Genomic DNA, 144,179 nt, shown 5'->3' with positions numbered 1-144,179 from the left:
CAGTGTCATCAATGTCAAAAAAAAAAAAAAAAAGATTTCCTAGTGTCATAATTAATAATTTAATAACGATATGGGATGAGGTAAAAAGAAGAGAATGGGGTCGTTGAGTAATAAAGTGAATTTTATGAACTTCAAATCGAACTCATTTAGGTAAGGTACCCATCATCAAACTTTTTTTTTTTTTTTAAATGTTAATATTATGAAATTAAATAATTAAATTCATCACCATTTACTAGTTTAAACTATAAAAAATAAAAAATAAAAATAAAATAAAAATAAAAAAACCTTAAAAGTGAGTAAAGAAAAGGGAAAGAGTAGTTTCTTTTTTAAATGGGAAGACAAGAAACAAATATGCAAGCTTGGTAGGTAGTACTAGTAGTGGTGACTGGTAAGGGTCACAAAACTCAAACCACGGCTCCCAGATATCGAGACCAGAATCTTTTCTATATTTCTGACATGATTGTTCTTTTCTAGCTTTGAAAGAATTGAGAAAGGTGAGGGACAGCTAACTCATATCATAGTTTTCTTGACCCTTTTTCCTTTATGGTGAGGTTGCTTGGTTAAGGAAACCTTTTTATTTGTTTGTATTTGGCCTAGTTAAGAAAGTATGGAAACAACATTTACTTAAATTTGTGTATGTTTATTTGTTTTTGTTACTTTTTAATACATCACCATTAGATTTTTTTTTTATTAATGAATGCAATTAAACAACCATTGACATTTTTTTTTTCTATTTCTTGAATAAATTTAGTGCGCGTTTGGATACTACTTATTTTGCTGAAAATTGAAAACAATAAAAAAATATATTTTGGTTACTGTTCATTAATGAATTTACTGTTCATTGATCTAATTGCACTATTCATGTCCCAAAAACAGTGCAATAGGCGCTAGACTATAACAAATAAAAAATAAAAAAGCCAAAAATGCAGAACAAAGCAAATGCAAACAAAAACGTGGGTTAACCAAACGAACCCTTAATATTACTTAATTAATTGTTAATAAGAGGAAACTATAGTCTAGAAAAAAAAAATTGAACTTTGAAACTTTTATTCAACAAAACAAAAACTTGCAAGGAAAGTAATGAGGGGGCCATATTTTGAATATATCAAAATGCATAAGTCTCCCTCTCTCTTCCGCATTGTTTCCTAGTTTTACTTTCTTAACAAGTTTATCATTATATTTGACTATTTAGGAACCTCTTTTATATTAAATATTACTTCGGCAATTCCCAAATTATTAGAAAATCTAAAATTTTTAACAGAATATCATTGTAGCGGCAAAGGCCCAAGATCACACAATGGGCCTTGGGCCCCGTATGAGAAGATTGACCACGTCCGAGGAGAAGACGTGGGTGCCAAAAGGGCTCCCGGCCTAGCTCTTGTGGGCCTGAAGATGTTTAGAAGGCGGTTCGAGGAGAAATGTCTCCTCGGACGTAACAAATATGTCTCAAACATGCACTCTGCCTGCTAGAAGGACCCACCCTAACGGGCATTAGTAACAAGGATGAGTCCCACAGGCTCATAGGAAGGAAGGAAGCGTAGGGTGTCCAAGGAGAGGTTGCAGCTGCCACATTAAATGCATTGCAGCTACTTTTCTGGCCGCATTAATGTGGAGAGGATCTATGAACAGTGATGCCTTGACTACCACAACTCACAGAAAGATTTTGGGGGGGGGGATGTCCGATGGGACAGGCACTCAAGTGAGGATCCAGATGATCAACAAGTGTAAGGCCCTGATGACTTCGAGAAGACTATATAAGAAAAGGAAGTTCCCATGAAGAGGGGGATGGAGAAAAAAGGAAACTAGAACAGAAGAACAGTACAAGAACCATAGTCTTTGAACAAGGATCCGTGTTCATTCCACGTGTCTCTTTGGACTAAGAATCTATGGACGTGAAGGAGATTTTCTTACTTTCAATCGTTTTATGGCCCAACTTTAGCTAGAATACACTTTGTTTAGGCCTAGTTCTATAGCCCACTTTCTATAAATTCATTATCTCAGGGCTCTTTGGACCAGAACCCCATACCTGTTGGATTTGGGCTCTAAATTGTGACCCTACAATTGGCGCAGTCTATGGGAAGAACTTATGCCTCAGCAAGTGAGACCGTTAGAAATGGAAGGATCAGGTCTGCGCCAAACGGGACCCACAGACTCCCAACAGCAAGATAACTTTCTGAACCTCTAACAGGAAAGAGATCAAAACAAGCGACGAGAGGGTAGCGTGAATACCTCCCACACGAGCAGAAGTCGCTCGAAAGGGAAAGGTCATGCATCCCAAAAGCGGGACGATACTAGGGCTTTACAGCAAGAAATCGACAACCTAAAGAGGAAGTTGCGCCAAGCGCAGCGAAGGCGTCCTTTCCCTAGTCCAAACACCAGTGATAAAGAGGACAATGAGTATAGGCGAAGGTCGAGAACCCTACCAAGTGAAACCTTCTCCTATGAGGAAGAGCAACCTCACAAACGTGGCCACAAAATTCCGTCTTACAAGGGCCTAGCAAACGACGCCATGAGTAAGGCCCTAAACTGCATCTCTCAGTCACCCTTCACGCGCAAGATAGAGGAGGCTGAACTTCCTCGGCGGTTCCACCAACCCACTTTCGCTATATATAACGGTCGGACGGACCCTGTAGAGCACGTGAGCCAATTTAATCAGAGGATGGCTGTCCATTCCAGAGACAAGGCATTGATGTGCAAGGTGTTCCCGTCCAGTTTGGGACCCATGGCAATGAGATGGTTTAATAGCTTCAAGCCAAACTCCATAAATTCTTTTAAGCAGCTAACCCAAGCTTTCGGTTCTCGCTTCATAACGAGCAGCAGGGTTCCTCGGCCCTTAGATTCCTTCCTGTCCTTATCCATGTGAGAAGGAGAGACCCTGAAGGCCTACTCGGATAGGTATTAGGAGATGTATAACGAGATAGAGGGAAATTACGATGACGTCGCCATCAGCACCTTCAAGAGAGGCTTGCCGACAGAGCACGGTTTAAGGAAGTCCTTGACTGGGAAACCGGTCACCAGCATGCGCCAGCTCATGGACCGAATCAACAAGTACAAGAGGGTTGAAGAGGACCAACAAACGGGAAAGGGCAAAGCGAAGGTTGTCCCTCAAGAGAGGAGGGACTTCAGGTTGGACCGATTTGGCAACAATAACCAGCCGAGAAGGGATTACTCGGAACAGTCTGGATCCACCAGGGCATAGGCAGTCCACGTTGTGTTTCGAGAACCATTACATAAGATCTTAGAAAAAGTCAAGAACAAACCGTTCTTTCAATGGCCAAGTAGGATGGCAGGCGACCCCGCGAAATGTAACTAGAGCCTATATTGCGAATACCACCAGGAACTAAGGCACACCACTGATGACTGCAGAAACCTGAAAAAACCATTTGGACTGGCTGGTCCGAGAGGGAAAGCTGAGACATCTCTTGCATTATCTCGTTGGAAGACAAAAGCAGATAGGCATCGAGGCAAGGCAAAGCACCTTGAGACCGCCTATTGGCATGATAAATGTCATTCTTGCCACTCCAGGAAGAACCGGCTCCCATCCTTTCAGAGTGATGTCGGTGGCTCGACTCCCCGTTGAAGCTAACGACTGTGAGTCTAAGAGGGCTAAAGGGATGGCCTCGCCCATACTTGAATTCTTGGATGAGGATAAAGTTGGAACCATCCAGCCCCACAACGATGCTCTAGTCGTCGCACTCAGGATTGGGGGATATGACGTGAAGAGGGTGCTAGTTGATCAAGGCAGTGACGTGGAGGTAATGTACCCCGACTTGTACAAGGGGCTGAAGCTGAGACCAGAAGACCTGACAGCATACGACTCCCCTTTGGTAAGTTTTGAAGGGAAAACTGTTACTCCGAAAGGCCAGATTAGGCTGCCTATACAAACAGGCTCAGACATAGTGGAAGTGGACTTCATAGTGGTGGACGCATATTCGCCCTACACTGCCATAGTAGCTAGACCATGGCTTCATGCCCTAGAAGCTGTATCCTCAACCTTACACCAAAAGGTGAAGTACCCGTCGGAGGGTCAGGTCAAAAAAGTGATAGGGGACCAAGCCATGACCCGGTAATGCATGGTGTCCGCCATCTTGCGACGACCTAGTATCGAGCCCTCTACTTCTGCCGAGAATGGCTTATAGCAATTAACAGCCCCGACCCCGGGTGGTGGGGGACCTGCCGAGGAGGCAAGTTGTGAGGATTTGGAAAAAGTTCTTGTGGGCTCTGATCCGGAAAGATTTTTTCAAGTCGGTTTGGAACTGCCGCCCCAAGAGAAGGAAAATTTGATTGATTTTCTCAGAGAGAATGTGGACATGTTTGCATGGAACGCCTACGAGGCTCCAGGGGTCGATCCGAATTTCATTTGCCATCATCTTAATGTTAGTCTGGCCGTTATTTCTAAGAAACAATCTCTTCGGCGACCGTCGAAAGAGCATACGGATGTGGTAAGAGATAAGGTGATGAAATTAAAGAAAGTAGGGGCTATCAAAGAATTTTTCTACCCCGAGTGACTGGCCAATACAGTTGTGGTGAAGAAGAAGAGTGGAAAATGGCGAGTCTGCATCGACTTCACGGACCTGAATAAGGCTTGCCCGAAAGATCCTTTTCCTATACCACGGATAGATCGATTAGTGGATTCGACCGTTGGACACCCTCGAATGAGCTTCTTAAATGCCTTTCAAGGATACCATCAAATACCCCTGGCCGCTGACGACTAAGAAAAAACGGCTTTTGTCACCCCCGTTGGAAACTACCACTATAAGGTGATGCCTTTTGGCTTGAAGAACGTCGGGTCCACCTATCAGAAGATGATGACCAGGATGTTTGAACTACAGATGGGTAAGAGCATCGAAGTCTATATAGACGACATGGTGGTGAAAAGTAAGTTGGTGTCCGATCACTTGAGGGACCTCGGTGATATCTTTGAAGTCCTGAGAAAGTACAGACTGTGCCTGAATGCTTTTAAGTGTTCGTTCGAAGTTGGATCAGGAAAATTCTTAGGTTATAGGTGACCCATAGAGGTATTGAAGTCAGCCCCGACTAGATTAGAGTTATCCACAACATGCAGCCTCCTTGGAACCCCAAGGAGGTCCAAAAGCTCACCGGCATGATTGCCGCCTTGAACCGTTTTATCTTTTGTTTGACGGATAGGTGTAGGCCTTTCTTTCTCTTATTAAACAAGTGGAAAGAGTTCGAGTGGACTGAAGAATGCATCATAGCCTTCCAATAGCTCAAAGAGTATCTGGCTCGACCGCCAATCATGTCCAGTCCTGAAGCCGACGAGGTTTTATTCGCCTACATTGCTGTGGCCCCTCACGCAGTGAGCCTGGTGCTGATCCAGGTGGACAATGGCATACAACAGCCTGTCTACTATGTGAGCAAGTCATTGCATGAGGCAGAGATTTGTTACCTCCCCCTGGAAAAGGCCATCCTGGCGATCGTACAAGCCACGCGAAAGCTCCCCCACTATTTCCAGGCGCACACCGTTGTTGTATTAACCCAACTCCCGCTCAGGTCAATACTCCGAAGTGCTGATTACACAGGGAGAATAGCTAAGTGGGGGACCATTCTTGGTGCCTTTGACATTAGGTACATGCCTCGCACCGCTGTGAATGGCCAAGTCCTCGCGGATCTGGTAGTTGAGTTTACGGAACCCTCACCAGAAGAAGGGGGAAGGGTACCAAGTACAGATGAAAAACTGGTCGACACAGTCTCTCAGTAAGGGCCCACTTGTTGGAAAGCATACGTTGACGACACGGCAAATCAAAGGGGCTCTGGGGTGGGGCTCGTCCTGATTTCCCCCGAGGGGAGTACCATCGAGAAATCGCTAAAGCTGGGTTTTTCGGCCACGAATAATGAGGCAGAATATGAGGCCCTGTTGGAAGGAATGTCTATGGTTAAGAAACTAGGCGGGAAATCCATAAACATGTTCTCGAACTCAAGGCTTGTTGTAGGACAAGAAAATGGGGAATTGGAGGCAAGAGATGAAAGAATGCAAGAGTATTTGGTTCAAGCTAAGCGCTTGCGGACGCGTTTTAACCCTTTTAGCCTAAAGCATGTGTCCAAGAGCGGAAACACCCATGCTGATTCTCTTGCCATGCTAGCCAACTCCTTGGCGCAATGCCTACCTTGAGTTATACTCATGGAAGATCTACATAGGCCCTCGGTGGTGAAGGCCGAGTTGATGCATGTTCACAGCTTCAGGGCCGGGCCTAGCTAGATGGATCCTTTAATGCTGTTTTTAAAGGAGGACGCCTTACCTGAAGAGAGGATCGAGGCCAACAAGATTAGAAGAAAGGCTTCTCGATTCTGGCTGTCCGAGGACTTGAAACTGTATAAGTGCTCATTTTCAGGACCGTACTTGCTATGCGTACACCCAGATGCCACGGAGCATATCTTAAAGGAATTGCACAAAGGAATTTGTGGAAGCCATACAGGGGGTAGATCCTTGTCCCATAGGGCCATAACCCAAGGTTACTGGTGGCTGAGCATGCGGAAAGAGGCACACGAATACGTGAAGAAGTGCGACCAATGCCAGAGGTTCGCCCCAAATATACATCAGTCGGGCGGGACCTTCAATCCGCTGTTCAGCTTGTGGCCGTTCGCGCAGTGGGGCTTGGATATCCTAGGACCATTTCCTAAAGCAATGGGGAACAAAAGGTTCCTCCTTGTCGGCACTAATTATTTCACAAAATGGGTCGAAGCCGAGCCACTAGCAAACATTAGAGACGTAAATGCCAATAAATTTATTTGGAAGAACATCGTCACCAGGTTCGGAGTCCCTCACACCCTAATCTCTGACAATGGTCTCTAGTTCGATAGTAAAGCTTTCAGAAGGTATTACAGCGAGTTGGGAATTGCGAATAGATACTCCACTCCGGCTTACCCACAGGGGAATGGGCAAGCTGAAGCCGTCAACAAAGTTATAATAAATGGGTTGAAGAAGAGGTTAGATGATGCAAAAGGAAGATGGGTAGAAGAATTGCCCCATGTCCTGTGGATGTACTGCACCACGCTGCGCAGATCCACAGGGGAGACCCCCCTTTCAATGACCGATGGAGCTGAGGTTGTCATTCCTCTAGAAACAAACTTCCCAATACTGAAGACCAACACATTCTGTCCTAATGCTAACAACAGGCTGTTGGAAAAAAGCTTAGACCTCATCGAGGAAAGAAGGGAAAGAGCAATGGTCTAACTCGCCTACTACCAACACAAATTTAAGCAAGGTTATGATGCCAAGGTGAAACTAAGGCCACTAGCACCTGGGGATCTGGTATTAAGAAAAGTTTTGGGCACTGCAAAAAATCCCGTTTGGGGAAAGCTCAGACCAAATTGGGAAGGGCCATATCGTATCACCTCGATGGCCGGCATAGGGGCCTACTTTTTAGAAGATTTGGATGAACATGTAGTGCCACGTCCTTGGAATGTAAATAACTTGAAAATGTACTATTATTAATGAAAGCTCGTACTCTTGGTACTACCCACTGTGCATTTTTATCTAAGTGTTAAACAGAACCCAAGTCTCGCGTGGGTCCTCGGACCACAGGTTAGGGGGAAATTAACCACTACTCAATTTTTATCTAAGTGTTAAACAGAACCCAAGTCCCGCGTAGCTCCTTGGATCACAGGTTAAGGGGAAATTAACCACTACGCAGTTTTTATCCGTGTGTTAAACAGAACCCAAGTCTCGCGTGGCTCCTCGAACCACAAGCTAGGGGGAAATTAACCACTACACAATTTTTATCTAAGTGTTAAACAGAATCCAAGTCCCGTGTGGCCCCTCGGACCATAGGTTAGGGGAAAATTAACCACTACGCAATTTTTATCTAAGTGTTAAATAGAACCCAAGTCCCGCGTGGCTCCTCAGACCACAGGCTAGGGGGAAATTAACCACTACATAGTTTTTATCTAAGTGTTAAATAGAACCCAAGTCCCACGTAGCTCCTCGGACCACAGGCTAGGGGGAAATTAACCACAACGCAATTTTTATTCGAGTGTTAAACAAAACCCAAGTACCGCATGGCTCCTCGAACCACAGGCCAGGGGGAAATTAACAACTACGCAGTTTTTATCTAAGTGTTAAACATAACTCAAGTCCTGCGTGGCTCTTCAGACCACAGGTTTGGGGGAAATTAATCACCATTCTTTCATTCATACTTAGTCGTATTACTTAAATTACGAGTAATGGTTTATCCTCGAAAATCTAGTAACATATTCGAAATTCATTCGTAATGAAGGCAAAAATGGAAGCAGTAAAACAAGATTCAAAGAGGAAATTATATCATTCATTAGCTTCGAGATGTATCTTCTTACAAACATTGACAAAAGTTAAGGGAATGAAAGACAAAACAAAACAACTACAAGAAAAGTCCTACACTAATGTCCTAAGCTTTATCTTGGGCTGAGCTCTTTGCAGGGACCTCTGCCTCGAGGTGATCACCTCCTGCCGTGGGCTTGGGTCTGGCCTCCTTGGCTTGTGCGACAACATCCTTTACAGTGAGGGCGTCCTCAGGCGATTTGTCCTTAGTTGGTGGTTGTACCTGCTCGTTCCCCCCTTTTCCTTCAGGAATGATGGAATCGGGAGCAGTGGTCAGGGCGAAAGGAGGCTCCTCAGGAGGAACTAAACTCGGAATCTCGCGAATATCCTCAGGGAAGAAGATATTCTCGATCTTCCTAAGGTCGGAGTCCATAGGAACTGCCGCTCGGTCCAAGACTACCCCCCAGGACACGGTGATGTAGTCTCTGCAGACCGCAGCCATCTCTTCGGTCAGCCTGGTTTCAGTATCCGCCACCCCGCGCTCATAAGAGGCTGCCACCGCAGCCTCAGCCACCTCCCTGGCCAAACGAGCTGCCTCTTTTGCTTGTAGCAGCTGTGCCTTAAGGTCCAAGACCATTTGCTTCTCGGTCGGTCGCAAGGTTTATTTCTGATAGATGAAGTTGCTGGCGCATGTCCTCGGCCTGCTTCGTTGTAATCTTGAGGCTCGCCTCGGCACTATCTCGGGCCTTGAATGCCTCTTTAATCTCCTTGCCCAAGCGCTCTTTTTCCAGCCTAAGAGCACCCGCAGCCTTCTCCGCGGCAAGGCGGGATTGAACCTCAGTGTTCAACTCTTCCCAAGAGTTCTTCGCCCACTCCTCAGCCACAAAGATTTGTTGGGTGACTTGCACAAGAGTAATGGAAGAATCATTAAAATGAAAATGACGGATAGACGAGTATGGAATAAAAAACCTGAACAAGGAAGAATCTTCGTTTTACCATGGCCAGATCTTTCTTCAATGATATGAAGAGGTTCGGTTGTCGAGTGGCTCGGAGCCCCTCCATGTCACGAGGCAGAAGGAGGGGCTGCTGCAGGGCCTTGGCAAGATAAGACGCTTGTCCCCGCTGGGACTCCCAAAGAGTTGCATCCCACGAGATAAGGGTGCCGTCTAGCTCGTGACGGGGGGACCATGTGCGCTGCTCCTTCCTAATAGCTGCCTTCTCTCGGCTATCGATGGACTTTGTCCTCTTGTCTTTGGGCTCTTTTCCCTTTTTCTATTGTTTAGCCTTTTGAGGGCCGACCTCACATTCTTCCAACTCTTCCACTGTCCTCTTCCGCCTCAAATTGGGAAGGGGTTGTAATGCAAGGTCAGTGGAAGAAGGAAGAGGAGGAGAAAGTTTAGCTAGAACCTGCTCCTTGGGGGCATCCTTAGAGGTCTGCCCTTTGTTCCTATTGGATGAGAGCCCCCTCAAACCGGACCTCGGCTTCAAGTTCATATCCTCCTCTTCGACTTCTTGGCTCGTGTCAATTTGAGCAATTACTAGGCCAGGAAAGTGAGCCGCCGAGAAACGATCAAGATCCGAGCCGTAATCTAAGAGCTCTACGGGCCTTGTTAGCACCTCGCCCTTCTCGGTGAAGCGGAAATGGTTGATTTCAGCCTCAAGAGATGAATGTGAATAGTCAACTCCTTCTCCTAGGGCGGCTACCTCTTGGAGAATGTGCTGAACGGGCAGTTGGACTGGTGGTAGATCTCTCCGAGCAAGGAAGCCTAGTTTAGAGATATCAATACGGGCTAATTGGGGACATCCAACCCTTATTGCTTGACCCACGTCCACAAAAGCGTGAGAAAGGGGCTCGTAGTCCAAGATAAGGGGAGCGGCACGCAGTTGCCCGTCCTTGCTCACAAAGATCTCGGATCTTAGAAGGTAGTTGAGGGCTTGGACGTTGACCAAACTTATCCTCAGAGTTTTTTGTTCCTTGTTTGTAAAATACCCAAAGAGAGGGTTATGTCAGTCCGAGAAGGCAAATAATCAAAACCAAAACCAAAATAAGTGAAAGGAAAGTTCAAAACTAAGATCCCCATCGAGGGATCTGACCCTATAGTGCCCCACCTGGTGTTCCCGCCCTAACTGGGTAGTGAAGACCATCATGCCATGCTCCGGAGGCAATCAAATGGTCGTCCTTCAAGCCTTTGTTGGACTTGGGAAGGCAGGATATTAGCCTCACCTCGTCGGACCTGAATTTCAGGTAATATGACTCATTGAGGCAATGACACTCATACAAGTGAACTACATCGTGCCATGAGAGGCCGTGGTTCATCTGTTTATTAGAGCGTCTACGCACCCTAGGATCCGGAACAAGTTAGCGGCGCACTGGTAAGGGGCCAGCCTATGACCGTGCAAATAATCCCTAGTTATCCTCCCCATGGAGATCGTCATTCCTCCTTCTATGAAAGTGATCATAGGAATGGCGACCTGTCCCGTCTCTCTCTTGGTGAAGATCTGGTTCAAGGAGCAGTATTCTAGACCCACTCCCGGCGGGATACGGTATTTGGCCCTGAAACCTTCCATACCGGCCAGAGAATCTACCAGTTTTTGGAACTTACCCATCCTACTAACCCTAGGTGGTATGAAGAAGGTTTACTAAGGGAAGGAAGCTGAGAAGAACAACAGAGAAGAAAAGTTAAGGAATACTGGGAAATGAACACTTACGGGAGCGCAGATTCTAAACCTCCCAAGCTTTCCAAGAACCTGCCGGAAATCCTTACGGAGGTGGCTATGGACTTTTGAGTGTTTTGTGAGAGGGAATGTTGAAGTTCTCTAGAACGTTTGAGTACATTTTCTAAAAAGAGGAAGTAATTCCCCTCAAAAACCTTATATAGCAAGGAGAAACTGAACAGGGTTACTCCCGCCCAAAGAATTGGGGAAATATCTACCGTTGATCAAGTGCCCCACCGTTAGATGCGGAAGACATAAAACCGCCTGGCGCAATTAATAGCGCCTCGTGGGCTACGAAATGCCAGTGGCAATAATGAGGCACGTGAGATTGTACTCTTACATGCGTGGGTCAAGGAATTATAATAAGTTATCCCATAAGTATCAAAATCCCACCTTTTCTCCTCAGATAAGAGGGAAAAACCGGAATTTTGAGGGGCTATTGTAGGGGAGATCACACAATGGGCCTTAGGCCTCATATGAGAAGATTGACCACGTCCGAGAAGAAGACGTGGGTGCCAAAAGGGCTCCTGGCCCAGCTCTTGTGGGCCTGAAGATATTTAGAAGGCGGTCTGAGGAAAAATGTCTCCTCGGACGTAACAAATATGTCTCAAACATGCACTCTGCCTGCTAGAAGGACCCACCCCAATGGGCATTAGTAACAAGGATGAGTCCCACAGGCCCGTAGGAAGGAAGGAAGCGTAGGGTGTCTAAAGAAAGGCTGCAGCTGCCACATTAAATGCATTGCAGCTACTTTTCCGGCCGCATTAATGTGGAGAGGACCTATGAACAGTGCTACCTTAGTTACCACAACTCACAAAAAGATGGGGGGGGGGGGATGTCCGATGGGACAAGCACTCAAGTGAGGGTTCAGATGATCAACAAGTGTAAGTCTCTGATGACTTCAAGAAGACTATATAAGAAAGGCAAGTCCCCATGAAGAGGGGGACGGAGAAAAAAGGAAACTAGAATAGAAGAACAGTGCAAGAACCATAGTTTTTGAACAAGGATCCGTGTTCATTCCACGCGTCTCCTCAGACTAAGAATCTATGGACGTGAAGGGGATTTTCTTACTTTCAATCGTTTTATGGCCCAACTTTAGCTAGAATACACTTCGTTTAGACCTGGTTCTATAGCCCACTCTCAATAAATTCATTGTCTCGGGGCTCTTTGGATCAGAAGCCTATACCTATTGGGCTTGAGCTCTAAATTGTGACCCTACAATCATTTAATAGATTTTTTTTTAATGTACAAGTTTTTAAAATTACCATCATCAATTTAAATTCTTGTTAAAGAATACTACTAACTTTTTATATAAAATTAAGGGTAAGTTAGAGCACTATTATTGATTTTTTTTTTTTTTTTTTAAAACAAGACTACATTTTGGTATTTTCCAAAATAAAAGAAAGAACAAACACTTTAGGACAGAGAGAGTAATTAATATAAAATTTATGAATATAATTTATATGTATGTTTAAATGTCTTTGCTAGAAAAACCATGAATTACCAAATATTTAAGCTAGAGTAATGTTATAGTTACAAACTATTTTACAATTGTGGGGCCCGGCCCAAAAATGATGGGCTATTCCAAGCTCAGGCCCGTCCGAGGAGCGTCCTGTCCAACGAAAAGCCTCATATGAAGCGCTATTCAACCCCAATAGCGTCAAGGAAACCTTTCCGAGGAGTAACTCCTCCTCGGACATCGCGAAGCCCAGACGAGAAACTTGCCCCAGCCATTTCAGCTCGTCTTCCCAACATATAAAACGAATTAAATTCAAAATATCTCACGGAAGGCTACCACCACATTAATTGCGCCCCAACCATCCTCTTGGCCGCATTAATGAGGAAAAGACTCCTGAACAGTACCGCCTTGGCCTCTGCAACTCACAAAGGGTCTGATGAGGGCGTCTGATGGGACAGGTGCTCGAGTGGATGCTTGGATGATTAACAGGTGTAAGGCTGGGATGAAAAGAAGAAAAATATATAATGTAGTGGAGTCCCTCAAAGAAGGGGACGAGAGAACTGTATCAGAAACAAAAAAGAAATAAAATCAGACTTGAGAAAGATCCATTCTGGTGTTTTTCTATTTTCCTTTTGCAAACCATACTGCCCATGCATAAGACCGAACAAGTTCACTGAGGCCAAGTTCTTTGACCCATCCTCTACAAATAATTATTGTGGGTTGCGCTTTGGGCCAGGGCCTAATCAACACGAGTTGGGCCAGGAAAATCGTGTAACCACAATTGGCGCCGTCTGTGGGAAGAGCTAGGGCATCAGCTAGTGCAACAGTCGAGCATGGAAGAACTAGATCCACACCAGGACGATCCTCACCAAGCTAACTCCCAACGAACACGACCTGCCGAGTCCCAGAGGCAAAATAACCCAACCAACCCAGGCGGGAGGGGGAATCGTGAGGGGAGTGTGCATACCACCCGGACGAGCCAGAGTCACACTCAGATAGGAAGTCACGTGTCTCAGAGGCGAAATAGTCACCAGGCCATGCAGCGAGAGATAGATGACCTAAAAAGGAAGTTACGACGTGCGCAGCGAAGACGATCTCCCTCTGACTCAGGCGAGTCTTCTAATCCGGAAGACGTGAGTTACAGACGAAGGTCAAGGACCCCCCCAAGCAAAACCTTTTCTTACGAAAAGGAACCACGCCTTGTACGGAAGTATGAGCGCCCGTCCAGCAAAGGTTCGGGGAGCGACGCCATGAAGAAGGCGTTGGATCAGGTTTCAAGATCACCCTTCACGAATAGAATCGAAGGGGCTAAGATGCCAAGACGCTTCAACCAACCAGCGTTCGCCATTTATCACGGCAAAGCAGACCCGGTGGAGCACGTGAGTCAGTTTAATCAAAAGATGGCAATTTACTCGCAAAACCCTGATGTGCAAAATCTTCCCCTCTAGCTTGGGATCGATGGCAATGAGATGGTTCAACAGCCTGAAGACAAACTCCGTAGGCTCCTACAAGCAGCTCACTCAAGCTTTTTGCTCCCGTTTCATTACAAACACCAGAGTCCCTCGACCTCTCAGTTCGCTGCTGTCCTTATCCATGCACGAAGGAGAAACCCTGAAAGCGTACTCGGATAGGTATTGGGAGGTGTATAACGATTTAGATGACAACCATGATAACGTTGCTATCAGCACGTTCACAAGCGGCCTCCCCACCGGGCATGGCTTAAGGAAATCCCTCACCGGGAAACTAGCTACTGACGTCCAACAGCTGATGGATAGGATCGACAAGTACAAAAGAGTGGAGGAGGATCAGCTGCAAGGGAAGGGAAAGGAGAAAGTCATCCCCTTTAAAGCAAATGATTTCAGAATGGAATGTCACAATCCTGGTCAGCCGAGGAGAGATTTTCCGCGACAGGCTGGGCAGAGCACCCCGCAAATAGTGAATGCCGTATTCAGAGAGCCGGTACAACAAGTACTGGAGAAAGTAAGGGATGAACCCTATTTCAGATGGCTGGGAAAGATGGCTGGAAACCCTGCCAATCGTAATCAGAACTTGTATTGCCAATATCATCAGGACCACGGGCATACTACTGAGGACTGCAGGAATTTGTGGAATCACCTGGATCAATTGGTCCGAGAAGGAAAGCTACGTCACCTGCTGCACCCATCGAGCGGCCATCCCGGCCAAGCGACACAAGAGCCTCGAAGGGACGTGTCTTTAAGACCCCCCACCGGGACGATACATGTCATCCTCGCTGCACCAGGAAGAACTGGGCCACCCATCCCCAGGGTATTGGCCGTGGACCACCTTCCCTCCGAGGGCAGACAAAGGGAACCCAAAAGGATAAAAAAGGGAAGCTCTTTGATACTGGGATTCTCGGATGAGGATAAGGGAGGAACAATTCAACCTCACGATGACGCCTTGGTGGTCACCTTGCGGATTGGGGGTTTCGATGTGAAAAGGGTATTAGTAGACTCTGGAAGTGCGGTGGAGATAATGTACCCCGACCTATACAAGGGGCTGAATCTGAAGCCAGAAGACTTGACAGCTTATGACTCCCCCCTCCTCAGCTTCGAGGGGAAGCTTGTAACGCCAAAGGGGCAAATCCGACTGCCCATACAGACTGGGGCGGAAGTGGTAGAGGTGAATTTCATCGTGGTCGACGCTTATTCACCCTACACCGCGATAGTCGCAAGGCCATGGATCCACAGCCTAGAGGCCGTGACCTCCACACTTCACCAGAAAGTGAAATACCCATCCAGAGGACGAGTGGAAGAGATCCGAGGAGATCAGGCCGTGGCCAGGAAGTGTGTGGTGGCCGCCATTTTACATCGGCCCTTGGTCGAGACCTCGGCCCCAAAGAGCTTATAGCAACCAACCTCCTCGGCAAAGCAAGACGAGGGGCTGGCCGAGGAGATAAGGTGTGAAGGTTTAGATAAGGTTGCTGTCAGCAATGACCCGGAGAAGTTCTTTCAGGTCGGCTCTGAATTGCCCTCTCAGGAAAAGGAGGAACTGGTCAGATTTCTCAGAGAAAATGTCGACGTATTCGCTTGGGACGCCTACGATGCCCCTGGAGTTGATCCCAGCCTCATCTGCCACCACCTGAACGTCAACCCCTCTTCCACTCCGAGGAAGCAACCACCCCGACGCCCTTCAAAGGAACACGCTGGTGCCGTGAGAGACGAAGTGGCCAAGTTGAAAAGTGCAGGAGCTATCAAAGAGGTCTTTTATCCTGAATGGTTGGCGAACACAGTGGTGGTAAGGAAAAAGACGGGGAAGTGGAGGGTCTGCGTGGACTTCACGGACCTGAACAAGGCGTGCCCCAAGGACCCATTCCCCCTACCCAAAATTGATCGATTGGTGGATGCAACCGTGGGACACCCTCGAATGAGCTTCCTGGACGCCTTCCAGGGCTATCATCAGATACCCCTTGCGCTAGAGGACCAAGAGAAAACGGCTTTCATGACGCCCATCGGAAATTATCATTATAAGGTGATGCCATTCGGGCTAAAGAACGCTGGCTCAACCTACCAAAGGATGATGACTCGGATGTTCGAGCCGCAACTGGGCAAGATCATTGAGGTGTATATAGACGATATGGTTGTGAAGAGTAAAAGGGTGTCCGAGCACGTGCAAGACCTTGGAACAGTCTTCGCTATCTTAAGGGAGCACCGGTTGCGGCTGAATGCCTCCAAATGTTCATTCGGGGTCGGGTCTGGGAAATTCCTAGGGTACATGGTCACCCATAGAGGAATAGAAGTAAGTCCTGACCAAATCAAAGCCATTAACAGTCTACAGACTCCTCGGAACCCGTAGGAAGTGCAGAAGCTCACTGGCATGATTGCGGCATTAAGCCGGTTCATATCACGATCGGCGGATCGATGTCGGCCTTTTTACCTCCTGATAAACAAGTGGAAAGAGTTTAAATGGTCGGAGGATTGCGTTCAGGCTTTCCAGCAGCTTAAGGACTACCTGTCCCGACCACCCATCATGTCCAGTCCGGAGGCAGACGAGGTGCTGTTTGCCTACATCGCCGTAGCTACCCACGCCGTAAGCCTGGTATTAATACGGGATGATAATGGGGTGCAGCGACCGGTGTACTATGTGAGCAAGTCACTACATGAAGCCGAGGTGCGATACCTACCCTTAGAGAAGGTAATTTTGGCGATAGTGCATGCAACCCGGAAGCTTCCTCATTACTTTCAGGCGCACACGGTCATCGTCCTGACTCAGCTTCCACTTCGAGCCGTGCTTCGAAGTGCTGACTACACAGGAAGGATCGCCATGTGGAGTGCTCTTCTGGGGGCTTTTGATATTAAATATATGCCCAGACCCTCCGTCAAAGGACAGGTCCTCGCGGACTTGGTAGCAGAGTTCGCTGAGCCCTCTATAGAAACGATGACCGAGAAGAAAGACCTGGGCGGAAAACTGGTTGGCGTGATTTCGGCCGGGGAAACCATGCATTGGAAGGTCTACGTGGATGGCGCGGCCAACCAGAGAGGATCAGGAGTTGGGATAGTTTTAATATCACCAGACGGCGCTGTCATTGAAAAGTCATTAAGACTCGGATTCTCGGCTACGAACAATGAAGCCGAATACGAAGCCTTACTTCAAGGAATGGCAATGGTTCAAAGGTTGGGTGGAAGAGTAATAGAAGCCTTCTCGGACTCCAGATTAGTGGTCGGACAAGTGATGGGAGAGCTGGAAGCTCGAGATACTAGGATGCAAGAGTATCTGGGACAAGTCAAACGACTACAGGAGAGCTTTGAATCCTTCAGTTTAACGCACATTTCCAGGAGCGTAAACACTCATGCAGACTCGCTGGCCACTCTTGCCACGTCCTCGGCACGTAATTTGCCACGAGTGATCCTAGTCGAAGATCTAGTTAAGGCCAGTCCCATCAGTGGAAACCCGACCCAAGTCCATCAGATAAGACAGAGCCCCAGTTGGATGGACCCCCTAAGGAATTTCCTCCAAGATGAGATCCTACCGGAAGAAAGACTAGAAGCCGAGAAGATACGTAGAAATCCTCCTCGTTTTTGGCTATCAGAGGACCGCAAACTTTATCGGCGCTTCTACTCTGGACCGTACCTGCTCTGCGTACATCCAGAAGAGTCCGAGTCTCTTCTTGAAGAGTTGCATGAGGAAGTATGTGGAAGTCACACCGGAGGAAGATCGCTGGCGTACAGGGCACTCACCCAAGGATACTGGTGGCCGAACATGCAGAGACAAGCCCAGGAATACGCTAAGAAGTGCGATCAGTGCCAAAGATTCGCCCCAAATATCCACCAACCCGGAGGGGTTCTCAACCCACTCTCCAGTCCATGGCCGTTCGCGCAATGGGGTCTTGATATTGTCGGACCTTTTCCCAAGGCTGCGGGGAACAAGCGATACATAATAGTCGGAACCGATTACTTCACTAAATGGGTGGAGGCTGAGCCTTTGGCCAACATCAGGGACGTGGACGCCCAGAAATTCATCTGGAAGAACATTATCACCCGCTTTGGAACTCCGAAAACACTCATTTCCGACAATGGTCTTCAGTTTGACAGCAAGAATTTTAGGGAGTATTGCCGTGAGTTTGGGATCATTAATCGATATTCCACCCCCGCATACCCCCAAGGAAATGGGCAAGTCGAGGCCGTAAACAAAGTCATAGTGAACGGATTGAAGAAAAGATTGGATGAGTCAAAGGGGAGATGGGTAGAAGAACTACCGCACGTCTTATGGACCTATCGGACAACGCCGCGGCGTTCAACCGGTGAGACCCCCTTCTCAATGACTTACGGGGCCGAGGCTGTGCTTCCGATCGAGAACAATTTCCCCACGTTGAGGTCTAGCTCGTTTACCCCAAGTGATAACGATGAGTTGCTAGGAAGAAGTCTGGACCTAGCCGAGGAAAGAAGGGAAAAGGCCACGATTCACATGGCCTATTATCACCAGAAGTTAAGACAAGGGTATGATGCTAACGTCAAATTGCGGCCTCTGGGTCCAGGTGATCTCGTGATGAGGAAGATTCTCGGCAGCGCAAAGAACCCCTCTTGGGGCAAGTTGGGGCCCAATTGGGAGTAACCATACCGTGTCACATCCGTGGCCGGAATAGGCGCCTACTACCTAGAAGATTTGGATGAAAAAGCTGTACCTCGACCATGGAATGTAAATAACCTCAGGAGGTATTATTATTAATAAGAATGGCTTAGCATACGTTTTCTTTTATGACTATTTGCCGCTTGCCAGTCTACGTTACAATTATTTATAAGTTTTAAACAGAACCCAAGTCCTGCATGGCTCCTCGGGCCACAGACTTGGGGGAAATTAATACTTAAGCCGATTATTTATAAGTTTTAAACAGAACCCAAGTCCTGCCTGGCTCCTCGGACCACAGACTTGGGGGAAATTATTATTTAAGCCAACTATTTATAAGTTTTAAACAAAACCAAAGTCCTGCATGGCTCCTTGGACCACAGACTTTTGGGGAAGTTATTACTCATGACAGCTCATAGTTTTAAACAGAACCTAAGTCCTGCATGGCTCCTCGGACCACAGACTTTAGGGGAAATTATTACTCATGACAATTCATAGTTTTAAGCAGAACCTAAGTCTTGCCTGGCTCCTCGGACCACAGACTTTTGGGGAGATTATTACTTGTGATAGATTGGGAGATTATTACTTAAAGGAAATCACTTTTAATACATGCGCACAGTCTAGCACCATCGCGACCCTCAAACGCGTAACCCAAAAACCCATTTTCATTTTGACCGTTTGCCTGTATCTACCTCGTTGCAAATGTTTAAAAAAGAGCGCTATTGACATACATTCATAGTAAGCAAGACGAACTTTTTATATTAATATTCCGAGTACATTAAAAAGAGAGGTCCTTACAAAAGAATGAAAAAACAAGATAACTCTCATTTAAAAAAAAAAAAAAAAAAAAAAAAAAAAAAAAAAAAAAAAAAAAAGGGCTAAGCCTTAGCGGGAGAATCTTCTTTCTGCTCGGGCTGAGGAGGAGGAACCTCAATGGTAGAGTCTGTGGCAAGATCCTTAGCCACATCAGACACAAGTACGGCATCAGGCACCGCCAGGTCTTGCTCCGAAGCGACTTGGGCTTCATCAGGGTTAGCTCGGATCTCCGGAGGATAGAAGATGCTCTCGGGCAGTCTTAGGGCCGAATCCGCAGGAACTCCTGCAGCGTCGAGAGCATGAGCCCATGAAATGTCGCAGTACTCTCTGCACACCTCAGGGATCTCCTCAGACAGCCTGGCCTCCGTCTCTTCGGCCCCGAGCTGGCGAGCAGCATTCTTCTCAGCCTCTGTGGCCTCTCGGATCAGCTGGGCCTCCTCCTTTACTAGCCTCAGCTCATCCTCTACCTTTTGCAGGGCAGTCCTGAGATCCCGCACTACCTGCCTCTCGGTGGTGAGGTCGAGCTGCGTCGTGTACAGCTCTTTGCGCTGGTCCTCCGCCTGGGTCTCAGCACTCTTTAAACCAGCCTCTGCACTCTTGCGCCGGTTCTCTGACACCTTAAAGTCGTCCGTGAGTTTAAGGTGCTCGTGCTTGAGAGACCCCAAGGCTTTCTCCATCTCTGCCCGAGCCTAGGTCTCAGCCTCAGCCCTACTTCGGCTATCGCGGCAAAACTTATCAGCCACGAACACCTGTTGGGTAATCTGCGAACGAAACAAGAGTGTTACAGAAATCTAACAAAATAGGAAAATCAATAGAACAGTAAAAGGATTACTTACCAACGCGAGATCCCTTTTTAGGGATAGGAAGAGCTCGGGCTAAGTGCATCGCCTATAGGCCTCCATGTCCCGAGGAAGGAGTAAGGGTTGCTCTAAGGCATCCGCCACGTACCCTGCCCGTCCTCGGTTGTACTCTCGAACCGAAGCATTGTAGGAGATGGCAACCCCATCCAGCTTCAGCTTGGGGTTCCATACACGGGGGGAGGCGCGAACGTCAGCAAGGTTCTCCTCATCCCGGCTCTCCGAGGAGTTACCCCTTCTGCTCCTCGGCGCCCGCGTAGTCTTTTGCTGCTTGGTCGGCTGGACAGCCATCTCACCCTCCTCAGGGGTGTCAACCGGTCTCTTCTTCTTCAGGTCCGGGTTAACCTTAAGGCCAGGGTCCGAGACGCCCTGGGGGACCAAAGGGGGAAGGGTTTTGACCTTTGATGGACTTGGTCCCTTCGATGGCTGAACCTTTGATGACTGACCTTTCCCTCGAGAGGACATCAGCTCCTTTAGAGACTTTCCCTTTCCTGCCATGGGCTCTACCTCTTCGTCTGAAGTATCGTCCGAGCAGATAACGATTGAGGGAACACCAACTGCGGAATGTTGGTCCTGCTCTACTTCGGGATTAGAAGACTCCACCAAGGGGTTTTGCTGAATTTCCTCCTCGAAGTAAAACTTATCTATCTCCTCTTCAAGGGAAAGACGAGATGATTCAGCCTCTTCTTCAACCAAAACAGCAGCACCAGGCTCGTTTACCGGAGGTAACTACTCCGCTAAGTAGGGATTTCTGACACCTGGCAACACAACTGGTGGCAAATCGTGGTCAGCTAGGAATCCGTCCCGGGACACGTCAATTCTAGCCAGCCTCGGGCTGCCAGCCCTTATAGCGTGACCGATTGCCTGGAAAGCGCTGCTCAGAGGTTGATAGCCCAAAACCAGATGGGCCGCACGCAACTGTCCGTCCCCGGTAACGTAAATCTCCGACCTGAGAAGATAGTTCAGCGCTGGCACGTTCACAAGTCTTATCCGAGGAGCAACGTGATTTTTGTCTGCAAACAAACCAAGAAAAATGAGGTCAGATCATGAAATTTTCCAATTACAAAGAAAGCAAGAAAAAATAACCCCTCAACACTAAATCCTTTCCCCAAAAAGGATCAATCCTAAAAGCGTCGCACCTGGGTTTCCTGCCCGAGTTGGACAGTGAATACCGTCGAACCACTCCCCAGAAGCAATGAGGTAGTCATTCTTCACGGTCTTATTGGAAACTGGAAGACAAGAGATCAACCTAACGTCCTCGTTCCGGGATTTAAGATAATACCCATCATCCCCGAGGCTGTGACATTCGTACAAATAAGCCACATCGTGCCAAGTGAGGCCTAGATTCATCCGCTCGTTTAAGACATCTACACAGCCTAGTATCTTGAACATATTTGGGGCACACTGATACGGCGTCAACCTATGGTTGAACAGGTATTCCCTTGTGATCCTGCGCATGGGAAGTGTCATCCCTCCCTCTATGAAAGCAATCATGGGGATAACGACTTCTCCCTCAACTCTATCGGTCAATATTCCTTCAAGAGGACAGTGCCGCAGCCCAACCCTCGGGGGAATGTGGTATTTAGCCCTAAAGGCTTCCATAGCGGCAGGGGTTTTTACTAATTTTTCGAATCTACCCATCTGAACTGAACTGAGGAAATGAAAGTAAAGACTGAAAAGAAAAGTAGAGTCCGAGGAGGGAATTGAAACGGAGAGAAAGGCGAAATGTACTGGTACCTTCACAAAACGCTCAAGGGGACGCCTGGGAATCTCTCTTGGACGAAGCGCTTCACAAGAACGGCTACGGCGGCGTAACGGACGCAAGTGTTCGTATATCTCTGGGATTCGATGGAGTTCTCTGGAGTCTTTTGAGGTTTGCGAAATGCAGATGAAAGAAGGAACTGAACCCCTCTGGCGTCTTATATAGCCGGGAGGAGAGAGAAAAGATCATCCCCGCCTAGAAATACGGGAAGAAACGATGGCCGTTCGATCCACGCCAAGCCGTTGGATGAAGGGAACATAACGCCTCCCGAAGTTAATGGCCACGTCTCGTAAATTGTAGCGCGTCAAAAGTAATGGTCCGCACGCGCGCCCCACGATCTCCTTATTTCCCTCCACTCACAAACATCAAAACCCCGCCTTTCCCCTCGGAGGGAGGTAAAAACCGGAGTTTTGAGGGGCTATTGTGGGGCCCGGCCCAAAAATGATGGGCTATTCCAAGCTCAGGCCCGTCCGAGGAGCGTCCTGTCCAACGAAAAGCCTCATATGAAGCGCTATTCAACCCCAATAGCGTCAAGGAAACCTTTCCGAGAAGTAACTCCTCCTCGGACATCGCGAAGCCCAGACGAGAAACTTGCCCCAGCCATTTCAGCTCGTCTTCCCAACATATAAAACGAATTAAATTCAAAATATCTCACGGAAGGCTACCACCACATTAATTGCGCCCCAACCATCCTCTTGGCCGCATTAATGAGGAAAAGACTCCTGAACAGTACCGCCTTGGCCTCTGCAACTCACAAAGGGTCTGATGAGGGCGTCTGATGGGACAGGTGCTCGAGTGGATGCTTGGATGATTAACAGGTGTAAGGCTGGGATGAAAAGAAGAAAAATATATAATGTAGTGGAGTCCCTCAAAGAAGGGGACGAGAGAACTGTATCAGAAACAAAAAAGAAATAAAATCAGACTTGAGAAAGATCCATTCTGGTGTTTTTCTATTTTCCTTTTGCAAACCATACTGCCCATGCATAAGACCGAACAAGTTCACCGAGGCCAAGTTCTTTGACCCATCCTCTACAAATAATTATTGTGGGTTGCGCTTTGGGCCAGGGCCTAATCAACACGAGTTGGGCCAGGAAAATCGTGTAACCACAACAATATTTTTACAAAATGTTGATGTGGTCAACCTCTTATTGGTTTTCATCTAAGTCTACCATTAATATCACTTTTTCATTTACCAATAATCACTCACCACATCAGCAGTTTGTAAAAATTTTTGTAAAATAATTTATATCTCTAACATTATTTTTTAAGCTGCAAGGTTCTCTAGCATTATTCAAAAATACACGTTTGAAATGTGTGTATTTTTTCCCCTTGAATTTTTGTCTAAATCTTGTAATGATATCACTTAGTAGAGTATGGAGTTGCTTTTTCTTTTTTTTCTTTTTTCTTTTTATCTTTCTTTCAACAAAAGTTGCTCATTCTTGAATTCTCTATTTTAGTAGGAAAAAGGAAAATAGTTTGTTGACTTATTATACTTAGTTTTTATTTCTTAATGTATCTTATTATTATGATGTAATGAATTTTTATTAAAGTTAATTACATTTTTCAAATAAATAATTAAAAGTCAAACATTATAAAAAAATTATTTAAAAATTATTGTCTGATAGAGATATCATTGAAGTTTTTATTAAGTTTCAAGAATAATTTTAAATGAGCTTAAACTCATCTTAAATTAACATGAAGAGAAGGGGGAAGGAGTCTAATTCAATGGACATTAATGAACCATCATTGATGGACGTTGCACATGACACAAGCAATTCGACTCAAGGTTCAGTACTAATAGAAGTTGCAGACTCTCCTAGTAGGGCCAAAATTGGGAATTAACAGTGTTTTTCAAACAATATAATTAGTAGTCACTGTTTTCAAACTATATTTTTTACTAACATCTCGAGTTTAAGAGACTCGATTTAGGGCCTATAAATCGAATCTCAAAAACTCGATGTTCATGGTCTGATCATGTCTGATGTGACATTTTTTCCACGTGGTGCCCATCTGAAAATCGAGTCTTAGAGACTCGATTTATAAGCTCCTCACATATTCAGCCTCCTTACACTACAAACCATTCACCCTACCTTCTCATCAGACCAAAAACCAAACCATTCACCCCACCTTCTCATTAGACCAAAAACCAAAGAACCCACAGCCACCACCATGTGCGACCCAGGCAGACCACACCACCACCGTGCGCGACCTAGCAACGCGACCCAGGCAGCAACCCGACGAGGTGAGGTGAGCTTTCTCTCCTCGGATTCTTTCTCTCTTTGATATGATGGGTTTTGGGGTTTTTATTTTTTTAATCTGGATTTTAGGTGGTTGTTGGGGGTGGATTTGGTTGGATTAATGCTTGGATTTTTGGGTTGTATTTGATAGTGGCTGGTCTGTGCTTGTATTTGATGGTGGCTGATATGTGTTTGTGTTTTGTACTCCAACACTTGCGAAAATTTCCTCTTATCAGTTTGAAAGTTTTACAGAACAAATCGAGTATTAAAGCACCGATATATAAATCGAGTTTCTAAGACTCGATTTCCAGGTGAACAAAGTGCCACCTCAGACCTAATTAGAACATGAAAACTAACCCTCAAAGACTCGATTTATAACCCAAAATCGACCCTCTTAGACTCGAGATGTTAGTAAAAAATATAATTTGAAAACAGTACCTACTAATTATATTGTTTGAAAAACACTGTTAATTCTCAATTTTGGCCCTCCTAGTAGCGAAGGAAAAGGGCAGGGTGTAGTTTTTGATAGGCCAAGAATGTATTGACCTCTTGTGATAAATTAACCAATTAATTAATTCAATTAACATGCAATATGCGTGGTAGCACAAACAAATCACCAACTAAATTAATATGCAGCAGAAAATAAAGTTGATATGATGATTTGTTTACGAATGGGGAAAACCATCGATGCAGAACTCCATCGGATGAATTTAAGGTCATCATTCCCGAGAATTCACTATTATCAAAACAAGCAGTTACAAGTAAATGAATCCTAGTACCTAATACCAACCTATAGTTGAACCCTTACCCTAATACCCAATTGGACTTGTTCTGTAGTGACAATCTCTCCTTTTAATGCATAGCTCCCAGTACGTGACTAACCAATCGATGCACGAATCCAAGTACGTGACCAACCACCAACTTGAGAAGAATGTTGACTACAAAGTTCTTCAATTCATCAATACAATAAAGATCACAAAGCTCCTTGGTTACAAAACCCTACGGTGTACAAATGCAGCAGCTTTTTCAATAAAAAGATGAACTAGAGCATATGTCTTCGGTCACAATATGCTTGGAAAAACTTTTGCATTAAGTTGCTTCAGCTGTGACGGCCCTTAAAATAATCCTTATATATGTTTATGGTCGTGAGAAAAGAAGATCTAAACAAATATACACCGATTGGAGTGAAATCAGAACTGAAAATCTGATTTTCGTAAATCTCGATAAATAGCTTATCTATCTAGTAGTTGTTAAGCATCGGGTTTACACAGCCTTTTAAACCTCGATAGATTCTATCTATCGAGATAGCTGTCGAGTTTTAAATTTCGACAGATAGAGCTATCGAGAGGTGTCCACAGCAAAGTGACCTCGATGGATCGAGAAGCTATCCAGTAGCTATCAAGGAGACAGAAACTTTCTCGATGGATCGAGAAGCTTTTGAGAAGCTATTGAGACTAATTCTCAAAAACCTCGATGGATCGAAATTGCGATAACAACTATCGAGAAAGGAAGCTTAAGAGGCTCGATAGATAGCCTAACTGTCGAGAGGTGTCCAGCAGCTATTAAAATTGCTTAAAAACAGTTTTTCAAGAAGAGAAAACCATAGATATGAATTCAAGTATGCTACTTAACCAAAGATCTAAACAACATTTTAAACTCTCAAAATCATCTTTCAACAAGAAAAATGTCAAGTATATAGATCCAAAACACACACACACACACATACTAAACAAGTCTAACCAATTTTATATTTTAAAAATAAGTCAAGACAGTTTAGAGAGCATACATAAACACATGTATTCCTTGTGATGGCCAAATTACATTGTACCTGTATATGTATCAAAAGTAGCAAAGAATATTACGTGTTGTGTGTGAAAAATATCGCAAGATTGCATAATTGTCTACTTATTATGACGACTTGAGATATGAGAAAATCACTTTAACTCACACACAATCATAACTGCTTGATGGGGAATATCACTTTCGAGGTACATTCTGTAACTCTCACATTTCCTAGAAGACATACTTGCAATCATATATAAAGTATTTTAATTCTTTTTGTTTTTATTTTTCTTTGCATATTTTTCTTTTAAGCAAACCATGCATGGACATATAGGAGAGAGAAAAGAAATACCCAATAATGTTAAGCATTTGACATTGCACTTTTGCTATGCCAAAGCATACAGATGTCATTGACATTGCACTTTTGCTATGCTAAAGCATATAGATGTCATTTTATGATTGGCAGGCAACAGTGGTAAGATGGTTATTTATGTCTTTCTCTTAGGATTTTCTAGTTCTTCCCATCAAAAAGAGTGATACGAGTGTTAAGTACAAGAGATTACTTAATCTTACTCATCACAAACATGAGCTACAAAGCTCACTTGTTTAATTGTGCATAGAGATGTTCATCTAAGTTACAAAAGATACAAAGTTTAGAAAACTTCGTTTCAATTGCCATCCAAGGTACACAAGTACCAATGTATACAAAACACACACTGTTTTTGTATTTTTCTGATTTTTCAATTTTTTTTAATTTTTATGAAAAATAAAATAAAGCAACAAACAAAAACATGTTAAACAAAGCAAAGCATAAAACTAGACTAACTCAAAACAAGAAAGCAAAACACACAAGTAGTGCATACTTAAAAACAAGAAAGGGAGAGAGAGAAAAAGTGACTAAATCACTTAAAGCCTTTTTCCTTCCACACCTTGGAAGAACCTTTTCGTTTAGCAAACCCTTGATCCGACGGTGAAGGGGGAGAATTAAAACCGTTCAAGTTCGAAAGAAACATGAGGGCTTTGAGAAGATCTCCAAGAGGAGCAAAAGAGGATGGATACTGATTCTGGTTTCCCAATTAGATCATACTGTTGCTCTGTTGAATGGCTAACCACTTATAGCAATTTGGTCGAGTATATCCAGTTACTCCACAGTGATGGCAGAGATGCTGCTTCTTCTGTTTAGACTTTTGAGTATTGCCCTTTTTAGCCCTAGGATTTTTAGTCTCGTTCTTATCAAGTTTAGGAGGTACTTCTAAGATAGATTTACCCTTATCTATGTTCTCATTAACTAAAACAGTTTTGACATAATTGTTCTTAGATTCAACATTATTAGCAAGTGAAACAAAAACAGTAGTACTAGCAGAAGCAATACTAGGAGAAGAGAAATCATACCCTAAACTGGTTCGATCAGAAATAGATTTCTGAAAGCTGAGCATCTCATCAAGTTTTGCACTTGATCACGGAGGGACAAGCTCTGACTTGGAATAGCTTTACCCCAAGCTTCTTGGTCTTCTCAACCAAGAAATTGTTCTTAAACCGCAATGCTCCAATAGTTTGATTAGCTTCATCAAACTCTGTGGAAAGCTCTTCTCGATCAAGTTCCACATCAATCAGTTTCTTGGTGGCCAGCCTATATAGTTTCTCCTGCTTCCCAGAAACCTTGTACAATTTTTCATAAGTTGTATGGATATCATCTTGATTATCCATTTTCTTGAACTTAGAATCCACCAAGCCCTTTTCATCATCTACGGTTTCTGAACCCCCATTAGTTGGATCAACTGTAGCAGTGAAGGCATTCAAGATTCCCTCGTCATCATTATCATCTGAATCATCCTCAAGTTTAGTGTCACTCAAGGTAGCAACAATGGCCTTACTTTTCCCAATGGTCTTGAGATACGTTGGGCACTCTTGTTTCATGTGTCCAAAGTCTTGACATCCAAAACATTTAGGTCCGGAACGAACAGTGTACTAACCGCCATCCCTAGCATCCTCCTCTCTATCTTGGCTCTTGAATTGTGAAGAACTGGATTGCTTACAGTCTTTGTCAAATCCTTTCGCATTGGCATTTTTCATGAACTTTTTAAACTGCCTTATGATACAGGATTTCATCTTAGAATCTTTATCATCAGAAAATTCATCGGTGTCACTGCTTTTGGCTTTCAGTGCCATGCTCTTAGCCTTACTAGATTTCTCAATTCTTGTCAAACCTAACTCATAGGTCTACAGGTTGCCAACCAGCTCTATCAAAGGAATTTTGCCAATGTTCTTCGATTCCTCAATTGCGGTGATCTTGGCATGAAATCTTCGAGGTAGAGATCTAATCACCTTTCTAACAATATTGGGTTTGAGAATGGTTTCCCCAAGATTAAAGGCTGAGTTCACTATGTCCTTGAACTTGGCATAGAACTCATCGAACGACTTATCCTCCTCCATCTTGATCTCTTCAAAGCTTGTAGTAAACCTCTGAAGTTTCGAATCCTTGAAAGCCTTAGTTCATTCATAGGTTGTTTGGAGGATCATCCATGCTTCCTTTGAAATTTCAATAAAGGATATCTTCTTAAACTCCTCATTCGTGACCGCACTGAATAAATCATTTAATGTCTTGCTGTTAAAGTTAGCCGCTTTGATTTTTGCATCATCCCAATCAGCCAGTGCTTCCTTAGGATTGGTCCATCCTATCTCTACAGCTTGCCACACTTTTTCATCTAATGACTACAAGAAAGCTCTCATGCATACTTTCCAGTATGCATAGTTAGCGCCACCAAATAAAGTATAATTAAAGATTGTCCTCTTTCCATAACAACAGGAGTCAATGGATCATATAACAAAGATTAACCCTAATGAGAGTATGCTTGCTCTGATAGCACTTGTTAGACCAAGAATGTATTGACCCCTTATGATAAATTAACCAATTAATTAGCCAAGTTAATTAATTAATTCAATTAACATGTAATACGCGTGGTAGCACAAACAAATCACCAACTAAGTTAATATGCAGCGGAAAATAAAGTTGACACAGTAATTTGTTTACGAATGGGGAAAAACACTGAGGCAAAACCTTACCTGGTAAATTTAAGATCACCACTTTCGAGAATCCACTATTATAAAAAAAAAAAAAAAAAAAAAAAAAAAAAAAAAAAAAAAACGATTACAAGTAAAGGAATCCCAGTACTTTATACCAACCTACAGTTAAACCCTAACCCTAATACCCAATTGGACTTATTCAGTAGTGACAATCTCTCCTTTTAATACATGACTCCCAGTACATGACTAACCAATCAATGCACGAATCCAAGTACGTGACTAACCACCAACTTGAAAAGGGTGTTGGCTGCAAAATTCTTCAGTTCATCAACACGATGAAGATCACAAAGCTCCTTGGTTACAAAACCCTATGGCGTGCTAATACAGCAGCTTCTTCAATAGGGCATATATCTTCGGTCACAATATACTTGTGAAAAACTTTTGCATTAAGTTGCATCAACTGTGACGGCCCTTAAAATAATCTTTATATATGTTTAGGGTTGTGAGAAAAGAAGGCCTAAACAAATATACACATATTGGAGTGAAATCATAATTGAAAATCTGATTTTCGTAAATCTCGATAGATAGCTTATCTATCGAGCAACTGTCGAGTATCGAGCCTAGACAGCCTTTTTTAACCTCGATAGATTCTATCTGTCGAGATAGCTGTCAAACTTCAAAATCCAACACTTCTTCACTTGATTATTGGATAGATTTGCATGGCTTTAACACTTGGACTTAAACTCTTGTTCCTTGAAGTATTAAACACATCCAAGATCTACCCAATTACAAGTAAAGTGTATTTTGTCAAAGAATTAGCCAATTCTAAATGACATATTTTCCTAACATGATTTACATATGTTCTAACAGTTTTAAATGAATTTGATGTAGGTTTAAATGGATTGAGATTCGCTTCGGCTACCTAGAGTATTGCATAGGGTGCAGTACCATCCAATGGCTCATAACAAAAATAAAAAAGTTAACTTTTGTTAGCAGCCATTGGATCAAGTATAAAAGGGTAAAAAAAAAAAAAAAAAATGAACTTTTAATTTTTAGGCAAAAATGCACTTTTAGTCCCTACATTTTGGGCTTTATTACAATTTGGTCCCTAAATTGATTTGGGTCCTAGGTTAGTCCCTGATTTTCAAAAATCATTTTTAAAATAGTCCCTACCATCAACCCAGTGACAGAAAATGCTGAGGTAGCAAACAAAATACACTATTTGCTGACGTGGCTAATAAAATAAAAAAATATATATATATTTAACATTTTTAAATGCCATTTCAGCATTTAAATTAATAAAAAAAGCCAGCCCTAAGAAAATTTAAAAAAAAAAATGTAAATTAAAATTTTTAAAAAACCTTAAATCTAATTTAAACTAAAATCATTTCTTAAAAAATAAAAATTCATAATTGTTTTAATTCTTTTTGTTTTTGTTTTTGGTTAATCTCATCAGCTTAAAAAAAAATCTTCACACTCTTTATGTTTCAGTGGCTTTCTGATTCGGTTTCGGATCTGAAACTGTGTCAATTTGAGGAATTTCAGTGATTATTTATTTGAGTTTAAATATATAATAATAATATTTTTTGGAATTGAGTTTTGTTGAATTTCATGGGGGAAGGTGAGGGAAGCGATTTCCCTCCGAAGAAAGCTCAATCGGACGGACCGGCGGCTTGCTCGTTTACAACAGAGGCTCCAGCGGCTAAGAAGCTCGCGAGGCAGCTTGATTTCACGACTTTTGACTCCAGTGCCTCCGCTACTGTGGTTTTGCCAGAACACCCACAAACTCAGACTGTGACGGTTACAGTGGCGGTTGCGGCTTAGAGCCAGCCTCCGTAGGTTTTGGTAAGGCTAGTGGTGGCTCCGCCGCCTCCTCCTCCTCCTCTTCCTTCAACAACGACGACGCAGTCGCTGGCTCAAGCGCCTCTGGGTTGGTCTTCCTCTCTCTGAATCGGTGATTTCTGGTTGAGTAGTGGCGTTTCGGTGGTCGTGGCTCACCGTGGGTGGGTTCAGATTGGCACAAGTGGGATTCAAATCGTCGTGGGCTGGCGTGGGGCCGTTGCTGCTCGTGGGTGGCTGTGGTTTTGCTCGCCATGGGCCGCCGTGAGTGTTGGATCTGTTTTGCTTTCATTATTTGGTTTTTTTTTTTTTTTTTTGGTGGTGATTTGTGGTTGTTGTGGTTGGTGGTGTGGGTGATTATGGTGGTTGTTTTGGTTGTTGATGGTGGTTTCAGTTTATGAGTATGGATTTTTGGTGCTGAGATTGATTTTGAGTGGGTTAGTTAATTGGGTTTGTCTTGATTTGGAGAAAAACATGAAGAATGAAGTTCATGTTTTGGGTTGGAGGTTTCTGGGTTTGATGATTTTTCTAGGTTGGAGGTTTGATGATTTTTCTGGGTTGGTTTTCTCATGTGGGTTTGGGTTTGATGATTTTTTCATGTTCTGAAGGTTTCGATGGAGGATAGGGATTTTGTATGAAATTTTGCATTGTTCTGGTTTGATGTTGTGGGTTTGATTGTTCTTGAGTTCAGGAAGAACATGAAGAACAAGTTCTTGTGATCTTACCTCCTAACCTAAAAAATAATGAAAATAATAATAATAATAATAAAATTAGATTTAAAAGTTTTTTTTTTAATTTAGTTTGAATTAAATTGAAATTGAAAAATATAAATTATTTTTATTTTTTTAATTAAACTGACATGGCTTTTTTAATTCAGAAAATGCTGACATGGCATTTAAATATATATTTTTATTATTATTTTATTAGCCACATCAGCAAACAGTGTATTTCGTTTGCCACCTCAGCATTTTCTGTCACTGAGTTGATGGTAGAGACTATTTTAAAAACGATTTTTGAAAATCAGGGACTGACCTAGGACCTAAATCAATTTAGGGACTAAATTGTAACAAGGCCCAAAATGTAGGGACCAAAAGTGCATTTTCGCCTAATTTTTACTTAGGTTTTGCGTAATCAAAATATTTAGGGAAAAAAGAAAAAGAATCTTTCTTGTCATTTGTCAATGAAGAAAGCAAATATATTTTTTTACTAAAATTCAAATTAGTCCATCAAGTTTTACTTCAACTGTCAAGTTAATCATTAAGGTTTAATTTTTGTTAATTTAGTCCATCATTTGCTGAAAAAGAGTCAATTTCATCCTCTGTAACAACATTGTTTAAATATTCTTTTTTATTACAAATTTAACTAAAAACATTCATGAGGTGAGCCTTTTAATAAATTTTATTTTTAATTTGATAAGTATTTTATATAAATAAAAAAATAAAGAAAATGTTCAAACGATTTTATTTGCTAACAAATTTGGATAGAAGGATTAAATTGATTCATTTTGACAAAGGAAGAGAATAAATTGACAAATATTAAAGCTTTATTAAGAATAAATTTGATAATTGAAGTAAAAGTACTTAAGGGACTATAAATTAAATTTGAGTTATTTTTTTCAATCAGATAATCAATGAAATTTCAGAACTTGAGAGAATGATCTGTGTTGATTAATGCAACGAATTAACTTATGATTTGATAATTAAGGACAACAGAGACCTTCAGTTATGGATCAATATGCTGGGTCTTAATCTCAAATTAGCCAATAATCTGAATTAATTCATTATACAAAGACAAACTTTGCCAATGGGTATTCCCCATATTTGCCTAACCAGGTAGCCAATGTTGTCTCTCATTTCGCTGGAATGATCTGATTGATGCAACTCATGACAATTTAGTTTGGTGGGCACAGGTTTGACAAGCAAAGACATGATGCAAAATCCCAAAGAAGAAATGTAATAGCCACTCTAACATACTTGGTTAAATTACATGGGCACTTGTTTGGACAATCATGAACTTGTTTCCCAGGCAGGAGTTTTTGTTTGTCAAAGAGCCCAAGTTGAGCAAAATTGGTATCCCTTGATAGGAGCACATTTTGGTTCAAATTTGGCACATATATGTTAGAATAATTAAATGGATGGTTAGGAACTAATTAAGCTAACCCCACTTGATTTTACCTAGAGTTAAATGGGGGCATTTAGACGTGTAAGTTAAAAGAGCACTGAATAATAGAGGGAAGTCACATGGTTTGTAGTAGAAAAAGGGTTATTAGGGCATGTGAAACCCTCGTTTAAGTGCCCCCACCACAGTCCCTAAGAAACACGTAGATTTGGGACCATTTGAGACCTAGTCCATGGTGACAACTAACGTGATGCTCACGTTAGTCCATTCCTCACATACTTCCGAGGAGACATTGCCATGGACCATTTGCTTCCATTCTTCAATGTCGTAGGCCCCTCTTCAATCCATGGAGTTTTCTCTAATCACGGATTTTTTTTTTTCTTTTTTTTTTTGGCGGTCAAAAGTCATCTAATACACAAATCACGTACTTTTGTTAAATCTAAGAGGTGATTGGTAAGTAATTTTCTAGGCTTGAATATGTAATCATGTCGTTTTAGGTAGAAAGCACTTGACATTAGACTAAGACCCAACCTCTAAGATTCAAAGCATAAGAAAAATTTGATATTCAAACCAAAATAATATATGAAACTTAAAACTAGTATCTAATCAATATTAATAAAATGCAAACATAAGAAAAAATATATATAATGATTGTTTCTTAATACATTTCTACTCAATTATTTGTGGTTGAATATTACATGTCGCAACAATTGAATAATAATTTTTGATCTTCTAAAAAAAAAAAATTTTGATTGAGTGTATTAAATGTTGCAACAATCTCGATCCCTTTCAATATATAAAATCAAAGATTCGGTTATAAAATTATTTTAAATTTGTTGCGAAGTTTGATTTGGATAATATTCATAACTAAAAATACATATTTTATAATTGCAATAAAATTGAAAAAGTAAATAAAAGTACAATCATTCTACAAATGGAAATAGCATTAACTACAGAAGTTTGAAAATCTTATTTATTATCATTATATTTCAAATATTTCTCTTACTAAAAAATCTATCAGTGTTGTTAAGGGGGGGGGGGGGGGGGGGGGACACTTCTCTCAAAAAATAAAAACACTCAAACAATCTTTTTGGTAAAAAAAAAAAGTTGCATGGCATCACTCAAAACCAAAAACATCAAATGTTTTACTTTGGATCCCAAACATCAAGTAAGCAAATTATAATGCCAAACGCATACAAGTCAAAATCATATTCTTTTTTAGATTTTTTAAGGTTAGCTTTTAATTTGGGGTCCAAATATAAATTTCTTGTGTGTGTCTATATATATATATATATATATATATATATGCACAGAAAGAAATTTAAAAAATAAAAAATAAAGAGGGGGGGTGGGCATGGCCCCCCTTGTCTACAAATACGTCCATCAATGTCTCTGATCTCTCTCTTTCTTTTTGAATGACATTGATGCTTGACTTATGCATCCAACAATAGACACTATAGGAGGTCAACGAAAACTACTGAAACCAACTTAACTATATTAATAGAAACAAAACACGTAAATTCCAGACATCTAGAGTGAATACGTACTAAAAGTCTTCTCTTCAAATAAGATTTTTTTTAATAATTTTTTATTTTTTTACAACCATTGACGTGAAAGGTAGTAAAGGGACTAGTCGAACTTTCAAACTTGATGATGTGTTCGCTGAGTGTTACAGATTTACAAGTACTTATCCTATTATCCACGGTTCCAATTCTTGTGAAGAAAGTATTGTGCCTTGTGGGTTTAAATTGATGAGTATGTGGAAAAACGTTGAAGCTAGATGGAGAATGCAGTTGTGGCATGTTTCTGGACTAGGGTAACCCCCACTTCACTTCAGGTTTTTTCTTTTTATTGCTTATCCAAATTAAATGGCCGGGTACACATTAGGTATTCATAAATTTATAATGAAATGATGTGATGTCAATAAAATAGGCATAATCTCATTGTTGATGTTAATTAATTGGCTAGTTCATAGTTGACCAAGTTTCAAGAAGAATATTATTACGAGCTGCAAGTGGAGCGTTCGCTTTCTTGCTAGAAAATGGTATTTGACGGAAAGTAAATGAAAGACAGTACTAGCCACTTTCATAAACACACTGTACAGGTTGATGTTGTAGGATTTTATTTCTTTATTTTTTTTTAATATCAAATTATGTTTGCATTCCTAAACTCCCACTAAATTGTAACGAAAATCAATGCAATGTATGTATTATTCTTTTTTGGATAATTCAATAGTTGAAAAAGTAGAGGATTTGAACTCTTGACATTTTTGTTAAAAATATCATAAAATGTTAATTGAATTAAAAAACTTTTAGCATATATATATATATATATATATATATATATTATTCTAGTAGTCTCATGACTCATGAGTGGCAAAATTTATGTATTATTCTTTAATATTTTATAGACTGCTTTTTTTTTTTCTTTTTTTTCATGTATTTAGATGGTAATCCATTGCATGCAAACACAGTGGCATGCACAATGTAATGGTAATGGTGCAGGATCCCTTGCATTTTTGCATGCAGTAGAAAGAAGAAAGTTTCTCAGATTTGATCTCATTTTCTCCCTCAAAAATTGTCATCTACATTATCCTGTGTTGTTGTCCACACCAGAAACATCTTTTAGGATTTTTTTTTTTTTTTTTGGGGGGGGGGGGGGGGGGGGGGTGTGTGGATTCTTATTCATTGTCAACTGGAAAATGATATTAGGAAATGCCGAAATGGACTTGCAACTCTATGATCGACTATGAGTCAGAGAGCAATATTTTACATACAGCTGTCAACCACAGTTAAGTCCAATTTAATTAGCAACAAAAATTAAAATCAACTAAGCTTGCTAAAAGTCACGGCCTACAATATATGAAGCGAGGACCATTTAACATTCCTGTATGGTTCTATATATCAACCAATTAAATTTGTTGTTTTGGTACGTGCAAGTGGGTCAATTTGGGTAGCAGTCAAGCTTGGAGTGTGTGCCTAACTCTCACATCAACGGGTCTCATTTCTGAACTTGTTTCTAATTATTTGCTGCAGCTATATATATATATATATATATATATGGATATCCCAATGAAACAATGCCAACCAAGCTGTGTAATTTCATTACGTTTTAGATAAATGGGGACTCAAGCAGCCCAGCTTTCAGACTGATCAGTGTTACTCGTGATCGTGGTGGCCTACTTTCTTGTGCATGTTGTGTATGTGGGTTTAATTTCTACAACTAGACAACTAGAGAGAATATTATTAAGGACAAATTTTAATTTGTTCTTTTTTTTTTTTTTTTCTTCTTTTGGATGAATGACAACTCGTTATAAATATAATCATTCTCTTCAATACGCGTTTTACTTCTCTCATCATGGAGACCTTAATTAAATAGATGCAAACCATATATTCGAAGACCTATATATATATATATATATATATATGTACCTATCTCAATCATTGCCCTTAAAATACTGTATTTTTGTGCAACCAAGGCCCCATAATCTAAACATATTGAAACCTGTACATAATAACGACGCCAATACTATCTCCATTTCATTCTAGAACGGTGAACAAAGCATGTGGAGCGTAGATATATGTGGCCAAGATTTTTTGTCATAGGCTCGGACAGAAGCAATCAAAGATTTCTGAATGATATCAAAGAAAGTGGTGTTATATGAAAATTCATACACATTTGTTAATATGTTAAAACCATATAGGAAAACTTAAACCAAATTCAAAGAAGACAAGTCCAATATATGTGAACGGGTGGATGCAAATGGAACTTCTTAAACTTTTCTTCTTAGCGGGTACAATATGGAACTTTCTGGTGAAAACCAATCCCTAAGGAATAATATTAAGCATTGTGAATGAGTCCCGTCTTTGCTTCAACGTTATCTTCTTCAGTTGTTTTGTATCAAGAACATTTGTTAGGTTTCATGTTGGTAATTAAATTCATGATAATGTAATTATCAAATGAGTTTGTAATTCATTCCCCATTTGTACAACAAGCAGCTCAAAAGAAAGAAAAGTTTGTAATTTCAATTGACATTCGATCAATCGAAAATTGCAAATTAGTTTTTGTCGATATGTTTTAGACTGTGTTTATTTCAATGTAAAATATTTTCCCAAAAAAAAAAAAAAATTGTCCAATTCTTGGCACCTTAAGGTTTGTTCGTAAATTTTTTGCTCATGAGTATAATGGTTTACACCCCTTAAGAGGCGTAAAACAACAGTCTCAACGCATAGCCACCACTCATTGTTTCTCCTCCCAAGATCAACCATTTTGTTGCCATTGACTGTCAAAGAACTTGCAACAGTAAAGTAAAGAACGTTAACCTCCAAGGGCCCCAACCCACATGGATTGGGTTGGGTCGGGTTGAACTCATGGGTTGGACAATTTTTATTATTATTACTATTATTATTAAATTGAATAAAAATATATATCTCACTTACCACCTGATTCGATAAAAAAAAAAAAAATACATGAACTTGTATTCTAACTCAGTTATAAACAAAATATATCCAATTGAGTTGATAAACAAAATATACATGAACTAGTATCTTAATTCAGTTGTAAATAAATAAGAGTGGAGTGAGAGAGTGGGAGTGAGAGGCGGCAGAAAGAGAAATATGATTATTAGGGTTTGCGAGGTAATTGGGTTTTATATAGGAAGAGTTGAATAGAGGAAAAAAATTAAATAAAAAAATTATTAATTATATAATATAGTTTTAAATATATATTAAATTTATGTAATTTAAAATTTAAATATATAGGTAAGTCGGGTTGAGTTAGGTGGGTTGTGATTGTTTTGACCCAAACCCAATCCAACCTACTATTAAAAAAAATTTCATAATCCAATCCAACCTACCCACCCCTAAAAACCAACTCAATCTGACGGGTTGGTTTTAGCAAGTTTGTGGGTTGGCTGCACACTCTTACCCACAGTCAGACTAGGACCTGAGGCCAAACTATGACCTCCCATTAGCCATATTAGCTGTCAAAATAAAAAATCTTCTTCCAAATATTGTTCTACGATTATAAATATAATTCAATAGTTATAATAAAGGAGATAAAATTTGAATTGTGGATGTCTTGGAAACATTAGAAAGTAACTAGTTAAATTACAAGACTTTTAATAAAAATAAATATTAGAAAATTATAAAAAATAAAAATCTTCCAATCATTTATATATGAGGTTGTCAATTGACCCACAAACAGTTGGAGTAACCATCGTTCGAAACATGGCCAACTAGTTTTGGGCCAACATTTTTAACTCGGTGAGACACCTAAAATCAAAATCTATTGCCATTCATGATGGCCATGATCTGAAATGTTGGGTTACTCGAGTTGCGGGATAGGGGACACCAAATTCGATGGGCCAGATCCTACACCGAAATAATGGGCCCTGGGCCCCTGACTCACCAAGAACTGGACCCTAAGAATAGTTGGAAGTTGCAAGTTCAGTCATTCCCAGTTGATCCAGTAGAAAATATCTCATAGGTCTTTTGGCAAAGATTATTGGTTGCAAATATCTCATAGGTTGCAAGTTACTGTCCAAAACAAAGCAAATTAACGGTTCTTTTGGCAAAAATAATTTTTGCCAACTTATTTTACTATTCAGCTTATTTTTGCTATTATTTATGGGTCTCACTGTATTTTTTGATACTATTCATTAGTCCAACTGTACTATTTCAGCTAATTTTTATCTTTATTTACAATACTTTCAATAAAAAATTTTCAGTTTCAACAAAATAAGCAGATCCCAAACAGACCTTAAGGATAACAAATTTACCGCTTGAAACCTAGCTGGTTAGAATTATGGTTAAATGATTAAATTTACAATTTTTTAATAGCATGAGTTTTTGGGATAAACAATTATTTATCACAGGATCAGAGCAATAAGTCTTAAATTTATTCACTATCTCCATTCTTCATTATAACATTTTATAATAACTTAAGTTTTTGTGGCAATCCAAAATTCATTGTTAAAATTATGGTTAACCCTCTTGTGAGGCTGTTACCCTATCATTGCTGAATATTATACAAATTGATTAGGCGAATACCTAAATCCCAAGCATAAAAGCCCATACATACATTCAAATGAAGGTTCTGCACAAAAGCATTTTGCATCATTAGTAAAGCAAAAAATTTGAATAAGTTATAGATGTAGAAGTTTAGAACACCAAATAATATGCACAGTTCAGCTACTTGAGTGAAAATTGTGCAACCATTAGGAACGAATGTCATAAGTTGAAACTCTTTATATATATATATATATATATATATAAATAAAAAATAAAATAAAATAATTCCTTTCAAGGCATGTTTTATACAATCTAAACAGATATCACTTGAATTTGTTAACTCTTTGATGTGTACAATCTTAAATCTGCAATGTAAGGAAATATTCTCTAAAATTATCCACTTACTTGAAGATTCGCAAGATTGCATTCTCATGAATTCAGTCCCCCGTTACTTTAGACCATTAATTCAAGTGGTAAACAAATAGCGTTATTACCTAAAATATTAGGTATATTTTTCATTGGAGCTCACCAAACAGTTCCTAGCATAGTTAGTTATGAATTATGATATGCGTAAATGAAACAAAAATATTATTATTATTATTATTATTGTAAGGACCAGAAAATTTAGTGGCCCAAGCTCACTTAGAGTAGTGGATTGTGCAATTCAACTCTAGCCCAAATCAATAAAATTTGTAAGAGAATGGAATGAACAACAACAGAGGGCTTTGCTCGAGGACAAGTGTAGAAAAAAAATAAGGTTTGTATTGAGAAATAAATGAGCTTCAAGCTCTCACAAGTTCTCCCGAGAAGACTAAGTTTGCATAAAAAGTAATGTTGTTCACTCTCTTCACTCAATGTTCTTCCTTTTTCTTTCTTCTCTTTTATCTCGATCCCCTTTTCAGTGTTCTCCCCTTTCCTTATATATTTCTACCTCCATCATATCTCCACCATCCATTTCTACCTAACCTCCCTCCTTTTATAACACTTGTTACTTTAAACATCTGAAGAAGATGGTGGAAGGAATCTGCTTAACAGTGGCTTACACTGTTCAGGTCACTTCCTCATCAATGCGGTTGATAAAGTTGTTGTCTACCATTTAATGCGAATACAACAGGCTACACCAAACCAAAAGCTTCCTTATTGTCCACTGACTTTCACTCTCTTCAGACTCCAGCTCCCACTTAGAATACTACAAAGTACCTTGATTCTTTTCTTTCCTTCCTCGGGCCTGTGGCTTGCAGCATTCCCACACCAATGCTGCGACCCTTCAACTTCATCCTCGGTTCTTAGGCTCCCACAATTATTATTATTATTATTATTATTAATATTATTATAACACACAGTTAACGTTTCCTATATTCTTGTACACAAATATTTAAATGTAGCTAAATTTTATTATTCTTATTGACATTAAATTATATGACAATAAAATTATCAAAATCAACATGTTTTTAGTTTCATGTTGTTGCTATCTATATCAAACATATATTTATATATAATCTTGAATGATTTTATTTGATCTAGTAAGATTTTTCTATAATGTAGAAAATTATATCTTAATTTAGGGTTTAGTTCAAGATATTATACTTGATTTAAATTTTGTCAATATTACACCACTTAATAAAATTTTAAATTAATATGTTAGTATATGACAATACCTTCATTAGATTTCATTAAATCTTTTTATACTGTCATACTTCCAAAATTTTGAGATTATCAGAGGCTAATAATTATCTCATTTATAAAATTAAATTTCAATTTGATATTTTAAAATTGCAAAACATATATGAGTTTATGGATAAGATAAAAAAATAATATTCGATTGATATGAATTTTAATGTGCTTATTAAGAACATGTAATCAATTATGAAATTTTCAAAATATTGAATTAATAAAAAAATATTATTGTATGATATAATTTTAATAAAAAGTTATATCAAGTATAACTTGATTTAACCCTTTAATTTAATCAAAATATTAGAATGTGGACACATGAAATCATGTAATAAAACTGACATTTGTATTACTTTCCTATCATCTATTTTTTTTCTGGTTACTTGTACTTTGCCCAACCTGACTTTTCATCCAAACTGAAATTGTTTTTAAGCACCCACCTTGAACATAAAAGGATCAACCATAAGCTACAATTTTGTTTTCAAATAATATAATGGACTATCTTAGTTTTGTATCAATGTTGTAATTTTAGGATGACCATATAAGATTTATTGTAGTTCAACTTATTAACACTTCTTAGTGTTTCTAAGACATTTAAGGTCTGTTTGGTAATGTTGTTCTAGTAACATTGTTTATATTTTTTGAAAATGCGTGTAGGTGAAAAAGTATGTGAAAATATGTGTAATGTTGTTTAAATACCCCTACCAAACACCCCCTTAGAGTTCAAATCTCTATTTCTCCATTGTAACTATCAAATTATCAAATAAATAAATATATTTATATAAAAGACTTATAGTATTTTGATATATATCATTCATTAGTTATATTGTAACATACATAAAACTTGTTAATAAAGATCTAACTATCTTAAAAAGTATATATATATTCAAAGTGAGGATTAAAATTGAACTCATTGAAACCCATAAGATATAGCTATTTAAGTGGGGAAGGAACTAAAATTTTATGAATGGGTGGCCAAAATAATAACAAATATAAAATTGAACCAAGTTACTAGTATCATACAACAAATATGAAGAGTTTGGGGGGTTAATCATATTTCTTTTGGAAGTTTTAGGTAAATTTAAGGAGTAAAAATCCAATATTTATAAAGTTTGAGGGGAACCATATATTTTTTGAAAAATTTATGAAAATTTAGGGATAATTTTATAAAATTGAAAAAGTGTGAAGAGCCATGGCCCCCACCCTTCTTAGTGGGTCCACCCCTATATTTAAGCTTTGCAATCACTATAGACTATAGAGTCTATCTCACAATTTCTAATAAATATATTTCAATTAAAAATGGGGTGAATCTCAATTTGTTATTTTTTTTTTTTAAGAAATAATTATAACATTTTTACAGTTCGAACATTTTCTTCTTAGACCTCCAAGTACTTTGTGCATAGAATAGTGTCAATTCAGCTACAAGGCCTTGGCCAATTTTTTTTTTTTTTTTTTTTTTGTTAAAGAGGAGCTGCAATAAAATTAACTAGCCATAAACGGCGATATTCTGACTGAAAGCCTTAGAGTATACAAACCATTAGCATCCGCATTTAAAATATTACAAAAGTCATCCTCTGGCCAATTTGTTATTCATATAACAAGATCAAAACCCAAAATGCAACATTTTAAATCTTACTTGATTTAGGCGTCTGGGGTCGGTTAAAAAAAAAAAAAAGTACGGGGTCTCAAGAGTCAAAATACTGAAAATAGACTAACTGCAGTTGAATGCCAAATCCAAAAGGTACTCTTCCAAACTAACTAGTTCCTCGTAAACTTAACACATGCCCATGCGTTTCCCTGTAAAAGTACGTAGTAGATGAACCAAATCTCATGGTCATGGCCATGGTCCCTCCAAACCTTTCGTCACCTTTTGAAAACATGCATTACCCAGAAAGATCTCCTCACTGCCAAGTCCCTCCACACCCTATACATCAAGTCCCTTATCCCTTCTTCCACCTACCTCTCCAACCACTTCATCCTTGCATACTCCAAATGTGGCCGCCTCTCTGCTGCCCGCAACGCCTTTCACTGCACTTTAGACCCCAATGTGTTCTCTTTCAACGCCATCATTGCTGCCTACGCTAAAGAATCAAGAACTGATATTGCCCACCAACTGTTCGAACAAATGCCGCAACCAGACCTTGTCTCTTATAACACTCTCATTTCTACCTATGCAGATCGTGGTGAACCTGAGCCTGCATTTCGCTTGTTTTCGGGGATGAGGGAGATGGGTCTTGACATGGATGGCTTCACTCTGTCTGGTATGGTCACGGCTTGTTCTGATGATATAGACATTCTAAGACAAGTGCACGCTTTGACAGTGTCGGGTGGGTTTGATTCTTATGTTTCGGTTAACAATGCGCTTGTTACTTATTATAGTAAGAACGGGTTTTTGGAGGAGGCAAAGAGGGTGTTTTATGGGATGGGGGAGGTTAGAGATGAGGTGTCTTGGAATTCAATGATTGTGGCGTATGGGCAACATAGGGAAGGATCAAAAGCGCTGGGATTGTTTCAGGAAATGGTTAGGAGGGGATTTATTGTTGACATGTTTACTTTGGCGAGTGTTTTGACTGCGTTTACATGTGTGGAGGATTTGTTGGGTGGGCTTCAGTTTCATGCTAAGTTGATAAAGACTGGATTTCACCAGAATTCACATGTTGGTAGTGGTTTGATTGATTTATATTCCAAGTGTAAGGGTGGTATGTCAGATTGTAGGAAAGTATTTCAAGAGATTCCTGAACCAGATTTGGTTCTTTGGAACACAATGATTTCAGGGTTTTCCCAAAATGAGGATTTCTCTGAAGATGCTCTTGATTGCTTTCGGCAGATGCAACGTGTTGGTTACCGCCCTGATGATTGCAGTTTCGTCTGTGTGATTAGTGCATGTTCCAATTTGTCATCTCCTTCTCAAGGAAAACAGATTCATGCGTTGGCAATTAAATCCGAGATTCCTTCAAATCGAATTTCAGTCAATAATGCTCTCGTTGCAATGTACTCAAAGTGTGGGAATCTTCAAGATGCAAGGAGGTTATTTGATAGGATGCCGGAGCACAATACTGTCTCGTTGAATTCAATGATTGCAGGTTATGCTCAACATGGTATTGGAACAGAATCAATACGTCTTTTTCAGCAAATGCTGGAGATAGATATTGCCCCTACAAGCATAACCTTTATCTCTGTCCTTTGTGCATGTGCTCACACTGGAAAGGTTGAGGAGGGTCAGAATTATTTCAATATGATGAAAGAAAAATTCAGCATTGAACCAGAAGCAGAGCATTATTCATGCATGATAGATCTTTTGGGTCGTGCTGGCAAACTGAGTGAAGCTGAGAGGCTAATTGAGACAATGCCATTTAGCCCTGGCTCAATCGGTTGGGCTTCGCTACTTGGTGCTTGTAGAACACATGGAAACATGGAGCTAGCAGTAAAGGCCGCCAATAATGTTCTTCAGCTGGAACCTTCAAATGCTGCTCCCTATGTCATGCTTGCCAATATGTATGCCAGTGCTGGAAAATGGGAAGAATCTGCAACAGTTAGAAAGCTTATGCGAGATAGAGGTTTAAAAAAGAAACCAGGTTGTAGCTGGATTGAGGTGAATAAGAGGTTACATGTGTTTGTAGCTGAAGATAGTTCACACCCGATGACAAAGGAAATATATGAATACTTGGGGGAGATGTCAAAGAAGATGAAGCGAGCAGGGTATGTGCCAGATGTGAGATGGGCTTTGGTTAAGGATGATGAAACAGGGCAGGGAGAGAAGGAGATGAGGTTAGGGCATCACAGTGAGAAGCTAGCAGTTGCTTTTGGGCTGATCTCGACTAAAGATGGAGAGCCTATACTTGTCGTGAAGAACCTAAGGATATGTGGGGATTGCCACAACGCAATCAAATTTATTTCTGCCATTTCTGGGAGGGAAATCACTATTAGAGATACTCACAGGTTTCACTGCTTTAAGGAAGGGAAATGCTCATGTGGGGATTATTGGTGATAATTGAGTGCGTCTAAACTTCACCATTGCGACAGAGAAAGAGGAACCCAGTGCTGTATCAGCTCCCGAAGAAGGCATAACATCTGTAACTCATCAATAAAGGGTATCTACTAACCATTGATTCTGCTCAAACCCATGGCACCAACCAAAATACAAAAGCTCATTCAAATTGCCAAGCAATCAATGAGGAACCCAGTGCTGTATCAGCTCCCGAAGAAGGCATAACGTCAGTAACTCATCAGTCAAGGGTATCTACTAACCATTGACTCTGCTCAAACTTATGGCACCAACCAAAATACAAAAGCTCATTAAAATTTTCAAGCAGTTAGTTAAGATTCAGCATAAATCTACATTATTTTCATTCTTGAGCCAATCAAGTTGATAAGAGTTTTGATTATTTCTTTGACTTTGTCTACTGCAAACCATAACTGATAAGAGTATAGATAGTTCACCTCGGCTTTTTCTTTTTTCTTTTTTTGCTGTCCTTTTTGTTTGTGCATCTTTCTTTCTCTCAAGTTTTCCGTTGGTCAACAACACAACTCTCTATAGTAAAATTTATTGAAGTGAACATGAAGCCGACCCTTGTGGTTGAATGGTGAATCCAGGATTTGATCCCCCAGTAGTGGGGTGCTTAAATGTAGCAAAAAGAATTTCATTGTATGGAATATTTGCATTCTGACAGGCTTAATTTTCCCCATGGCCTTAAACAAGCAGATTCTTTCCCTTGGTGCATTGGAATCATGTGCCATCTGTAGAATATATGATTCACTCACAATGGAGCACCTGATCCGGAAATCACCACATGAAAGGTTTTATAACGCAAGCATGCTTTGTGCGTCTTGATGTCAATGCACAAGCATTTGGTAAAGCTATATTTTTGAAGTAGACAAAATTGTGAAGTGAGAGTGGAGTAGTTTTGCATTTTTTTACTTTTTGTTAAGCTAATATTACTTTACATAGGCCCCAAAAAGGGGTGGGGGATTAAACCGAATGGCTGGAGTTCTGTTGTAGGAGCAAAGCACAGATTCTCAAAAACTGATGTGCAAGCACAATACGCATAGGCAAGATGATGGCCTGGAGATATTCTTTTAGAGAGAAGCACGGATAAGAAAACCAGATATAAAAATTTAACAAACGGAGGTAAACAATTGATGCTAATATTTACCATCATTCAATTAAAGGGATATTGACTGTATAATATGAATTACAGAACATAAGTTTATCTAATCAAACATTTATGACACTGAATTCAATAGCCCACAAAGAAGCATTTTGTATGAGAAAGCTGAAAATCTTCTTCCCCTCTTTTCATACTAGTTTTTATTTATTTATCTATTTTGTTTGCATGAGAAATTCCCAAAAATTGTGAATATAACAAGAGAGATTACAGAGAAAAAGAATGCAGGCTATTTTTCCAATTAAATTAATAAATATTTGATTGTATAATGTTAGGAACAAAACATAAGGAATATCATAAACATCTATTGTACCAAAGCTGATAACCTCAAAGAGGGTGCATTTTATATGAGCACTGGACATTTTCTTTTCACTTTTTTTCCTCTTTTGTGGGGTTGTTGCATGAGAGAGTCCCAAAAATGATGATAAAATGTAATAAATCTTAAAATATCAATGGTATGAGTTGAGATGGAAAACTTGGCAGCTTGGCTTGTATGAATTCTTGGATGCAGCCTGCTCAAACTTCTTTATGGCAGCTTCATTTTCTTCTAAGCTGGTCTGGACAAAAAAGCGTACCCACCAAGACGAGCTTCGCAATTTTGCCTACAACAGATAAAAAAAGCATAAACTATAGTCAAAATCACATTTAGATATGAGAACTAAAAAATGTTACAAAATCAAATAATATAATATAATACAACAAAAATAAGCATAAATGGAACAACTGGAGTCCTCTTGATTCTTCCATTATACTTGGTAATGGTAATGATTAACCAAAAGAATTCAGCAAGGATATGGAACACGGATTAATGATTTTCCAGACCTCTTTCCTTGCTAGCTCTTAACCTTTTTTTGGTATTGTACCATTTGAAATATACAACACAACAATAATTTAATCACTAAATGCTGAACGCTAATATAGTATCCCTATATAGTGCCCCTTCAAATTGAGTCTGCATTGAAAACCAGCGAAGACTTCACCAATAACATGATTGTTAACAAAGTAGTTTTAATCCAACAACACCCGAAGAGCTGAGAGATGCCATACAAGTTGTGATATATGTACACTTACCGGCCGTCCAAATTTAGACAACTCAGCAACTTTAGCCCTCTGTTGACCAGGGTAACCTAAACATAAAATTGAAAAGCAAAGAAAACAAAGATCAGGCTTAATACTTTTTCACAAGAATAACCATGATGAAAACATTGGAAAATGAATGCCAGCAATAGATATTTATGAAATTATCATAAAGGAATAACAGAACCAAGAAAAAATATCTAACAATCATTCAAAGGTGTACATATGCCCAACAGGAAAGTACAATGCTTAAAGCTATAAATTGAAGTATTTCTATTGATTATTCAATACAAGTGAGAAAGTTTGATTACTGTGGAGATTTTTGTCCTAGCTTCCATAGCAAGAGATCTAAATCATTCTATTGACTTTATCTGTTTATCTGCCTAGGATAAAAGTTTCCCACTTAGCTGGTGTGCGCATGAATTAGAGAGAAGGGAGTGAGAGATAGGAGATGTCATTGCTAAACATCTTTTAGACAATTATTGTGATGCATTAGGTTGCTGATGTATCCATCAAAAGTGATGCAGCTAAAAGTGCAATTACTTCTGAACATGAATTTATAAATTTAAAAATAAATAAATAAATAACAAATGAATATTTTGTAATGTTGATATTATGCGGATAGATAAATTTCTCAAAAAAAGAAAAAAAAGAATACCTGTAAAGATAACAAGACCGTCAGAAGACACTCTAGCAATTTCTGGAAGGGTCTTGTTCAGGAATTTTGTAGACAGGTAATCCAATGTGTCTGACACAATAACAAGAGAAAAAGATTTTGCTTTATAGGGTAGAGGGAACTTGATATCAGCCACACGAACAATGCCTTTGTGCACAAGACTCTTGCAGATTCCATCAGCATCCTCTATGTCATACGGTTCCACACCCCATGCCTCAGTTTCTTCTTCTTTTAACAATTTGGAGACCACTGAACAAGTATCAGGGCCCACATGCAAAACTTTGCGCATGCTGTCACCATATGCTTTCTTTAGATAAGGTATTGCTCTCTCAACTTCTGCGGTGCATGAAAAGTCACCTGCAAGATGCAATGAATTTCCACCTTGAATTTAAGAAAATAGTTAAAGGGCCATATTGCTATCGTTGATTTCTATGCACTGACTCTTTTTTTGGTGGGGGGTGGGGGGGGAGAGGAGAATGACTTAAAACCTCAATCTTGGCCATTGAGGATGGAAACCGTATCAGCTTATAGCTTCAAATTCATCAATTATCAATATGGTTCAATTCAAAACACATCTGACATTATCAGAACTTGTTCACTGTTAAATGCTGCATGACACATATATAGGAGCAAAGGACAACCTACTCAAGGTGGTGAATCATAAGTTTACCATGTAAAGCATATAAAAGCGAATCATATTGCCTTAAATAACATTTTAAGTTAGAATTTTCCCTACATAACTTTTTTCCCAGATTACAAATATAAAGATTTTCTAAATTATGGTCCCTTATTGTTTGGGTTTTGGGGGGGGGTGGGGGTGGGGTGTGAGGAGGAGGATGGGGGACATTCAAATCCAGAAACTTCGACCTTGGCATGCAACAAATCAAAGATTAAAAGCACAGTTCAATGATCATCCACTATACTTAACCAAAAAAAAAAGTTTTTACTTGATTGAAGTTCTCCACGATATCCTTTTTTTTATTTGTAAGCAACACATGCATCCAGTGGGTCATGAACCCACAATCTCACCCTCCACCTTACTCTTACAAGGGGAGGGAGCATCATTTGAGCTAGAGTTCATTGGCAAGTTTTATCCCATATTTAGAATACCTGATGCTTCTACCAAAAGCAACACTTGGAGAACATTCATCACAACACAAGCTGCCCATCTTAGTCTATATGTACACCATTGATATAAGTATTTAATTTGGTTCACAATAAAAGATAAAGGAGGAAGTTGTGCCCCCTCACCTAGGTCCAACTTTCTCTCTTGAAAGAGCATGGACAGGCTTTTCATTGTACGCCCATAAGCTTAGGTGCCTCCAATGTACACAAAAAATAATAATTCTTCCCAATATTTCAAGCAGCTTAATGTCGAGATACAATTGCAAACTATATATATATAACATGCCTAGACCTTTATATGTCATTCAAAAGGAAAAATTAAGCAGCAACATTTTTGTGTGTGTTGGGGGTGGACGTGGGGATGGGAGGCCAAACAAATATACCTTCAATCTTGCTATCTGCTTCTCTACTTCCTCCAAATGCACCTGTATTGTTAAAAATGATATTTTAATTAATGCATTAATTTGATAATAATTAAAATAATAAAGAGACATTTTGATCTAAAAGAAAGCACACAAAGAAGTGATCATGTTGTTCCCATAGCCACACTTGACAGCAAGAAGCCAAAAATGGCATGCCTAACCTATTGAATCTAAAATTTATTTACCATTTCATGCAATGACAAAGAGTAGTGTACACAAACCAAACACAAACCTGAGCTACGAGAACTTCGAGAAGCATAGCCGATAAGAAGGATTACTCCCTGCAAGTTTCAACCAAGAGACAAAAAGAAGCTATCAGGATTTTAACTAATAACTTTTGCTATCATTTGTACTATTTAAAATATGGGCTTAAAAATGACAGGAAAAATATGATTAGTAACCAAACATCATGATCTCTAACTGAAATAGCAACTACACACAAATACAGACTAAAATATAAATTGGCAAAAAGATAAGTGATGTTTAGATATGAACAATACCAGAACGACAAGAACTACAGATACTAAGGGAGAAGATTTCGATTTTGAATTTATGACTCCCACAAACGGAAGACTTCCACCACGCCGTGTGGAGCCTACTTGCCTCCTTGACATAGCCACTTTTGTATAAAACAATGCGTCCGCAAAACTGAACTATACCCTGTTTAAAAAAATTCCATGGCGAAAAATTAGCTTTCACAGGACAATAAACCATATAAACATTGTAAATCTTCACCGGTTAAAGCAGCGTGTGGAAGAAACGAATATGCAGCCATAAAATCACAGATATTTTAACATAAGCCACTAATGAAAATTGCAAGATAGAAGTATATTCATACATTCTATTTCACAATCATTAAATCTTTATCTCAAAATTTATTTATTTTTTAAAAAGTATTGCATAAACTCGGAGGTGTTTCCAGAAAATCGAGTTTTAGCTGTATTTGTTAGACATTTGTGTATGAAGCTGCTTATCTAAACATGAAGAACTCTGTAAGGCATTGTGGGGTTTGTTTGGAAATGAAATTGAATTGCATGTGGTGGAGCTTTGGCCCCTTCTGTTTAAATATATAAATATTTGACCATATATGGTGTCTTACCTTCCAAGAAAAGAACCCAATCCACTTTATTCAATCCCAAATTAAGAAAGATCCAATAAATTCAACACCTTTTTCTTCGCCAATATCTAAGGAAACAAACAAAGAGTTCGAAAATAAAAGAATATTTAAGATCTCCAATAATCAACTTAGTCATAGTAGAATTAAATAAAAAAACTGCACTTCAAATGCCAAATCCAAATCCAAAATCAGAAACAGAGAACAGAATAGACAAAAGCGATCACTCATTCAATACATAGTGAGAGAATGCAATGGAAACCATAAACGGTGCACTCAGATCCATATATTAAAAAAAAAAATGATTGATATCGATTCAATACCATAATGAAACGAGTAAAGTTTTCAATAAGCATGAAATCCGAAAAGAAGCAGAGAGAGAGAGAGAGAGAGAGAGAGAGTTACCTCAGATCAGGAAATGAGCGAAGCGCATTGAGGTTTGGATCTTAGATCTGTTGCGTTGCGTTGTGCTGTGCTGTGCTGTGTGAATGCTCTGTGCTCTGCTTTTTTAGCTTGCGATGGAGTTTGGAGATTGGAGAGAGAGAGAGAGAGAGAGAGAAGTGGTGGAGTTAGATTTAAATGCGAATGGTACTTTTATTATGTTGGATACGACGCGAATTTTGGATACGTGACTGTTTGTTTCACTCTGTGGGTGTGTGTGTGTGTTTGTTGGATGATAAGCATAACGCGCGCAGCACCACGCGATAATCTTAATAAGTAGTTTGATTAATTACTGGCATCTTGTGTCGGCGACGCGATATTAATAGAAGATCCAATCTAGTTAGGCCATTGCCCATTGCTTTCAGTCTCAGATTCAGATCCAAGTCAAAAAAAGTGTAGACTCTGACTGTACGAGTGTAGACCCTTTCTGAATATTGCTACGTTCACAATATTTTCACAATATCTTTATAACAAATTCTAATTGGTAGGTTGTTATAGTTTTTAATTTAAATCCAACACTAAAATTACTTTCTTACCCACTAATAACTGCAAGTAACAACCTGTCACATAAGATTTGTTGTGAAGATATTGTAGACATAACATTTGGTTTTTAGAAAAATGTTATATCAACAACATTTTTACAACAAATCTTAAGTAGCAAGTTGTTACTGGTTGTTATTGTTGCGATAAAAAAGTAATTTCACTTGTAGGTTCAAATTTAAACCAACAACAACTAACTACATTGTGAAAATGTTGTGAACGTACTACTTCTCTCCTCTTTATTTATTTATTTATTTATTTATTTATTTATGTGGATTCCAATTAACTCAACTGATAAAGTTTCCAACTCGAGTATTATAAAAAAAATGACAACTTACACCAATGTGCTAAGTTTGTAGTGATTCTAATCTAGGGAAAAATACACCCGGGTGTATGTTTTCTCCTTCTCACAGCTAGTGGAACTCATAGTTGGTATACTTCCTTCTCATCTAGGTCCACTATTGACATCATTTTATAGTTTATCACTAACAATTTGTCATATTAACATGTGTCAAATTTTTTGTCTTTAGATTTTCTCATAATTCTTAAGGTCGATCTTTTTATAGGTTTGAATTAGCTAATCTATTAAAATTATTTGTGGTTGAATAAGAGATCGGATATTCAATTTCTATCTCCACCAAAAAATGAATCAAATTTTCTGTCTTTAGATTTTCTCATAACTCTTAAGGTCGGTCTTTTTATAGGTTTGAGTTAGTTCATCTATTAAAATTATTTGTGGCCTAATAAGAGATTAGATATTCAACTTCTATCTCCATAAATAAATAAATAAATAAATAAACCAATTCATTTCTTAATCCTTTTTTTTATAAAAAATTTTAACCTATGACATTCACTCCACCAAAAAACCAATCAAATTAAAATTATTTGTAGTCAAATAAGAGATCAGATATTTGACTTCTATCTCCACCAAAAAACCAATCAAATTTTTTGTCCTTCAATTTTCTCCTAAGTCTTAAGGTCGGTCTTTTTATAGGTTTGAGTTAGCTCATCTATTAAAATAATTCATGGCCAAATAAGAGATTAGATATTCCACTTCTATCTCCTTAAAAAAAACAATTAATTTCTTAATTTTTTTTTAAATAGTTTCAACCTATGGCGTCCAGTCCTGATAATAGTTTTTTGTTATCACTCTAAGACACCAATCAATTTTTGGTGTAGGCTAGAATTGAACCCAAATCTCTTATTCAACCATCAGATACTTTACTAGTTCAGGTAATTGAAACCCACAATTAATTTCTTAATCCAATAATAAAGAACAATCGTCATGGAACTAACATAAATTGAAATTCCATCCAATCTTTTAAAAAACAAAATAAAAATGGGAAAAGTTAACAAATGTCTCTAAGAGCATTGATTTATGAAATATTTATAGAAACTTTTTAAGAGGAAAAAAAGAAAAAATAATTTTTTTTACAAGAAATACTATGTCCACATTTTCATAACAAATTATAAATGACAAGTTGTTACAAACTGTTATTCATATAACCAAAAAGTAATTTCCATAATAAATTCAAATTAGAATTATTAACAACTAACAACCTATGATTTGTTGTAAAAGTGTTATGAAAATATTGTGAACATAATACTTGTCATTTTTTTTACAAATTTTTATATTTTTCATAAAAATTATATAAAAATTTTTCTAAAATAATTCATTTATAAATGATTTAAAGTTACTGACACCCGTGAAGAGGACCCAATAAAATAACGGGGTCCTTCTGGTAAACCAATAAGAAACCGAAATGCTATACAGGTACAGCACCGGAACATGGAATGTGGGATTCTCTCGAGTATGAGTATGACTATGAAATGTCGGCCACCACCTTCTTTATTCATTTCACGCGCAAATACAGTTGGCAAGAATTTTGCAACTGTACACACGTTCAAAGGAGAATTACAGAGTACAGACAACCCAATGCTGGGAAGTGGGAATTTCAACAATATCGGAATAAATCTAATGCCAAGATTTGCTACAGAGCTTATTATAATTTATTGCCTAATAAATTGTACGGAATTTTAAACATATTATTGTGTTTTTGTACACTTTGGGCACCCCAAAGTCCAATATTATACAGGTACAAAAAACTCAATACAAAGAAGTCGCTTCCAAAATTTAGATAAATGTTGTGTTTCCAAAATTGAAAAGAAAAATTGAACTCTCAAGGCTAGCTCAGCTTGAAGCTGAAGAAGGCATAAATGGAAGACATTGATACACAGATTAAGAGAACTGGGCGAGCTATTGAGCAGTTTCTCCTACCACCCAAGCCAGCTGCTTTAACTGTAAATGATGAAGCTGAGAAGAATTCTCTTAAGTTGCCAATTAAGTGTACCAATAGGCATTTTGACTATGGAGCTTTAAGCTAGAAAAGAAGTACGATCCACATAACGTATAGGATAATGCATGTTACTGCTCAACTACAATGGCATCGTCCTCTGTGCGAGGGGGCCTCCATTTTCGTTCAAATAATCCTCTTCCTACTACTCTTTGGGCCTTCATCTTCTTGTCATGGATCCTTAGCTTCTCATCAATAAGTTCAAGCAACTCTTGAAAACCAACTCCCATTATAGCAGATGTTCTGACATGCGGACCAGGTGGACAATGGGATTGTAAATCCTTATCCGTTACGCAATTTTTGGAGGACTCGCTTTTTTGGTCATGCTGAGCCCATCCCGAAAGACTTTCTTCACCAGGAGTCTCTTCATCAAGCCATCCATCCGAGTACTCACCTGGTTCATCATCCAATGTCTCTGCAAGAGACTCTGGTAACTGTTCAGACACATTGTCATCATCATAATCATCAACTGGTTCTTCCGCTGATAGATCAGATGCCATATCATCTTCTTTTTCTGAGGAGCTGATGAAGTCATCTTCACCATCATTCATGCCCTCTTCTTGACAATCAATCTGAGCAATTCTCAAAAATCAGAAGAGAGCAAACTTTTAAGAAATTTTCCTTCTTTTTTCATTTTTTTTCCCAGTTTATCCTTCTAATCTGGAGTGGGTGGAAAAGAGGAGAAGATTGAATGGTTATACCTTATTCCAAACTTCAATCATATTCTGAAGCTTCTCCTCAGATACCCCTAACTGCTTAAGAACTTGCAACACTGTTGACCGGTGCTCATCAAGATTAGGGGCAGTAGAGTCCAATACATGCTGCAAATACAAAGAAATATATCAGATATTCATATCATGTATCATGCTTAGTATTAACTCCTGGAATTACTATAATTTCATTGTTGTTTACCAATATTATATCATGTATTGCAAGGTGAAAAAGAAATAAAGGTAAAGCACATCATATTGTATAGCGTTATATGTTTTGTTCTAATTTAACCATGACAAAGCCTGAAGCGAATTTGGTTTTGTTAACAAATCATATTTAAAAGATGACTGTGGCAAGACAACCGAAGAAGTGAAAGAAATTTACCAACAAAATTACAAGGGAGGCCACCCCCATGAGGGCATTTTCTTGTTTCTTTAAAGACACCTCTAGGGCAACACGTGATACAGTAAATACCGGCCCAATAGCCGGTATAAATACCTTCTTTTATATATATCATGCTCTCATGCTCAGACAACCTGTATGAGGGCTTAATTGACTGGATATGGAGAATATCAGATATTGTCATAACGTCTCAAAAGGAATTTTTTTTTTCTGAGCAGTTAAAGAGAACGGGTCTGGCTCCCCTCCCATTATAAATCGTCCCATTTCCTCCCATTTTAAAACAGATGAAAGACTCATGGCAATTAATAAATCTGAAGGTCAAAAACATGCCACCTCAAAATATAATTTATTTCTCTTTCCCAAATCCAACTCCTTCAGCAGCCTCCTTGGCAAACCCACTGCCCACACCAATGACAAGGAGCCATTGGAATGCTACCGGAGCTTTCAGAGATGCCACCACCATGGCACCATGGCTCTCTCTGCTACAACATCCACCATCATGGCTCCTATACCAGAGAAATAAATGGAGCGCCAATTTGGACCCATTTACAAGAAATCTTCGGTAGAACAATAGAGAAATAGAAATCTTTTTAATATCTAGTATCTGAAATTGGTTGATTGGAAGGTTAGTAGACTCATTTCTATTTGACCCACCCACCCCATCTTTCCAATTATTTTGAATTTGAAAGAATTCATGTACAAGCATACACAAACAAAAATAAATAATCATTTCCTCCCATTTGAATTCATAGATTGGCATTTTCTTGCCTCAGAAGTTGAGAGTGAGAAGCTCATGAGTAGGCCTTCCTCAACCTCATCAGGAAAGTGATTCAGTATGTTTGAGTTCGTCGAGGCACTGAGAGAGAAAGGCGAAGAAGTAGAGTATGCTGTGAGGTGAGAAATAAATTGTCTGACGCAGTATATTTTTTAACCTTTAGAATTATTGGTTGCCACGTGACTTTCATATGTTTGAAAATGGGAGGATTTATAATGGGAGGGGAGCCAGACCCAAAGAGAACACATCATATTGTCATAAAATCTATTAAGAAAATTGACTACCCTCAGTAAACTTCAGTAATCTTGTTTCTCTTCTCATATTTTATCTTCTCCTACCTATTTGTTTAACAAAGCAAGGAGAGCAATGATCTATGTGATAAATCAGAGAAGTGATTCTGATCTCCAGTAATGAAAGGACAGGCACTTAAATCATACCACAAGCAGGTCAGCTTCCACCACTTCTTCCAAAGTTGCATGAAACGCATCCACTAACTACAAATTTAGAATGTATTAGTGACCAAAAAATAGCAATAACCACAAAGCAGTTGTGCAAGCTTTTGCATTACCTGAACAGGCAAATCAGATATAAATCCTACTGTATCACTAAAAAGCACCTTCCTCCTGAACAAACACTCAATTGGATTAGTGGAATAAAAACCCTAGAAAGGTGAATAATAAATTTCATTTTAAAATTGAGAGCAAACATTTAACTCATTACTGAAAATATTACCCAGAAGGAAGAACAACACTTCTTAATCTTGGATCAACTGTCGCAAACAATCTGCCAAAATATAAGTTCACATCTCCAGTCAGACAAAACGGGGAAAAAGGATATCAGAAGTCAACAGCTTAAGTAAAATATGGAAAGTAAATTTGAATAATATATTCAACAAGAGAATTAAAATACCGAGCATCACTATACAGATCACTGTCAGAAAGCGCACTAACTAATGTCGATTTTCCCTGGTTACCAAAATAATGTAAAAACATGTCAAAATAAAAAAAAAATTTTAAAAAAAAAAGTAAACATATCTTGTTTAGATGACATGCATAATAGCTATGAGGACCAAGTATAATTAGATTTAGACCACCTACAGCATTTGTGTACCCAATTACAGCTACAGTAGCTAAGCCCTGACCATCTGAGCCTCCATGCCTCTTGCGAGCAGCACGTTGCAAAGCTCGTGTACGACGAACCTCTTCAATCTGAGATAACAGATAACTTCTCCGGTCTAGAATTCTGCAATTATAGTGCCATTAAGTGGACTTGTGAATAAATGCAAGTCAATATAATCAGTAAACCAAAGATGGAAACTAAATGAATCTCATATTTCATTAACCAGGTAGACTATCTAGTCAGTAAGGCTCCATCTGAAATGCTAAACATAATGCTGCTGCAGGATAAGTCTTAGGAATTGATTACTTAACCAAATTCATATATGTACTTGACAACAAGTTCAAGGTAGATATCATAGGCAACGAAACTCCATATGGTGGAAATATAAATATATCAAAGGCTGTAAATCCTTTCAAATGAACATTGTCAAACATTCGGCAAGGTGAAGCAAAGGTCTTTGACCAGCTTATGTTCCCACATGAAGATGCAAGCATCTGCTTTGATGTTACTATGAAATGTCTGAAGTTTCAAGCAGATACCTTCCACAGTTCCCAATAGAACTTTTATCAGGCAGTAGGCACAGGGTTACAGCCACCACTCAATCAGGAAAAAAAAGGGTACAATATATAGCATCTAGGAATTGTTATAAATTTAAGAGAATAGTATCATGGGGCAAACCTTCGTCTTTGAAGCTGAAGTTCTGTTTCTCCTGCACCACTTATAAAGCCACGCCCCCCGCTTCCTCTCCTGTAATTGTACCCCATTTAGATCAAAAGTTGTTCCAAGATTCAAAGATAAACCAAATGAAACACATGGAAATGTGCATACAAATGAAACATGGGAGAAAGAGATATCAAGAGTGTTTGTATATATTTAGCACCAACCACATGGCACCTTGTCTTCTTTAGGTGAGCCTTTGTGTGCACCATTATACTTAAGGTCTCCTCTCTTTTTTTTTCAATAAGATTTACCATACAAAAAAAATGTAGCACTTTGACCTTCAAAATTGCGAAACTAACACCCCCTCCCCACCCCAAAAAAATAAAAAAAATAAAAATAAAAACCCCTCTTGAATGTAATACATTATGCCCTAAAACTTAAGAGACAAAGGGTTACATCAAAAGGGCATGAAGCAACCAAAAATTATGTCAAACAAAATTAAGAGTAAAAAAAAAAAGGATAAACTTTACAGCTTAGTTGATGAAACAAAGCTTTAGAGAAGTGCAATTGGAGATCCTGTTGTACCCTATTTGAATTTTTTTTTTTTAAATCAATATATATATATATATATATATATTTCAAGATGCCACAAAGAAACCTAGAGTGTTCTGCCAAAATTAAAACAATACAACGAAACAAAACAAAACAAAAAAGAAAGAAGGAGAAGACAGGTCAAGGACCATTGAGGGAGGGGTAAGATAATCTAAGCCCCACTTTTGAGAGGGGTAACAGATTCTAGTTTAGCCCAGCTTTTCCAGTTAAGCGAGTGAGAGTAGGAAATCAGCATAAAGAACTATAACTAGAAGTCATTCCAAATTCAACCCAAAGTAAAATTTCTAACCTGGTCAGTTTGTCTAAGACCAATCTCCCCACGTTTATAGGGAAGTTTTCTTTTTTATTTTATTTTATTATTGGTAAGTTACACAAGCACCCAATGGGTCTTGAACCCATGACCTCACCCTCCACCGAGCACTTGCAAGGAGAGGAGGTGCCGGTTGAGCTATAGTTCATTGGTCCCATGTCATAGGGAAGATTGGGACAAAAACTGCAAATCTGATAATAGGTTGCAATTTACACAAAGCAGGTGAGTCCAAATAGTACAGTTAGTTTACATTAAACCATAAATGCCAATTACTTCAAATTTTCTTCACATCAAGCAAAATGAGCTTGTCCGTTTAGAATTTATAAGACTAACCTTTCCAAATCTAAGAATTTATGCCAATACAGAAGTCAAAACTCTTAATTAGCTTTGCTATGTACATGAAATCATTTTCACATGACACCACAGAATTCATGTTAAAGTATATAGAAACTATAATGGCCAATCACCATAAAACATTTAGCAAATAAGCTGAGTCTCAAGAAGCAAAGAAAGTGACTTCACATTGTAATATCACCAATTGTGTGTATGGTTTGGATCAAGTATATGATGAAATCTACAAAACATGCATTTTCTGGTCTATTGCCATTTCTAAAGTCTCTCCAAAATAGAGGATAAGGTTTCCTATCAACCACCCTTCCTAAACCCTGCAGAAGCAAGAGCTGTGTGCACTGGGTATGACCTGTTTATTGTCTTGTTGAAGCAACTATAAGTAAACAGGTTCCACAGATTAATCTTAAAATCCAAGATGCTAATTAAAAAAATATTTTCAAAAGAAAAAGAAAACACTCTTTGAAGGGGCATTAAGTAGACAAGAGTGCGAGTAACATCTACTCGGTAGCATAGAGAAATATTTTTTTATTTAAAATGTATTACTCAGCTTTGTTTCACTACATTTTCCCCAATTAGCTTTAGTTCAAATAGCACCACTTCCCCTTCTACAAGCAACATGAAGGGTGAGGCTGTGGATTCAAGATCTACAGGGTGCATATGTAATTATCAACTGTGTCACTACAAATTTTGGCAATGTACTAACCCTCGGGCACTAACGACTTCAGCTTCTCCAGCTGCTCCAAAAGTTAAGCGTCCATCTGCGCTACGTACTCTAACAAGTCTTGTTTTCTTATACATTAGAGCTGCTAATTCAGCCTGTAAAGATCAAAAGAACACCAAAAAAAAAAAAAAAAAAAATCTTTGAAGCAGTTCTTCCCACACAATCAAATTGAAACCTAACAAAAAAATTCAAAAACATTAAAGTAAAAGCTACCTAGAATACCTGTAGCTTCCCCTCCTTCGTATGAGCATGGGCATTAAATATCTCAATTATAAGTCCCACACGGTCCAGTACAGGTTTATCCCATGCTCGCTGCCATTCATAATGGGAATATATAAAAGAAATGCAAAATCAAAATCCATCTTTATAGAAACATAAGCAAGGCACTAAAAGCTCAAAATTGTACTTAGACCCGACTTGCCTCCAAATTCCGCTGTTGAATCCCAGACAGTATCGTATTTACAAAAACAGCATCCACTTCACCCTGCTATTCATATAAAGCTTATGTAAAGTTGAAAACTTCTTCGATCGAATCATGCATGCTACAAATGCCATGAATAAAATCCAAAAATCAAACAATCAAGGTGAAAATTTCAAAGTCTCTTGCCTTTGATTCAGCATTATAAAGATGGCATTTAACTGTGTCCACTGTCCCTGGTCCAAAATACGTGTCTGAAACAAAATAAACACATAAAAATTAAGATAAAAAGCACACATTTATAGACCCAGCAATTGAATACACAAACACTCACAAATTCTAACATAAATCCATTTACATTTATAAAAATCATTTACGATAACAAAGAAATGCCAAATTATTATTGGTGTTGGACTTATCAAAATTGGTATTAGTATTTTTTTTTTTTTCCTCTTAAATTGTAACTTTTTATTATCAAGTGATCATAACTTTAAGCAAAGCAAAAATTTAAAATTTTTGATCGACTCTTCAGTGCAACGCACGGATTATCGACTAGTTTGCATTTATAGCTAAAACACAATTTACAAAAGCGAAAAAATGAGCAGTTTCAATCTCAGTCAGAATCAGAAATGACAATATAACGTTAGAGAGAGAGAGACCAGCACGAGGCTTGCGAGATTTGGCAGCGGGGTTTTGAACGAGAATATGTGGAGGCAAAGACTTGTCGAAGAAATCGGAGAGGAAGTAGCCATCTCTCTGTTCTTCGAGAGAGTTCGCGAGGCACAGAGCTTCGTTGAGCTTTGCCTGCAAGTAGGTATCGGGTCGGAGTCGGGGCTGGACCACGAAGAGCTGAGGAGGGCTATCTGGGTCCCTGTTGAATAGAGATACGACGTCGCTTCCTTCCTCCTCTTTCTCTTTCTCTTTCTTCTGCTTCGACGAGGAGTACGGCGACGTGAAAATGCGAATTGAAGAAGAAGAGAGAGTGGGATGAGGGTGAGGGTGAGGGTGAGGGTGAGTTTGGTTTGAACAGAGTGAGGTTAGGGTTTGGGTTAGAGACCTCAAGGTCACTGGGGTTCCTGAGGTTCTGATCATTTGAACACTCTACACAATTTCCTTCTTCTTTCTTCTTCGGTAGTATGGTCCACGACTGTGTCAGTGTGGGAAATATTGGCAAAATTTGCTAATAGGAATTTTTTTGCTGCAGAGCATGTGGATGAAACATATTTGTAAGTTGGACTGTTTTTGGAACTCGAGTTTGCTATACAGTGGATGAAACATATTTGTAAGTTTGACTGTTTTTGAAACTCGAGTTCTAACATAAAATCGAGTTTCCCAAACTTGATTTACTCTAAAAAAAAAAAACAGAGGTACTCAAGTTTAGTAAACTCGAGTACCTTTGATATATATATATTTTTTACCTTGCAGGTAAACACAGAGGTATTTGCAGGCAAATTTTTTTTAAATGGAACTCGAGGTTCCCACACTCGAGTTCCATATGGTTTTTTTTTTTTTTTTTTTTTTTTTTTTTAAATTGAGTTTCCCAAACTCGATTTTGGGTTGGAACTCGAGTTTGTGCGAGTTCCAAAAACCGTCCAACTTACAAATATGTTTCATCTGTATGCTATGCAGTAAAATTTTTTCTAAAAAGCTACTATTTGGCAAATTTTGTCGGGAAATATTAGTTTCGATCCGAACCCGATAACTTGGTAGAACCCAAACAAAAAATAAGACATGGGTGTGAATGGTACTAATTGATGTGCAACAGAAACTCCTTAGTCTTTTCTCGTTCATATGCGTCGTCCGAAGTAAAGACAGGAAGAAGGGAAATCCTCGCCAAGCCCCTCGTCCGTCCGTCCTTAAAGGACGGACGAGATTACTACTATCCGTCCGTCCTCAAAGGACGGACGAGGTTACTACCGTCCGTCCGTCCTCAAAGGACGGACAAGATTACTACACTACATCTCTACTGGGTGAGAGAACGTATTGTCGCCAGTCAAGTCCAACCGTTGTGAAATGCAGACTTCTTGAATAATCTAACTTCCACATCAATTATGGAAGTTACCTCCGAGCCTTTTGGATTCCCCAATAGTAGGAATGGTTACCAAACAAGTAACCGCTTCCCGCATGCTATATAAACACTCGCCAATGAAAGAGTAAGGGACTCTAATTTTCTGAGACTTTCAATTTACTGAGAATCATAAAAAGGCTAACTTCACCATTGGAGGATTCTTGGCCGGCTTCCACCGGTCTCCTCTGAATTTTCTGTTTGTTTTCTCAGGATTCAGTCACAAATTCATCAAGGCCCGAGACTTTCAGTCCACTGATATCACAGATTCATCACTAATAGCTATCCATTCTATCTCAACCCGATCTGATCTGAATCCTGCAGGTTCATGCCCATATTCGACCCGATCATGAAACCTTATAAAATTTTAAATTATAGTAACTCATGTTAAATGTATATTTGTATATTAGATTTATATTAAGTTTTCTATATTGTAAATAAAAATACTATAGATGTGTATATATATATATATATATATAAAACTTAAGAAGAAATTTTCCATAAAAAAAAAAAAACTTTGAGAAGCAATTTTAAAATATAATTGTTTTTGTAAGGACCAGGTTTGAGTTCCTAGCCCAACAGGTAGATGGACTGAGGCCCAAAAAGCCCAAAATAATGAATTTGTAGAGAATGGTTTGGAAAACTGGGCTCTAATGAATCAGATAAACACAAAAGTAGGTTTATTAGACAGGAAGATGTAAATGGATAGGTTTATAATGAGGAAAATCGTCCTCGGCAAAGTCTAAGGAGATCTGTTCTTATATATTTCTATTAGATTTGATTACAAAATTAGTTCTTGATGCTACAATAATTTTCTCTTTCTTTTCCAATCCCTTCTTTCAATGCCTTCCTTCTTCTTTTATACTGTCTTTCCTTTTCATCTCCACCTTCCACGTGCATGCCAAACGGTTGGTCTTGATACTTGTCCCATCAGCTCTTCTCATAAGTCCTCATGTAATAGCTGTAAGGCTGAAATTCACTGTTCAGGCATCACCTCCACATTAATACGGCCAGAGAATTAGTTGCAGTGCATTTAATGCGAAAACAATAGCTTTCTCCTAAGATATTTTTAGGATTTCTCCCTGTCTGATGTCACTGCAATACATATCCGCACCCACAGAACTTCTTGGAACGTTACCCGAGACGACAAGCAATCTTTTCGGACCTCGGAATTGGTTAGCCGAGGATGTACTTATCCTCGGCCCACCCCTTGAACTGTTATGACCAAGATTAATCTCTCTATTTACTAATGTAGTCTCTTCTGACAAAGATATCTCTTCCTCAGACAAACCCTCATCCTCGAACTGGGCCACGGGCCCAATATATAAACAGATAATGAACTTCTGGGCCCAATATCCCTACAATAGCCCCTCGGATTCTTCTTTCTGGCTCATCGGCAAGAAAGGAGGATTTCGATGTCACCTTAGCCAGTCCGTGCCTATCACACATCACCTTTGCCTGAGCAAACGCCTTTTTAACTACCCAAGACACGCTCCTGACACTTCGACTTACGAGACGCGCTCTTCATTAAATTTTTACAGCCTCATGTCCCCCACGTTCTACGGTGTGATGCAAATCCAACGACTGAGAACTTTGCTGGGACTTGGGCGGGAACTTTCCCACTTTGTAGTTCTTCCTTTGATATAAATATCACTCAAATCAAACACTTTCTTTACTTTAGCATTCACTTAGCTCTAACATACGTACACTGAATCTGCCAACCTTCCCAACTTGCTCGTGCTCTTACAAATACCAAAAGCCCGTCCGAGGATATTCTTCTTTCTTCTGTAAGTGCTTATAAATCCCTTACACTTTATTTTCCCACACACCTTTCTTTTCTCGGTGTCCTTTCCTCCTCGGCTCTTCTTCCTTTGCATCATCTTCTTAGTGCGTCCGATTCCCCCCTAGGAATGGGTAGATTCAAAAGTTTGGTAAACTTTGAGGAGGGGTTAGAAAGCTTTAGAGCTCTGTGTAGGATTTCTCCAGGGGTATGTATTAGGTATTGTAAAGAGGGAGAGTGGCACAAAAAAGGCAGAAGGTAGAAGTAGTAATCCCAATGATCGCCTTTATAAAGGGTGGGATGAGGATTCCCATGGGCACCATGACTAGGGACTATCTTAGGGCCCATAGGTTAGCTCCTACCCAATGCGCCCTAAACGTGTTTAGGATTTTAGGGTGCGTAGACGCCCTCAATGAAAAGATGGGTTTAGGACTTACCCATCATGATGTCAACTGGGTTTATAACCGCCACCACCTAAAGGGGTAGGGATATGACCTAAAGTCTAGGTATCTTGAAGTTAGGCTCATCTAATACCTTCCTGACTCCAACAAAGGTCTAAATAAAGATTTTCTAATCGTGTCAGGGGAATGACACAATGGCCTTCCCTGCCTGACGAGAAAAGGGCAACCAGGTGGGGTATTAGGTTCAAGGTGCTTATTTACAAGTCCTTTATTTTCTTTTGGTTTGTTCTATTTTCACATCTGATAAAATTCTGTTTTCCTAATGATTTTGCAAATAAACACGCCGCTGAGCCAAATTTTAGCCTGGTCAATAAGGAGAGTCTAGATAAAATACTCCGAGCCGAGGTCTTCGTACACGAAGACAGCCAATTGCAAGTGGCTCACCTAATTTTATGGTACAAGCCAATCTCGACCAGATTTCAAGCTCCAAAGTGTGTGATCAAAGCCAAAGACCCCCATCTATACCATATAAGCGTCGTCGTCCCTGGGTTTCTTCTTCCTGAGGGCACTCTTATCCTAGAAGGCGCTCTCGTCGCTTAGCCAATCTCTAAGGACATTCCCAAAGTAGCTCTTCCATCTTAACACCTAGCTGGTGAAGCTACTTCCTCCTAAGCTACCAACAAAGAGGAAGACGAGGAAGAAGAAGAAAGGGAAAAGGAGATAGTGGATGTCTCAGACTCAGACAATCTCTACGAGGTATTTAACTAGCCTTCGTCTCTTGTGACATCAATTGGTGTCCTCGGCCAGTCGCCCCCACCTCAATCCAGTCGTTTCGAAGGAGCTACTCCTTTATTAAACGAAATGGGGATCCAAAGGAAGTAAAGGTCAACTCTCCAGGAGTTACTGGAGTCTCAGCCGAGGAGGGATGCACCTATTAAGGCTCCTCAGACTAGGCTCACCATTCCTCCACCCACGCAACCCTTCCGAGTTGATCCAGCCGATCAAAAAAGGAAGAGGGAGGACAAAGGGAAAGAGATGATGGAGGGTGGGAAGAACCAACCTACCAGAGAGACTAAGCTCCAGAGGGGGGCTAAGCAGCCCCGAACGATGTAGACGAGGTCAACCACCGAAGGGGAGAAAAGGGTTGACCACCAAGTTGCAACCCCTGTCTGGGCCCTACGGATGGAGTTGGATGGAGCTCCTCTTCTTGATGATGCCTCCATTTGAGACTTCTAACGGGGCACAGTTAGGTACGTGGCAGATGCGGTGGAACAATCCTTGTTACTACCCAAGGACATGGTTGACCTTGGGTCTATAAGGTGGCACGAAGATCTCCTTGGCCCTGAAGGTGGCTTGGATAGCTTGAAAAGGATGGGGAGTGCAATTAAAACAAAAAAAAAAAAAAACTGGGCTGAGGTCCAACACAAGTTTGAGTTCCTAGCCCAACAGGTAGATGGACTGAGGCCCAAAAAGTTTAAAACAATGAATTTGTAAAGAATTGGAAAACTGAGCTCTAATGAATTAGATAAACACAAAAGTAGGTTTATAAATGGACATGTTTATAATGAGGAAAATCGTCCTCGGCAAAGTCCGAGGAGATCTGTTCTTATATATTTCTATTAGATTTGATTACAAAATCAGTTCTTGATGCTACAATAATTTTCTCTTTCTTTTCTGATCCCTTCTTTCAGTGCCCTCCTTTTTCTTTTATACTGTCTCTCCTTTTCATCTCCACCTTCCACGTGTGTGCCAAACGGTTAGTCTTGATACTTGTCCCATCAGCTCTTCCCATAAGTCCTCATGTAATAGCTGTAAGGTTGAAATCCACTGTTTAGGCATCACCTCCACATTAATGCGGCTAGAGAGTTAGCTGCAGTGTATTTAATGTGGAGGTAGCAGCTTTCTCCTAAGATATTTTTAGGATTTCTCCCTATCTGATGTCACTGCAATAATATCTGCACCCACGGAACTTCCTGGAACGTTACGTGGGACGACAGGCAATCTTTTCGAACCTTGGAATTGGTTAGACAAGGATTTACTTATCTTTGGCCCACCCCTTGAACTGTTATGACCAAGACTAATCTCTCTATTTACTAACGCAGTCTCTTCTGACAAAGATATCTCTTCCTCAGACAAATCCTCGTCCTCGGATTGGGCCACAAGCCCAATATATAAACAGATAACGAACTTCTAGGCCCAATATCCCTACAGTTTTTTTACTATTGAATTAATCTACCATATTAATAGTAATATTGAGTAGTTTAGATTTTTTTTTTTTTTTTTTAATTATACTCCCCTTTCTTAAAATTTGGGAAAATAATACGTCACCCCAAATTTGAAAGAGAAAAATACTTTGCCCCCTCTTGACATATATTGACCAAAATTTGTTAAATTAATATTCAGAATGTTGTGCGTTAAACTGGGCAGGTTTCCAATATTATTTTATTTCATAATTAAAATTCATTGTTTTAAAATTTTTAATTAAAGTTTGTTTTAAAATATTAAGTGTGAATTTTACTCTTTTTTTCCCTTTTTTTAATGGGTTATGGAGAGATTTGTAGTTACAAGCGTTATTATTGTACTTGATAAATTTTACATTTTTATTCTAAATTCACCCTTTTTTTTTTTCTAACCATGAATAAAGTTTTATAAAGAGATTTTTATAAAAAAATAAAAATAAAAATAAAAATTAGAATATATCATTACTAATATAAACAAAATGGGGAAAGTGTTAATTTATTCAAACCTTAAGAGAGGAGAGTGTTTTCTCCCATTAGGTTTATGGTGAAATGTCATTTCCCTAATACTCAAGGGAGATGAGTGTAATTACGCTTTTTTTTAATTTCTTTTTTTCTTTTGAGAATCATGTCAAGAAATCTTACTAAACTGGTACAAAATTAGCATTAGCTAAATCTTTAATGTCTAAACTCTATCTAGACCAGAAATAAGGAGAGAAAATAGCTTTCCTAACAAGAGCAAGGACTATCATATTGCATGTTTGCATACATGAGAAAAAACTCAAATCTCTAAAATCTATCAGTGCCTCTTAAGAAATATGTTTGATTAGTGAGAACTGGACATTTGAGCCACATAGAGCATTCATAACTAACAAAGAGTCTCCCTCAACTTCTGTCTTATCTATCCCAATCTCTAATGCAAATTGGATTTGCTCTTTTTGTTGCAGCCTCTACCATCTCCAAAAAAAATATGGTTAGTGGAATTCATCTAGATAAGCCCGTGCGAGATGACTGACTTGCTCTAGTGGGATTTGCTAGTTGTCATGGTTTTTTCTATTCCAAACCGACCAAGTTGTGACAGCAAAAAGATCCACTTGACACTTCTTCTTTAGGATTATTGTAGATTTTATTCCTAATTATTTACCCTTTTTTTTTTTTCAATTTCCCCTTTACCTAACACGTTATATTTCATTATTAAAGCTATATATATTGTATGAGTTTGGATAATTTTTTTTTCTCGTCTAAATTTTTAGCTTATTTTCTTGTGTCTTTTTAAAGTCTCGATTTTTTTAAGTACAATGATAATTTTGCCAACTTTTAACAAATAATTTTTTTTTTTTAGTAAAGCCAAAGGCTTTGTAGCTGAATTGGCATCTCCTCATGTACAAACTGCTTAAAGATTTAGGAGGAAAATGATTCGTGCTGCGGGGTTAGCAACAAGTTGTAATTATCTCTAAAAAAAAAAATAGTAAAAAACTAATCTAAAAGCACATTTAGTTTAGTTTAAAGGTGACTTTAATCTTATTTCATATATATATATATATATATGGAAATTCTAATCCTATTTCATGTTTCAATACACAAACTCTCTCAACTCAAGTTCCCTCATTTCTTTGATATATATATATATATATATTACTTGGCAACATTGCTTGAGTTTTTTTAATTAAAAGAGTATTATAAAATAGAGTTACGCTAGGGATACTATAAGTTTTACTGCATAGATCTTATAAATTGACATGTCATCGATTACAAAATGGTAATTAAAATAGTTATTTATTATATGTGTTGAAGTATTTATTTATTAAATGGCAATTAAAATATATATTTAATTTATTAAATTTTTTATTAAATTTTTTTATAAATTTAATATTTTCCTTTAAAATATTATAGTGCTTAAAGCTGAATTGGATCTAGTTTTGTTCTTGTTGTTATTTAATATAGGGATTTCTTTTTATTCACGCTTTAGTCTTAAAAGATGAAATATTGGTTAGGTTATGTGACTACTCGAAGGTATATCATAAGCACTAAGCAGGAATATAGTCCTCATTCAAACACATTTCCACTTATGGGGATCATATTCTCGGCAATAAGATCCACTTTATGGATCTATAAATTGGCCATTTGGGGCATCTTTGTGTTGAGGAGAGAACACCTTGGGGTTATAAAGTATTTACTACTTGCTCCCCAAGGTGTTCTCTCACCGACGTTGTTGGTCATATAGTTGAGTATGCAATATGCATATTTAGGTCCAAAAGTGGATCACTGAGTGACGGTCCATGTCAACTCTTATGCTGCTCTCTCTGAGTGACGGTCAAAATCTCTCTCTCCTCAGAGAGAAGCAAAATAAAAGAAGGGAAACATAAGTTCCAGAAGTTTCAATCAAACTAAAGCGCCCAAAAGAACAGTGGGTCGAATCTGATTTCATTCTGGCCTTGTGCAATAAATAGAATATACTTGGACTTACGTACACTATGCCAGTATATATGGTTGTCTTTAAGAAGACACTGTGTCTTCAAGGGTCTAAAACCAATTTATAAATCTCAAAGAAGAAGAAGAAGAAGAAGAAGAAGAAGAAGAAGAAGAAGAAGAAGAAGAAGAAGAAATTGAAGAGGAATTAATAAAAAAGGGAATTGAATGGCTGTAGAGTATAGCTGTTGTGAAACAGCATTTATCATTCGGGTAATACTTATAACTTTGCTAGTATTGTTCGCTGGGCTCATGTCTGGGCTCACGTTAGGGCTCATGTCGATGAGCCTGGTCGAACTTGAAGTTCTTGTCAAGTCTGGAACACCCAGTGATCGTAAACATGCGGGTAATTCATTCCATCAATCTCTTTACCTCTTGTAATAATTCTCTAAGCGCTAAAAGAAATTACATTTTACATACTTTTTCTTCTAGTGCTAGAAGTATTTAGCCAAATATATATATATATGCATGAGTATGTAAGTATCACATGAGACTGCATGAGTATGTAAGTATCACACGAGACATGGATACTTCATAGTAATACTTTCAAGTTACGAGGTATTGTTAGTTTCATCAGTTTTCTATTTCTTGATTGGGAACTTGTTTGAGCATTGTGTCATATTGTATTCACTTATAGCTAGCACTATGTCATAACAGCGAAGATATTGCCAGTTGTGAGAAGGCAGCATTTATTGCTTTGCACCCTCTTAATCTGCAATGCTGTTGCAATGGAGGTAAGTGCCATCAGAAACAATGTAAACAACATATATTGTAGCCTCAAAAGCCAGAATCATTAATGTACTTGATGTCTTATTTTTTCAGACGCTTCCAATTTTTCTGGATAGTTTGGTCACAGCCTGGGGTGCTATCGTTATTTCAGTAACTTTGGTACTTTTGTTTGGTGAGGTTAGTTTCTTATCTTGGGGTATGTAATTAGTTATGTGGGCAAGAAAATATATGCGTGCAAAAATGCATGTCCCCGAAAAACAAGTAGACCAAAAGATATGTAGAAGTTTTGGTGAGTTAATATACACTAATCAATCATCATGCAAAATGGGCTGCAATGCTGCAATTGATCTTAGTTTATCATTTTAATTTAACATTAATTGGGATCTGAACTTTTTTTTCAGATTTTACCCCAGGCTGTTTGCACTCGATATGGTTTGGCAATTGGTGCAGCAGTGGCTCCATTTGTCCAGATACTTGTCTGGATTTGTTTTCCTGTTGCTTATCCAATAAGCAAGGTGATATTGTTTGGTTCACTATACATCCCTTTAATTTTCTTCAAGGTGCCAATATAATGTTAATTCAATACATATGTCGTTATTGTCTACATGAATGATCCTTACTCTTGGTGAAATTTTACCAGCTATTAGATCGCTTTTTGGGGAAAGACCATGATGCACTTTATCGTCGAGCTGAACTGAAGACATTAGTTGATTTGCACAGTAATGAGGTATTTATTTTCACATGCATCAACGTTAAAGGATCAATTACAAAAATCATTTACTACTTGTTTTATCAGTCTGTTCACTAAATGAATCAAATTTTCCCAACGCATTTTAATCATTTTTTTTTTTTTTTTGGGGGGGGGGGGGGGGGTGTTCTTCATTTAAACCACTGCAACTCTTTCTTTTTTGCCTATTGATTCAGTAATTGTCTTCTTGTTAACTGGTATGCAGGCTGGAAAAGGTGGAGAACTGACACGAGATGAAACAATGATCATTGCAGGAGCGCTTGAACTAACTAAAAAAACAGCAAGGGACGCAATGACTCCTATATCTAAAACTTTTGCAATTGACATCAATGCCAAACTCGACAGGTTTGATGAGTCTTTGTAAATGAAGAAATAAGTTACATTTATCAGTCTCCTCATGATGATTAAATGTCTTTCTCTATCTGGCGAGTAAATAGGGATTTGATGAAGCTAATTTTGGAGAAAGGGCATAGCAGAGTGCCAGTATATTATGAGCAACCGAGAAACATCATCGGACTTATATTGGTACATGTTTGTTGCTTTACTTGAACAGTTTGTCTTGAGAAGAAAAGTAATTTGTTTTAGTTCTTTATGTGATATAATATAATAGCTAATGATTTGACAAATCTGTTAATTATCCTATATCCTTGTGTCCAACTGCAACACTGCATTTTTGAACCATCCTTTGGTTTTGATTCTGGAATCCGTACACCAAATATCAGTACATGTGTAGTTTCACTAACATCATCATTGTTTACTTCATTTTTCTCATATTTTCCTTATTTAGGTAAAATTTTACGTACTGTTATCTAACAATCTCTATGCAGTTGTTTATTCAGCAATTTATACACTGTTAGGTACTTGCGTCTTGTGTCTACTTTATGCCTAAAAACAAAATAAGGAGCAATAAATTGCTCACTGTAGATGTCAAGTCTCAATCACTATGTATATTTTTGAATTATAGGTGAAGAACTTATTAACTGTCCATCCAACTGATGAAGTACCTGCAAGGAATGTCACTATTCGCAAGATTTTGAGGTATTTTTCCTTTAATGAATAGTAAGATACTACCTACATATATGTACAACATATCACATGTATATGTAGATATTCTGTTTCTATATGTGTGATGCAGCAAAATGACCACTGTAATGCTTTTCGTTAACCAGTTAACCAAAAAGTAAGGGATCTCAAAATACAAAGCAGAGTGAAAAATCCAGTAAAGCTTGATGGACTAACCTATTTAAAAAAAAAAAAAAAAAAAAAAAAAAAAACAGAGTGGAGGATGAGGTTGATCTAGGTTCATGATCTTTTTTAGCATTTAAATATCTTGTTAGGCTTAAGAGTGATATAATATTCAAATATATCCCTTGTTCAGATTCTAAAATATATGAAATTGATGTATAATGTACATGGTATTGCCTACCAGGGTGTCAGAAAATATGCCTCTGTATGTCTTACTAAATGAGTTTCAAAAAGGTCATAGCCATATGGCTGTTGTTGTTGGAGAGCACGGCAGTCAAATAGAGCAGCCATCAACTGAAAACCCAACTGATGGTAAGCACCAACTTTATGCAATGGTGTGCCATGTTTACGTTGTCCATAGTTCTTATTAATTTTTCCCACTGGACTAACTTGCATTACTTGAATATACAATAAATTTAGTAAGAGAAGTGAGGGTGGACATTCATGTTGAAAGGCATCCTCAAGAGAAAAGTCTGAAGAGCAGGAGAGCACTTAAGAAGTTGAAGAGTCTATCAATGAATAGAGGATTATCCAAGACCAAGACCAAGACCAAGACCAAGAAATGGTCGAAGGACTTCCACCCAGAAGTCCTGAATATCAATGATGAGCTACTTCCAAATTTCAGCGAAGAAGGGGAAGCTATTGGTATTATAACACTGGAAGATGTCATTGAAGAGGTCCTACAGGTACGAGGAACTTTGTTTTATTTAATTCTTCTCTTCTCATACCCTCAAGAAATTAACACTCCTATCCATTTTGTTCTTTTAGGAGGAAATCTATGATGAGACAGATCATCGTGATGGGAGTTAATAATTGAAAAGCTTCTTTTTCTACAGAGACATACAGGCAAACAACAAGCTTCTTTTGCTACAGAGACGCATAATAGGCATACAACAACAACAAGCTTCTTTTACTACAGAGACAAACAGTCGTACAAAAAGCTTCTTTTACTAAGAGGCATATAGGCACACAACATTGTTCTAACTATAGAAAGATGATAAAGATTTGTACTGTGACTCCATTAGACTCTAGAAATGAATGATACATATAATTGAAATGAGGACAAAGCAAAGAATATCATGATCTTGGAGCAAAATCTGGCTGTTTTTTATTTTTATTTTATAATTTCCTTTTCTTTTTGATACCATTGAAGAACATAAAAACTACTAGCCAGAGCTTAATAAGTTACAAGCCCATATATATATATATATATATATATATATATAATATCTAAAAGCCGGAACGTAGTATTTATTGTTGTTACACTCTTGTTGAGTCACATGAGCAACATTTCAGTCCTTTTGGCCCAATTTGGTCCATTTCGGTCCAACTGCTTCATTGACAATTATGTCACATTCTCGGAATAATTTTGATAAGTTCTTGATAAAATTACATTTTTCATATGTTATTAAAGTTTTTGTATATATATATTTTTTTAATATATGCAAAAATTCAAACCCTCCGACTTTCACTATGACTGCACCATCAACTGAAATCCCCAAGTGTTGAATTCCACCCACTAGACTGAAACTACGATTCCACCCATTGGTCTTTTATTTCATATTTTTAGTTTTCACATTCCAATAGCAAATCTTTGATGTTTCTGTGTGTATGGATTGCAAGAAAATAAACAAAAATAAAAGGGAATTAAATTTTCTATTTTGGTCTTTAGCAGATCTTCATTTTCTTTTATCTTTGTTGTTAGCTCATGACATTTTCTTTTATCCTGGTTATTAGCTCATGACATGGCATTTTTATTTATTAAAATGATGAGGTGTCATTTTTAATATTATTTTATAAACAACATAAGCTTTAAGTGTGGCAACAATGTACACCATTTGCCATGAAGACATTTTCCATTAGTGAGTTAATAGTAGAGACTAAATTGATGGCAAGTTAGAAATAACTGTGACTAAATTAACAATTACCAAAATGTAAGGACCAAATTGACTGTAACTTCAAAATGTAGAAATCAAAATGGTATTTTCGCATTTGATATGTAAGTGATGAATTTATTTATATTTGTTTCATCCTTAGGTCATTCAAGATGTATGAAGGATGAACCATTTGTAAGAAGCGCTAGAATCAAATTCCAATCATACATCACATTATTCACAAAATATCTCACCTTATATAATAATTGAATGTAAAATGAATTATGTTTCATTGAAAAAAAAAAAAACTCACAAAATTTAAAACACTTTCAACTAACAAATATAAATAGCTTAATTTAGAAAATCCAATATATTGTATCAATTATACTTTGTTAGAAAATAATAACATCATTTTAAGAAAGGTTTAAGGGTTTATAACTAACACTTATAGTCTCATTTATTATTTTCATTTTTCCCTTAATAAAAAAACAAATCTTCTGCCACTAGTTTATATAACAATTAGAGGCCAATTTGGCTAAGATGCAAGCCGATGCAAAAGCTACGCCCAGAACCACAAAAAAGCCATCTGCAGCTTCAAACATCCTAGATGACAGATGTCTTCCAACACGGATGATGCTTGCCACGGCCAACATTCCCTACTTACAACAAAACTTTTGATCTCTTTAGAAGGTAATAGAATAATAATTCTTAAAATCCCTGAGCTCTTAGCTTGTAGCAGTGCCACCCTAATAGCCAACAATCTAGTTATCTTCCTAATGCAAGGTTTGAAACTTATGAAGCCACCAAAAATTTAGGTTCCTGTGGTTGACTAAGCAGCAAAACCTCTCAAATTTGGCTTTGCCTAGTCATGCTATTCAACTGGTCTTTTGCATACTCAGAGGAGCACTTGAATGGAAGAGAACTTGAATCATTGCTGTGACTGCAGGCCTCACTGCTCCCCAGGTTTTTATTTTATATTTTATAGGTAGATAAGGGGGGAGGGGGGAAGGGGGAGGGGGGAGTGGGGAGTGGGGTTCAAACCACATACATTGAGCACTACAAAGGATGCTATTGCCGCTAGGCTATCACATAAATTGAAATAATCTTTGATAAAAGACCATTGATAGTCTATCCAGTCCAGGAGCTTTGGTTGGACCTGATTGAAACACAATTGCTTCTATTTCTTCTTGTGAAACTAATCCAAAAAACAAAAAATTTCTTCTAGTGAAACTGGCCTGTCTAGCTCTGCTTTTCGATCTTCAGTGAATGCTGGTAGATTGAGGCCTTCAGGCTGTCGCAAAATCTCACACTATAGAATGCTCTCCTATTTCCCATAAATTCCTTTGAAATGCTGCTATGCTCCATTTGGCTGGAGCCATCATACCATTCTCCATCTTCTCCCTTCAATTGAACAATTCTTTTGACCACTCTTCTTTTCCTTACCATAGCTTGAAAGTACTTGGTGTTCCTGTCCACTGAACGACCCAATTACTCCTGACTTTCTAATCCCACATACTCTCTTCCTTTCGCATCAACTCCTCTAGTTGCTCCCTAATTTGTTGTTCACCACATACATCCTCTTCATTGCGTACGTTTGCTTGAATAGCTTGCAAATCATCTCTCTTCTGGGCAATGGCTTTGTCAACCTGTCCAAAAACAGCCTTATTCAGTTATTCCACTCAGTTAATCTTTTTCTAACCTCCTTCAGTTTTCCCAATAATTGAAAAGCCTAAGAACCTGGCCATTGTAAGATCTGATCATGGTCCTATGCTTTTGGATACAACAGAGGTTTATCTCCCTTTCAGCCCAATGCCTCTTAGGTTTGAAATGATGTGGCTCACGCACCCTTATTGTCCAGAGATGGTAGAGAAGGCTTGGGGGGTAATCTCAGTGTCCCACACTAAGGCCTTTCAGGTTTGAAATAACGGGGCTCACACACCCTAATTTTCATTCTTTAACTGTACTTTTTTTTCATCTAAATCACCCTTTAACTATACTGGCATTTAATGGGCAATAAATGATAAACTTTTTGGGGTACAGGTGCAAACATGGATATATTGCACCTAATAATTTATGACAGCCATCATTCACAAAGTTAACATCCCTTTAGATTTATTCAGCAAAAAAAAAAAACATCCCTTTAGATTTTGAGCAAGATTGAGTGCTTGGGGAAAAAAAAAAAATATATATATATATATATATATATGTCTCATTTCTATGTTTTCAAATGGTAGATCGTGGTTATTCATTGAACAAAAATTCCCATATGCACAGGAAATATACAAGAGACTGCATGAGCACTACCATCAGGTATGTCAAATGCTAAATATTTGGCATTTGACACACCAAACACCACTATTTAAGTCTCATGAGGTGTGTTAAATGTGTCAAAATTTTGACACATGCTACAGTACTGTGATAAGTTTGGACGGTATGGAACATTATAGCATATCTGTTTATTATTTTTTTATTCCTTCTCTCTCATCTCTCCGTCAGTCTGTTCCTCTCTTTTTTTCTCAAACCACAATCCTCTCCTCTCTCTCAACCTCTCATCTTTTCTTCTCTCACCTTCATTGCTCTTCCACACCCACGCCCACACCCATGCCTACGCTGACGATCACTTCCACGCCGATCTCTCTCTAGCAATGGTTTTTTTTTTTTTTTTTTTTTTTTTTTTTTTTGTGTGGTTTGATGGGTGGGTTTAGACGGTGATGTGTGGGTTCAAATTGTGTTGGCTGGGTTCGATGACGTCAATGACGAGGTCGAAGCCAAAGTCAGACTCTTTGAGGAGGCAGGAGTTGCTGGTGGTTTTGAGATTGAGGAATTGAGGGGAGCGAGTGGTGTAGAGGTAGCAGAGAGTGTCGGGGAAGAGAGAGAGGATGTGGGGGTGGGAGCTGAGGGAGGTGGCTTGGGATGGAGAGGATGTGGTGATTGTGTGGTGGTGGCTGTTGGTTGTTGGCAACTGTGTGTGGTGACTGTTGATTGTGTTTGATGTGTTGTAAATATTATTTTAATATGTTGTATATATTATTTTAAAATATAGAATTGAAGAATAGAACATGGGATAAATGGCATATTGTAAAATGATGTGGTAAAATCATAAAGTAAGTGTTTTGATGTGTTAAAATGGCATAATTTTGCAATGGCTGATGGTAATGCTCTATAGGTTCTTCTACTCTAATCCCATACTTAGTGGTAAAATGTGGCTTCCTATTTATTTAGAATTACTATTATTCATCATAAAGATATGCGAATAGCTACAACATCATACAACGATACTCATCCCACAATGGCATACCAACAGTAGACAGAAATCTCCCGTCCATAAGCACCAATGACAACCTAAATTATCTTACCATCCAAATTGTTCAAGTATCCTTTTTCTAATCAAATAAAAGCATAATTCAAATACAACTTCAGTTGAAGCAGCATCCTCCTTCCTTTAATGTGGAATGGCATCCACATGGTGGACAGCACAAACAATAGGGTACTTTGGAATATTCTTTCATGAATCATTCTAATTAAATAATAAGTCAAAAAATATCCCTCTCGTGGGAGAATAATTAAGAATACACCATAGCCATCACTTTGAACAAGTAAGCCCAGTAATGAATGCTGAATTGTTGGAGTTGGACAGTCTCTTTTTCTTTTTTCTTTTTTGATAACCAAAAAAGGGTAGGAGGGAGCAACCAAAATGGCTTCCCTACCTGGGCATTACCCTAGTAATTAAAAGTTGGAGACAGTCATGAACATCAAAAGTTTGGAATTGACATTGAAAGTTGGACACGGTCATGAACAAAAAAAAAAATTTGTTGTGTTACAGAAAGGCTCTACGACATGCAGGAAACATCTTATGAACTGACAATGACCACAGAAAAAGAAACAGAGTAATACCACCTTTTAATTTCTTATCAAAAGTATTCCACCTTTTAATTACTGGGAATAGTATAAATGCACAGCCAATAGTAAGAAAGGAATAACATTCAAATATTCTGCTCCACTTGAGAATGAGAAAGCTATCACTACCTCAGACGCTCAAGTGACAAGTGTAATACTCTATTTTAAGCATAAATAAAGGAAGCAAAGCCACCTTATAGTGAGCCTACTGAGTTTATCAACAACATCAGAAGTTCACAGGACTGAATAAGTTTTATCCCATCTCATAGACAGACTGTTTCAAAGCCACACACAAAAGTTAAGAGTACAGCCCAAACGATGAGAGTGAAGAAATGGCCAAATCATTCTATCCATCAAACTTTTGAAAGACTTGGTCAACTAATAGGGGAGATCATAATGGAAGCTTAAGTTCCTTTATAAGCATATAAAGCAGGGGTTTGATTGTTATTTGATGGGATCCAATCCAAGCATAAGAATGGATAGATTTATCAACCCCCAGGATAGGTACCACAACCTACATCCACATAGTGCCATCTGCCATGCAGAATGGTTCAAATGCATAATATTATGGATCATGCAGTATGAGATAATAATATAGCCAAATATAACTATTAAAGAAAGAAAATGACAAAACATACCAGATATTTATGAAAAGGAGATTGCAATTATGAAATCTGCAAAAAATGTAGAACCCAACTAATTTAGGAGGGAATTTAAGAAGATAGAATAGCCACCAATCTTGACACAGAATCAATTCTGAGGCACAAGAAATTAAGACATGCTTATTCACCTTCCTTGTGTAATAATAATAAGGACAAAAAAATTTCTAATGTAGGTTGTACACCATATGATATATTTCAGATGCCACTGGCTGCAAAAGTGAAAATAGCCACAACAAATACAAAGTAGATTAATAATATAAAAATAAATCATCAGTGTAACATGTTCACTAGTCACTAGACTAATTTAGCAGTAAATGATACTAGCAGGATAACATGGCAAAGCAAAATTGTACACTATCACAGTTTGACCCTTATGATTAATTGCCCAGAAACAGTATGTTTCAGGCTACTTTTAGAATTTGACTCGAGTATGTGATACCATCTGCACCTCATGGTTGCATAAGCAATGGTCTGGCAAAATTAGCCTTAAGTGTATGTAATGCTCTTGGATCTCCCACCTTTCTCAAGCAGGAGGATATAAGAAGTTATATTCCATATGCACACTGAAAAGACAGGAAAGTGGCAGTGTGAGTGTTTCAATCTAGATACCAGAGTGTCATAGTTTTTTGCCCGAAATCAAAACATCCCTTGTTCTTGAAGAGGAATGGATTTCCTCTGTAACACATGAATTACATCTAGCCAAGAATAGAACAATATTCTGGTGAATAGGCGAACCCAGTGTAATAAATAGCACAATATAACAAAAATGAAACAAATTGATGGAACATACGGGCAAGAAAGAATGCTAGTGAAAATAAGCTGCTCTTTCCCATGTCCATTAGCAAACACCCATTGCAACGGTTGCATCCCAAACACATCCAGACAAAGTTTTTCATATATTAAAAAAAAAAAAAAAAAAAAAAATAGAGGGTCCAGTCCTCTAATTATTCATGAGAAGTGCATTACCTAAATACTGGCTGGCAACATATGACTTGCGCACAATCTGCTAACTAATTGATTTACTTCATAGAAACCCTCTCATTCAAACTACTAAAGCTTAGTTCTATCATGCCCTCCATCCCACTGGCTTCGACGAGCCGTCCTTTTCCTCCCATCAATTTTCTCCTTGACATTTTCTTCCGAGTCCCTCTCTCCTAGCCGTTCATACATCTTGAAATTGATCTGTCTATCTGCAGCCATTTTCCTAACCTTCTCTGCTATCTCAGCCGCAATCTCTCTGTTATAAAGTTTCCTTAAACCACACACGAGTTTAGCAAAAGTATCTGCCTGTGGCATTACATCCGCATCCATCATTTCCAGACAGTATGAACAAGCCTCCTTCACGTGCCCATTCCTAAAGAGCGCATGAATCCAAATTGTCCATGCAAACGCATAAAGCTCACACCCTTTACTCCTGATGCAACTCCATACATCTTCAGCCATCTCAAGCTTCCCGGCGTTTAATAGAGAATTCAGGTACTCCTTCAAGGTACCATAATGACGATCAGATAGAAGACCTCTCCCAACCATTTCTTTGAAGTGCTCACAAGCTTCAAGCAGACAATCTTGCCCAATAAACCCATGAATCATTATGAGAAAGGTGTCTAGCCCTGGACTAAGTCCACTTCCCTACATTTCATTCCAAAGCCGAACGCCTTCCTTAACCTCTCCCAACTTGCAAGCTAACCTAATCACTGTATTGTAAGTACTAAGATCAGGAATGCAACCAATCTTCAGCATCCCCTCCACGAGTTCCATACACTCTTCTAGCTGTTCCTTCTTCTCATGAGCCAACATGATGTGCATAAAAGTTGTCTGATTCGGAGTATGTCCTTGCTGTATCATAGCATCCAAAAGTTCATAACCCTTATCAATCTTCCCCCACTTGCAAAAACCACTTATCAATGAAGTGTAGGTTTTCGTTGAGATGCAGTGAAGTGGCTGTGAAGCTGATGTTGTGACCTACACTTCATTGATAAGGCACTTAATCAAAATAGTATACGAAGTTGCATTTGGCTCACAGCCCTTCCTCCTCATCTCCTTCAAAACATCAAAGGCATCACTCATCTTCCCTAATTGAGCATACCCACTAAGCAAATTGTTATAAACCACAATGTCGGGCTCAAACCCTGCCTCCCTCATCTGCACCAACACAAACTTGGCTTCTATAAGCTGCCCTTCTTTACACCAACCATACAACAACGATGTAAAATGCTTAAGCGTAGGTGTAAACTGAACCCTCATATCCTTAAATAACAATGCAGCTTCCTTAACACAGCCATTCTTACACAAAGCGTCTAACAAACACCCAAACCACATACTCATCAGGCTCACAACCATACTTTGGCATCTCATACAATACTTGAATGGCTTTCTTAACCATTCTATCCGAGGTGAAGCGCCTCATCAGAACAACAAACACTTGTGGGGATATAAACTGGGGATTATCCCTCCTCATCTCTTCAATCAGTGCCCAAACAGCACCAAATTGCCTCATTTTCCCTAAAATCTTAATCATAGATTTGTAAACCTCGTAGCTATGCCTATAAGGCTATAACCGGGCTGTTCGGAAGCCCAAATGAAAAAACTATACCCCAGGTTCCCAGCATCGCCGCAGCGATCCAATACACGTTCGGTTAAACCAGAACGCATAACAACACCAGATTGTTGCAAAGCGAGTTCCAATTTTCGAACGCTTGAGTGGAATTTCTTTAAAACTCTGTATACCTTTTCGACATTTGAGAGGTATGGATTTGAGGGATTTTGTCTTTATGTGTTTCGACATTTGAAGTTGTGTGAAGGAGGAGGAAATGTGTGTTTTGTGTCTGTTTGTCGAACAGAGTGACGTGTTTGCGGAGAAAATAGGTAACTAGCACTAAAAAAACTAACTATTTAGTTAGTAGTTAAAGTTTCAAAACTAATTTTTTTTCTAGCATCTCGAGTCTTTTAAACTCGATTTTGGCCAATAAATCGACCATCAAACGCTCGATTTCTATGCTCTAATTACTGCCGACGTGGCAAATTTTGCCACGTGGGAACACAGAAATCGAGTCTCTAAGACTCGATTTCTAAGTGTTATATATACAACTAACTCAGTGAGGAACCACAACGTCAGGGAAGAAAGTAGAGAAGAGAAAAAAAAAAAAAAACCAGAAATAGAAAGAGAGACCCAGGCACCGCGCGCGGCCTGGGTCTCGCAACGGCCTGGGTCTCGCCTGGGCTCGCGAGACCCAGCTTTTTCTCTCCCTCTGATCTGCCTCTAAGCTCTGATCTAAGCCTTTGGGATGGCGCTGCTTGGGCTTGCGCGACCCAGCTCTTTCTCTCCCTCTGATCTGCCTCTAAGCTCTGATCTGAGCTTTGGGATTGATTCTTAAATTTGTTTTTTTGGTATTTTGGGTTATCTATGAGAGTTCAAGTTTTTAAAAATATTTTTGATTTAGAAATCGAGTCTCTAAGACTCGATTTCCAGCTAGGCTCTACGTGGAAAAAAAATCCACATCGGACGTGATCAATCGACGAAAATCGAGTCTCAAAAACTCGATTTATAGGCCCTAAATCGAGTCTTTAAGACTCGAGATGTTAGACTGCCAATTACTTTCAAAACTGAACCTATTAACTAGATAGTTAGGAAATTAATGTTAGTTACCTATTTTCTCCCGTGTTTGCTGAAGAAAGTCGTGGTTTTTGAAAACACTCTCTGCATTTCGAGGCCCTGTCTAAAACATTTATATATAGAGAGACAAGGAAGGAGAACAAATGGGAAATTAGTATAATTTCCCAACTATCTAGTTAGTAGTTTTGGTTTTTAAATTATATTTTTTACTAGTATCTCGAGTTTATTAGACTCGATTTTGGCCTATAAATCGAGCATCAAAGACTCGATTTCTATGCTTTAATTACTTCTGATGTGGCGGCATATTTTTCCACGTGGCGACCACATGAAAATCGAGTCTCTAAGACTCGATTTATAACTCTTATAACTTTACACTCACATCAGAGAAGAACATCAGAGAAGAGAAAAACATCAGAGAAGAGAAAAACCCAGAGAAAAAAAAGAACCCAGAGAAAAAAAAACCAGAAACAGAGAAGAACCCAGAGAAAAAAACCTGAAACAGAGAAGAACCCAGAACCACCGTGCGCGACCCAGGCTACAGCGCGCGACCCAGGCAGCGCACGACCTAGGCGTCGCGTGGCCCAGGCAGCGCGCGACCCAGGCCGAGATCTGATCTGATCTAAGTCTTTAGCTCTCTGCCCAGGCCGAGATCTGATGAGTCTCTAGCTTTCTCCCTCTGATTGTTGTGTTTCTGGATTTCTTAAATTTTTTTTTGGGTATTTCGGCTTGTACGAAAGACTTGAGAGACTTAGAATTTTTTTTAAAGTTTTTGGTTTATAAATCGAGCCTTAGAGACTCAATTTCCACGTAGGAAAAATATGCCACATCAGACCATGAAAATCGAGTTTTTGAGACTCGATTTATAGGCCAAAATCGAGTCTCATAGACTCGAGATGCTAGTAAATAATATAGTTTGAAAACTGAAACTACTAACTATATAGTTGAAAAATTATGCTTAGTTACCTATTTTTGCCGAAGGAATGTCTGATGAGGGCGACGCTAACTTCAATTTTTTTTTTTTTTTATTATTATTATTATTTTATTTTTTTTATACCGTATATAATATAAGACAAAACTTAGGATATTTGGGCTGGTCCTTAAATTATTCTCTTTAAAATTCAGTCATATAATTATTTAATTAAAAAAATACTTTTATTTTATGAAAAAAAATTCAAATGATAGAATCTTAAAAGGGTAATAACACTTAAAGTAAAAGGGTAATAACACTTAAAGTACTGTATTTAAATTTTGCCTTATAATATTTTTTTAAAAATTGATTTCACTCTGCAATAAATTTTTTTTTAGAGCCCAACTAAATAAACTCCAAAAATAAAAAATAAATAGCAAGACTAACTGAAATTTTTTGGTTTTTTATCTTAGAAAAAAAAAAAAAAAAAGCTCATAAATCAAATTTTAAAAAAACCATAAAAAAAGGGTCAAACCAAAATCTAAGAGAGAAAAATGCAGTCCTCTCTCACTATTCCTCTTCACTCTTGAAACCCAAAGCTAAAAGGTTACCCACGATTTGCCATTGTGGCGCTGTGCACCTAATCTAGCCCTTGCATCATCGACGTGAGACGTTGGTCTGTCTTGATCTGTTGCCATCGCTTGATCTGCTGTTGCCTCATTTGGTATTTTCAACTCTCTCTTTCACCATGTGAGTGTGTGTTTATGATGGATTTGGATGGTATTGCATCGGGTGCAGTTACTCCACTCTTTCTCACATATATTTTTACCATTCTTATTTTTTAACTTTAACTTTTTTCATTTTTTTTTTTTTACTTTGTTTTATTGATTGAAAGTTGTTTTTTTCAACTTTCAATTTCAACCATCCATTGTTATTGCGTATTGCACCTAATCTCAATCCGTTTATGATAAAGTCTCTTTCACTGAATTACCGTGTGTGTGGTTATAGTGTTTTGATATATATATATATATATATATAAATTTTTTTTTTTGAGTTTTTAGTCTTTGACAGTCTCTTGCTATATATGTTTACTGTTTGTACTTTGTAGTTTGTAGTGTCTTGCTATAAAGATGGCAAAAATACACTTACGCTGTATATGTTCTGTTTTGGGTCTTGTAAGTTGTGAATTTTAAGGGTTTTTTTTTTTTTTTTTTTTTTTTTTTTTTTTTTTTTTTTTTTGAGAAGATTGTGGGTTTTAAGTTTATTTGTAGTTGTTACTAAATTGATGAAAACATTTATTATGTATTTATTTAGAAAAACTTGCCCATTATCATTTGATTGCTTGAGAGCTATCATTAGTCTCATTATTATTATTAGATTTTATGGATTTGCAACTTTTGAAATCTCTTTCCTCTTACGCTATTTCATGGATAAATATTAATTTTTCACCATTTATTTCTTCTTTATATTAATGCATGACTATTAATTAGTGGTTAACTTAGTTTAATTTTTTTTAATAAGAAGATAGAAAGCCAAATTTAGAATAATGTAAAAAGAATAAAACCAAATTTTTATGTATTTATAATATTAATTACATTATTATAATATAATGTCACTAATTCGATCCATTTTGGACAAAAACCAAGAACTTCTCATTTTTGGTTCTTTGTCCAATTCAATATTTTTTTTTTTTGAAATCTGTCCAATTCAAATTTTAAAATCAAATCCCTATAATTAATATTTTGTAGATCATAGTAAAACTTTGTTTGGATTGCATGAAAACAGTGCATTTAGATTTACGAATAGTAATTTTAAAAATAAACAGTAACTGAAAATTGATTTTTTTTATTAATTTTAGTTTTTGGTCTTCTACCAAATAAGCGGTATGTGGTATTAAATTAACTATATTGTTTAATTTTTTTCAAAAGAAAAAATAGAAAAAAATTATTATGCGTTGCCAACTTTTAGGGTGTTGATATTCAAACTTTTGAAAATCCACAAACAAATTTGGATCCTGGTTCCGTCCGACATATACAATGACTGATGAAGCTCCCATTTTTGAAAACCATAACTGAAAGCACCGCCCAACAACTCCAACTCCAACTCGTTAAACTCAACCGACAACTCGCAAACCTCACTCGCTCAAATCGTTACTCCGATTCCCTCCACCTATTCACCAAAATCCACTCGTCCCAACACCTCAAACCAGACCACTACACCCTCTCCACCGCTCTCACCGCCTCCGCTAATCTCCGCCAAACCTCATTCGGGAACCAACTCCACGCCCATGCCATATTCACAGGCCTCAGATTCTACCCTCATGTAGCAAACACTCTGCTTTCGCTCTATGCGAAAGCTGAGGATTTGCATTCCGTGAAATGGGTTTTCGAAGAGATTGAGAACCCAGATGTTTATTCGTGGACCACGCTGTTATCGGCGTGTACTAAGCTTGGCAACTTTGCGGATGCTTGGGAGGTGTTCGATAAAATGCCGAGGAGAGATGTGGCGGTTTGGAATGCGATAGTCACTGGGTGTTCGGAGAATGGGCAGGCGGAGATTGCTGTTAGTCTGTTTAGTGAAATGCATAGGGTGGGTGTTAGGCATGATAATTACACTTTTGCTAGTGTTTTGAGTGTGTGTTCTTTGGAGGGTTTGGATTTTGGTAGGCAGGTACATTCGTTGGTGATCAAAACTGGGTATTTTGTTAGAGCTTCTGTGGTTAATGCTCTGCTTACAATGTACTTTAATTGTGGACTTGTTGCTAATGCGTATGAGATATTTGAAGAGGCAGATGATGACGTTTATGATCAGATTACTTTTAATGTGATGATAGATGGATTGGTAAGTGTGGGAAGAGATGAAGATGCCTTGGGACTGTTCCGAGAGATGCACAAGGCTTGTCTCAGGCCTACTGAACTGACTTTTGTGAGTGTGATGAGCCCGTGTTCATCTGTGAGATTTGGGCATCAGGTACATGCCCAAGCAGTTAAAATGGGTTTTGAAGCATTTACATGTGTGAGCAACGCGACTATAACTATGTATTCCAGTTGTGGGGATTTACATGCAGCTCACGTGGTCTTTGAGAGACTCAAGGAGAGGGATCTTGTCTCATGGAACACCATGATTTCAAGTTACGCTCAAAGGAATTATGGTAGATCAGCAACCTTGGCCTACCTGCAAATGCAAAGGGCTAGAATTGAACCAGATGAGTTTACTTTTGGAAGTTTATTAGCAAGCTCGGAAAGCTTAGAAGTTGTGGAGATGATACATGCTGCTGCATCTAAAAATGGTCTTGTGATGCGGATCCAAGTTTCTAATGCATTAGTTTCTGGATACTCTAAGCATGGGAAGATAAATCAGGCTTATAAAATATTCCTTGATATATGCCCCAGAAATTTGATCTCCTGGAATACTATTATTGCGGGGTTTTTGTTTAATGGATGTCCAATACAGGGGTTCGAGCAATTCTCTAAATTGCTCAAAACGGAACTAAGGCCAGATGTCTATACCCTCAGTCTTATTTTGAGCCTTTGTGCTAGCATTTCATCCTTGGAACATGGGAGACAGGTTCATGGTTACATTCTTAGATTGGGGTTCTTTTCAGAGATGTGTTTAGGTAATGCCCTTGTGACAGTGTATGCAAAATGTGGGGCTTTAGATTGGTCTTTGAAAGTGTTCAATGCAATGGGTGAAAGAGATACAGTTTCTTGGAATTCCCTAATATCTGCTTATGCACAACATGGGCAAGGAAAGGACGCTGTGAACTGTTTCGAAGCAATGCAAGACTCATCTGGGGTCAAACCAGATCACGCAACCTTCACTGCAGTTCTTTCTGCCTGCAGCCATGCAGGTTTAGTTGATGATGGTACTCGGATCTTCAACTCCATGGTAAAAAATTATGGATTGATACCCAGAGTGGATCACTTTTCTTGCATTGTTGACCTTCTAGGTCGTGGTGGATATCTTGATGAGGCGGAAAGAATAATAAACAGTGAGCATGTTGAAACACATTCCAATATCTGGTGGACATTGTTTAGTGCTTGTGCAGCTCACGGCAATATAAGGCTAGGAAGAATAGTTGCTGGATTTCTTCTTGAAACTGAACGCTATAATCCATCAGTTTATGTGCTTTTGTCAAATATATATGCAGCTGTAGGTCAATGGGAAGAATCAGCTAATGTTAGGGAATTGATGAAGAAAACTGGGGTGATGAAACAACCCGGATGCAGTTGGATTGGGTCATAAATCCTTTTATATATAAGTTGTTAACCCTTTCAATCGGGAGGCTAACAAATCCAAGGTTAGCTTGAAATTTTCACTGCAATCCATGGCAATTTCTTGATCTGATTTAATCAAGACATGGTAAGTTGTTAAGCCCACTACATTCAGTTCAACAAGGCTAGACAAGTGAGAAACCTGCTGAGGGCTGTTAATATTATTGAAGGCTACATTTCATTTATCAAAAGAAGCCAAAGTCCTTCAGTAGAGGTGCTCTTTAGAAAGAGAAGGGAATTACTATGATACTGTGATCAACATCAACCGCCCCATGTTAATGTTACGTTGTCATTATGGATGTTCATAAATCCTCCTATCTATATCCACTGTTAGGTCTTAACTGCATCACCCTCATCATTAGCATTAGCAATATCATCACTGTCATTATGGGATAATATGATGATATCATCTTACATCATCAAAGCCCTGATGACAGTGAAGGAGAGAATCTTTTTGGATTTGCAACCACAAAAGGCTTGATTATATAATATCCTTCCTTTCTCAAAATTGGAACATTGATTGTATAACACCCTTCATTGACAAACTTTTGAATTGCTGAAATACAATTTATTTGTAATGTAGAATTCATTTCCAACGTTTTTCCAGTAAGTACTACATTCTTTTTCAATGATTACTGGAACTCCCAAGTTGTTCTAGCATAAATAGGAAGTTCCCACTTCCAGGGTCGTGATGGTCTCTCCAAGAAGTCAACTTCAAGTTTTCATCCATTGACGTGTTTGGAAGAAATGTATCAGTTGGATTTTCAAAACTCTGCCACAGACTTGTCAGTGTTGTCACATTATCGTATACCAAAGGGTTTCCAGAATCCATGAGATTCAAAATTTTATCTGTACACGTTGACACCAATAAACACTTTCAGCATACCAATGTTTCTTCTCACTACTTGTATCCAATACCTGGAGATAGCTTATTTGGATACAGATGTTGGTCAGCCTGAGTTTACACCTCCTGGTTTCCTATCCCTCACAGTAGCTGACAAACTATCCCCAGGTAATTTATTTATGGTTTTAGCTTTGTTAACATTCTTGAATCTTGTCAGTTCATCTTGTTTCGAAAATTTTCTCAGGAGTCTTAGTCTTTGTTCTTTGTAATTTGTTTAATTACTTATCCAGTTTTTTTTTTCATTGAATTAGATTTGACAATCCCATGTCTGAACTCTAAAGACACCAGAGAGGTATGAACTATTGATCCTTGTCTTGCTTGTTATCAAGTTTACTTAAATTTTTTTATTTTTTATTTTATAAAAAAAAGCTGGCACTGTTGCTAGTGGATCAATTATGTAACCATGTGCTATGGGATAGAGTTGACAACCTGTTACTCAAGATGTGCATTGAATAGGAGTTATTGTGCCAAATGAGATTTACTGGACGGTATTGTCCTTAATGAGAAGCGGGTTAAATCTGTTGCTTGTTGTCCAGAGTGTGAAGGGCAAATCATTGTGATGATGGATTTTTCATGGTCCTGTCAATAGGCCTTTCTGGCCATAATCCTTGATTAGTCCATTGCCATTTTTATGATAACATTCACATAAGTTATCATTTACCTCATTAAATCTGTCATAGGTGTTGCAATTACATTTTTTTTTTCCTTATTGAAAATAGTTTTCTTTGTTTTTGATATAATTTGTAAAAGCTAACTGAGTGATGAAACATGGAAAAAGTGTGATAATGTGAAGATTGGTTTGGTTTATCTCTGATTTGGTAAATGCTATAGGATGTATAATTTATTTGTAGTAGTTTGAGGGAATTTTGATGACCAACTATTTCAATGTGGGCACTATAAGCTTAAAGTTTGGTTTTGGTTAAAAAATTTAAATATGTGGGAATTGGAAACTCTGAATGGAAGTTCCTAATATTATGAAGTGTATAAATTGGAGTTTAAATTCCCACAATCAGTACAAAGCTGAAACTTTTTTTGGTCTGCAGAATTTAAGATGGGATCTTGCTACTTTATGAATGTAGACAAAATATTACTTGTGACCTAATGCATGAGCAGTCTGTTAGATGCGAGCTCATAAATTTTTTTTTCTTCCCAAAATGTTAATCAATCTGTAAGGGTTTACCATCAAATGACATTGATTAACTGTTCAACTATTTCTCTCGTCCACCCTTCTCTTTCAATTCTGCCTTATGTTAAAAGTAGGCATTTCAATGTCTATGCTAGATTCTTTTTAAGAAAATGCATGTATTAACTTACTATTTTCATTTCCTTTCAGGTGCTTCTCCTTCGGTGATTTATCTTCAAAAAGGGATCCAACATTGTACTTGAATGCTATATTTTCCCTACGTGGTTACTATTGAAAGGAGTACTGCTTGTCTAACAAGAGTAAAAACCCAACTAAGATTGAATTGCCTCTTGTCGTCAATACTCCTGGCAGGGTGAAAGGTAGCCTTATTTGAATGGCTAATTGCTTTTTCTTCTTCTTTTATTTATTTATTTATTTTTGGCAATTTGAAAAGATTCTCTCCAATCTTGTATTACCGCAACAACACTTTTTTCTCCTCATTCTTCTCATGTGACAGGCATTGGTTATGACATTGGTGGATAGACCAAGCATGATATCTTCATGACCAAGGTATTGGTCGCACACTGAAGCTAATGCTTTCTTCTACAAGATGATAGAAGTTACTATTAGTTAAAGAGATGGGTTCAAGTTACACCTAATGTAACTCTAAAGAGTTATACATTTTTTAAGCCATTGGATTTAAGTAGATCCAACAGTAAAAAAAAGATCCTCATTAATGCTAATATTCTTACAAGTATCTCGTTAATTATCTCTTATTTATTGCATTCAATACGTATCTCTAAACCCAACAAAAGAAAATGTCTGACTCTCTCTCTCTCTCTACGTTTGGTTTTTAAGCCCTTTGTCTCTCTCTCTCATTTGTCTCCGTTTGACTCTCTACATTTCTCCTCCACCATTGTTTCAGGTTGTCGCCCAAAAAAAAAAAAAAAAGAACCAATCGCATTAACGTGTTGTGAGTGCTCTGTTTCTATTGTGGGTACAAATCGCATTAAAGCTCCACCATTGCTCCTCCACCATTGTGAGTACTCTGTTTCTATTTTTCCTTTCTTTTCTGTTGTGAGTGCTCTGTTTTTTTTTTTTTTTTCCTTTTCTTGAACACAATAAATGGTTCACAAAGAATCATGTGGCAATACAGATTTGTTAGAACTCAAAATACATATTCAATATAAAACCATTGTATGTGTAGTAAATTTAGAGAAACTTACAATGTGACTTACATCGTTGGTAGTTCCTTGGTTACATCCCCAAGTTGTGAGTGCTCTAAAAAAAACTTACACTGTTGAATAGTTGAAGAAATTGATAAACAAAAGACACCACTGAAGCTAGACATGAACATATTAATTCTTTTTTCTTTTGTGAGAAAGAGACATGAACTTATATAGGTGGCTGATAATCATATAATAATGGACAAACAGCAATTTGCCAACCAATTAATGATTTTGATGATGCAACTGCGACACTATCTAGTAGAAATATCTCGTTTTCATGTTCCAAATCTGTAATTAGACTGATGGAATATATATATATATATATATGTATATATTTATTTATTTAAAAAATCTCATGTTTTCAAAGTCGAAATTGAATTTGAGCGTCAATTTGAGTGTTTGGTTATGATTATGTACATTATTATATCTTTGTCATATCTACAACTTCAAGTCAATTTGAGTGTTTGATTATGATTATGTACATTTTTATATCTTTGTCATTTTAAACATTTTTATTTAAAATGTTTGCATATTTTTATTTGTGTTCATTATTTGTATTGGTTCTTATAGTTACTAAATCGCAATGGAATGTGAAGAGTTATATGATGCCCCAAACAATTCGAGACCATCAGAGCAAGAGTTACCGCTTGAAGATTTTGGTGATTGTGAGTTGAAATCCAAGCCATATGTCGAAATGCAATTTGACTCCCTTGATGATGTTGAAACTTTTTACAAAGAATTTGCCAAAAAAGAAGGTTTTGGAATCCGTATCCATACGAGTAAAAAGCCCCCAGAAGTGATAATGTAACAAGTCGTATTTATGTATGTTGTAGTGAAGGGTAGCACAAAACAAAAAATGCATTAGACAGTGGTTTGAGCAGAGATTATGAAAACAAGGCTTGTAGAAGTTGCTCAAGTCTTAGAACTGGATGTGGAGCAATGCTTAGGGTCATGAAGAATAAGAAGTTGCAAAAATGGGTTGTGAAGGGATTTGACAACAACCATAATCATGGTATTATTAGTCCAAAAAGTTTGTCATACCTCCAATGCCACAAAAAAAAAAAGTCTACTGTTGCTAAGAGTTTAGTTGAAAAATTTGACGAAGAAGGTCTTCCAATAGGAAAAGTTGTCATGATGTTCAATGTAAGTGACCAGACATTTACAAGTAGAGATTGTTGAAATCACTTGAGAAATGTTAGGGGACAAAATCTAGATGCTAGAGATGCCTCAGTTGTCCTTAATTATTACCAAAAACAACAAGCTCAAAACTCCAATTTCTTTTATGCAATTCAATGTGATGATGTTGGCCATATGGTTAATTTTTTTTGGGTGGATGCACGCTCAAGAATGGCTTATCAATACTTTGGGGATGTAGTGACATTTGACACAACTTACAAAACAAAAAAGTATGATATGCCATTTGCTCATTTTACGAGGTTAAACCATCATTGTCAATCAATGTTATTTGGTTGTGCATTGTTACAAGATGAGACAGAACAAACTTTTGTGTGACTATTTGAAACTTGGCTTCAAGCAATGTGGGAGAAGGAACCAAAATCTATTATTAGGGATCAAGATTTTAGCTATGGGTGCAGCTATTGCAAAGGTATTCCCAAGAACTTGTCATCGTTTTTGTCTTTGGCATATTAAGAAGAAATTTCCAGTGAAACTTTCCCATATATATATATATATCATAAGAAGTCAATATTCAAATGCGAGTCGAGGAGATGCATACGTGAGTCACCTAGTGTGGAAAAATTTGAGAAGGCTTAGAAGAGCCTAATATTGACTTATGGCTTGGAGAGAAATGAATGGCTTAAAGGATTATATAATATTTGAGAGTTATGGATACCGGTTTACAATAGAAATGCTTTCTTTGTAGGAATGAACACTACCCAGAGAAGTGAAAGCATCAATGCGTTCTTTGACTCCTTTGTTAACTCAAGAACTACATTAAAGGATTTTGTGGTCAAATTTGCAAAGGCGGTGGACAGTCGTTATAAGAAAGAAAGGAAGGAAGGAAGACTTTGATTCAAGACATAAAACACCTTCTTTGGTAATTGGCTCAAAAATAGAGCATCAAGCTGCTTCTATATACACGAGAACCATATTTAGCAAGTTCCAAAAAGAATCGGTGAGTAGTAATCACTTTACAAAGGAAAAGGTTGAGAAAAATGGAACTTTTTATAGGTACAAAGTAACAAGTTCCTTTGATCCAGATAATGCATTTATTGTGAAGCTGAACTTGGAATCAAAAGTTTGTGAATGTGACTGCCAGCTTTTTGAGTTTATGGGAATTGTTTGTAGGCACATGTTATTAATCTTCCAGGTTAAAAATATTTTCCAGATTCCTAGCCACTACATCTGACAACGTTGGGCAAAAGAAATAAATAAAGAACTCAAAAGTGTAGAATATAGATCAAGCTCTGAGGATGAGCATCATATGTCAAGAGCCTTACGAAGCATTCATGTTTGTCAATGTGTAAGTCAATTGTCTTACCTTGCTGAAAAAACTGAAAATATATATAAAATGATAATCTCAGACTTAGACCACACCTTTAAAAAAGCTTTTGGAATGGAAAATGAACTACTTGAAGATAAAGAAGATGATGAAATGGATATGCATTACAAGAGCGGTGAATTAGCTGACATTGTTGAAGTAGAAGACTGCTTCGTCATTATTCCTTTGAATATAAAAGATCCACATGTATCAAAAACCAAAGGTCGAAAGAAAAGTACCAAGAAACGGGGTCCTGGTGGGAGAATTAAAGGTGAGTTTGAAATATCCTTAGCTCGTGCAACGACAAAAAGGCGATCTTGTCAACTTTGTAGGGGTTATAGTCATAATTGTCGTATTTGTAAACAATATAATGGCGAAAGAAGTGATTACCAAGATGAAAACATTACAGAGGTTTATGACAATGATATTGATGATTTAGCATAAAGTGAGTTCTTTTATTATATTTTTCGAGACTTTTTTTTTAAAATTTTTTAAAAAGAATTTTTTATTGTAATAATATATATCTCATGTTTCAAATTTACTTATACATTTTTTTGTTCTACTGTAGGTATATGTGGCTGAAGAGAATCACAAAATGATCATTCCTTGGTGGAATTTATATATATATATATATATATATATTGAGTCCAAGTAGCTGAAGGAACTATGTTTAAGGACCTATGTTGTTAATCATGATGAAATAGTTTTTTTTTTTTTTTTTTTTTTTTTTTAAAGGACCAATGTTGGAATACTCTTTTTGCTTCAATTTAATGTCATTAACAGTGTATTTGTAAGGACATATGCTAGAATATTGTTATTTAAGGATTGCTCACCTCTTGTTTTGAGGGGGTACCTACAGCTTTGTGTTTGCTTTTTTAATAACAATTTCTTAGGGATGATCTATCTTTGTTTGTGGTTCTAAATAATAGGTAGTATAGCTGCTTTAAGTTACTGCATTAGTGGTTCTGCACTGTTTACAGCACTTTACTGCGCTGTTCTGTTTACTGCACTGCACTTTACTGCCTCTGAATCCTCTTATGTTAGGAAATGCTACTTGAAGTTACAATTTAATATATGCTTGTTATAGAAGTTACAATTGCTAATTTAGCAATTTTCTCGGTACAATAGTGTGTAAATTCCAAGAATCTATGTCAACTTAGTTTACATAGGTAATAGGCAACTTTTATTGATAAAAGTAGAGGCATAAGCATCCATGATGTATACAAAAGAATTCCCGAATACAATCAAAGGCAGTCAATGAAGTCCATACAAGAAGAATAAAAACACTCTTGAATCCAGTGGACCAATCTTATAGAGATCATAGAAAGACCTCAGCTCACCTACTCAAGTAGGCATCTCAACAATCCTAAAATTCCAATGATTTCTCTAGTAAAATTGCTTTGCGCTGTCCAAAGACTCCAAACAATTGTTTCTAACAAAAATACACATCAGCCACTTTTGAAGTTTTCACCTGTTTAACTCCAATTGTTTAATTAATTTAGAATGAAAACTTGTTCAATGTCAATAAAAATTTTGGTCTAATGCCTCTTTTTTGGTAAACAGTTTGGTTTGGTGTCATTGTGATGCAAGAGAGAAGCTTGAATGGACTCTGATTCAAATTTTGATGTAGTATCCTTAGGAACTCAACACTAAATTAGATGGGTTTGATATTTAAGGATTTAGGTGAATAAAAGATTGGATCTTGAATATGTTTGATGACTGCTTGGTATTAAAACAGTAAGTAGAATGCGAAACAAAGAAAGATAAGCAATAGGAAATCACACCTAGGTTTAAATACAAGACTTGCATCAATCACTGTTGTGGGGACATTAGAAGGCTTTTTGTCCGCTTTGGGGAGCCAGTGGTACACTCTTGGTTGCTCCAGAAGCTTATAAACCTTGAGTGGGAGGGTTCTCTAACCGATGTGGGACTAAGGTGAGCCTAGGTGTCAATCACCTCAAAGGCAAAAACCCCCAACACCACACTCAGGGCCGAAGACAAAACCGTGAGGGACTGGCTCCCCAAAGCGGACAAAAAGCCTTCTAATGTCCCCACAACTGTCCTTAGTATTTTTTCTATTGGTGTAATTGCAGGGAAAAGCAAAGCCAAATCAACAGTCTGAACAAGATGTTACCAAAAAATATCTCCTAGATATTGCTTTTACAAGATGTCCATCCCATTGATACTGTTTATTTTATTTTTTTATTTTTTTAACAATAGCATAATAATCTTGCAATCCTTGGTTTTGAGATCAACTACTTCCTTCTTGATAGACTTTATCCACTTATTGTGGGTGTGTGTGCTTCATAATCTGACTTTGATGAGAGAGAGAGAGAGAGAGAGAGAGAGAGAGAGAGAGAGAGAGAGAAATTCAATGGCTTAACTGCCTTTACAATTTCATAAAGAAAGTTTTCTTAATCCTAATGCACTTCTTGCCTACATCAGGTATTAGTGATTTACTACAAATGTGTGCTATACATGAACTATAACATGGAACAAGAAGGTCGCATGGCTGCACATTCATTTTAGTCTATGTAATATTGTGTATGAATTAGACAAGTAGCAGTGAGCTGAACTCTTCATTTCCCATACTTCTTTCTCAATCTTTCTTTGACGAAATAATTTCGAGCTTTAGTTCAAGCTTGTTAAGGGGCAATGTTGACATAAGAGAGATGCACACTAGTAGCAAAAAGAGCAACACCAGAGACGAAGCATGCCACAGTCATCAACAATTTCTTGGGAGTTGAAGGAAAGCTGAGCACCATTTTCCTTAATTATCTACATGCAAAAGGAGAAGATTCAATCAAAGATAACAAAAAATACACTCTTGAATCCAATTCCTATAAAGTATAAAATAAACTAATTAGAGCCACAGCATCACATATCCTGCCCAACCAATAGCTTAAAGGAAAAATAAAAAATCAATTTTATTTAAATTCTAATAGGTTCATACTTCCAACAGCTTACTTGAGTATTATTAACTGGTAATCATCGTTAAAATTGTGCATATAACCATAGTAAGGTTGGCATAGAAGTGACTTCACAAGCATTAAGAGAGGGAGAGAGCTCTAATGGAACGTTGATTGTATTGCTAACTTGTAATCTAAAAGGAAAAAAAGAGGTTCAACTTATTTCTACATCTTTCCATTGTTATTTTTAAAAGAACACCATGGGTTTTCCAACCTAAGAAATTTGTTGGAATCCCTATCTTACAATCATGAAATTTTCATGCTTTCTCAAACACATGAATAGAGATTATAAAAAAAATTTGTTTCCTATCAATTCAAACCATAACTATTAATCTACACTTTCAATAATTCTGTTACAACTTATGTTTTGCAAAGGTATTCCATTGCTTATTCAAGAAACTGTCATAATCTATTTTATTAATGATTATCTAAACAATGTCATACTATAAAAAACATAGACAACCCAATCATTAATAAATTGCAGAAAAACAATTGAAAACCAAAAGAACTAGACAACCACCAAACTTTACAATCACAAAAGGCACTAATGAGTTTTTATTGGTTCCCCAGAAACATCATAATTTTTTTTTTTTTTAAATATTTAATGTAGGGACACGATTATTCAACGGCCCAAGAATGACGCTGGGCTCGTACAAAAAAGATCCCTCACAATATGATTTGTAGAGAGTGGGCTTAAAAGGCTTGCTCTGGATCACTGGGCAATGGTCCGGTCCTGACTTTAGGTGAGCTCATGTAAGAAAGGGGGTTCAATCTGAACATCCAAGCTCTACAGCTTCGTAACCTGAGGGATTGGACTCCTCGGACTTTGTCCGAGGAGCATTGGGCTTTTCCCCCGGTTACCCGGCGGTGGATTTTTTGCGACGTGCATGTATCGTTAAAATGTTTTCACCCCTGGAGTCTTTTTCCTGGAGGTGGGATGGGAGACCCTCCTTTTTTGGCCTCCTTCCCTCATATTACTTACCTTTTCTTTTATACTAGCCTACGTTCGCTATCCTTCGTCCACGTGTAGGGTCAACCTTTCCAAGACTGATATTTGTCCCGTCAGTCTAATCCCAGAATCGTTGGGGATGGTCGAAAAAGCCGAAGAATCCGGTTCTGTTAGGTGCAGAGTCTTATCTGGGAAGGGTCGTAAGAGCAGCTCTCCCGAGATATTTTAGGCTTTCTTTCAAGTTTGTTCCTATACCTTTTTTACCCCTCTTCTCAATGGAGCCTTAGGTCTGCCGAGGACTAAACTGTCCTCGACTGCATCTCCGGGCCATTTTGTGCCTTATATTTTTGAGCTTGGGCCATAACCTTCTTTGGCTTGGGCCTTTGGACTCCCCATGAGCAAGTGGGCCTGGCCCATAAATTATTGGGCCCCACAATAGCCCCTCAAAACCCTGCTGTCCGACCTCCTGGTTGGAGAGGGGGGTTTTGGTAATACCGAGCCTTTATTATGACTCATTTAATTTAGCCTTTGACTGACGCTGGCGACTCTTCACCTGCCCAGGAAGTGTACCGGTCTACGAGATGTTACTCTTAATTTGTTCACGATGCGCTTATGCCATTTGGTTATCCGAAGCGTGTCTTTAATATCTTCCCTTCACGAGACCTCTCAGATTTAATGGTTATTGATGGCGTGGGGGAGCGGAACGGGCATATTCTAGTTGGTGGATTTCCTTGGAGATATGAACACATTAAGTACCCTCCTCTTCGTCCCTCATATAAAGAGAAAAGACAAGAGATGGTTCTCTCATACCTGAATCCCTTAGATTCCTCCCAGAGTTCACTTTTTCTCTCTGGTTATACCTCATCCGATAATACGTTCACCATAGTAATAAGCAATGAAGAAGCCATTCCCCTCCCAAAAACACCATGTTATAATAAAGCTCGAAATGGCTCGGTCAGGGCAAGGATGGCGAAGACTCAAGATTTGTCTCACCTTCCTTTCAGCCAAAATCCGAAACAGGGACTCGTCACGACCCACTTTCGGCGTGACTGAGTCGTGGACACCCATTATCAGTATCACCCGCTCTCTCATGAGCATATCTAACATGGCACCAGTGTGTTAGGAGTCAGGACTGGGGCAGGGACTAAGTGACCCTGCTTCTTCCTCTCTTAGTTCACTGGCGCCTCCTTTTGCCTCTCTTTCTTCTTCTTTCCACCACCAGATCCATCCTGGTGCTTTTCCTTCTCCCTCTTTTGTTCATTTTTCTTCCTTTTCATCTCTTCTCTCTTCTTCTCCTCCATCTTCTTCTTCCTTCTCCTTCATCTTCTTCTTCCTTCTCCTTCATCTTCTCCTTTAGAAGTTCTTCTCTCAATATGGGCGATTCTGAGGCAAAGATTGGAGAGACTTTGAAGACGAGTTTAAAAGACACCTGACGGTTTACTTATCTGTATTGCTAGTGTTATCGTTACTTCGGCAATTTACCTTTTGTATAGGCTTGTTTAAGCCCCTTTTTGTACGTTGTAATATATCTTTATATTAATAAAAATTGTTACCATTTTACTTTGCATGTTATATCTCTATGTTTCCAAAATGATAACGCAATGCATAGACATACAGTCTTGTAAGTTCTTTTTATTTTTAAACCGTGACCGACGTCTAGGACTAAAGTTCCAGCTAATAAAAAGATCTTGCTCTCTGTTTATAAAAATAATCCTGCTCAATAGTACTGAATCGAACAAATGATTCTTAGGGTTGAAACTCCCCTGAGGCAGGAACAGAAAGGATATTATGATGAGCTTACTAAATTGGCCGAGCACAATACTGCCAACCTTAGAGTACAATACTTGGGTCCTTAACTCCTTATCAAAGAGAAAGGCGTTTTTACGAATTTAAATGCTGTTCGGCACAAAAATATAGCATTTGAATCAATGACAACTAGGGCCAAAATACTTGCTAAGAAATAGGTGTAACCATAACTTTAATAAAGTTGTTTGGCACAACAATGCCGACCTGTGAAGAACGATACTTACCCCAAAACTAGCCGAGATGAGAACTGAGTGCTTGATGAGGTGTAGGAAGTAACCATCCGAAGACATATTACCCGCAAAATGAACAGCCTCCTTAGGCTACTGAACAGTGGGGCGTTTCGCCATCTTCTTATCACTCTTACTAGCCTTATCCTTTTACAGTATTTGAGCCGAGGACTTTCCCCATCCACGTAGCTGGTTTCCCTCATAGGCTTGAGTCCGAGGACCATGCCAGGCCTTGGTTCTGTCCAAAACTTGGGGTTTTTTTTTTTTTTTATTTTATTTTTATACTTGGTTTCCCCATAGGCTTGAGTCCGAGGACCATGCAAGGCCTTGGTTTTGTTCAAAACTTGTAGTTTTTTCTTTGTGTACTTGGTTTCCCCATAGGCTTGAGTCCGAGGACCATGCAAGGCCTTGGTTCTGTCCAAAACTTATAGTTTTTTCTTTGTGTACTTGGTTTCCCCATAGGCTTGAGTCCGAGGACCATGCAAGGCCTTGGTTCTGTCCAAAATTTATAGTTTTTTCTTTGTGTACTTGGTTTCCCCATAGGCTTGAGTCCGAGGACCATGCAAGGCCTTGGTTCTGTCCAAAACTTATAGTTTTTTCTTTGTGTACTTGGTTTCCCCATAGGCTTGAGTCCGAGGACCATACAAGGCCTTGGTTCTGTCCAAAACTTGTAGTTTTTTTTTTGTGTACTTGGTTTCCCCATAGGTTTGAGTCCGAGGACCATGCAAGGCCTTGGTTCTGTCCAAAACTTATTGAGTACTTGTTGTACTTATTTGCTTTTTTCGCAGGTCAACCCCTTGACCATGGCGGGGAGAGTTGGCTTGAGGTCGGAAGCCCCTAGAGCTGCCCGTGCCGTTGGGACTGCAGGTCGTAGCCCCTGGCATAAGTTGATGTCGGAACAACAACTGCATGTCACCGGAGATGGGGGAAAACCCACGAATCTCCGCTTGCTAGAGAGCTGACTCAAACGCCACCTGCGCCAGCGCGCAAGCCTTCCCACAGACGGCGCCAATTGTAGGGACACGATTATTCAACAGCCCAAGAATGACGTTGGGCTCGTACAAAAAAGATCCCTCACAATATGATTTGTAGAGAGTGGGCTTAAAAGGCTTGCTCTGGATCGCTGGGCAACGGTCCGGTCCTGACTTTAGGCGAGCTCATGTAAGAAAGGGGGTTCAATCTGAACATCCAAGCTCTACAGCTTCGTAACCTGAGGGATTGGACTCCTCGGACTTTGTCCGAGGAGCATTGGGCTCTTCCCCCGGTTACCCGGCGGTGGATTTTTTGCGACGTGCATGCATCGTTAAAATGTTTTCACCCCTGGAGTCTTTCTCCTGGAGGTGGGATGGGAGACCCTCCTTTTTTGGTCTCATTCCCCTATATTACTTACTTTTTCTTTTATACTAGCCTACGTTCGCTATCCTTCGTCCACGTGTAAGGTCAACCTTTCCAAGACTGATATTTGTCCCGTCAGTCTAATCCCAGAATCGTTGGGGATGGTCGAAAAAGCCGAAGAATCCGGTTCTGTTAGGTGCAGAGTCTTATCTGGGAAGGGTCGTAAGGGCAGCTCTCCCGAGATATTTTAGGCTTTCTTTCAAGTTTGTTCCTATACCTTTTTTACCCCTCTTCTCAATGGAGCCTTGGGTCTGCCGAGGACTAAACTGTCCTCAATTGCATCTCCGGGCCATTTTGTGCCTTATATTTTTGAGCTTGGGCCATAACCTTCTTTGGCTTGGGCCTTTGGACTCCCCATGAGCAAGTGGGCCTGGCCCATAAATTATTGGGCCCCACATTTAAAGTTCGAAACTTTTTTTTTTCATATTATTTGAGACCCATTAAAACTAAAATTGAGCCTAATAAAATCACTTTACCAAGTACAATTGAATCTTTCAAGCTGATTTCTTTTGATACCAAACCAGCTATAAAACATAAAACCCAAAACAACCAATTTCTAGGATTCTACTTTCTAAGCAAACAAATGAATCAACAGAAAAGAAAGGAAAAATAGAAACAGAGTACCAAACAGATTAATAGAAACAGTTCGGCTTGATTTCTTTTGATGCCAAATAGAGTACTCACAAAAAGAAAGGATTCTACTTTCTTAGCAAACAAGTGAATCGATAAAGCAAAACCCAGAGAAAGAATTACATTAAAATAAATAAATAAATAAAAGGAAAAATAGTTGACCTTGAGAGAGAAAGAGAGAGAACCAACCTGCAATTGCTTTGAGCTAAAATAATGGTGACCCAAGAAATAGAGTACTCACACACACACACCCACAGTTTGGGTTGGTTTTTTTTTTTTTGGAATAATGGTGGAAGAGCAATGTAGAGAGTCAGATGGAGGCAAACGGAGAGAGAGAGACAAACGGAGAGACAAAGAGCTTGAACACCAAACGTAGAGAGAGAGAGAGTCAGACGTTTTCTTTTGTTGGGTTTAGAGATACGTATTGAATGCAATAAATAAGGGATAATTAATGAGATACTTGTAAGAATGTTAACATTAATGAGAGTATTTTTATGATTGTTGGATCTACTTAAATCCAATGGCTTAAAAAATGTGTAACTCTAAAGAGTTACAGGTAGCTTGAACCCATCTCTTAGTTAAATACTACAAATTTTGCATTAGTCATATGCATGTAAGGACATTGATTTAAAAAGTGTTGACCACGAATAGAATTGAGGTTGAAAGATAAGTATTACTATTCCCAGCTTGTGTCCGCATGATTTGTGTGCAATAGAGGGCATAGCCTCAGTCATATCTCATATGCAGCCATAGAGCCTAGCCCTTCCACTGCAATTCGAGTTTCTCTTGATCATAGCCTCCATTACCCCATTTCTTAAAGAGCCCTTGGGGAAAGAATCCCAGGTTAGCTTGAAATTTTCACTGTAATCTATAGCAACTTCTTGAGCTGATTTAGTCGAGACATAGAAAGTTGCTAATCCAGTTAACTTTATTGAAGGCTACATTTCATTTATTAATAGAAGCCGAAGTACTTCCATGGAGGTGCTCTCTTGAAAGAGAAGGGAATTATTACGATACTATGATCAGCATCAACCCCCAGCCCCATCTTATGTTTTCACCGTGGCTATCCATAAACCCTCCTATAGATCTTTGTTTCCACTTTTAGGTCTTAACTGCATCATCCTCATCACATTATGAAATCACATGATGATATCATCTTACATCATCAAACCCCTGATGACCGAGAAGGAAAGAATCTTGTGGAGTTTGCAACCAGTAAAAGATTGAGGTATTAGCAACAATTTTCCAGTCATGTGGGGGCATTTCTTTAGACAGCTTGGAGTAGCATATTAGGAAATGGTTTGACACCCCTTTAAGTAACAAGCTTAAGAATTGACCTGGGGTTGAAGATTTTCCTCTACTTTATTTTCTTAAGCCTAGAATGGAGGCCCAACGTGTAATTGGAACTATACATACCCATCACTGATATCACTTACAATGGGTTAATCACAACAAGCAACGTAAAAAATTATGAAATAAAGATATACAAATTTATATATCACAATACTTATTGATACTGTATTCTGCTCTCCCCAGAACCCAAAAACAAGTAACTTAAGTCATCTGGAGCTAACAGAGGACAGGGACGCTTGCTTATTACTGACCACGTGAGATATTATCCGTACGGTACAAGACATCATGGGAATGGACCTCAAACCAGCTGGACTGCTGGTATGGTATACATTTCTCCACATTTCCAATTCTGGTTCACAAATATTGTATCGCCTAGCCAGTCAAGCAATCAAGCTACAAGCACTGCGCATTTATCATGCAATGCAAGACCTGGTTGGTTGGTTGGTTTAAAATTTTAAATTGATTAACACAGCATAACTAGGTAACAAATCCAATTAAATTAGGAACTGCCACTCATAAAAATGACTGAAACCTAATCATAATGCTCATTGCTCACACGCACCTTATGACAAATCTAATTCGTGGCCTAACCAAACCATCTGCCTTCCAGTTGGTGCTATTGTCGTTTTTGTTGATATCCAATTAAAAGCACATTTTGAGAGTGCAAGACTACAAATAATTAAGCAACGTTTGGCTATTTGATTTGTGTGTAGGAATAGACTTATTGGCAATGTAAATAACCCAAGAATGTCCCGCCAAAAAATCAAAAGAAACAGGAACTTCTTTGATTCAAAAAATATTCTTAAACGTAAAGGAGAAATACATGTTTTGAGTTGGAACAGAAGTATTGTTCACCCAGTTAAATACAACTTAGTAGTGGTTTGAACAAATAATTGTACGGTTTGAACAAATAATTGTACTACGCCCTCTAGTGGAAGGCTCAAGCATACAAATTTTATGTACTCTAATGGAGGGCTCAAGAATTCAAATCTTATGAAATCTAATGGAGGGCTCAAGCATACAAATCTTCCCGTCTTCACTACGTAATGCAAGCTGGTTTGCTTTGCTACAAAAAAATTCAAAGCTAACAGATCTTTGCCATATTCTTCTAAATATCTGACTTAACACTAGGGGCTTTATAATATGCTGGAACAGTTGCAGGGAAGAACATCTGCCTCACTCCTTCAGCCTTGATGATGGGAAATATTATACCTGCTGCACTCTGGAAAAGACAAAGTGGTTCCATACGAATTATTGAAGATATATACTATATGGAAAAAATGACATAAAAGAAAAAAACAATAAAAATAGCATAAATTTTGAGTAAACAGTTCAAAGTGGGTGGTGACATAAAACAGATTGGAGGCATTAAAACAGAACAACAATAACTTAAAGGAACATAGAAGAGAAGAAAAACTATCTGCATCACTCCGCATTCTACAACAATCATACAAAGAGAATAGGAAATACGCACCCAAATCAATCTAGCTCCAATCCACAAGCGTTGAGGCGAAGGAAATGGTAGTAGCAGGCGACTGACACCATATATTGCAACAGCAAAGAAATGGAGAACTAAACTTAATGGACGAGGGTTCAGACCAGAGAGCAAAGCAATCGGTCCTGTAGAAAATATTCCTCCCAGGCTTAAATAGTCAAAGCATGCTTGGCACATCTCCTTCCTTGCCTGATCAGGTGAAGCAGAAAACACCTTATAGAGGGCACCTGCCAGAGTATTTATTGTAGATGCCACTGGCTGCAATAAAGACCATAATCACCATATCATACAACAAATTATAAAATGTGAAACATAACAATCCCTGGACATAAAAAGGCTCCTTGATTTCCAAAAATTTTGGAGCCAAAGATGATCACAGAAGAAAGCAATCCCTAAATCACATCTCTCAAAAATAATTAAGCATACTATTTGTAATATCATCTTGACTGTTTTTTGCCATTCACTAATATGGAATTCTAAAAAAACAACAGCTCACCCTTTCTTTTAATAATGATCACTGGCACTTTGCGATCCAATTCTATTTGCAACATATACAATCAGAAATTCATATCTGCACCTTATACATTTCAAGATTATACTCTTGCGTTCATGAAAGTTTACCTTGCGCAAGGTGTAAAAGGATTCAAGATATCTGGACAACAAAGCTGCATCATTTAGGTCACGCAATGGCTTAAGAAGATCTCGAAGTACAACAATATCAGATAGGGCCACAGTCATTCCACCACCAGTTAAAGGATGACGCATGTTGAAAGCATCACCCATTAAAAGGGCTCCAGGAGTAGGATGTGGATCTGCTGGCATGCTTCTATTTGGCATAGTTCTAATGTTTCCTTTATCGATTGCTGACACGAAGGCATCATGAAGCTCACGTGGAATCTACAACATAAATTCTCTTGATTAAGGGGCAGGACATATATGTTGCTTTCAAAGCCAAAGTGAAACAAAGATGAAAAATATAGAACACATAAGTATTGCCAATGCAACTGAGCTATGGACTTGATAATCTAAGATCATATACTGAACGGTATAAGTACCTGTGGAGCTACCATTGTTTTCAAATATTTGGCCATTTCGCCATTAGCAATAGATGGTAATTTCTGACCGGGTACATCAACCAAACAGCGAACCTCTGTACTACTGATGGGATAAAACAAGATGGGAGAAGGGTCTGCTAAAATAACATGCCCATGATTTGCAAATGGAAGTTGACAGTTTTCCAAGACTAAACCCACAAAACAAGAGGGCACATCTACCTGTTAAACAAAAATAAAATTGTACTATCAGTTAGCCTCAGTAGAAAGCATGAATGCAAATGCCAACTGCAAGAAGCAATAGATACATATTATAACTCTCTATATAACCAGAGGCCATTTTCCAATTCATCGAATAACACCAAGCAAACTGTTATAAAGTTTCAAGATAGCAACTTCACCTTGGGGTTGCAAAGAGCGCGGCGCAGATTTGAGAAGCAACCATCACACACAATTGTAAGAGGAGCATAAGCTGTGTGTTCTTGGCCATCCTTTGTTTTGTACTGAACCCCCCTGATAGTCTTATTTTCTTCAAGCAGGGATGTTACTGTACCTTGCTCCAATTTCACACTGAACAGAAGATTGATCATTATAAGGGACAAGAAGATAAAAAATGGCAAATTTTAACAAGCATTAAACTATACTATGATACAGTGAATCTATAAGAAGGCAAGAAAGTATACTTGGAAAGAGTAGCGGCTTTTTCTCTCATCCTTTGTATGAAACGTCCATTGTGGAAGCTCCTCCCGGACACATCTGAATGAAATTTTTCCAAGGGATAAGACAATTTTGTATTTTTCCCTTCCTTGAAGAGAGCATATCCAAGAACACGCTGAGCATCAATTTCCTCCACGCAATCTGATGTCAAAGCACAATTGTGTCTCATTTCACATACAAAAGGCTAACAAATTCTTTATTGAAACAGAAGTAGTTCTAAAAACCATGTCCAACAATTATTCTAAAGATTTTCCATTCAATGTATTTGAAGGATATTTGTAAACTAGAATTAGGATGTTAACTTTGATACATACCTTCAAGGCCCAATTCCACTAATTTCAGGTATCCCCCAGGCTGCAGCAGTTCACCAACAATTCGATCCGGCTCTGTCAAGTCTCTTTCGATCACATGAACTCGTCTTCCATCCTGTAATTGGTAACAAAACAAGTTAAAAGAACATGAAAGTAAGTAAATATTAAAAAAAAAAAAAAAAAAATCAACATTTTAGGCTGAATGGTCATAATGGGAAAAATTCCAGCAGGCATTGTGAGAAAGCGAAACCAAACTGTATCTAAATTGTTATAACAAACTAATATGGACCTAGCTCTGCTCATGCTAGTAAATCATGTGGATTTACACACAATGATGTGTGTGCAAGCCAATAAAATTGACTCAAAACTCCGCTAATTAATACAGTACATCTTAAAACACATTCAAGGATTGCACTTGCGTTCAGTCAACCTCATAACCCCACCTACCAAACTAAACAGTTTCTTTCCTTGACAATTGCATTTTCGTCATCTGCTTCCACACGCAACCACCACTCCATAATTTAGAAATTAATAATAATATTATGTAATTTCTGTAAGAGACATGACAAACAAGCACTTCCCAGAATTCTCTGATTACTTAAAGTACAAGTTAAAATTACTTAAAAGTTACAAGTTACAAGTCACCGTTAGAAAAAGGATTTCAAAACTGAAAAAAAAAAAAAAATTGTGAAGAAATTAAGGATTTTGTTTATAAAAATGTACCTTGCCGAGAGTGTAAGCAAGAGCGGCACCTGCAACACCGGCGCCGACGACGATGACGTCGGTGCCGGAGTCAGAGCCATTAACGTGGCGGAACTCTCCGTCGGTGAAGCTGTTGTCGTCGACACATTGTTGTGGAGAGTTCTTCTTCTTTAGCTTCCTGTTATTGGCATTGTTATTACGACGAATTATGTAGAGAAGAACAAAGCCGAAGAGGGAGGCAAAGAATGTCCAGAGTACGTGCTGATCAATCACAACCACTATCTTCTTTGGAACGAAACAAAGAGACCCAGATGAAGAAGAAGAATGGGTTGGGATCAAAATGAAACCTTTAGTAATTCTCTCTAGCTTTTTTGTGGTGTTGGTTGCTCTTGTGGACCTTGTGGGGGTTGAAGTTGATGTTGAGGATTTATTAGCACGGACGAGAGAGATAGTAAGAGGGTGAGGATTGTGTTTGCTTTTATAGAGAGCTATTAAAGCCGAGCGGTGGTGATGTTGATTTTGATATGCAATTGCATATAGGTGTGGATGGGTGAGGGACTGCCTCATTGTGGAATTTGGACTTAATGACTCTGATTAGGTTTTCGTCTTTGGATTAATGCCTTAAAATTAAGGTCTTTATCCTTTAACATTGAACCCCCGGGCGTAATTTTGTGAAGGGGTAGGTAAGTATTATATAAATTAATCTATTTTAGTAGAGTTGTGTAGTACTGGTCATGAGAAGGAAACTTTCAAGTTATGTAACTAACTGGACATGAGATGAGAGAGACTTCTGTGGCCATTGTCAACCCACCGGTGTCTCAAGAAATTTCTAAATTTTGGGGTCCAACAACATTCACATCAGAATCGTATCTTGTCTTCTAATTTAGATTTTTCTCGGCCAATTCTGGTTGAAGGCTTGTATGAATCATTGTTCAAAACTTTACTACTTTTTACAATATTGAATATTGTCTAACTATAGCAAGTCTCACAACAAAACAAAACTATATATAGCAAGTCTATAATATTAAACCCAATTATTTTATTCCACCTTTTTTAAATTACAATCTCTTCACACACTCTCTCTCTCTCTCTCTCTCTCTCTCAAGAATACAGAAATCAATCTCAAAATCTCTCCCTATTTCGCACTTGGATCTCTCACAGATCAACGACACTGTGGGTGTAGGTGGCCGTGGGGTTTCAATGTTGGCAAATTCGTTGGTGTTATTGTTGTGGGGTGCCACGGTGGTCATTGTGGTGGGATTTTTGGCTTAGCCTTTTACCAAAATCAACAAATTTAGCTTATGGGCTTATGAATTTCACAAAAATATGATAAAATATCATTGATGAATGTATTTTTTTTTTTTTTTTTGGGGTTTTAATTTGAGCCGGGGTTGAGTTCTCTCATATTTTGTTCTTGTTCATTTCTCTAAAGAAAATATATTCTTGTTTTATCTCTGATCTCTCTGTATGTGGGAAAGGAAAAAAAAAAATTTAATAGGGACATATTGCAGAATAGAGAATAGGATATAGGGTGTTGGTTAAAAATTGAGTACTTAGATAAAGTGATTTTTTGAAGAGAAAATTTAGATAACAAAATAAAAATACAAAACCGAGAGTGAATGCTCTTATGATTCAATGCATGTTTCATGTTACAAAGAAATGAAGAAATATTCTTTAAAATTCCTTTTATTCCACTTCATTCCTTTGTCATTTTTCTTTCTCAAATAGTGTTAGGTGTTGTAAGTTACATTTTAATTAATAAATTAAGCTAACTTATTTTTTAAGATACAATTTTAAAGTCTTACTTTTTGTATGTTCTCTCTCTCTCTCTCTCTCTCTATATATATATATATATATTGTAGTGGGTAAAAATATGGTGGGGTTGACTTCCCTACAATAAATTTGTTATTTGAAGGAAGTTCTGCTAAAACTAAGTACATCATGAGGAGTACCTATGAGGGTCTGAGAGAGTGCTCCGAAAAGTCTCCTCGGCTAAAGGGAGTCCTCGGCCTAATGCACCTCGGCCAAGTCAAAAGAGTACCTAGGAAGGTCTGTGAAAGTGTTCCGGAAAGTTTCATCGGCCAAATGGAGTCCTCAATATAATGCACCTTGGCCAAGTTAGAGGGAGTACCTAGGAAGGTTTGAGAGAGTGCTCTGGAAAGTCTCCTCTGCCAAAGGGAGTCCTCGTCCTAATGCACCTCGGCCAAGTCGTCAGAGGAGTACCTAGGAAGGTTTGAGAAAGTGCTCTGAAAAGTCTTTTCTGCCAAAGAGAGTCCTTGGCCTAATGCACCTCGGCCAAGTCAGAGAAGTACCTAGGAAGGTTTGAGAAAGTGCTCTGGAAAGTCTCCTCAGCCAAAGGGAATCCTTGGCCTAATGCACATCAGCCAAGTCAGAGGGAGTACCTATGAAGGTTTGAGAGAATACTCCAGAAAGTCTCTTACGCTTGGGTTCTTGGAGGGATGGAGCTAGAATCACTTTAGCTTAAGTCTTTAAGAGCAACAATTGAGAAAACTTGAAGGAATTCACCGTCCTTGTTGTTGGACTCGTGGGTATTTTCAAGAGAGCCTTCCTTTACTTTTTTCTTCTCCTTTTATAATGATGGTCTTTGCATGGCCGGCCATGTGGTCAATTTACGCTTAATGTATAGAACATGTGTCACTATGCATGGCTCTTTAGTATTACATATGCCTTATTTTAATTGGTTAAAATGTGGTTAAGGGAAGATTGTAGTTGCATTCACTTTGTTTAAAAACGGGACCCCCTACACACACACACACACATATATATATATATATATATTGGTGAGTTTAGTATCGGCTTTAAGTTTTTAACTTTTATGTACAGCTTTTTAAAATCTTACTTTTTCCTTCTTCTTTTTTTTTTTTTTTTTCACTTTTTCAAAATTGTCAAGGTACAAGTATGTTCTAGCATACTTTTATCAATTTTTTTTTAGGAAAAAGCTAAATAAACTATTTCCAAACGAGCACAAAACTAGCTTATTTTTATCTTCATGTGGGAAATTGCGTGACACCTCCATCTTGTATTTAGTTGAAGGGAAGGCTCAAAATCAACTTGGGGCACATTTGGTAGACTGTAATGTAATAGATATTCCTATGGTATAACTATTCAGTTGTTTGGTTATATTTTTATTATAATGAATAGTTATTCTTCAAAATGAGAAATAACTATTCCTTATCAAAAGTACTGTATATTTATTCATTCACCTTATGTAATAACTTTTTTTAAAAAATTCCTAAAAAGCCATTAGTTGCCACATCTTCAAAAGGAAAGAAAATAGATTTTCCTTCTTGTTAATTATTAGCTCTATTTTGAATACCCTAAAATAAGTATATTTTAGAAAATTTGACTTAAAAATGATTTAATTACATATTCTTTTTATACTTTACTAAATTATGGATGCATATTCAGGATTCTATTCCTAAATAGTTATCAAACTAATGAATAGTAATACTTATTACATTCCAACTTAATGTACTCCTTGTAATACTTATGTCTATTCCCATATAATAATCATTACAATATACCAAACGTGCTCTAATTAATTGCTTTAATCTATCAATCAAAAAAAAAAAAACCTTAATTGCTATAAGTGTTATAGTACAGGAAGTTTTTAATTTTTTTTTTATGGTTGTGGGTGTGGAGCTTACCAATACCAAAATAAACATACACTTACCATGTATTTCTTAAAAAATATTAATTTTCAAAAATAACTAATAATCATATTGGAAGTCATTGTCTTTAATACAAAGAAACATTTTGAGCAGATCATTATATTTTTATTCTTTTATTAATATTTATACATTTTTAAACAAATTTTATAAATTAAAGACATAAATATTAAGCTAACACAGACTAGTTGATAATTTCCTATTAAAGTAGTTTTCTTTGTTTTATTGCTGAAAGAATAGTTTATTTATCTTATTATGTTCCATTTATTTAGGTTGAAACGGTTCATATTATTTTGTGCTTGGTATTTCAAAAAATACAAGTCAATGGTAAGCAAAATTAATAGAGCATCAATTTCTTTTTTTTTTTTGAAGAGCAAAAAACATTTTTCTAGAACACCACATATACTTTACAAACCATCGCAAAATAGACTACACATCACAAAGAACTCTCCCAATAATAATTTCTCCTTTTGTCCCCTCCCCTCTTTCGCTTCATTATTTGTCTATTAATTGTTGTTGGCCAATTACTACCTGACCATTGACTTTTTTTCAAATGGCATTTTTTGCTCAAATCAATCATTTTTACACTTAATTCTTTTGTGTTGATTTCAAAATTGGGATTTGTTTATCAATTTAAGGCTCCCATATGGCCTAGAAAATTGATAGTTTTTCCCTACCTATTTGGAGTCAGTTTTGTGAATAAAAGTTTTTATTTATATAATTGTTTGGAATAATAAAAAATATTAAATAAATTTTAATACAAACCAAACAGCATATAATTTGTTATGGTTTTAATTTTAAAGTCGCAACCAAATACAAGAAAACTAGTGGTTTCTTAAAAATTCCATGAAAACATATGAAGTATATCAAACTTTTTTATTTATTTAGAGTAATCCTAAGTATACAACTCCACCGCCCACCCAATAATTTGCTTATAAGGGGCAAGTTGTAATTTAGTGCAATATCTCTTTCACTTGATTGATTGAGTTTGTTTTTTTTTTTTTTTTTTGGGAAAATTGATCTGCTTTTGCTGGGTAGTCACACAACTTTTATTTAAAGAGGTATTTGCTTGTGGGTTCGGTTAGCGAATGCTTTAAGAAATTTGTTAAAGTTTTATTTTTTATTGTAATCACGTGGAGTAAGCAACCAGAAAAGGCTTGAGGTATTAGCAACAATTTTCTAGTCATGTGGGGCATTTCTTTGTAACAAGCTTAAGAAATTGATCGAGAACTGGGAATTGGTGCCTACATAACTGGTTGCTTGCTTACCAAGCCATCTTGGCAAGCTCCTCCAGTTCGATTATTATTCTTGATTTTAATTATTATTTAAAAACTACTCACTATCAAAATGAAATATGATTGATTATCATCCCAAGAAGATAGAGTATCCCACATACGAGAAAGGGCCACAAATAGAGTTGAACCAAGTAAAATTGCAAAGACGTAATGATAGTAGAGCCGGGACATCCTTGCCCTCCAAACCGAACATGAAAAAAAGGGGTTATCGGGGTGGACTCATCGACTCCACGCTACGTGACGGCAATAGGTATATCATGTGTACTACCGAGCCTTGTTGAGGCTATTGCTCGAACCATTTATCAAGTGAAGCAATTTGAGGATTTCTACCATTAAGCCACACTTTTGCAGTGGTAGGCCCAATGTGTAATTGGAACTATACATACCCATCATTGATATCACTTATAATGGCCTAATCACAACAAGCAACGTCAAAAATATGAAATAAAGATGTGAAGATTTAAGTATCACTATATTTATTGATACAGTATTCTGCCCTCCCCAGAACCCAAAAAGAAGTAAATTATGTCACCTGTACAGTACAAGACATCAGGGGAATGGACCTCAAACCAGCTGCACTGCTGGTATGGTACACATTTCTAATTCTGGTTCACAAATGTTGTATCGCCTAGCCAGTCAAGCACTCAAGCTACAAGCAATACGCATTTATCATGCAACGCAAGGCTCTGATGGTTGGATGGTTGGTTTAAAATTTTAAATAGATTAACGCAGCATAACTAGGCAACAAATCCAGTTAAGTTAGGAACTGACACTAACATAAATTACTGAAACCTAAACACCATGCTAATTGCTCACACACAGCTTATGACAAGCCTAATTTTTGTCCTAACGAAACCATCTACCATCCAGTTGATGAGATTTTCATCGTCGCCGTCGTTGCTATCCAAATAAAAGCAAATTTTGAGCGTGCAAGCTAAAAATATTTAAGAAACATTTGACCATTTGGTTTGGAATTTGGAGTGTGTCTAGGAGGAGACTTATTGGTAATGTAAATTGATAGTTTTTAGACCCCTTAAAACAATTTATTTAACCTAGGTAATTAGCCAAGTTGTTACTTAGTCCAATTAAACAAGTCTAGGTGATCACAAAAACAAAGATCAAATCATGCAAAGCAACAGAAAATAAATAACACAAGATATGATCACCCAGGAAACCAAACAGGTAAAAACCTGGGGAGGATTTGACCTAACTATTCTCAAGGTAAACTTGAATCCACTATCTTGAAAGAATCGAAGTTCATACAATAAGACTTACAAGCCCCCACGCTCGACTTTTTATTGCTACCAACCAGTAGAACTTACTGACACGACCACGTGCAAGCTCCGAATCCACAGACTCCTTCTTTCTTGAATTCACCACCAGATACAAGCACACCCGCTTGTGTTTTCTTTAAACTTCAATGGCAGCAACTGAATTGATCATCAAGGTATAGATAAATCTTATTCTTGAAAACCCTAAATTTGTGTAAAGGAAAGCTCCTCTAAATCTCACAAAAGATTTACACAAACCGCAATTATGAGCAACACTAAAACGTGGCTAGGGTTTGCCTTTTATACTTAGGACAAATAAGAAATCCTAAAAACGTTTTAAAACATTTAGGGCTGAGTTGGAAAAATCTGCAGAAAATCATTCTGCCTGAGTTTCGATCGATCGAGCCTGTTTTTCGATCGATCGAGCCAGGCCGAAAGGCACAATGCTTTCCTGCTTTAACTCGATTCCAACTTTTCATAAATGCACAACTTTGAGCTAGACTAAAACACTTCTAAACACATTGTTTTGATCATGGTTTGCCAACAATACAAATTAGAGTTCTAAATACATAAAATCCTAAGACTTTAGAACCTAACATAAATAACTCAAGAATGTCCAGCCAAAAATCAAAAGAAACAGGAACTTCTTTGGTTCGAAATATATTCATAAATGTTGGAGTAAAATACATGTTTTGAGTTGGAACAGAAGTATTGTTCACCCAGATAAATACACCTAAGTATTTATCTAAACAAATAAATGATTGTACTATGCCCTCGAGTGGAAGGCTCAAGCATACAAATTTTATATACTCTAATGGAGGGCTCAAGAATTCAAATCTTATGTACTCTAATGGAAAGCTCAGGCATACAAATCTTCCCAGCTTCACTACGTAATGCAAGCTGGTTTGCTTTACTACAACAAATTCAAAGCTAACAGATCTTTGCCATATTCTTCTAAATATCTGACTTAACACTAGGAGCTCTATAATATGCTGGAACAGTTGCAGGGAAGAACATCTACCTCACTCCTTCTGCCATGATGATGGGAAATATTATACCTGCTGCGCTCTGGAAAGGACAAAGTTGTTCCATACGAATTATTGAAGAAATATGGACAAAATGACATAAAAGGAAAAAAGAAGAAGATAAAAATAGAATAAATTTTGAGTAGAGAGTCCAACGTGGGGTGACATAAAACATATTGGAGGCATTAAATTTAAAACAGAACAACAATAACTTAAAACTTAAAGGAACATAAAAGAGAAAAACTATCTGCATGACTCAGCATTCTACAACAATCATACAAAGTGAATGGGAAATACACACCCAAATCAATCTAGCTCCAATCCACAAGCGTTGAGGCGAAGGAAATGGTAGTAGTAGGCGACCAACACCATATATTGCCACAGCAAAGAAATGGAGAACTAAACTTAATGGACGAGGGTTCAGACCAGAAAGCAAAGCAACTGATCCTGTAGAAATTATTCCTCCAAGGCTTAAATAGTCAAAGCATGCTTGGCGCATCTCCTTCCTTGCCTGATCATGTGAAGCAGAAAACACATTATGGAGGGCACCTGCCAGAGTATTTATTGTAGACGCCACTGGCTGCAATAAAAACCATATCATACAAGTTATACAATATGAAACATAACAATCCCTAGACATAAAAAGGCTCCTTAATTTCCAAAAATTTTGGAGCCAATGATGATCGCAGAAGAAAGCAATCCCGAACCACATCTCTCAGAAATAATTAAGCATACTATTTGTAATATCATATTGACTATTTTTTGTCATTCACTAATATGGAATTCTAAACAAATAACAGCTCACCCTTTCTTTTAATAAGGATCACTGGCACTTTCCGATTCAATTCTATTTGCACCACATACAATCAGAAATTCATATCTGCCCCTAATACGTTTCAAGATTATATTCTTGCTTTCTAGAAAGCTTACCTTGCGCAAGGTGTAAAAGGATTCAAGATATCTGGACAATGAAGCTGCATCATTTAGGTCACGCAATGGCTTAAGAAGATCTCGAAGTACAACAATATCAGATAGGGCCACAGTCATTCCACCACCAGTTAAAGGATGACGCATGTTGAAAGCATCACCCATTAAAAAGGCTCCAGGAGTAGGATGTGCATCTGCTGGCATGCTTCTGTTTGGCATAGTTCTAACGTTTCCTTTATCAACTGCTGACACAAAGACATCACAAAGCTCAGGTGGGATCTGCCACATAAATTCTCTTGATTAAGGTGCAGGACATATATGTTGCTTTAAAGCCAAAGTGAAACAAAGATGAAAAAAATAAAGAACACATAGGTATTGTCAATGCAACTGGTCTATGGACTTGACAATCTAAGACCATATACTGAACAGAATAAGTACCTGTGGAGCCACCATTGTTTTCAAATATTTGGCCATTTCACCATTAGCATTAGAAGGTAATTTCTGACCCGGTACGTCAACCAAACAGTGAACCTCTGTACTACTGATGGGATAAAACAAGATGGGAGAAGGGTCTGCTAAAATAAGTAAATAACATGACCATGATTTGCAAATGGAAGTTGACAGTTTTCCAAGACTAAACCCACAAAAAAAGAGGGCACATCTACCTGTTAAACAAAAATAAAATTGTACTATCAGTGAGCCTCAGTGGAAAGCATGAGTGCAAATGCCAACTGCAAGAAGCAATAGATACAGATTATAATTGTTTATATAACCAGAGGCCATTTTCCAATTCATCGAATAACACCAAGCAAATTGTTAAAAATTTTCAAGATAACAACTTCACCTTGGGGTTGCAAAGAGCACGGCAGATTTGAGAAGCAACCATCACACACAACTGTAAGAGGAGCATAAGCTGTGTGTTCTTGGCCATCCTTTGTTTTGTATTGAACCCCTCTAATGGTCCTATTTTCTTCAAGCAGGGATGTTACTGTACCTTGCTCCAATTTCACACTGAACAGAAGATTGATCATGAAAAGGGACAAGAAAATCTATAAGGCAAATTTTAACAGGCATTAAACTATACTATGATACAGTGAATCTATAAGAAGGCAAGAAAGTATACGTGGAAAGTGTAGCGGCTTTTTCTCTATTCCTTTGTATGAAACGTCCATTGTGGAAGCTCCTCCCGGACACATCTGAATATAATTTTCCCGAGGGATAAGACAATTTCGTATTTTTCCCTTGCTTGAAGAGAGCGTATCCAAACACACGTTGAGCATCAATTTCCTCCACGCAATCTGATGTCAAAGCGCAATTGTGTCACATTTCACATACAACTGGCTAACAAATTCTTTATCGAAATAGAAGTAGTTCTAAAGCCATGTCCAACAATTATTCTTAAGATTTTCCATTCAATGTATTTATTTGAAGGAGATTTGTCAACTAGAATTAGGATGTAAACTTTGATACATACCTTCAAGGCCCAATTCAACTAATTTCAGGTATCCCCAGGCTGCAGCAGTTCACCAACAATTCGGTCTGGCTCTGTCAAGTCTCTTTCAATCACATGAACTCGTCTTCCATCCTACAATGGGCAACAAAACAAGTTACATGAAGTAGAAGAATAAGAAAGTAAGGATGCAAAAAATTAAAAGATCAAACATTTTAGGCTGAATGAACATAAGGGGCAAAATTCCAGCAGAAGCATGGTGAGAAAACAGAGAAAGTGAAACCAAACTGTATCTAAATTTGTAAAACAAACGGCTGCGGCTTCAGGAATATTTCCAGAGTGGTCATTAAGAAACTTAAATTATACAAAATTTAATTAAAAGAGAACTTCATATGTTAACCCCAAAAAAACACACGCACTCACACAAATACATAAAGTCTTACAATTTCTTTCTATAAATTTTTTGTAAGGTTGAATTTATTCAATCATGTGTTGGCTTTATTCCGTGCCAAATTTCTTGTATTTTAGCAATTAGATGCCTTGTATTTAGGTGGAAATTATGTAAGGGTTATGTGTGAGAGAGAGTGTGATAAAACTCAAGTGTGTGTGCATTGGAGGATTCTTGCGACTGAATCTTGCGACTGATAACTCGCCAAAATGCCACACGTGTGAAACATGCAAAAAGCTGAAAGGTCACGACAGCTGGAGCACTATAGGACAAAAAGTACAGTCTAGCCTGATAGTTATCTCAAGACTTAAACTCGCAACTTGTCCCATTCGCGAGAATGAGTCGCCTGAATGCCATGTTATGCAAAAAAATGACTTTTCACATTCCTTATGTACACTACTATAAATACCCTTATACACACGAAATGTAGAGAGTTTCTAGAGAGAATTTTGAAAGAGAAACCCTAGAGAAAAACAAGATTGACTCATCCACAATCTTTGATATTTGATTCTCCAAATTTCTCTACTCTCACCCTCTCCATTGACATACCCTTGAAAGGTACATTTGTCAAATCCTTATCTCACCATACGTATATCAGTGAGAAGGTATTTTGGTGTTTGGAAAGCAGTTTAGAGATGACCAATTTACTTGGTTAATGTAATAGGCTTATTGCAGGATTCGGGAAGCTAAAGAAAACATGATTAGGCTTAACCCTGTTGGAGTAAGAAGCTTGGAAGACTTAAGTGCATTGGGTAGATTAGGCTTGGAGAATTTTCTGCAATTCATGTATCTCAACTTTATTCTTTAGTGGATCATTTGACCCCTTGGAGGGTGGCAGAGAGGTTTTTCGCCGAGTTCTTTGGTTTCCTCTTCGATAACACGTACCGATATTATCTTTATGTTTGCATCTTTCTTCCTTTACACTTTACCTTTTAATTGCTGTTGTGTTTGTGATTAATTATGGTTTAGAGTGTTTTACCAATTTGGATATAGCTTATATTCATCATTCTGCACATATATTGTTTGTATATAAGCTTGTGTTGGTATTGTTGAAATTGGGGGTCTAAACATTCATTAGTGTTTTACACACTAATTGAACATTCATTTTTTTATTTGAAATTTTTGCATGATAATCTCATTATCAATGTTCTGCAATTCATGTATCTCAACTTTATTCTTTAGTGGATCATTTGAACCCTTGGAGGGCGGTAGAGAGGTTTTTCACCGAGTTCTTTGGTTTCCTCTTCGATAACACATGCCGGTGTTATCTTTATGTCTGCATCTCTCTCTTCCTTTACTCTTTACCTTTTAATTGCTGTTGTGTTTGTGATTAATTATGATTTAGAGTGTTTTACCAATTTGGATATAACTTATATTCATCATTCTGCACATATATTGTTTGTGTATAAGCTTGTGTTGGTATTGTTAAAATTGGGGGTCTAAACATTCATTAGTGTTTTACACACTAATTGAACATTCATTTTTTTATTTGAGATTTTTGCATGATAGCCTCATTATCAATGTTGCAAGTTATATTTCTATCAAAATTTTAGTTAGATAAAAATTTTCTTGGGATTTTTCTTTTTGTTTGTGTTGGAAAATTTAGACCCTGGTTGATATAATTAACAAGTTTTAAACCCAAGTTGTTAATTAGATTTATTATGAATAAAACTTGTTAAAACAAACAAACATCAATATTATGTCAAAATCATGAACATCGGAAAATTAAATAAGACAAAATATGATGACCTAGGAAAACCAATGAAATAAACTAGTTTCACAGTAAAAAACCTGGGGAGAAATCTTCCCGAAAAGCAATCCACTATAGTAAAGAGAAGTTTCAGATCTAGTATAAAATCTTTGTCCCTAGACTCTACAATCCCTGTAGATGAACTCACAACATAAACCTTCTACCGCTTCAAAACCTTTGAACTCTTCAATATATGAACCCCACCTTTTTTGCACGGATCTCAATACGTGACTAACACACCAACTTGAAGAAGATGTTGGCTGCAAAGTTCTTCACTTCATTAACAATAAAGATCAAGAAGCACTTGGTTACAAAACCCTAAGTCGTAAAGACGCAGTAGCTTCTTTCAGAGAAAATAAGGTATCGGTCACTTTTTGCATATGTTCTCCTTGTATTCTCTTATGTGACGGCCTCTAAAATAAGCTTTATATATGTCTAGGGTTGTGAAAAAGAAACCTTACACTAATACATAAGCATGGGCCGAAAATCAAATTTGAAAATTTTTGAATTCCCGTAACCTCGATAGATACCTTGATAAATAGTATTTGTCAAGCCTTATTAAACCTCGATAGATAGCTATCTGTCGAGCAGCTATCGAGCTATCTGTCCGTAGGTGTCGAGCTATCTGTCTAGCTTTAGTGAACAACATTTCTTCACTTGTTTCTTAGTCCAATCTTCATGGCTTTAATAATAGACTTAAACAACATATTTCTTGAAGTATTAAATATATCATAGATCTACCCAAATACAAGTAAAGTGGGTTTTGTCAAAGGATTAGTCAATTACATAAAATATGTCCTTAACAGTTTGTAAGGACATAATATATTGTTAAGGGGACTAAAGTTTAAAGAAAAAGTTTGGCTAAAAACTTAATTATATCCTAAGGCTACAACTCTCATTAAATAAATTAACATGGTTAATTTTGAAAATCTAGAGCCCGTTTGGTAAGAGATTTCTAATAACGTTGTTTAAGTTTTGTGAAAATACATATGGGTAAAAAAAGTGTAGAAATATGTGTTGTGGTGTTTAAATAACAGTTTTTATTGTTTAAATACCGTTACCAAACGGGCCTTAATTGTTGAATTACATGTTCTTTAATCTTTATGTTCTTAAACGCATGTCAAATTTCATGTTAATCGTATGTTATTTACTTTTGATCCATAAATTTATTTTTTATGTATAATTTTAGACTACAAAACTCGAAATTTAAAGATTTGATTGATGACATAGCTATTAATCTTTGATCTTCTTGAAATTTTGCAAATATGGAGGATATAAGAAGAAAATGTATCTATTTGTAGATTTGTCAAAATTCCGTACAATAAAAAAAATATTGAGTAGAGTTATAGCCTTAGTTTACAACCAAGTTTGTTATCAAATTTTTTCCAAAATTTAATTATGTTGGGTCTAAAAAAATTTAGGGTGGTCACAAATATTTTTTAAGGATTAAAAAATCATAAATTTTTAAAATTTATATATAATAAATTTTTTTTTTAGGACCACCCTGAACTAACATAGAGCTGCCAGTGATAACAAACAATATGGACCTAACTCTGCTCATGCTAGTAAATCATGTGGAGTTACCCACATCGGTATGGTGTGATATTGAGAAAGGGTTTATCACTTGCTCCGCGATACTAACTGTTGCATGCAGTTTTGGTGTTGGCGTGTGAGTGTATTCCCTTATCTCATCCCCCTTCCCCCATATATGTGTGTGTGTGTGTGTGTGTTTCTCAAAAAAAAAAAAAATGTGGAGTTACACACGATGATGCGTGTGGAAGCCAACAAAATTGACTCAAAACTCAATTACTCAAAACACTTTTAAGAATTGCACTTGCGTTCAGTCAACCTCATTACGCCACCTACCAATCTAAACGGTTTTTTTCCCATGAGAATTGCAAATGCATCCACCACTCCAGAATTTCATAGAAGATCTTTTAACAAAAATAAATAATAATAGGATTTGGTTAGTGTATGTTCTTAGGGCATACATTTATCATTTATTTTAAGAAATGTTTTATGAGAAATTGAAAAAATTGTTAAAAAAGCTAGTTACTTTTTTCAATTTTTCATAAAACGTTTCTTAAAATAGTTTAGGAAGGAATGTATTTGCTAAGGCATCTAATTTCTAAGAGACATGACAAACAAACACTTCCCACAATTACTTAAGTAACAAGTCACTCAAGTCACCGTTAGAAAAAGGATTTCATAACTGAAAAAATAAACAAATTGTGAAGAAACTAAGGATTTTGTGTTTGCAAAATGTACCTTGTTGAGAGTGTAAGCGAGGGCGGCAACTGCAACACTGGTGCCAACGATGATGACGTCAGTGTTGAAGTCGGAGCCATTAACGTGGCGGGACTCTCTATCGGTGAAGCTACTGTTGTTGTCACATTGTTGTGGAGAATTCTTCTTCTTTAGCTTTCTGTTATTGGCATTGTTATTACGACGAATATTATAGAAAAGAATGAAGCCGAAGAGGGAGGCGAAGAAGGTCCAGAGTACGTGCTGATCAATCACAACCATTATCTTCTTTGGAACAAAACAATGAGACCCAGATGAAGAAGAAGAGTGGGTTGGGATCAAAATGAACAGTGGTGAAGCCACACACAGGTGGGGTGGGGGGGGGGGGGGAAGGCCCCCAAAATTTTAAAAAATTATTTTATAGTATTTATATTATTTACATTTTAAAAAATGTAGCATGTAAAAGTTGAAGTTGGCCTCTCCAAATTTTGAATCATTTTAATGGTGCTCTTAAAAGAAAGAGAAATTATATTAAATCATATAATTTAAGAGTTTTAACAAATTAAACTATGCAAAAAATGATAAATTTTTATACATGTCTTTTTTTTTTTTTTTTGCTAGGTAATTATGGGGGATAGAACCCCCGAGCTCATAGATACACATGGTACCGGGTACCACCAGGCTACAAGGCCCGGTGGTAATTTTTGTACTTGTCTAATAGAAGAAATACATGACTTATGTATACTCATTAAAATTTAGAACTAATACATGACTTATATGTGTGTGTAGAGGTTTGTCTTAACTAATATATTAACATCACAACTTGGCCCCCCAAATCTAAATTTCTAGCTCCGCCCTTGAAAATGAAACTGATGATGCCAAAATCGTCAGTTTGGGTCACTCGCGCAATCCGAAGCATTAGACGATCTCATAGGACCTGCAAGATAAAGGAAAGATAGATCGAATAGACCACCGGGTTGTGCCCGGTGGGGGAGCCTCCGATGCTTAAGTTAGTATGAACCCATATTTTTCATATTTAGATAGTGTTTAGTAGTAGCTTTTGACGTACCTTCACAAGTGAGATGGATTGACCCTTTTATAGGTGATTTGGATAGCTGTCGTACATAATTGGAGGTGATTATTGCCCATGTGTAACAGTTATTGTATTGATGGGCGTTTAAGACCGCTGAGTAATGGTCGCCATTAATGTGTTGAATGCGCTTGAGTGGTTACATCTTTTGGTTTGTTAATGATGCAAGGTCGTCCATATTAATGGACGACCTTAATGATTTTTTTTGGACTCATCAGTTGCCCTTCCCAAGTCTAATTTTGCTTTATGCTAGTCAGGCTTAGGGAATGTTTTTGACCTTTTTAGATTTAGGCTTCTTTATCTTCAACTACTTTCTTCTTCAGGAATGCTAGTATTTCTATGACGACCTTTTAGTATCTACCTTTTGAAGGTTTTTTTGGACGTTCGAGGGATCATAGCTTGATCTTGAAAGTGAGCTAATTTCTTTGGACGATCATTTTTTATCACTACTAAAGAGCAAGCTAATTTCTTTGGACGACCATTTTTTATCACTGCTGAAGAATAAGGTGATTTCTTTGGACGACCATTTTTTATCACATCAATGCATCTTCTTTTATTCATTTTCTGGTTGTCGTGTTTGATATTCTTGATTTCTTGCGTTTGTGTGAGAATCCTTGTTTGCTTACACTCGTCTAAGGATATTTAGTCACTTAGCCACTTTTGGGTGACTTACATCCAGTTTCGGAGCTGTCATTTAGACTTTGTCAGCAATTTACATCGATCTAGCGGAATCTTGTCCATTTTTCTTTTTGGTGACTTACATCCATTTAAGGAATTTTGTCACTTAGGCTTTGTCAGTGATTTACATCCGTCTTGGCGGAATCTTATCACTTAGCCATTTTTTGGTGACTTACATCCATTTAAGGAATCTTGTCATTTAGGCTTTGTCAGTGATTTACATCCGTCTTGGGGGACTCTTATCACTTAGCCATTTTTTGGTGACTTACATCTACTTAAGGAATCTTGTCACTTAGGCTTCGTCAGTGATTTACATCCGTCTTGGCAGAATCTTATCACTTAACCATTTTTTGGTGACTTACATCCATCTAAGGAATCTTGCCACTTAGGCTTCGTCAGTGATTTACATCTGTCTTGGCGGACTCTTATCACTTAGCCATTTTTTGGTGACTTACATCCACTTAAGGAATCTTGTCACTTAGGCTTTGTCAGTGATTTACATCCGTCTTGGCGGAATCTTATCACTTAGCCATTTTTTGGTGACTTACATCCATTTAAGGAATCTTGTCACTTATTGCTGGAAAGATTCCTTGACGCTATGTCGTTTTGGACCTTCTTAAGACCATGTTGATATCTGCATTAAGTAGCACATGCACTTGCCAAGGCTTGGTTAAATAAGAATTTTAGAACAATTCATATATAAATAATAAGTTACCAATAGCCTAGGTGGACCTTTTTCTTATTTCCTTGTAATCTTAGAGTTTTATCTCTTTTGTGATCTGTCTAGTAATGCATACATGTTTGCATGAAACCTTACTAGGTGTAAATTTTTATAGACGAATATAAAAGAGACAGAAATAAATGTGTTACCTTAAATGACGACATTATTTTGTCACATACCTTGATCTTTTTATTGTTGGAATCTTCTTGACAAACTCTTCTCTTTTCAAGATGACAAGCTCCTCTCTTTTCAAGATTTTTCTTAAGCTTAACATGATACTTCATGTGTAAGGCCTAGATCTCTTTTGCCTTCGATTTTTCGAAGGCATAAAAACTAGGCCATGTTGTTGCCCCCGTTCAAACATGAAGAGTGTAATTCTCATTTGTTGGCGACTAGAGGAATGCTCTATCGCGATTGGAACCCTTTTTTTTTGGTGTGCTTTGATGTCTATGGTCATTGCCGTTTGTAATAGCAATTTCCTGTTCCTTCTTCTTTAATTGTATGCTTAAGTCACTTCAATAGTGCTAGTTGCATGACGATGTACAAATGTGCAATTGCATGCTATACAAGACAAAGTGTATTCTATATGAATCATAAAGAAGTATAAAAATTGAAGCTATTTGACTATATGCTTCTTTAAACTGGTCTTTGTTAGGTGCTTGCACAATATATGATTTTTAGAGCAATTTAAGAAGATTTTGGTGAGTTGATGGAGATAGCGGAAATTTATTGAGACTTAAATTCATGAACATATTGGGAACACGATCATCTAGAATTTAAGTTTAGGAAACTTAATAAAACTTCTCAGATTCATGACGATGAAACATATACTACTAATAATATAGTCATATTAATTGTGATAATTGTAACAATTTTATAGCAATATTTTCAACATGTTCTACATACACATTTGTAATAATCATGCAAGCTTGATATTTATTTAGTTTCAATAAAATGATCTCATGGATAAAAAGAAAGAAAGAAATGAGTTACCTCAATGGAAGACCTTAAATCTCAATACTATTGTGTACGTACCTCGATCTTTTCATTGTTGTAGTCTTCTTGACGAAATCTTCGTCATTGAACTTATAGAGCTCTTCTTCATTGGATTTGTACAACTCCATAATTTATATGAGTTAAACTCAGCATTTGTGATGTAGATGGAATTTTCAGAACTTTTGGCTATATCTCTATTTTCTTCTTAAGGGTTTTTCTTCGTCAAATTATGACATTCCCTTAGAAAATTTGGAATATCTATTTTTTGCATATCTGAAGCTAGTAATCTAGCAAACCTCTTATAGGTTTATATATTATACAAAATTTTGGGTGAATTGATATAGCTTATGTCCAACCAATATCATTTCATGTAAGAGTATAAAAACTTTGTGAGGATTAAAGTCACACTTAATGCCATGCGATCAAATAAAATTGTCTTGTTTTATGTATGAAGCACATGCTCTATAGGCAATTCAATCATTTCTACTTTTTTCTTGGTTTTGGCGATAGTAGAATAATAAAAGAAATGGATGGACTTAAGATCATTTGATCGGCCAGAGATCAAAAGTCTAAAATAGGTCACACTAGCTAGAGCAGATATTACTAGTCAAGTCTTTTAACTTTAGCAAGAAATTATCTAGCCCGTGTCAATTGTGCATGTTTGTACTAATCTTGTAATTAAGCAATTTGCCTTTCCAACAATCGTTTTCATAACTATTACCCTATTCTCCTGCAACTAAATAACACTTGGCAAAGTGTTTAAACTTTTTAAAGAGTGTTGGAATTCGGTGTGTTTAATGACATTTGCCATTATGATAAACAGTCATCATATTTATCATAGTAAACAGTTATGATCTTATTTTAAACTTATAGCTAGGTTTTTATTTGGCAATAATGATATTTGTCATTATGTCTAAAACTTGACTTTAAACGTTGTTGCAAATACTTAGAGAGCTAAAAGGAAAAGAAAATTTTAAATCTGACCTTAAGGCCTAAGAACTAGGCACCATTGTTGCTATATTTTGTTCCAGCTATTTGAAGATGTAGATATATCCAGAGGGTTTGCCCCCGTTCAAACATGAAAGGTACATTCGCTATTGGATGATGACCAAAAGAAGGGCTTGTCATGGTTTGTACCTGTATTTTTCTTCCTTTGGACTTAATCTTAGTCCCAAAGGAAAATCTTCATAAAATTTCATGTCTAATGTATTAGAACAAAATTTAGAAACTTATACACCAATGCCTATGAATATGTATGGATAGAGATGAGGTAATATGTTCATGATAGAAAATTATGTATAAAATTATAGAGTGATCCCAAAAAGACACTACTACTCTTTAAAATAAATGAGTAGAATGAAGAGATAATTAACTGGATAAATTATTTCATAGTGCAAGGTGATAGCAATTCAATTTTGGGGGGATAAATATGGAAAATACCATCATCTTAAGTATGATATTTTCAAGATATGAAATTCCATAATCAACTATATTGGCACCTCAAGCCAAGGTGGCTACTAGTGAACGACATATAAGCCATTTATGAGAAACTTGTGTCTCATTTTACTTTCGTCGATTATATATTTGCAGGGATGGCAACCTTATGAAATGATAAGAGAAGGTTGTGATATGGTTGTATATAATTCACGAAAGGAAATCATTGCAAACAAATAAGGGAATAAATTCTTGTATATATTGTAGCCCACATGACACACAGGTGCACATTGGTTGCCAAGTCCGTTTTGTAGCGAAATAGTAGAAATAGCCTACCATCTCTTTTGCTTTCTTTTTATGAAAAATGTTTCCTTCATTGGTTGACTATGCAATCTATCAACAAATGTTTAACCATGTAGCATATGGTTGTCTAACTCTTGGCCCTTAACATAGAAATTATTTAAACAATAGCAACTATGGTTGGGCAATAATAAGTGTCGCATAACTAACCCGTAAATATGGCGCTAAAAGGAGGGTGAAATATATGATATCTTTCCCCATAGTGTGGTTTGAAATAATTTTAGATTTTGCTCTATATATATATATATATATATAAATATTTTAATCATAATTTGCTCTATTCTAAGCAAGTAATGCTATAATATAAATGAGAGGAGTAGGGACCTAACCTGGCAAGAAAACCTCTACAACATTCTCAACAGTTGTGCCTATGCCATGAACTTTTTTCAGCTGGATGATTTTTCTTATGTCGAGCCTTTTGTTGATCCATTTTGTCAAGCTTTACTAGACTCATTTTGCTCCAAAAAATACTAACAAATTAATAATCTCAATTGTTCTCAAATGATGAGCTTAATATAGAGTACATGTCCTTCCGTTTAATAGAATCACGTGGAAATAACTTGATACTATTTAGTATTTAGAGACAATAAGCTCTGCTCGTATATCATATATGTGAGTAAGTACTTACTTTGGTGATGTCACTAGTGCGAGCATAAAATAAAAACATTGTACCTGTATAGCCGCTTTTATTGAATCATACATGTGGATTGTGACACTGGGAGAGTCCCACATTTTTCCCTTTGAATGCTCGAAGGCATGATTAGGTATAGATGGAACCATTTAAATTCTCCATTCTCAACGCCAAAGCAACTTATATTTATACATGGAAAAGTTTGAATAGTAAATTTTGTTCGTTCTATTGTGGAACATTTTAAGATTCAAAATTTCATAATATTTTGAAAATGATTTATGCTTAACTATTGCGGTAATTTTGTAAGGACTAAATTTTATAATTCTTTGGCTCTTTCAACCTCAGTCCCACCTTGCATTCACTTTGAAAATTATTCTGTGTGCAAGGCCGAATATGCCATTCATGCATTTTATTCCTAAAGGTTTCTTTTAAATCTTTTCGGAATTGTTCCTTGAAAAACATAGTTTCATTAACCAACTGACGGACTAATAACTCATGCATAACTGACTATAGAGCATTCTAACCATGTTATGCATTTTCTACTATACTTTCGCCACCAATAAATACACATATAAATTTGGGAGATGGCCTTATGTTGTGGCTTTATTACCCATGAATATCAACCAAGATATTATTAGGGTATCATTTATTTTTCTTCATATTCCTCAATTTCAATACCCCCTATTTGAGAAAATTTAAAATGAAAAACGTGCCACATAAAATTCTCAATTATTTAAAGGCACATGAACTTTTCTCAATATAAGGTTCTTCAATATAGAAACACCATAGTTGGTGGGGTTCATAAATATTCATGAGATTTAAAATTTTCACATAAACACTTTTTTTTTTTTAATTTTAATTTTAAAAGTACAATAGTGTTTATAAATACTCACTAAGGAGTACATAGAAAAGACTGTTTTTAGAGAAATGACTTAACCCTTTTTTTTTTTTTTTATTTATGGGAATGACTTAAGTCATTCTTTCTCTAATAATGTTGAGCATATCATATATATTTTTATATATAGGTGTTAGATGGAGCCTTATCATTAAAAATTCACATTTCAATTATCACCGGACCATCTAACATATGGTGTAGAGTAAAAATATTGTTTGCATGCAATTAAAGAATTTATTATGGCATTCAACACTAATTACTCCAGCATATACACATTCAAAAATGTTTGACAAATAAAGGCTCAATGAACACGTTGCAATCAATTTAAAAAGTGAAACGGTTTATGCCACAAATGAAAATTAAATTAATTTCAAAATTTCCCATTTGAGTGACCATTGACCATTTAAAATATTATAATTAAATAAAGAGTCTAATTTACTCTTAAACCTTATGTCCAACATAAACTCTTTAAGCAACATCTTATATAATATAGCAATATAGCATGGTATATATCATTCATGCAACCTTTTTGACTAACAATAGATCATCCATACGGCTTTATAACAACTCAAAAAATTCATTGTGATACATACAAATATGTATCAAAGAAATTATATGTCATGCATAACATTCTGACACATGACCTCAATTATATTATTATTATTATATATACACATATTTAGGCCATAGCAAAAGTTTTAGGTGTTTGCTTATTAAATTTTATTCATATATGGTATTAATATATCGAATAAAATAAGAGATACTTTACCGCAAACTCATAATTTCTTGCCTCTTTGATTGCCTTTCATTTGAGGGTTTGTTGAGATTTTCGCCATCGAACTCGAAGTCTACAAAATTGAATCTCCCTGAAATTGTTATTCCATAGCCACGATTCCATTTTCCATCATAAACAATTTATTAATACATATATAACCAATGAATTCAAAGAAAAATCTAGAAAGATTTTATTCATGGACAAGAAATATATATGTAGTGAAGAGATAATCATTGGGTCTCAACCCATGAGGTACTCTAGATTGAACCGAGTGAACCCTTTGTTATAGGAAGAGCTAGATGACTAATCGCCTCCCCACAGACGGCGCCAAACTGATGATGCCAAAATCGTCAGTTTGGGTCACTCGCGCAATCTGAAGCATTAGACGATCTCATAGGACCTGCAAGATAAAGGAAAGATAGATCGAATAGACCACCGGGTTGTGCCCGGTGGGGGAGGCTCCGATGCTTAAGTTAGTATGAACCCATATTTTTCATATTTAGATAGTGTTTAGTAGTAGCTTTTGACGTACCTTCACAAGTGAGATGGATTGACCCTTTTATAGGTGATTTGGATAGCTATCGTACATAATTGGAGGTGATTATTGCCCATGTGTAACAATTATTGTATTGATGGGCGTTTAAGACCGCTGAGTAATGGTCGCCATTAATGTGTTGAATGTGCTTGAGTGGTTACATCTTTTGGTTTGTTAATGATGCAAGGTCGTCCATTAATATGGACGACCTTAATGTTTTTTTTTTGGACTCATCAGAAACCTTTAGTAAGGATGGTGAGGATTTATTAGGAAGGACGAGAGAGATAGTTAGAGGGGTGGGGATTGTCTTTGCCTTTATAAAGAGCTGGTGATGTTGATTTTGATATGCATATGGATATGGCTCATTGTGGACTGGGTTCTTGTCTTTTGGGTTAATGCCTTAAAATTAAGGTATTTATTCTTTAACATTGAACCCCAATACGTAATTTTGTAAAGGGGCAGGTAAGTATTATAAATTAATCTATTTTAGTAGAGTTGTATGGCATTTAATTATAGTAGTCACGCAGTAGATAATCGATTAAAATAGTTATCTTTGTTTTATTGCTGAATGAATAGTTTATTTATCTTCTTATATGTTCCATTTGTTCAGATGGAAACCGTTCATATTTTTTTGTGCTTTGGTATTTCAAAAAATTCGAGTCAATGGAAAGCAAACTAGCATTCTGTTTTTGAAGAGCAAATAACATTTTTTTGGAACATTACATTTACTCAACAGACTATCCCAAAATAAACTACACATTACAAAAAAAACTCTCCCAATGGTAATTTCTCTTTTTGTCCCCCATGAAAGGATTTGCTGCATATAGAGATATGTGGCATAAAAAAGAAAGGGAAATGTGTTCAAAGGTCAGGTGGACCTTAGACAATTGTTCCTTCCGTTTTGCTGCTAAATACCTCTTTATGCAGCAAAACATTTTCCTTTGTCCCCCTCCTCTCTTTCGCTTCAATATCCATCTATTAATTGTCATTGACCAGCTATTACCTGACCATTGACTTTTATATAATGATATTTTTCGCTTAAAAATAATTGTTTTTACACTTAATTCTTTTGTGTTGATTTCAAAATTGGGATTTGTTTAATAATTTAAGGCTACCATATGGCCCAAAAAGTTGATAGTTTTTTCATAGATATCTGGGGTCATTTTTGTGAATAAAAGTTTTTATTTATATAATTTTTTTGAATAATAAGAAATATTAGTGATTTTCAATACAAACCAAACAACATATATTGTTTTATGGTTTACTTTTAAGGCTGCAAGCAAATACAAGAAAACAACTCTGTAGGGGTGATAGGCCCAAGAGTACATATCTATGTATATATTGGGCCAAGAGTCCAATCCGAGGACATGAATAGTTTAAGGATAGGTAAACACCTTCCTAAGAATCCATATTAGTAAGTAAAGAGGTGAGGTCTGATCATAACCATCCGAGAAGGCTATTCGAGGAGGAGTACTTCCTCGACTGAGCAAAGCTAAGGCCAGAAGATATGGTCTGACACCAGGAGTAACGTTCCGGGCGATTCCACTGATGAGGATAAGTATCCAGAAAAAACATGACAGAGGGAGGCTATGAAATATCTCAAGGGAAAGTTGCTACCATCGCATTAAATGCTCTGCAGCTAACTTTCTAACTGCATTAATGTGAAGAAGACTCCTGAACAGTGCTACATTGGCTGCCCTAATGCATAGAGGGCCTGGGAGGGTGTCCGATAGGACAAACACTCAAGTAGTGGTTTGGATTATCAACAAGTGGAGGGCCAAGATCGTCTAAAGAGAACTATATAATGTAAGAAACCCTCCATGGAGAAGAAATCGAGAAATTAAGAGAAAAACACTGTAGCAATCAAGAAATAATTTTTAATTAAACTTGAGAGAAATATATAAGAATTGATTTTCTCGAACTGTGCCAAGGACTATTTTCTTTAGTCTAAATCAATCTATCTTCCTTTTCTTGTCATCTGAACCCACTTTATTTGTTGTCTAACTCATTTAAGCCCAATTTTTCAACCCACTCTCTATCAATTCATTGTATTGGGCTTTTTGGGCTTACGTTTATTTATCCTTTGAGCTAGGGACTCAAATTGTGTCCTTACAATTGGCACTGTTTGTGGGAAATTCTGGTGTTATACTGAGTCTAATGTTCAACTATGGTAGATTTAGGTCCACACCAAGCAGAATCTATACGGTCCCAACGTGAAGATCATTTTGTCAACCTCAAGCAAAAAATGGACCAGGAAGGGAGTGCACATATTATCCACACTAGTAGGAGCCATTCTCGGGGTGGTAGATACCTCTCTCATGAGAAAAGTACCAAAGCCATGCAGCTGGAGAGTGATCACTTGAAGAAGAGGTTACGCCACGAACGGCGAAAGCGAACTCCTTCCAATTCTGACTTCTCTTCTGACGATGAAGAGGATGGTAGCTATAGGCGCAGATCAAGGACTCCTCCTAGTGAGTCTTTCTCGTATGATGAGGACTACCACCATGAGTGGCAAAACAGGAGTTCATTTTCCAAAGGCTTGGGAAATGATGCGATGAGCAGAGCACTAACCAAATTTCCAGATCACCTTTCACGGGCAAAATTGAGGGAGGGAAACTTCCTCGGCGGTTCACTCAGCCCACGTTCACCATGTATAATGGTCGAACAAACCCTGTGGAGCATGTTAGCCACTTCAATCAGAGAATGGCTGTGCACTCCAAGAATGAGACCTTGATGTGCAAGGTATTCCCATCCAATTTAGAGCCTATGGCAATGAGGTGGTTTGATACATTGGGAGCGAGATCCATTGATTCCTTTACGGAACTCACTCAAGCCTTTGGATCTCGCTTTATTACATGCAGTAGGGTTCCTTGGCCCTTAAATTCTCTATTGTCCATTTCCATGCGAGAAGGTGAGACCCTGAAAACGTACTTGAACAAATTCTGGGAGATGTTTAATGAGATTGATGGGGATTTTGATGACGTTTCTATAAGAACCTTCAAGGTCGGCCTGCCCACAGAGCATGATTTGAGAAAATCCTTGACCAAGAAGTTGGTAAGGAGTGTTCTTCGGCTTATGGATCGCATTGATGAGTACAAACGGGTCGAAGAAGACCAACAGCAAGGCAAAGAAAAGGGTAAGGTTATCCCTCAAGAGAGGAGGGATTCCAAGTCGGATAGATACAACAATAGCAGGCCCCGAAAGGATTTTGCTGGGCAATCTGGGCCTACAACTCCTCAAGTGGTAAACACAGTGTTCCGAGAGCCAGTACATCAAGTCCTGGAGAAGATCAAGAATGATCCATATTTCAAATGGACAAACAAAATGGGAGGAGATCCCATAAGGCGCAACCAAAGTCTTCATTGTTAATACCACCAGCAGTGAGGGTATACCACCGAGGACTGCAGAACTTTGTGGAACTATCTGGAGCAACTGGTCAGAGAGAGAAGGTTACAGTCGTTTTTGTATCAGGAGACCCATCAAGGTCAGGGGCTCAGGGAAATGCTTCTTCAAGGCCCCCGTTAGGCACAATGAATGTTATCTTTGCTACACTTGGGAGAATTGGTTCTCATCCTTCTAGGGTGATGTCTGTAGCTTGACTACTCGCCGAGGACTCTAATTCTGAGCTAAAGAGGACTAGAATGGAGATCCGACCAACACTGAGTTTTTCGGACGAGACAAGATTGAAACCATCCAACCACACGATGATGCTTTGGTGGTCACCCTCAGAATAGGAGGGTATGATGTAAAGAGGGTGATAGTAGACCAGGGCAGTGGTGTAGAGATTATGTACCCTGACTTGTACAGAGGGTTGAACTTAAAGCCTAAGGATCTGACAGCCTATGATTCACCTTTGGTGAGTTTTGATGGGGAAGTTGTTACCCCAAGGAGTCAGATTAGATTGCCCATGCAAGCAGGTTCAGAGGTGGTAGAGGTAGACTTTATTATGGTGGATGCTTATTCCCCCTACGTTACCATTGTAACAAGGCCTTGGCTCCATGCCTTAGGGGCCATTTCTTTAACTTTGCAACTTGAAGGTGAAGTATCTCTCGGGGGACCAGATTGAGGAGCTTGTGGGGAGTTAATCCATGGCTAAGCAGTGCCTCATGGCTGCAATTATGCATCAGCCTACAGCTGAGTCCTCAGCCTCTGCTAAAAGGGTCTCATAGCAATCAAGGATTCCAATTCTATCTACGGATGCGGCGTTAGGAGAGGCAAAGTGTGAGAGGTTGGAGGAAATTGCTATAGATGATGATCTAGAGAAGTTTTTTCAGATCGGAGCTCAGTTGCCTCCTCAGGAGAAGGAATAACTATTAGCATTTCTAAGAAGGAATATTGATGTATTCGCATGGAATGCCTATGAAGCTCCTGGGATGGATCCAGACTTCATTTGCCATCATTTGAATGTCAACCTGGCTATCCTCCCTAGGAAGCAACCACCTCGACGCTCATCTAAAGAGCATTTTGATGCTGTCAAGGAGGAAGTGAACAAGCTTAAGTAGGTTGAGGCTATTAAAGAAGTGTTCTACCCTAAATGGTTGGTCAATACTGTGGTTGTGAAGAAGAAAAATGGAAACTGGCAGGTATGTGTGGACTTCACAAATCCGAACAAGGCCTGCCCAAAAGATTCTTTCTCCATGCCTTAGATAGACTAGTTGGTGGATGCCACTGTAGGTCATCTTCAGATGAGCTTTTTGGATGCTTTTCAAGGGTACCACCAGATACTTTTGGCTTTGGATGATTAAGAGAGGACAACTTTTGTTACTCCTATTAGGAATTACCATTACAAGGTTTGGTTTGAAGAATGCAGGGGCTACCTACCAGATGATGATGACCAGGATATTTGAGCCACAGTTAGGAAAAAAACATTAAGATTTATATAGATAATATGGTGGTAAAGAGTAAGGTAGAATCCGAGCATGTTAATGACCTCGAGAATATCTTTGGGATATTAAGGAGACACAAGCTGTGCCTTAACGCTTCTAAGTGTTCTTTTGGTGTTGGATCAGGAAAGTTCTTGGCGTACATGGTTACTCACCGTGGAATTGAAGTAAACCATAATTAGATTAAGGCAATCAACAATTTACAGCCACCTCAGAATCCTAAAGAGGTTTAGAAGCTAACAGGGATGACTGCTGCTCTAAACCGATTCATCTCTCGATCAATAGACAGGTGTAGACCTTTTTTCCAGTTGTTGAACAAGTGGAAGGGATTTGAATGGACCAAGGAGTGTGTCTTAGCCTTCCAACAGCTGAAGGAGTACTTATCTCGGCCACCTATTATGTCCAAACTTGAGGTGGATAAGGTTTTGTTTGCTTACATTGTTGTAGCCTCCCATGTGGTAAGCCTGGTACTTGTTCGGGTTGATAATGGTGTACAGATGACAGTTTATTATGTGAGCAAGTCATTACATGAGGCCGAGGTCCGTTACCTACTACTAAAAAAGGTCATTTTGGTAGTTGTGCATGCTACGCGTAAGCTCCCCCACTACTTCCAATCACACACAATTGTTGTCCTAACCTAACTTCCGCTTAGATCTCTACTTAGGAGTGTTAATTACACAGGAAGGATTGCTAAGTAGGGTACGATCCTATGGGCTTTTGATATCAAGTACATGCCTCGCACCTCTGTTAAGGGTTAGGTCCTCGTCGATCTGATGGTCGAGTTTGCTGAAAACCCATTAGAAGAGATAGTAGAGAAGCAGAACATAGATGGAAAATTGGTTGGTGCAATCTCCTTACAAGAATCTTTGTCCTGGAAGGTATACATTGATGGTGCTGCGAACCACAGAAAATCTAGAGTGGGGCTAGTTCTGATATCTCCCGAGAGGATTACAATTGAGAAATCCTTGAGATTGAGCTTCTCGACCACGAACAATGAGACTAAGTATGAAGCTTTATTGGTAGGGATGGCTATGGTTCAAAAAATGGGTGGAAAAGCAATAAAGATATCCTCTAATTCAAGGCTGGTGGTGGGCCAAGTTCAGGGAGAGTTGGAAGCCAGAGATCTTAGAATGCAAGAATATTTGAGCCAGGTTAGACATTTACAGTCAGGATTTGAGTCTTTTAATCTATCATAAATCCCTAGAAGTAGAAATACACATGCTGACTCTCTTGCCACACTGGTAACCTCTTCAGCACAAAGTTTATCTCAGGTGATCCTTATGGAAGACTTGTGTAAACCTACTGAAGTAGGGAGAAACGTGGTTCACATTCATTAGATTAGGGTGGGTCCTAGCTAGATGGACTCTATTGTACTATTCCTTAAGGAAGATATCTTGCCCGAGATTAAGGCTGAGGCCGATAAGGTACGGAGAAAGGCTCCTCGATTTTGGCTGTCTGAGGACCAAAAGTTGTATAAGAGGTCTTTTTTTGGATCATATTTGCTATGCATACACCCTAAAACAGTTGAATTACTCTTAGAAGAGTTACATGAGAGGATTTATGGAAGTCACACAGGAGGCAGGTCCTTACCTCATAGAGCCCTCACTCAGGGATATTAGTGGCCAAATATGTAGAGAGAGGCACCAGAGTATGTGAAGAAATGCGACCAATGCGAAAGATTTGCCCCAAGCATTCACCAACCAGGAGGTTTCCTTAATCCTCTATCCAGCCCTTGGCCATTTGCTCAATGGGCTTGGACATTGTAAGTCCTTTCCCTAAGGCAGCGGGGAATAAGAGATATCTGTTGGTCGGCACAGATTACTTCACCAAATGGGTTGAAGCTGAACCATTGGAAATATCAGGGACGTGGATGCCAAGAGATTTGTTTGGAAAAATATTGTCACTCAGTTTGGAATCCTTCATACCTTCATCTCGGACAACGGTCTTCAGTTTAATAGCAAGGCCTTCAAGAGGTATTGCTGTGACCTGGGCATAACAAATAGATATTCCACACCAGCATATCCGCAGGGGAATGGACAGGCTGAAGCTATTAATAAGGTCATAGTAAGTGGGCTTAAATAGAGGCTGGATGACTTAAAGGGAAAATGGGTAGAAGAGTTGTCACACGTTCTTTGGACATACCGAACTACACCTCATAGGTCCGCTGGGGAGACCTCCTTTTCAATGACTTATGAGGCCGAGGCGATTATTCCTCTGGAGACTGGATTACCCACACTGAGAATGAGTTCTTTCACTCTGAGTAGCAATGATGGGCTATTGGAGAAGAGCTTAGACTTAATTGAAGAACGAAGAGAAAATGCCATGGTCCAATTGACCTACTATCTACAGAATCTCAAGCAAAAGTATGATACCAATGTAAAGCTAAGGCCACTGGCACTTGGAGACTTGGTTTTAAGAAAGGTTTTAGGAACTGCAAAGAACCCAACATGGGAGAAATTGGAACCCAACTGGGAAGGGCCATATCGTATCACATCAGTGGTTGGAATAGGTGCATATTATCTTGAAGATCTAGAGGAAAAGATTGTACCACACCTTTGGAATGTAAACAACCTGAGAATGTATTATTATTAATAAAAACTTTCTTTACCATATTTAGGTTTATTATATTGTGCGCTATGCTTTCTACTATTTGTTCGAATATCAAACAGAACCTCAGTCATGCCAGTCTCCTTGGACCACATATCTTGGGTAAATTGATATTCTAAATTATTTTCCTAAATATCAAACAGAACCTTAGTTAAGCTTGGCTCTTCTAACCACATATCTTGGGTAAATTGATATTTTGGGTCATCTATCTAAGTGTTAAACAGAACCTTAGCTATGCTTGGCTCCTCAGACCACATGCTTTGGGTAAATTAATACTTCATGACATCTATCTAAGTGTTAAACAGAACCTTAGTTATGCCTGGCTCCTCGGAGCACATGTTTTGGGTAAATTAATACTTCTTGTCATCTATCTAAGTGTTAAACAGAACCTTAACTATGCCTGGCTCCTTGGACCACATGCTTTGGGTAAATTAATACTTCCTGATATCTATCTAAGTGTTAAACAGAACCTCAGCTATGTCTAGCTCCTCGGACCACATGCTTTGGGTAAATTAATACTTCTTGACATCTATCTAAGTGTTAAACAGGATCTCAGCTATGCCTGGCTCCTCGGACCACATGCTTTGGGTAAATTAATACTTCCTATTATTTTCCTTAAGTATCAAACATATAACCTAGGTCATGTCTGGCTCCTCGGACCACATACCTTGAGTAAATTGATATTTCAAGTTATTCACCTAAGTATCAAACAAGACCCTATTTATACTTGGTTCCTCTGACCACATACATTGGGACAGTTCATACAATCTTTTATTTAGTGTCAAGTAGAACTAGCCATGCTAAGTGGAAAAACTCTTTGTTACAATAACATGAACAAATATACTCTCATGAGCATCACTTAAAGCATTTGAAAGTATGTCCATGATTTAGTTTGAAAATTGATTATCATCCCCAGTTCCTTAGACTTACTGATAAATAGAAAACTAAGTAGAGCCTGATAAGAATAGGCACTCTGCAATTATGTATGTTTTTAAGCTTAAGGTTACACTTTTATGGGATTATGAACTTAACAGATTTAACTTATCTTGCTTATGATCATATAAGGTGGGATAACTATGCTGCCACTTATGCAGAAAACTAAATGGAGCTTTATCTCATTTCCATGGTAGCTAAGTGTTAGATAAAACATAAACTGTGTTACAATCAACATCAATATCACAAATATGGAGGAAAAACTTGTAAATTATCATTAATTTGAGCCTTGGAAAAAGGCAAATTGCTTACAAAAGATCAACTGGATTACAAGTTTTGAAAATAAAAACAAGAAGAAAGAACCTTACTAAAATCTACTTCTTTTTTATTATAATTTTTCCTTAGGGCGGGGCCTTGGACTGGGAGACTACGGCCTCCAAGAATCCTTGGTCTGTGCCTTTGGGGTCACCTTTGGCAGGTAATGGAAGAGTTGCAAGAACAATCTTCATCCTGAGTGCCTCCTTGTCTTTGGTAGGATCCTAGGGAGCAACTGGGGGCTTAGTAGCATTAGGGGCCATTCCCTTAGTAATCTCAACCTCTTTTCCATTCACCCCAGGCTGCTCGACCACTTTTGGAGGGCTGCCAGAGGAGGGAGGGACCTTATTAGGGCTGTTCTTCTCAAGATCTCCCACCTCAAGAGGGGTGTCTGCCTTGGAGCTTCTCGAGGAGGAGGCGTGAATGGCTAGAGAGTAGTATACACTCTCTGCCTTCCTAAGTACAGAAGAAGCCTCAACCCCAGCTTGGTTGAGAGCTTCATCCCATACTTGGAGGCAGTAGTTCCTACATACCCTCGAGACCTCAGCCCTGAGAGCTTCCTTGACCTCAACCCTGAGAGCTTCCTCGGTCTCAGCCACTCCTATGTCATACCCTTCTAGCTCGGCCTACTCCCTAGCTTTCTCTGCCTCCTCCCTGGCCTTTTCTGCTTGATCTTTGGCCTTTTTGACCTCCTCCAATTTTTTCTTCAAGGCAATGATCCGCTCTTTGGAGGCGGCCAGCTGGTCCTCAACTTGACGAAGGAGCACTCTCTACCTTTCTACCTACCTCTCAGCGCCATCCAAGGCAGCTTCTGCACTTCTCTTGCCCCTCTCCACCTCGTTTAGCTTGTTCTTCAGCTCTTGATTGCTCTTCTCGGCCATGTGAAAGGCGTTTACAGTCGCGATTCACCTTCCCTCCTCCTCTTTCATCTTTCGATGGAAGCTATTCACCATCTCTTTGGCCCTAAATGTAGCTTGAATAGCCTGGAAAGGAAGAGAAGTACAATTAAAAAAAAAAAAAAGACTTACCATAGCTAGGTCCCTCTTTAAGTCGAGGAAGACCTCATGCTGTCTCATGGATCTTAGGTCTGCCATGTCCTTAGGCAACAATAAGGAGTGCCCTACAGCATCAGCACCATACCCAACCGTGCCTTGCTGGAAGTCTTAGATGGAGGTGTCACTGAGAAGAGAGCTCCATCCAACTCCATGTGTGGGGCCCAAGCTGGGATTGCAGCTCGGTGGTCTTCTTTCTCCTTCGTTGGTTGACCTCGTCAACATACCTCTGGGCTACTTGGCCCCCCTCTAAGGCTTAACTTCATGGGAGGGGAGGGTTCTCCCTGTTTTTGCCACTTCCTTACCCTTTTCCTCCCTCTTCCTCTTATGGTTAGCAAGATCAGCTCGGAAGGTTTGGGTGGGTGGAAGAGTGGAAAGCTTAGTCTGGGCTGCCTTCTCCAGGTGTATCCCTCCCTGGTTGGGACTCTAGCAACTCTTGTAGGGTGGACCTCGGTTTGTGTTGGATCACTATGTTGTCTGGTATAGAGGTAGATCCTTGGTGATGGTTGGATTAGGATAGGGAAGGCTATCCGAGATCACCAGTTGAAGCTTCTGGGGACAAAGGTTGATTAAAAACTTCAAACTCGACCTTGGAGTCAGAAATTTCAACTACCTCTTCTTCTTCTTCCTTTGTGACGGTAGGATGAGAAGAAGTGGCCTCCTCGGCTGTATATTGTGGTGGCAAGGCTACCTTTGGTATGCCTTCAGGTATGGGATCAGTAGCAAGAGTTCCTTTTGGGATGGCACTGATGATGAGGAAACCCAAAACAACAACGCTTATCTGTGGTGGCAAGGCTACCTTTGGTATGCCTTCAGGTATGGGATCAGTGGCAAGAGTTCCTTCTGGGATGGCACCGATGATGAGGAAACCCAAAACAACAACGCTTATCTGGTGTAATTGTGGGTCCTTGGCTTTTATAACGCACTTCGGCGCTTGGAAGCTCTTGGATATGGGTTTGTATTTAAGAATCAAGTGTGCTACTTTGAGCTGATCGTCACTATGAATGAACACCTCGGCCTTCAGTATCTTGTATAAACTTTGCTGGTTAACAAGACCGAAATTAGGAATAGCAGTGTTCTTATCTGCAAAATCATTGAGAAAAACAAAAAATATTGTCAGCATGGCATAGCACGAATCAAAGGAAAACTTATATACAGACATAAACCTAAGAAAAAGAAAAGGTTATGATTTTGAAATAACTAACCTAAAACTAAAGCCCCACCTGGTTTCCCTTCTCTCGTCAGGCAGGGGAGGCCATCGTGTCACTCATTTGACACGATCAGGAAATCCTTGTTTAGGCCTTTGTTGGAATCGGGGAGGCATTGGATGAGCCTAAATTCAGGGTACCTAAATTTTAGGTAATACCCCTGCCCCTTTAGGTGGTGGAGATTGCAGATCCAGTTGACATCGTGGTGGGTTAGCCATAAGCCCATTTTCTTGTTAAGGGCATCTACATTCCCTAAGATTCTAAACATGTTTGGGGCGCATTGGATGGGAGCTAACCTATAAGCCCTAAGGTAATCCATAATGATGGTGCCCATGGGAATCCTCATCCCACCCTTTATGAAGGCAATCATTGGGATTACCACTTCTCCCTCTTGCCTTCTTTCATACCACTCCCCCTCTTTACAGTATCTAATGACTACTCCTGAAGGGATCCTATTCTGAGCTCTAAAACTCACTAAACCTTCCTCAGAATCTACCAGACTAGCAAATCTACCCATTCCTAAGAGGGATTTGGAAGTGCTAAAAAGATAAGGAGAAGAAAGAAGAGCCGAGGAGAAAAAGATAGAGAAAAGAAAAGTAGTTGGAAAAATAAGTGAAAAGGTTGATAAAGACTTACATGAAGAAGACAAATCTCCTCAGACTAGCTCTTAGTATTTATGAGGGCACAAGTAGTTTGGGTAAGTTTGTAGGTTCAGTGTATGAGCGCTAAGGTAATGAGGACGATTGATTTGGGCAGTATTTATATCAAAGAGATAATTACAAGCGGGAAAATTCCCGCCTGAGCCCTAGCGAAGTCCTCAACCGTTGGATCTACATCGCGTCGTAGAACGTGGGGGACAGGGAGCCGTAAAAATTTAATAAAGGTGCGTCTCGAATGCCGAAGCATCAGGAGCGTGTCTTGGGCAGTTAAAAAGGCATCTTCGCAGTTAGAGGTGGTACACAATGAACACAGAGAAGCTATAGTGACATCAAAATCCTCCTTTCTTCTTGAGGAGCCAGAAAAAAGAATCTCGAGGGGCTATTATAGGGGTGATAGGTTCAAGAGTACATATCTATGTATATATTGGGCCAGGGGCCCAATCCGAGAACATGAATAGTCCGAGGACGGGTAAACACATTCAGAAGAATCCATATTGGTAAGTAAAGAGGTGAGGTCTGATCATAACCATCCGAGAAGGCTGTCCGAGGAGGAGTACTTCCTTGGCTGAGCAAAGTTGAGGCCAAAAGATGTGGTCTGACACTAGGAGCAACATTCTGGACGATTCCATTGATGAGGATAAGTATCCATAAGAAATAGGACAGAGGGAAGCTATGAAATATCTCAAGGGAAAGCTACTACCATCGCATTAAATGCTCTGTAGCTAACTTTCTAGCTGCATTAATGTGGAGAAGACCCCTGAATAGTGCTGCATTGGCTGCCCCAACGCACAAAGGGCCTGGGAGGGTGTCCGATGGGACAAGCACTCAAATAGTGGTTTGGATGATCAACAAGTGGAGGGCCAAGATTGTCTAAAGAGAACTATATAATGTAAGAAACCCTCCATGGAGAAGAGATCGAGAAATCAAGAGAAAAACACTATAGCAATCAAGAGTTGAATTTGTAATCAAACTTGAGAGAAATATATAAGAGTTGATCTTCTCGGATTGTGCCGAAGACGATTTTCTTTAGTCTAAATCAATCTATCTTCCTTTTTTTGTCATTTGAACCCATTTTATTTGTTGTCCAACTCATTTAAGCCCAGTTTTCCAACCCATTCATTGTATTGAGCTTTTGGGCCCACGTTCATTTATCCTTTGGGCTAGGGACTCAAATTGCGTCCTTACAAACTCATTTCTTAAAAATTCTATGAAAACATATGAATTATATCAACACCCCCCACCCCCCCCCCCCCCCCCACCCCCTTTCTAGCGGCAGGGAATTTGCTAAGGGGGCTAGTTGTAATTAGTGTAATATTTCTTTTACTTGAGACTTGAGTTTACCAGAAACATTATTTTTACTAGTCGCAAACTTATACGATGCGTGAGAATAAATAAGTATTTTGTATTTGTGGTATAATGTATAAATTTTTTTTTTTAATTTTGTGTAAGATAATTTGTTCTTCCTATAAATTAAAAAATTTCTTAAATTATTTTTCATCTATACATCTTTTCAAATATATCATTTTAATATTTTTGGTGTGTTTGATTGATATTATTCTTTTTTGAGGTGGTCCATATTTTATAAATTATATTATGGTACGTTGTATACATATTTTCGTTTTACAACTAAACTCTAAGTTTCAAATATATTATTCAATTTTCTCATTCTTTTAAAGGAGATTATCATAATAATCAAAACTTATCACAAATTACACTTGATATTACTCAAATAGTTAGTATACATATTTAAATACATAGCAAGATTGTATTTTGATATAAATTCAAATTCTAACTTTCAAAATAACTAAGTATTATGTCAAAAAAAAAAAAAAAAAGCAGAGAGAGAGAGAGAGAGAGAGAGAGAGAGAGAGAGCTTGTTATGGAGAACTCAAAACACACACTACCAAATCATATTAACTCAAAATAGTGTTATAAAAAAATATAATGATTCATCTTGGAAATTTTTTTAGGGTAGTCATTAAGAAGAATTTATGACCACATTAATTTTCTTGGTATTGTTTTTTAAGGAAAAATGAAATTATAGATTTTTTTTTTTTTTTTTTATATATAATGGGCTGAATGAGTTACAAATTTAAATGATTATGAATTTTTTTTTTGAATAGGTTTTTTGTTGAATAATTTGTTCACTTGTTGTTTAGTTTTGTTTTGTTTTTATTTGGTTTTTTTTTTTTTTTGGTTATTTTGGATAATTTTTATTGTTGTTATTAACCTTTTTTTTGTTTTTTTTTTTAAGGGGTTAAAGATTAAGGATTATGTTTGGGGGCCAAAATTATTTTTGGAGTAATGTTACGTCCACAACATTTTCACAAAAAATCTTATATGTCAAGCTGTTATTAGAAGGTTTAAAATTGACGTTAGTGTTGGGATCAAATTAGAATCCATAACTGCTTATTACATAGGATTTGTTGTTAAATTGTTGTATATGTAGCAATACTCTTATTTTTATTAAACTTAAATTCTTGTAATTTTTAAGTCAAGGTATCAAATATTTTTATTAGGATGGTCACAATAGGTTAGTTTAGTATATAATTTTTTTTTTTTTTTTTTGTGGCAAATATATATACATTTTTTTCCAAGTCAGGGTGGTCACAGGACCAATCTAGCTTAGAGGTGGAGCCACCACTGTTCATCAAACTAAAGTAAAGTTGCAAGAAATAATAAATAACAGAGAAAGAGAGAGAATAATCACTTTTTTTTTAGAAAGATAGAGTTAATTCAAAACTTCATTATTTAAAAACCAAAATATTATCTCCCTCTCTTGTTTTTAACTTTTTTTAATTATTAATTCTCCAATTTATTGTTACACTTTCTCTAACATTTTTCCATGCATTTTACCTTTTCATCTCCACACAATTCTCTACCTTAGTGTTACTATTCCTCTATCCATTTATCTTCCTTCATTTTGGTTCTTCTTATTCTCATCCTTTTATTATAAATTTATCATTCTCTCTCCCATTCTATACATAGTTTTTACACAGACAAAAAAAAAAATATATATATATATATATATATTTCTCTCTCTCTCTCTCTCTCTCTCTCTCTCTCTCTATACATTTACCACCTTTGAATTTACATGTTAGTTTGCTTTCTAGACATTAGAGCATCAGCCAACACCTCAGCCAACACCTTTTGCTCTTGTGACTCATTGGCTATTAGATATCTTTCTTGGCATTTACATAGTTGGCTTGGCATTTACACGTCTAAATCTAAGTGGTTCCCATTAAGTTTAAGAGAATAAAATTATTTATTGTTGAAAAGAAATAAATAATAATAATTAAATAAATCATGAAAATATTAATTAAATTTAAATGGATATACATTAAGCTTTCCTTATTGGAAGGTTGGAGAATGACAAATGGCATATCACAATAGTAGAAACATTTCATATTAGAACCATGTAAAATATGTAGCAAAACATATAGACTTAGTGAGAAACACTTCCAGTATATGCAGGCACTTTGGTCTATTTTGTTCCACCTTGAGGAAAAGTAAACCTCAAAAAGGGTACCCTTATATTTGAATTTATTACATTTACACTATATTTTCACTGAACATTGTTTTCCAAAAAAAAACATAAAGGTGTATGCGCCTCCATTTATACTTTCAATGCCCATACAATTCTAATCTGCATTAAACATAATAAACTAATGAAACTTTCACTAACACTATCAAATTTGAGCAAAATATACAAAAAATTGAAATTAATGGCCCATTCATGTAAGTGAGAAAATAGAAAGATAAAAGAAGAAAGATGATGAGCAAAGCCCAAAATGTGATTATAGTCACACCAAATTATCCAAGTTATGCTATATAATAACATTATATTCTTATATACTATATAAAAATGAAAAAAAAAATCCACAAAAAAAAAATGAGAGAGAGAGAGAGAGAGAGAGAGAGAGAGAGAGAGAGAGAGAGAGTGTGTGTGTGTGTGTGTGTGTGTGTGTAATAACCTTTTTTGTATCGGAAAATATGTATAGAATGAGAGAGAATAGGAAATTTATAGTAAGAGGATGGGGATAAGAAGAGTCAAAATAAAAGGAAAATAAAAGGAAGATGAAGGGATAAAGGAAGAGTTATATTAAGGTTAAGAGTAGTGAGGAAATGAAAAGGTTTGAGGAAATGTAACAGTAGAGTACAAAATCAATAGAAAGAAGAATAGTAAAAAAATAAGAGAAAAATGGTTGAAAATAAGTAGGTAATGTGGCCACTGATATAGCTCAACTGGAGCGTAACAACAATAAATACTACGCATTATATATATAATATTAGGGTTTAGTTAATGAGTGTAGAAGTGCATTGATTAAATTTGAGATATTTTTTATTTTTTATTTTTGCAATTGATCAACTTTTTTGTTTGGTAATCACACAACTTTTAATTGAAGAGGTTATTTATTTATTT

General features: G+C 37.8%; 8 protein-coding genes and 2 pseudogenes across 11 annotated transcripts; 5 read left to right on the top strand and 5 right to left on the bottom strand.

Moving 5' to 3' along the window:
• Nucleotides 1-3,554: 3,554 nt before the first annotated feature.
• On the top strand, nucleotides 3,555-4,070 carry LOC126689892 (uncharacterized). Its single transcript, XM_050385056.1, has one exon. The coding sequence runs from the start codon at nucleotides 3,555-3,557 to the stop codon at nucleotides 4,068-4,070; it is 516 nt and encodes a 171-aa protein (XP_050241013.1).
• A 38,130-nt stretch (nucleotides 4,071-42,200) lies between these two features.
• On the top strand, nucleotides 42,201-45,349 carry LOC126732956 (pentatricopeptide repeat-containing protein At3g49710). Its single transcript, XM_050436042.1, has one exon. The coding sequence runs from the start codon at nucleotides 42,446-42,448 to the stop codon at nucleotides 44,615-44,617; it is 2,172 nt and encodes a 723-aa protein (XP_050291999.1). The 5' UTR covers nucleotides 42,201-42,445; the 3' UTR covers nucleotides 44,618-45,349.
• Nucleotides 45,350-46,001: 652 nt separating this feature from the next.
• LOC126732957 (probable pectin methylesterase CGR2) lies at nucleotides 46,002-50,875 on the bottom strand. Of its 2 annotated transcripts, XM_050436044.1 has the most exons (8): nucleotides 50,614-50,875; nucleotides 50,194-50,279; nucleotides 49,595-49,754; nucleotides 49,327-49,375; nucleotides 49,056-49,097; nucleotides 47,530-47,904; nucleotides 46,866-46,921; nucleotides 46,002-46,396 (listed from the first exon to the last, which is right to left on the bottom strand). In XM_050436044.1, the coding sequence occupies exons 3-8, from the start codon at nucleotides 49,706-49,708 to the stop codon at nucleotides 46,244-46,246; spliced, it is 789 nt and encodes a 262-aa protein (XP_050292001.1). In that variant the 5' UTR covers nucleotides 49,709-49,754; nucleotides 50,194-50,279; nucleotides 50,614-50,875; the 3' UTR covers nucleotides 46,002-46,243. The 2 variants fall into 2 exon arrangements, with proteins under 2 accessions (XP_050292001.1, XP_050292000.1); XM_050436043.1 differs by lacking the exon at nucleotides 50,194-50,279 and having other exon boundaries at nucleotides 50,614-50,873.
• A 2,134-nt stretch (nucleotides 50,876-53,009) lies between these two features.
• On the bottom strand, nucleotides 53,010-60,826 carry LOC126732954 (GTP-binding protein At3g49725, chloroplastic). Its single transcript, XM_050436039.1, has 14 exons — nucleotides 60,282-60,826; nucleotides 59,812-59,876; nucleotides 59,622-59,688; nucleotides 59,427-59,512; nucleotides 59,187-59,299; nucleotides 57,229-57,297; nucleotides 56,529-56,673; nucleotides 56,341-56,396; nucleotides 56,164-56,214; nucleotides 56,000-56,054; nucleotides 55,869-55,925; nucleotides 54,245-54,364; nucleotides 53,598-54,115; nucleotides 53,010-53,555 (listed from the first exon to the last, which is right to left on the bottom strand). The coding sequence occupies exons 1-13, from the start codon at nucleotides 60,712-60,714 to the stop codon at nucleotides 53,615-53,617; spliced, it is 1,818 nt and encodes a 605-aa protein (XP_050291996.1). The 5' UTR covers nucleotides 60,715-60,826; the 3' UTR covers nucleotides 53,010-53,555; nucleotides 53,598-53,614.
• A 7,818-nt stretch (nucleotides 60,827-68,644) lies between these two features.
• Nucleotides 68,645-72,370, top strand: LOC126732955 (DUF21 domain-containing protein At2g14520-like). Its single transcript, XM_050436041.1, has 11 exons — nucleotides 68,645-68,920; nucleotides 69,232-69,308; nucleotides 69,397-69,480; nucleotides 69,705-69,818; nucleotides 69,944-70,030; nucleotides 70,257-70,396; nucleotides 70,489-70,576; nucleotides 71,016-71,089; nucleotides 71,481-71,608; nucleotides 71,717-71,982; nucleotides 72,065-72,370. Exons 1-11 carry the CDS (start codon nucleotides 68,743-68,745, stop codon nucleotides 72,104-72,106), a joined length of 1,278 nt encoding a protein of 425 aa, XP_050291998.1. The 5' UTR covers nucleotides 68,645-68,742; the 3' UTR covers nucleotides 72,107-72,370.
• Nucleotides 72,371-77,274: 4,904 nt separating this feature from the next.
• Nucleotides 77,275-82,947, bottom strand: LOC126689891 (putative pentatricopeptide repeat-containing protein At5g65820; annotated as a pseudogene).
• Nucleotides 82,948-84,076: 1,129 nt separating this feature from the next.
• LOC126732953 (pentatricopeptide repeat-containing protein At3g49740) lies at nucleotides 84,077-93,137 on the top strand. Of its 2 annotated transcripts, XM_050436037.1 has the most exons (7): nucleotides 84,077-87,535; nucleotides 87,679-87,719; nucleotides 88,761-88,930; nucleotides 89,068-89,120; nucleotides 89,476-89,589; nucleotides 90,350-92,724; nucleotides 92,848-93,137. In XM_050436037.1, exon 1 carries the CDS (start codon nucleotides 84,293-84,295, stop codon nucleotides 86,492-86,494), a length of 2,202 nt encoding a protein of 733 aa, XP_050291994.1. In that variant the 5' UTR covers nucleotides 84,077-84,292; the 3' UTR covers nucleotides 86,495-87,535; nucleotides 87,679-87,719; nucleotides 88,761-88,930; nucleotides 89,068-89,120; nucleotides 89,476-89,589; nucleotides 90,350-92,724; nucleotides 92,848-93,137. The 2 variants fall into 2 exon arrangements, with proteins under 2 accessions (XP_050291994.1, XP_050291995.1); XM_050436038.1 differs by lacking the exon at nucleotides 90,350-92,724.
• Nucleotides 93,138-102,371: 9,234 nt separating this feature from the next.
• On the bottom strand, nucleotides 102,372-119,329 carry LOC126732948 (squalene monooxygenase SE1-like). 2 transcript variants are annotated; one of them, XM_050436035.1, is made up of 8 exons: nucleotides 119,293-119,329; nucleotides 105,187-105,298; nucleotides 104,839-105,013; nucleotides 104,557-104,725; nucleotides 104,159-104,377; nucleotides 103,725-104,000; nucleotides 103,083-103,361; nucleotides 102,372-102,830 (listed from the first exon to the last, which is right to left on the bottom strand). In XM_050436035.1, exons 1-8 carry the CDS (start codon nucleotides 119,299-119,301, stop codon nucleotides 102,717-102,719), a joined length of 1,353 nt encoding a protein of 450 aa, XP_050291992.1. In that variant the 5' UTR covers nucleotides 119,302-119,329; the 3' UTR covers nucleotides 102,372-102,716. The 2 variants fall into 2 exon arrangements, with proteins under 2 accessions (XP_050291992.1, XP_050291991.1); XM_050436034.1 differs by lacking the exon at nucleotides 119,293-119,329 and adding an exon at nucleotides 105,907-106,555.
• On the bottom strand, nucleotides 112,909-120,266 carry LOC126732950 (squalene epoxidase 3-like; annotated as a pseudogene).
• A 10,599-nt stretch (nucleotides 120,267-130,865) lies between these two features.
• Nucleotides 130,866-131,468, top strand: LOC126689890 (uncharacterized). Its single transcript, XM_050385055.1, has one exon. It carries the CDS (start codon nucleotides 130,866-130,868, stop codon nucleotides 131,466-131,468), a length of 603 nt encoding a protein of 200 aa, XP_050241012.1.
• The last annotated feature ends 12,711 nt before the right edge of the window (nucleotides 131,469-144,179 follow it).

The sequence above is a fragment of the Quercus robur genome, chromosome 6 (genome assembly GCF_932294415.1).
Source record: "Quercus robur chromosome 6, dhQueRobu3.1, whole genome shotgun sequence".
Lineage (NCBI taxonomy): Eukaryota > Viridiplantae > Streptophyta > Magnoliopsida > Fagales > Fagaceae > Quercus > Quercus robur.
The sequence above is the reverse complement of the archived record's forward strand: the minus strand, read 5'-3'. Positions and strand labels throughout refer to the sequence as shown.

Bases quoted from the DNA above. Each gene is read 5' to 3' on its own strand.
- LOC126732953 (XM_050436038.1), top strand. From the start codon at position 84,293: ATGAAGCTCCCATTTTTGAAAACCATAACTGAAAGCACCGCCCAACAA.
- LOC126689892 (XM_050385056.1), top strand. From the start codon at position 3,555: ATGTCGGTGGCTCGACTCCCCGTTGAAGCTAACGACTGTGAGTCTAAG.
- LOC126732955 (XM_050436041.1), top strand. From the start codon at position 68,743: ATGGCTGTAGAGTATAGCTGTTGTGAAACAGCATTTATCATTCGGGTA. The intron at 69,481-69,704 runs GTTAGTTTCTTA...CTTTTTTTTCAG, and splicing joins TGGTACTTTTGTTTGGTGAG to ATTTTACCCCAGGCTGTTTG. The intron at 71,983-72,064 runs GTACGAGGAACT...TTGTTCTTTTAG, and splicing joins TCATTGAAGAGGTCCTACAG to GAGGAAATCTATGATGAGAC.
- LOC126732954 (XM_050436039.1), bottom strand. From the start codon at position 60,714: ATGATCAGAACCTCAGGAACCCCAGTGACCTTGAGGTCTCTAACCCAA. The intron at 59,877-60,281 runs GTCTCTCTCTCT...ATTTTGTTTCAG, and splicing joins ATCTCGCAAGCCTCGTGCTG to ACACGTATTTTGGACCAGGG. The intron at 56,674-57,228 runs GTTTGCCCCATG...CTATAATTGCAG, and splicing joins CTTCAGCTTCAAAGACGAAG to AATTCTAGACCGGAGAAGTT.
- LOC126689890 (XM_050385055.1), top strand. From the start codon at position 130,866: ATGGCAATGAGGTGGTTTGATACATTGGGAGCGAGATCCATTGATTCC.
- LOC126732957 (XM_050436044.1), bottom strand. From the start codon at position 49,708: ATGTCAAGGAGGCAAGTAGGCTCCACACGGCGTGGTGGAAGTCTTCCG. The intron at 46,922-47,529 runs GTATTCTTTTTT...TTTTATGTTTAG, and splicing joins CGGTCTTGTTATCTTTACAG to GTTACCCTGGTCAACAGAGG. The intron at 46,397-46,865 runs GTAAGTGTACAT...TATCTGTTGTAG, and splicing joins TGTCTAAATTTGGACGGCCG to GCAAAATTGCGAAGCTCGTC.
- LOC126732956 (XM_050436042.1), top strand. From the start codon at position 42,446: ATGAACCAAATCTCATGGTCATGGCCATGGTCCCTCCAAACCTTTCGT.
- LOC126732948 (XM_050436034.1), bottom strand. From the start codon at position 106,452: ATGAGGCAGTCCCTCACCCATCCACACCTATATGCAATTGCATATCAA. The intron at 105,299-105,906 runs GTACATTTTTAT...TACCAATTACAG, and splicing joins TTGCTTACACTCTCGGCAAG to GATGGAAGACGAGTTCATGT. The intron at 103,362-103,724 runs GTAAACTTTCAT...TCTTTATTGCAG, and splicing joins CCTTTTACACCTTGCGCAAG to CCAGTGGCATCTACAATAAA.